This window comes from Cervus canadensis, chromosome 33 (genome assembly GCF_019320065.1).
Source record: "Cervus canadensis isolate Bull #8, Minnesota chromosome 33, ASM1932006v1, whole genome shotgun sequence".
NCBI classification, from domain to species: domain Eukaryota; kingdom Metazoa; phylum Chordata; class Mammalia; order Artiodactyla; family Cervidae; genus Cervus; species Cervus canadensis.
Window position 1 is genome coordinate 4,597,704 of NC_057418.1, and position 144,179 is coordinate 4,741,882.

At 40.7% G+C, this 144,179-nt stretch overlaps 1 protein-coding gene across 3 annotated transcripts; it reads left to right on the forward strand.

Moving 5' to 3' along the window:
* The first annotated feature begins 16,926 nt into the window (after window positions 1–16,926).
* On the forward strand, window positions 16,927–96,609 carry TMEM200A (transmembrane protein 200A). 3 transcript variants are annotated; one of them, XM_043457271.1, is made up of 4 exons: window positions 16,930–17,052; window positions 53,405–53,495; window positions 68,554–68,679; window positions 93,663–96,609. In XM_043457271.1, exon 4 carries the CDS (start codon window positions 93,679–93,681, stop codon window positions 95,152–95,154), a length of 1,476 nt encoding a protein of 491 aa, XP_043313206.1. In that variant the 5' UTR covers window positions 16,930–17,052; window positions 53,405–53,495; window positions 68,554–68,679; window positions 93,663–93,678; the 3' UTR covers window positions 95,155–96,609. The 3 variants fall into 3 exon arrangements, with proteins under 3 accessions (XP_043313207.1, XP_043313206.1, XP_043313205.1); XM_043457270.1 differs by lacking the exon at window positions 68,554–68,679; XM_043457272.1 differs by lacking the exons at window positions 53,405–53,495; window positions 68,554–68,679 and having other exon boundaries at window positions 16,927–17,052.
* The last annotated feature ends 47,570 nt before the right edge of the window (window positions 96,610–144,179 follow it).

Below are 144,179 nucleotides of genomic sequence, written 5' to 3' on the forward strand. Positions count from 1 at the left end.
TTCTCAAGTTGGTTTTCCTGTTCTCACAGGCAAGCCAAATGGTCAGCCAGCAGCTAATTAGCAGCACTTGTCACGTTCCGGGGGCGGGGAGAGGGGAGTGGAAATGAAGCCAAGGCTGTGAGTTCTCTCCACTCGTGGGCAGGTACACTCCAGAGAGGGAGAACAACGTGCCGAGGTTAATAATACTGAGCAATGATGAGTCCAGCCCTGACTGAGCAACGCTCTGATGTGTATGACCTGTCACCAGGACAAACACCTCAGGGATGGGATGGCTCAGCCACGTCCATCCCTCCCAGGGAGTCAAGCCCATTGATGAAACTTCTCGAGAGAGGACCCTCGCCTGCATTCTGCTCCGGAAGAACAGTGCGCTCACTACATGTTAGGCACACATGTGTGCTGAGTCACGTCAGTCACGTCCAACTCTTTGCGACCCCGTATTATAGACTTAAGTAAACCAGACAAACAATCATGAATTCTTTTATTCACTCAAACATTGTCAAACCTGGGACTTTGTAACCAACGTTATCGACAAATACCTCATGTTAGTAGATATCTACACTTTGGCTATGAAACTGAAAGCTAACATTTATTTACATAACTTATTGAGGACTTTCCATGAATTATCTCTTTAATAATTAAAAAATAAAAGAAAACCCTTTGAAATATTTTGTAGCATCCCTGCTTCACAGAGGATGAAAGTGAGGTTCAGATTGCTAGGGTCACACACAATGGTAAGAGCCAGGATTGGAATCTTGATTTGTCTGTATTTAATCACTGAATCATACTGCCTTCAAGAGCTACAGCCCAGAACGTGGGACTATCTCTAGAAAACTTCATTCTTCAAAAGAGAGGAAGAATACTAATTACAATTATAGAGGATATACCAGGTGAGTTGAAGTAACATTTTTAATACCTGATTTGTATTTCTGCATTTCCCATAAGTAAAACAGTTATCTCATAATGATTTCTGTTCAAAGATGTTCAGAGGAAAAATTCACTGTATTCTCCTACATGCTGCAACGTAGTGGTCTTACATTGAGCACTTATTATAATCTGTATTATTAAACATATATTGTTTGACCAGCTCTGCATTAAAGATTGGGTACATACTGAGGTATAAATCATGGTCTTACACCCTCAATTGCTGCTGTAATGAATCACCACACACTTAGTGATTTAAACAACATAAATTTATTACAATTTTGGAGACCAGAAGTCCAAAATGAATCTGACTGGGCTAAAGTGTTAATAGGGCTGCTTCCTTCTGGAGATTGTTGAGGAAAATCAATGTCTCCCCTTTTCCAACATTTCTTGGCTTATAGCCCCTTTCATCTTGATAGCCAGAGCCTTAGCATCTTCAGATTTCTCTCTAACTCTGATGCTCCTATCCACTGTTTTACCTACAAGGACTCCGTGATTACATTGGGCTACCTGGATAAGGCAGGATAAACTCCTCCTATCAAGGCCAGCTAATTAGTAAACTTAAGTCCACCACAACCTGAATTCTTCATTGCTATATAATATATTCACAGTTTCTAGGGCACTGGGGCACAGATATTTTAAGGAGTCATTATTCTGCTAAGCATAAACATTAATCATTTTAGTAGAAAGAAGATTTAAGGTGAAATCAGGATGGATTCTCCAAACCTCATCTTGTAATTCTACAAAAATTCCCAGGATCTCTTAAAAAAAAAAAAGAAGAAGAAGAAAACACTACATACAATTAAATTTGATGTTCTGATCATATTTATTACGTATTTACATCATTTTGACATTTTTTCACAAATACCTTGGTTTCTTGCCGTTGTAGCCAGCCATCTGGCATCATATGATTAAGTTCAAGGTTATGTTGCTTCAAATTGTGTTAAATTGCTTCTTAAACCTTTTTTTTTTTTTTTTTTCCTGAGGATGTTTAATTTCCCTGATGAAATCAAGCCTCCAGACAAGGTGTGTCATCTTTGAGTGGAATCTGTCCGGAAGCAAAAACTGATGCCAGAAGCATTGAAAGGTTTCCAATGCATTTGTACCACACAAAGGTTTAAGTGCCTCTAATGACTGAACCTTACTGACCTTAGATACCACAAACTCCCAGTTAAGATTTGTTTGTGTACTGTTTGACAGTTTTCAAGAAAGAAAGGAAAGCTAAGTGGTAATAACTAACGTGGTCTATCACTCCCCCTTCAACACAGCACGTGACATCAGCCTTCATCAGCTGATTAACAACTTAGACTATTCTATGGACAATGCAAAATGGTCAAACATTAATGACGTTTAGAATAAAGATGTAACAGGTAGGCCAAGTTCTTGCTTTCAGTTCAGATTTTAGTTTTATTTGCTTGTATTTTTTTCTCACCTAAGAACCTACTGAGATTTGTTGGATAAGAAATGGAAGAAAACCAGGCTTCGCTTGCCTCCAAGACAAATGAAGCCCACTCTAGTTAGTTGAAGTCCACTCTGGCTTACAAACTCCAAAGACATTTAGATTATACATATGGGCGAACGAAGATATTCTAGGGCTGTAGATTGATCCCATGGCACAGACTAGGGTGGGGGTGTGTTTGCAGTCAGAGCTTTGTGTCAGATGGAGTGACTTTTGTCTGTCCGTGAGCGAGGACCTGGCTTGGTCTTGGAATTGGTGCGCTTCACCTGGTGTGGACGGAAGCATGTGTGAGTGGAAAGTTGTTGGTATCATTGATGTTGTGTTCACTCGGTTGTGTCTGGTTCTTTGCAACCCCTTGGACTGTAGCCCACCAGTTTCCTTTGTTCATCAGATTCTCCAGGCAAGAATACTGGAGCCAGTTGCCATTTTCTTCTCCAGAGGATATTCCCTACCCAGGGGTCGAACCTGCATCTCTTGCATCCCCAGCATTGGCAGGATGATTCTTTACCACTGTGCCATCCTAGCACATTGTTAAACTCATTGAAACATGATCTTTTGGAACCTTTTCAGGAAATAAATGGCGAAAAGATGGCATTTCACTATGTCATCTCTACTTTCTCTAACCTTCTGACTGTCTGAAATATTAAAATATGTAATTATGTGCTTTCCGCACACAAACACCTTCAGAAATGTAGCTCAATAAATATTAAATATTCATAAACTATTCCTGTTATTCTACCGATGGATTAAACTTGGCATGGAAGTAGTTCTTACAAAGCAAAGACACAGACATGCCTTTTGATCCTACATAAAACCTTGACCTGACTCTTGGACAAGGTTCTTAACCTCCAGGGTTTATGGATAATTGAATGATCCTGAAGGATATCAGGCTGACAGTGAATTCTCTCTAAGCATAGGAAAAAACTGCTGATATGATTGCATGTGTATTTTTCTGGAATGAGAAGTCAGAGCTTTCATTTGATTCTGTGTCTAATAGATAATAATGAAGAAAATAAAATGCTAAGAACCAGACATTTAGAATCTTTTTTTGTAACAAGATGTTGCTTACAAACTCAGAAAAAAATTGGTTTGGAATCTAATGAGCTGTTTTTGGCTATCATGCATAAACTGAGCAGCCACTTTGGAAAATTAATATGAAAACATAAAAATGTAATTGCTAAGCAACCTGTGCATTAAGCATCATTTTCAATTAATTTTAGCTAAGAATTGGGCTATTAATTTTAATATCTTACAATCACATTCATGGTTAATTAAAGTTAATCTCTTTAAAACTCACTTTAGAGGCTCTGCAAACCATAGCATGTTTTGATTTTTGCAAGGATTTCTTTCTTTTTAAAGATATGAAATGCCATAGCATCTTGGTAGAGTCCCATAATGCTGCAAATGTACAGGTCTTTTTCCTTAATGTTAGCTTAAAATCTGAGATTCTATTGTTAAAAAAATCAAAAAAGAAAATTATTTAACCCAATTATTAATTGTATAGTAAGTTTCACATGTAACTCAATATTTTAGTTAATTTTTAACTCTTCTTGACTTACTCTAAGAAGCTAACTTGCTTTCTTGCAAGGTAGCAATAACAAAATTATTAAAATTTTATAAAGTTAAAAGAAATTTTCAGCTCTAGAGTGTAAAAGAAAAGTAAATATTGACCATGCTTTGATAAGCAGTGTAGCTGGTGAATCTAGAAACTTCAGACCATGTTGAGAGAGGGTCTTGACTCAAAACTACTAGGAACAAACCCTGACTCTTCTAGAGTAAAATCAAATAAGAAAGTTTAGAAAGCTTTTGGAAGAAGACTTAACTTTTTGGAAGTGATGATGGAATTTAATTACTTTGGGATTATTGCTATTGATTTTATGCACTTTGGGTTTCTTTGTGAAATTTTATATTGAATCTGACATAAAAGGTAATTTCAAAGCATTATCAGCAGCTCTCAGAATTTTGCCAAATAACCTTTTTAACTTAGAAAAGATTTCATTGCACTGAAGATTTGTTCTCCTAGACACCCCTTGAGTCAGCCCCAAATCTCCACAATGTGTAGTCTTAAGTGAATTACCTGTATTATAAGTCATGACCGAGGGACAAAGAGATGCTTTCTAGTCACAGAGGACTTTGTTGGAAACTTCTGACCAGCCCCAAAATAACATGCCAATGTATGGGTGGGGAAATAATTAATAAAGGGCTCATCTCAGCAGTATCGCCACAAAGCCAAATGTATCCTATAGCCCTAATTCTCCGGTACTGTTAGGTTCAAAGTGTGTCCACATATTCTCCTCCTAAGGGTCAGAGGATGAATGCTGATTCACTATGAGAGTTCAGTGTCGAGGGCAAAGGACAGCTGGCTCAGTAGGAGCTGAGCAAGTTAGAGGCTAGGAGTTTCTGCGGGAAATGGCAGGAGACAAAAGCCAGCCCGAGGAGAAATCACCAAGAAAGAGCCATGGCACCTCTTCACCCCAGTAAATCCCCTGAGAGAGGAGCTTGCTGGACTTCCCATGACAGCAGGCAACTCTCAGGGAGGAAGCTATTTCTGGTTTTGTTTTCCTTGTCTTATTAATGATTTACTTTTCTTGTTATAGAGGAACAAGTGTTCATTGCAGAAAATTTGGTTTTATATATATTGGTTTTATATTTACTCCTAACCAGTAAGAAAAACTTCTGATGTTCTGTTACTTTTGCTCCCAGGGGTTTTCTACATATCTATTGCTGTCCGTCCATATGCTGGAACACTGATGAAATCCCGGAATCTAATTGGTAATCCGACTTTATTCTTTTAATGTATTATGTGTCAATATTTCTCGCTTCTGACTTTCTCTGGTTCTGATAGATATTCCCTCCCTACTGACACTTCACCCCGAATACATACACATTTGGAAGGAAGGGGAAAAACAAGGAGGTAGGGAGGGAGGGGCTGAAGGAAGGAAGGAATGTAGGAAGGGAGAAATGAAAAGGGGAAAGGAAAGAAAGAGAGAAAGACTGTGTCAGTTTTACTTTGGCCTAGGGAATTTTCCTTCTGCCATTTTAGGACATCTTGCCCCCACTATGCCCAGCTCACCCCTTCCAGTTCCTCTACCAATATTTCTGCACACTTTCTTTGAGCCCAAACACAGACTAATACACAAATGAAGAAAAGGGGGACTCTTTATTGACCTAAAATTGTGCTGTGAATACATTTCTGTCAAATTAATCAATCTCCTTAAAATCCCTTAAAGTTAGGCCATGATCAAGTGGCCCAATAGTTAGTAAGCACTTAATGAATGAGTGGTGAACTAAGGTGAATTCTTTGAGTAGGGAGAAGGCAGGGAAAGATGGAAGAAGCCTGAAGGGGATAGGAAGGCATTATGGAGGTGGTAGGGGCCCCTCTCCAGAGAGAGAGGTGCTGTGAAAAGGGGCCTCGGGATGAAGGGATGAAAAAGATTAGGTTTCAAATACTCACCATCTCTTTCCATCAATCGGAAATGAGTACATGCTGCCATCCACTGAGGCATTTCCTGTCTGACAGTCGTGGAAACAGCTTCTCCAACCTGGGAGGGTGTCCTCATCCTGAAAGGAGTGCTTGGGACAAAACAGGAAGAGCTGTGTTGGGTTGATCAACTGTATTCACCTTGGTGACTAAGAACCCCTTAGGCTGAGACGAGCCTTAGGCGGAATCCTGAGTGGTTTTGAAGAGGTGGGGCTAGGCAAAGAATCCAAGTCTCCAGTAACCCCCTCAGAGACAGCAACATTCAGAGTGCTTTCCAGTCCTTGAAACTGGCTCATGGCAGGCTCTTGGCACATGTTCCTTGAAAGAGTAAACACAGAAATTGAACTTTAGGCTCCCTTCCAGCAGGAATGTGAGAATTCATCAGTTGTCCCCAAATGACAAAAAAGAAGTTGCGCTGCTTGACTTCACATATGAACACAGGGAGCTCAAAAATAAAAAGGACTGAGAATAGATGATCATAACAGGGACTAGAAAATTCTCAGTGTCTGTCTTGGGTCACAGATCATGCATGCCCTGTTGTTCCAAGCTGAATGTTAGGACAACAAGTAAGGCAGTTCTATTAGTGCCCTGGGTAACAGAGAAGTCTAGAAAGGTCAAAAACACACTAGGTTGTTATGACAAGCTGAATATTTTGTACCCTATCTTGTTGTAATAGGCAGCCATAGAAGTTTTTAGACAAGAAAATGACCTGATTAAAAATTAATATGGTCATTTTAGGAAAGAAAAGGGAGGGGGGTCAACTCCAGTCAAGGAGCTATGTTAATGAATAAAGATATTAGGTCTTTATGAGTAAAAGTCTATTAAAATTATTTCAGCACACAGTTTTTCTTATTGTATTTTAAAACCCAAGTGTGACTCACAACTTAAGAAGTTTTGAATTGAAACCTCTTACTTTATGACTTTTCTTACTATACATAGAACCCCCACCCCTGCCACAGATAACCACCAGTTCTCATGTTTATGATAACAAATTATTTCCAATGAGAAGGGCCCCAAGTGCCTGTTCTCTCAACACCAATGCTAATATAAAGTCAGGGATAAGGTGATACAGCTATGCTTAAAGGTCATTGAAGAAAATGAAAATCTCTCCTCAGAATTTATCATTGCAAGATGTCTGGGATCTTCATGTTCACCGAGTTGGAAATTAAGCATTTTGAGGAGTAGACCTTTTATTTTGCATGGAATTCATGGTTTCTGTGAGCAGCAAAGAATGGGAGATGTACCTGCATCAGTATGTCTTCATTCTGAGATTCTTAAGAGTTTTCATATCAATGGGCCTCAGCTAAAAGGATCAATTGTGATATAGCTTACATATTTAGGACTTCCCTGGTGGCTCAGATGGTAAAGAATCTCCCTGCAACGCAGGAGGCCAGGGTTCAGTCCCTGAGTCTGGAAGATCCCCTGAAGAAGGGACTGGCTACCCACTCCAGTATTCTTGCCTGGAGAATTCCAAGGACAGAGGAGCCTGGTGGGCTACAGTACCGTCCATGGGGTTCCTGAGACAGACATGACTGAGGGTTTACATACCTTGGGTTTGGGATTGTTGAAAAACTGTACTGTTGGAGGTGGTTAAAATGTTAATTTTCCATTTTCCTCGTGTTTCTCTGGGCAAAAGCATAGTAAGGTTGTTGAAGTACCTGCTTCTTACCTCTTGACTCTCTCTGGGGTCTCTCTGATGGACAGGAAACTTGTTCTAGGCCTCACATTTATTAGATGTCAGAATCTGGGCTAGTTAAACTCTTTGAGCTCCAGCATTCTAATATGTATCTTCTCTTTCAAGGTTAAAAAAGCAATTTCAAATTCTCTATTGGGTAATTAATCAATCTGTGAAGGAAAACCTTCTGTCACACTATACACTTTATAAAACACTGTAAAAGAGCATTGTTCATGATTATATTTGGTAAACTTTGTGAAAGCACTGTTCTCAATTTTTTGTTGGCACCTGTCAACTTTTGCTTAATTAATGAGAAAGCTTACAGGAAGACAAAAGAGCTGATTTGACAAACACTTGAAGAATGGGGGTTTATCTTGTTAATAGGAAAAGAAATGCTAAATTAAGGATAAGGCTAGTTAATAGGATTTATTTCTCTAAAAGCAATAGCAAATCACTTTCTGTCTTTTTAAAAAAAATCATATGATGGTTGCTATTCAAATATACTATAGCAAAAAGTTCTGTTCTCCCATAGGACCAGAAAAGTATATAAGTAGACAATGCTCTTGCTAGCAAGATAACAGAAAATCGGGCAACCATTACTTTGCCTTTTTCCACATTTTGAAGTAAATTATTCTTTAGCACATAAACAAGAGGGAAATACAATGAAGCTGCAGCTAGACTGCATTTGCAGAAGATTCCTTGGGACTTCCTTTTAGAGAGAATGAAAGCTCAGGAAGCTTTCAATCCAGTTTGCAGATCTCAGAAAGGATTCTAGAAATTTTGTATTTCAGTTAATGAAATGTAAAGTGAAATCTGGTTCTTAGATTTGTGGCTGCTTGTATATGCCAGGTTTGGAGAAAAGCTCTGAAAATATGAAGGTGAACTTCCTAAATCTATCATTTATAAGTAAGATCCATTCTGCTGCTAGGTCCACAGTTATAGAGAAGTGAAAGGTCTCAATGGTTTTTATGGTCATTTTTTGAATGTGTATGATAAAAGTGATGTAAGGTCACTGTAAAACAATTTAAAAGATCAAAATTGTGTAAAATAAAAATTATAAGAATCCTTTCAATCTTTAGGGCTTCCCTTGTGCCTCAGCTGGTAAAGAATCTGCCTGCAATGCGGGAGACTTGGGTTCGATCCCTGGGTTGGGAAGATCCCTTGGAGAAGGGAAAGGCTACTCATTCTGGTATGCTGGCCTGGAGAATTCCATGGACTGTATAGTCACTGTGGTCACAAAGTGTCAGAGACAACAGAGTGACTTTCACTTTCTTCTTTTCACTCTTTAATTTTATTCCCCACTATTAGCCTCCGCTAGTATTTTAGTATGCAACCTTCCATGCCTTACACCACACACACACATGCACACACACACACACATACACACACACACACACTTTTTAAACAAAGATGAGATCACTCTTTTTGAGATGTTCTACTTCTTTCCTCACTTACCAGTGTCTCCTTGACATCTATCCATATTGCTGGATATAGACCTTTTCTGTTTAATGCTACATGGTATTAAACATTATATGAATATATCATAATTTAACCAGTGGTGAGCATGGAGTGATTTCTAGTTTTCCCTGAGAGAGAGCTAATGTAGTTCTTGAGAGCCCAGACTCTGGCAACAGACTGCATGGGCTCATAAACCCAATTCCTCCACTTACTAACTTATGTAAATTATTCAACTTTCTTAATTCTCAGTTATTTCATTTGTAAATGGGTAAAGACTAGCATTTAATCTGGGAACTTGTTGTGAAGAATTAATAAATATGAAATGCTTAAATAGTGCCTTTCTCATAGTAAATACTGTATGAAGGTTCACTGTGATATTTTGTTACTAGGGACAATACTGCAATCCATTGTTTTCATATATATATATATATATATATATGTATATATATATACATATACATATCTGAATTTTAGCTCGAACAGATCATATACTTTTATTCATTTATTTACATTTTATTTTTGGCTGTACTGGGTCTTCATTGCTTTGCATGGGCTTTCTCTAGTTGTGGTGAGTGGGGGACTACTCTCTAGTTGCAGCATGCAAGCTTTTCATTGCATAGCTTCTCTTGTTGCAGAGCACAGGCTCTAGGCTGGGGGACTCAGTAGTTGTGGTCCTTGGGCTTAGTTGCTCTGTGGCATGAGGAATCTTCACAGGCCAGCAATTGACCCTGCATGCCCTGTATTGGCATGTAGTTCTTGACAAGTTCAGATTCTTATCCATTGTGCCCACAGAAGTCTAACCATATGTTTTTGAGGACACAGAATTAGACTGGTGGTGAAAACAGTCAATGGACTCTTAGTCTTCATTTTTCATTTAGCAGAAGTAGTATGGAGAGAAAAGGCAACGCACTGCTGTGATCATGCACTATCAAAGCTAGAGACTATAAATAAAGACATTTATTTTCCAAATTTCTCCAGTTTATCCGTTTCCAATATCCTAGTTCAGTTTGTCATCTTCCCTTACCCAGGCTGTTAACATCTTCATCTGCCGCTTCTGAGTCCCCCATCCCTTCCAACCACCCTTTACCACTGCTTCCATAAGAATATTTGAATGTTCCTTGATTTTTCCGGATTAATGCTTAAACTCTTTAACCTTGATGGCAAGGCCCTTTGTGAGCTGGTCTGTGCCTATCCCACCAAACTCCCTTTAATAGCTCTGGCTTTCTGCCACACTCTAGCCACACTGGCTTTACTGACATACCTCTGGATGTACCACACTATTTTCTCCTCTGGAAATTGCACGCACAGTTCTCCTTCTCTGAATTTTGTTCCCCTTCATCAACCTTTTGAAGCCTTCTTTTCTTTTAAGACAGAGATCTTGTATGTCAATGTCTTTGAACTATAGCTTCTGAATGATTTCTGATGACCCTTACTTTATATTACCATTTTATACCCTAGTTAAGGTGCTTTTCATACTGCAATTATATGTTTATGAAAATGCCAAATATTCCAGGTCACAAATGTGAAGAAAAGAGCTCTGACTCTTTCATTTTTATTGGAGCCTAGCTGAATATAATGTCCAATACATTGTGTGAATATTTTCTGAATGAAGGAATGAACAATCTAAAACTGAAGTTCAGCTTATTTTATCACAAGGCTGTTTCCTTTGCTGTGGAGGTATGGTAAGACTGGGGAAATGTATATACTTTCAGGGATATGCTGAAATCTCTCAATCCCCTTGGCACTTTAAAACAGTGTATAATTATCATGTTTTACAAGTGTTGAATAAACACCAAATAGGAATAGGAAAACTTGGGTTCTGGTCATGGTTTCACCACTCTCTGGTCATATGATCCTGAGACAGGTACTTATCTTGTGTTCATAAATTTAAAAATGAGGGAGCTGAAAGGAACGACAGCTAATGTATTTTAAAGGTTGTTTTCTAGCAACTTTAAAAACTGAATGTAGTGCCTAAGAGACAATTTGACCTGCTCAAGTTTATTATAGTTCATTTGTTTACAGAAAAAGGTGTTTTCAGATCATCAGTGGCACAATGAGCAATGATCCTAAGTGTCAAAATTCATTAAATGACTATTATAATAAAATAGGTGATCAAATTTGACATCTCTTTTGAAAAATGAATTTTTCAATATTACCTCATGTTCTAAAATAAATGTGTGAAATGTGCCTATCTACAAAACAGAAAAGGACTCTAGACATAGAGAATTGACTTACCCCTTTCAAAGGGGGAAGACAGGGAATGGACTGGGAGTTTGGGGGTTGGTAGATAGATGCAAGCTATACATTTAGAATGGATAAACAACAAGGTCCTAATGTATATTCAATATCCTGTGATAAACCCTAATGGAAAAGAATATTTAAAAAAGAATGCAAAATAAAATAAAATAAATCTGTGAAAGGGTATCCTCAGGGCTTCTAAACAGCACAATTTATTTATTTTATTTATTTTATTTTTTTTAGTCAACAAAAAATTTTTAATGGAAATCAGAGATTATGGTATTACAAAATTGACACTTTTCGCAAGGTTAAAATTTGATTAACCATTTTTTTAGACATTCTCTTTGGAGATACCCATTCATTTTATTTTTTTGGATGGGGAGGGAGGTGGGAGGGGGGTTCAGGATGGGGAACACATGTAAATCCATGGCTGATTCATATCAATGTATGGCAAAAACCACTACAATATTGTAAAGCAAATAGCCTCCAACTAATAAAAATAAATGAAAAAAAATAAAAATAAAAAATAAACAGCACAATTTAAATTGCATTCTATTTTACCAGCATTGTAACTTAATTAAGATTTATGCATAAGTGTAAATGATTACTGTTTACAAAGTCAGCTCTGTGACGTGCAGATTTCTGTTGGTAGTATAATTAAGGCATCCAGATATTTGTAAACATGTTTGATATCAAAATGCCAAGTTATCTCATTCTAACTTAATAAAAAATGTATCTAATATAATTGTCAAGAAAGACATTATCTTTCTTTACTCCAGTTCATAAATTATGGTTGGAAAAACTCTAAACTGAAAGATTTGGTACGTTTAAAATTTTTATTTTATCAAATATTATCAGTTTAATATGTATGTGACATGCTGTTGATTTGATTGAGCAGAAATCAGAGATTAAACTGTTTTACAATAAATTTTCTCTGTGCCTAAGAATGTTATGCTGAGAGGGCATCCTTCACACAGTGGATGAGAGACATGTTGAACATCTGCTATGTATCAGGCTGAGTACTTTACAAATACTATTTTATCATCATTGAATTCTTAAAACAGCATTATAAGGACATACTATAATTATTGACAGTATGAATGAGAGCCTAAGTAACACCATGCCACCATAACCAAACAATGTAGCTAAGAGAGCAGCATTTGGGGTGTGTATCTGGAGAGAACTGAAGTGAAGGGTGATATAAGCAGAGTACCATGGAAGTCACAAGGTGATGGAAATCGTGTCCTAGTGCAACACTTCTCAAATTTAAACAAGTAGACTAATAACTTGAAGATGTTGTTCATTGAAGAGTATCATTCAAGAGGTTTGGGTTGGGGCTGAGATCCTACTGTTGTAACAACTCCTCGGTGATGACAGTGTTGCCCAACCTCCAACCACACTTTGAGTAGCCAGGTGCTAATGCCTCTTGACTGTTTCAGTACCATGGACAGTGGACCCGGTGTACCACCGGGCCACCTCTGCCACTTCCCTCAAATCTCTAATATCTTCTGTGGGTAGATTCTTGTAACAAAACGCACAGACAGACTATTAAAAAAAAAACAAAAAAAACTGCTTCTTGGATTGTAGCAGCGATCGGGTGATCCTTCCCGTTATATAGGTATGTACAAATCTATCCAGAGGAAAAAACTGGGGCTTTAGAAAGGAGAGAGGGTGCCTCCTTCTGCAATTTAAAAATGGATGCTGCTACTGCTCCTCAGGTAGAAAGAATCTAATCAGGACAAATAGGGAATTCATAGAATATTTAAGCAATAGTATTAGCTTCAATATTGTAAAGTATCTATTTGAGATATCTAACTTGCACATTTGATGAACAGAAGTTAGCAGCATCTTTCTGCCACTAAATCTACTCAACTATTAGCCAATACATAATGAGAGAGGAAAATTTAAAATACAGCAAAATGCTACTCAAAAGAAGAGTGAAATTGAAATGACTTTAAATGTTTACTTTTAAATATATTTCTGCTATCTTTTACTTTCTTCTGGATTCTTTCCACCTAATCCCATATTTTAAGGATAAATTCAAATAGACAATTTTCTTTGACTTTGTCCTTCTTTACCGCTTACTTTGCTGGCAACTCTGGGTGACAGCAAAGCTTCCTCAGGGGCTTTACCACTATCAATCTATTTCACAGCTGGAGCAGAGTAATTCAGATAAGAATCTGGCAAACAATTCCATTTGTTTGCCATTAAAGATATTTTTATTTTCTGGTTGAGGGATTTTTTGGCTCAGATCTAGAGATGTTATGGGCTACAATTACAGCAAAAGCGAATGAGTACCATCCCACATAAACTTCACCAGGCTTCCCTTAGCCTTGTTACAAGATCTACTTAAGAATACTTGTTCTTTTCCATTCCAATGTGTGTTTTCAAAATCAATTCATTCAAAATGTGCTGCCATCCATCGGGCTTACATTTGTAGTGTACCAAGAACGAAAATGTTGGTTCACATATTTCAACATTTTTCTCAAGCTAATTCTCAATTCCAGAGGAAGCATCTTACTCTATTAATAGCATTAAGACAAGCTTGGTGTGTGTGTGTGTGTGTGTGTGTGTAACCAAAACTGTGATGAGGATCTGTGTCATAGGTTAAAAGAGTCTTACATGTATTATTTCATTTAATTTGCAAAAAATTCTTTGGAAATAAAATACTTTGAAATATAAAATGCTTTGAAATAGTTTTTTTCCTACTTAAGGATTAGGAGAAATGCGGGGTCATTTCCCTCCATTAGTATTTAGTTGAATTTGAATTACAGTGAATGTTTTGCTCCCACTACGCACTCTTGTAAGATGGGCTTGTTCTAGTGGAAATTGATGCATCTCAGAAGGACACTGCAAAAAATATTATGTGTGAAGTGCAGTGCAGCTTGATGGTGAGAGGTGTCATCCATTACCTCAAAGGAGGATATGGAGTTAAATTCAAAACCCATTACAGGCATGGTATTTTTACTGCTCTTTTTCCACATGCAGAGATACTGCCCTTTAGCGGAGATTAAATAATTTACCTGAGTTTGTCTTGAGCACTCAATGCCAAGGAAGAATTTATGAGAATGCCAAGCATTTATCTTGGAAGTTGCTTGGTATACTGAATTACAAATTAATTACTGTTTGTAATTGAATCCTTGTTTTTTCTGGTACTAATAGTAATTCTTTTAAATGGAAATATAAATAATTCTCCTTTGGTGATCTTATGTAGTTTATTTTAAGTTGAATCACTGAAATCTAAGTTCAAAAATGAATCATCAGTATTTATGACCAAAAGAATCTGCTTATGCCTCTTCCAAGGCCTTCATCTTTGAGGCAGGCTCAGTCTTTCAGAGTGTAAAATAGTTAGATGGCCATTTTAAATGTGCCACTGCTTGTCTTAGGATATCATGTTTGATGATCTTGATCACTTGTGCCCATTCTTCATTTCCTAGGAAGCCACTAGGAAACATAATTAGGAAATATCTCTCAGGAGTGCTACAGAAAAATGTGGTTTAAAGATACTTTGTTATGAAATGAAGAGGTTACAACTAAAAGGAAGGTCCCTTGGAATCACAGCCCTTTAATGGGATGCCTGCAGAAATGTGTGAGCACACCTAAGCAAGTTGAGTAGGTGGCTGTGGAATAAAGAGTGTAGAGACAGGTGGGGCAAAAATAAAACTTACAGATGGTTTACAGGGGTGACTCATTTCTCTACCCCTTCCAACTTCCAACCCCTTTAGTGTTTAGTTTTGGTTTTAACATTTTGATTGTGAAATTTTTACTAAAAGTGTCAAATCTCCCAATTCTTCTAGTCAAGACAGGAAGAGTGTACCAAAGAAACCCATTTCTACAGCAGTCTCTTCTCATTGCCAAATTTGATATCCAAGATTCTTTTTTAATGTTAGAGTTTTGCGTGGAATTCTCTTCTCTTTCTCGTACATTTCCCACATCCAGAAACAAATCTTTGTTGAAAATGAAATCAGCAGACTGCACATTGAAAGACACAAATTCACTGCACTAGAATGCCATACTTGCCTTCCAGTCATCAGCTTAAATATATTCAGGAGACACACAGGTACACCCGACACTCAGCGCTGCGGGATTGTAAGCTCTGTACATGGCAGGGTCGTGGGTGGACTATCTGGTAATTCCGAGTTTTACATAAAACTTTATTTACTGAATTGACCTGCATATATACAATCACCAGTTCGGTCTCTGCCAAATAGGAGGTACCTAGCATAACCTTTAGCAGCTTCCCAGGTGGCAGAGTGGTAAAAAGAATCCTCCTGCCAATGCAGGCGACACGGAGACCGAGGTTTGATCCCTGGATCAGAAAGATCCTCTGGAGGAGGAAATGGTAACCCAAGTCAGTATTCTTGCCTGGAAAATTCCACCGAGGCTGGTGGGCTACAGTCCATGGGGGTCACAAAGAGTTGGACGACTGAGCGCGCGCGTACACACACACACACACACACACACACACACACGTCAGATAACCTTCTTCTCTGTGAATAGGGGACAGTCTCCACTTACTGGATGTTTGAGGGTAACGAGGATTAACCCATACTCCTCCTTGGCTGTGACGTTTAGAGTTGAACCTAAGCACTGCTCACCGAAGCTCTCAAAGATCCGGTTCGCCCTCGTCTGTCCTGCCCATGACCATGATCGGGCTATTCGCGTGGACCTTTTTTTCGGAGCTGGATCGGGTGGGCGCTCCAGCGCCGCGTTGATAGTAGATCCCGGGTCTGGTTCCGCTCGCGCAGCGCCGGCGCAGCCCGCCAGGGGGACCCCGACCAGCCCAGGCAGCGTCAGATAAGAGAGAGTCCGAGGGGCGTGGAGCGAGAGTCCTCCAGCGTCGGCTCCAGGAAAACCCGGAATCAGCCGGGGCTTCCCCACTGGTCCAGGGGCTGGTGGGACCCTGGCTCCGAATCCTGGGGTTCCAGTGAGAGGCGCGCCCGGCTGGTGGGTGTGTCCTTTTCCACCGTCTGGGCTTCCAGCCGGGAGGAGAGCCCCAGAAAGCGGGTATTTTGTTCCCAACGATAGGTTTTTGTCTGCGATGATCCCTGCACTGCAAGTGCAACTTTGAGGCCGGGGTACGCCTCCTGGGGGCTGGGAGTCCGGGGGCGGGGGTTGGATTTTGTCTGCATCCTCAAGGAGGAGGCTGGCGGCGAGAGTGGGGGCGGCAGGGCCGGGGGAGTTCCTACCGGTCGTGGGCAGCGGGAGACTCGCGGGCACCCAGGTCGCGATCGCGTGGCCACGCTCCTGGAAGCCCGCCCGGCACCCTACGCGCCGTCCCCAGACGCCTCTTCCTGCGACTGGATCGTGAGGTTCGGCGGGGATCTCTTCAGTGGGGATCTGAGCACTGCTGAAAACTTTTCTCCTCTCAGCCTCCGTGAGTCTTTTGTCTTGTGCGGCTGCGAGTCCCTGTCCGCTGCCCGGCGCCCCGCGCCCGGTGACCACCGAGGGCAGGAGCGCTCGGACGCCGTGCGCCCTATGGCTGCGGCCGGCGGCCCGGCGACCCGCGGCGGGCACGGCCAGCGGCGCGCCCCCAGCCCCGAGGCCGCCACCCCCACCCACTTCGGCCCTCCCGCAGCCCCCGCCGCCCGCCCCCTCGCCTGACTCATCCGCCCGCGGTGGCCGCGCCGAGTCCGCTGCCCGAGCCCCGCCGGGATGGGGAGGGAGACCGCGGCTGCCCAAGGCTGCGGAGGTTTCTGCTGACGCCCCCAACCCCACTGCCTCCTGCGCTCCGCTCCGGAGGCGCCCGACGTCCCACCCGCTCCGGGAGTGAGAGCCGTGAGAGGCGACTGGACCCCCGAGGCCCCGCGCTCCGGACAGGTAAGGGGGGAAGAGAAGGATGCTGCCGGGGATGGGAAGGTGGGTGGGCAATCGGTGCAGTTGAAACGCGGCGCTGCTTCACCACCCTCTCCCTCCCCGCCCCTCCTCGGCTCCCAGAGTTAGGATAAACACTGTCTCCTGAAGTTTCGGGAATAAACCAAACCCGCCATCAACTCTGGACTCCCCAGTCCCCGCAGCGCAAGAGGAGCGGTGGAGGGCAGCCTCCCAGGACCCCGGAGCCTTGGAGCGCCTGGCTGCGTTTCTCCAAGCTACAACCTCCTTTGTCTCCGTTCCAGAGTCGGCATTCTCTGTAAAGATGTCCACAGTCTTAATTTATAGTAGTCCTTGGCAAGAGCAAAGTGTGGTCAGGGTTTCCTAAAGCAGGATCTGTATGTGGTAGGATCTTCATAGACAAAATGGAGAGGCGAAGCAATTATTTGCCAAATTCAGCGCTATTCTTCTGCCTATATAATCTGTCCTTTAGAGAAAGGGCTGAGCGTTTGCAAGATTTGCTCCATTAATCATTCTTTTGCTTTAATTAATTGCCCAAGCCAGCATTTCACATTTTGTAGGTACAGGCTGTGGGTATTTATTGCCACTAGTTTTCCACTGAGAAGTATGTGTCTGTGTGTGAATGGTATATATAATAAAAACAATTCATTATTCAGTACCAGGCATAGGCAATGCCAAAAAGTCAGATGCTTCCCATATACGTAATTTTATTACATACGTAATCTCTCTGAAGTCAGATCAAGTACACCTTAGCCTGGTATTGGACTATGTGTGTGGACCGAAGTGTTTATTACCTTTTTTCCCCCTAAAGACCTTCAAAAGTACTTGTGGACAACAAGAAAGCATTTCAAGAATCGACAACTGTTCTTATTTGTCAGTAAGAATATTGAACTCTTTAGGTTTTGCTGTCAAACCAAGTTCTAAGGTATACTTTTTGTAGCTCTTTATGAAGAACTACAAAATTATGAACAAATATTAACAGTTCTGTGAAAGCTATTAACTTTGCTGGCTTGTCATGTCTTGGTTTACAGAAACATATAAAATGACCTTCAGTTTGTTATTTGGCCACCAATACTGGAATATATCACCATTTTGTGAAAAGTAGGCTGAACTTCAAACTTCTCAAACCTTACTTTATTTTTCCACTACTTTTCCCCTATACAGAAGCATCCACCTTAGTTTCATGCTTCTCAGACAGCTTAAGTGAAGGAGTTGTTCTTAATAGAAAATAATGTTTCTCTTAAGTAAATTAATGTTTGAGATTTTTTTTTACTATTAAAATATATCTTCTGAAGTGCTAGGAATGTTTTTCTCTAATGAAGTCTTACTATAGAGCTCATTATTGTGAGGTGATTTAACTATAATTTGTAACCTTGGTTATAATTAGCTTTGTATCCTAGGCTGGGGAAGGTTTTAGTGAAAGAGAGTTGTGTGGGGAGCATCCGTATGCGGTCTGCAGGCAGCTGGCACAGAGAGATTTAACCTGTTGCTTCTGAGTCAGGTTCAGGGATATACATGTAATATCCAAAGGCTTTCTGGAAGGGATTCTTCAGGAAAGGTCACTGTAAAGTGGGATGGCTGCTCTTTTTATTCCAATTTAGAGGAATTACTAGTGAAGCTTTCAAACATTCCAAGAGTAAGATTACTATACTTGAACTTTTGTAGCTTCAGCATTTTGACAACAGTTCTTTGGACCAAGATAGCTACTAGCATGTAGGGGGAGAGGATTCAAATCGTTTATTTAAATTCTCTTATTCCCATAATAAATCTCAGAGTAAAGGAACAGAAATTTAAGAAAATAGATAAGAACAAAGATAAGAACAGATGTCACTTTTTTATGTTTCTTCAACAACATCAGTAGACAATAAAATTAAGTCTTCATGTTAATACCTATTACTTATCATATAGAATGTAGAGTCTAAAAGAGGAGGCAATTTTAAAATAAATTTCATTTAGTGTTACTTTTGCTAAATGAGGGACAGCATGAGGAGTTCAGTCAAGCAAAGCACATTTGGGAAAAGAACTTGTGTAGAGATGAAAAAAATGTGTCTGCAGTAAGATAGACCCTTCATTTTATTAAGGGATGTATGATTTGCAGTTTTGTCAAGGGTATTTGTTTCAGGATTTAAGATCTGCTTTGTCTGCTAAGATCTGATATGTGTCCAACCATTCAGAAAACATGCGTGAACCCTTGTCATGGTGCCAGGTTTGCTGATTGGTAGCAAACTAGCCTCTCCTCTGGGAGTTTGCAGGCTGGCAGGGAGGGGACTGGGAAATGTGTCAGATCACTGAGCATCTGCAATGGTCCTTGAGCATCAGGGGTCTGGTCCACACTGGATTTCCAAGGGCATTGGATGGGGAGCTGGAAAACCCAAGTTGTTATCCTGGCTGAGACACTGGTTATGTGGCCTTGGATACCTTTCTAGGCTTTTCAGAGTCTCTGCTCTGGTTGGCAGACCAAGGACTTTGGACTGTGATCTTTTCATCCTCTTTGTAGAAAGCTGCATGATGAAGAGAAATCAGGATGTGGTGGGGGTGGTGTGGTGAGCAGAGGTTGGGTTGGGGGAAGACAGGCTGGAGACTTCACTGGACACTGAGAAAGAGTAATGACCATGATAGTAGGAGGTCAAGGAGACTGGACATCTGGCCCATCACTGATTCGCCGAGTTCAAAATACATAACACAATAATGAGTTAGCAACATTCACTTAGTCCTTGATGGTTTTCGATGAATTTTCACAAATAATGGCAGTTGATTTTCTTTACAGCTCCAAGAGGTTATTCAAGTAGAAAGGTGATGAAACCAGGACTAATTTTGCAGAGCATGTTTGTGCCAGTATGCTCCGTTGCTTTTTTGCAGGATCTGTAGAGACAAGAGAAGCTAGAACACACTTTGGAAACCTGGTGTACATAGGAGACAGAGATAAGGGTGGCATCAGATTTTAGTGGAGTTTCGAATGTCTGAGGAAAAGTTTAGGTTATATTCTGGAAGATGTATGCGTGCTAAGTTGCTTCAGTTGTGTCTGACTCTTTGTGATCCCATGAACTGTAGCCCGCCAGGCTCCTCTGGCCATGGGATTCTCCAGGCAAGAATACTGGAGTAGTTTGCTCCAGGGGATTTGCCCCGCCCAGGGATTGAATCCACATCTCCTGCATCTCCTGCCCATATCTCCTGCATCTTCTGCATTGCAAGCAGATTCTTTACTGTTGAGCCACTGGGGAAGCCCATACTGGAAGCTAAGAATCTCCAATTGTGATATTAAGACCTGAAACATCTGAAATTCTGATTGTTAATCTTTAGTTTGATTAGTCCTGTTCTGGGCTTCCTCCTCATCTCACTCCCCTCCCCATCCCCAGCAGAAATTCTGGTGATTTGAGTATTACAGTCATGGATAAGACTCTTCCAAAAACTTTGCGTGCAATTGGAAAAAGAAAATTCTCATATAAAGATGGGCATTCTTGGGCCATTGTACTATAAATCAACGGAATATGTTCCAGTAGCAAGTTATTCTTTGGAAATTTTGTCACCGAAGGTGAAACTGCACAAAATTCATGGGAGTGTGAACCAAGTGTGAAGATGTGGACGTGTAAGTTCCTTTCTGCACTGTCCCTATCACTCTGCTCCAGACATTAAGTCCACTGATGGGGTCGAGTCCCCTCCCCTTCACCCGGTGTTTCTGCAGAAGAGAGTTAGCAGGATTCATCTGGTTATGCACCTGAGGAACCTACATTTACTGTGTTAAGCAAAAAAAAAAAAAAAAAAGTATATTTATTGGCTCATGTGACTAGAAAGTCCAAAGGTGGACTTTGCTTTAGTCATGGCTGGAACACAGAGTCTCTTTCACCCTCTTTCTCTCTCCATTTCTCAGTTTCTCTTCCTTCTGAATCAGCTTCATTCTGAGGCCCCTTTCCATGTGTTTCATGTGCTGAGAAAGGTGAGCATTGGTAGTTCCAAACCTGCACTCCTGAGCTTTTGATCCATAAGAAGAGAAGACTTGTCTCTTCCAGGTCCCGTTTATGGAAGTCTTCCAAAAGGTCTCTGACTGGCTGTGCTTGGTGGTCATTGACTCAGTCTCCGTGTCCAACCAAGAGTGCTGCTATAATAGTCTTGGACTGGATGGCGTGCCCAGCCCTGATCGTATGTGGTGCTGGTGGTGGGTTGGGGCGAAGGGCTGGGAGGGGCACCACAATGGACAGCTCTGTCAAGGTCATATAGATCCCCCAGACTTATGAGGCTGCCAATCAAAAACAACATGTCTATTACTGGGGAGAATTGCTCCCTCTTGGGGGATAGCCTCCTGGACAGTGATGTGAAGTTTGTGTGTAGGGGCAACTCAGATGCCCAAGGCCATGCAAATTCCAGAAATGGGACCTTCCTCCCAGCCAACGCAAAGTCAGGAAATGAAATAATTCCCTCCATGTCTAGACTTTGGTAATAAGATCCAGAAGATTATGGAGTGAGGAAGCCACCATTTATCCATGTCCATGTGCTTTTAGGAAACACCCTTGTGCCCTATTTTCAGCCTAGGGATTTTATCTTCAAAAGCCGTGGTCATCCTGGGATCATGAGATTGGAGACCCCCTGTTCTGGGCATTACAGATCTAGTCACACAGTGACAGTTTGAACATGGAAGTAAAGTGATGAACATAGAATTATTGTTTAAACAGGTTTGTTGAGATTGTAGGAACTAGGCAGAGAGGAGGCAGTGGGCAGAGATTAGGGTTATCACTTAGGAGGCCTAAGATGATTGGTCCCAAGCTAAAATATTGGCTTGTGTGAGCAACTTTATGAAGGTCTGATGAGGACTAAGGAGCCTTTGTGTTGACAGAAGCATTGGAAGGGTAAAACATATCAGGAGGGACAAGACCAGGGGGTCGACTGGCTCAGTGGGTGAGGTGGCTGTGTGTTGTACGTTTCTTCATAGCAAATGGGCTGTATTGAGAGGCATTCTGTAGCCACCATACATCCTGGGGGCAAAACCTCTCTATGTGTAGCACTGACATTTATCAAAGACTTACCTAGTGTGCCGGGTCCCATGTTACATGCTTTACATCCGTTACTCATAAAAGCCCTCTAAGGTGAGAAAACAGAAAGTAAGGGAGGTAAAATGACTTGCTCAGGGTTATATGGTCATTAAGTGGATTCAAATCCTGGCAATCTGAAACAAAGCCTGTGCTTAAACTACGCAACACTATCTCTCAAAGTGAAGATAAGAATCCAGTACATCAGGCCAAACTGAAGGATGAGTGCCAAACTGGACCATCCAATGGGCAACCAGACTGCCGGGAATACAGGTCAGACAGAAGGGATGGAATGGAGGCTATTGGGGTGAAGAGGTTGAGCATCAGGGTTCAGTAGCAAACTTAGTACCTCAGTAAGAAAGGCACAAGCGTAGATTCTTAGCTTGGGGTTCGGGTGCAGCAAGGGACGTGGGTAGGAACAACGCAGGAAGTTGACCAGGTGGGCAGATCAATAGAACAATTAGAGCTTGATTGTTGAGCTGAGGCCAGGAACTCTGCCATCTGCCTCGCTTTAAATATCCTTCGTGATATAAGTCAATGCAAATACGGCATGGGCAGCTCCGTAGAGGGAGACGGAGTTCTATTGGTTGTCAGGCACTATTGGGGAAAAAAGAGCTAACATTTGTAGAGCATCTGCCATGTGCCTTCTATACATAATCTCACCAAATCTTCATTAGAGTCCTGGGAAATGTATTGTGGCTTTTTTTTTTTTTTTTTGGTTGTTGAGCCAGGAAATGAAGGCTTAGGGAGGTTAAATTACTTGCCTGAGCTCCTGGAGCCAGACTGGAAGTTGGAGGAGCTGTCATGGAAACCGAAATCTATCTGAATCTCAGCCTCATCTTGGGTCTTCAGGGAGTCATCCTGGTTCCGGCAGGGCAAGGTCAGTTTCAAGTCTGGGCCAAAGACTTGGGGAAGTCAGCAGAGGCATATGATTGGAGAGGGAGATTGTGAGTCGAACGTTTAGACGTTTGAATGGGAGCTGAAAGCAGGTCATCTGAACAGAGCTGTCCAGCAGGACTGTATCTGGCTTTGGCAGAAAACTCAATAACCTAGTCGATTTTCTCCTCAGTGCAGGATCTCTATCATTACGCACGATAGATACGTCAGCAAGTCAGATGTTTGGAGGGCTTAATTTTAGTCACTGATTTCAGTTGAAGAGAAGGAACCTCTGCCAGCTGCCATGGCCTGAATTTACCTTTATACATGCAGGTACTTTTCCCAGAAGTATGATAAATAAGAAATAGATACATAGAGGAAGAGCATTAGCACATACTCAGTGCAGCAAAAATGTAGAACACACTCCCCTGTAGACATCCATACTTGAAGATGCTCTAAATGATGAAGTATTTAGAGTTATTTACTGATGAAATATGAGTGATATATCATTTCCCAACAAATGCAAGGTCAAATTGGTCTCTGTGTAAATTTATGACTGGATGTAGGTGTTTGCTGTGTGCAGTGAACTGTGTATACATATGGTAAGAAGAAGGGGAATGAGAAGGTACATGAGAAGAAATATTTGGAGAGGTAAGACAATCATGTTTAAAATGTTAAAGCAGCGCAATAAAATAGTATGATTTTAGAGTTGATAGGATCTTTCAGACAGTGATCAAGATCACGGGGCTAGCCAGTACTATGAAATACAAACTTATTAGGAGCTGTTGAACATAAATGTCATGGAAACTGAAAAGAATGGAACTGTCTGTGCCTGGGAGACAGATCAGGGGAGGCTTCCTAGAAGAGGCAAGTTCTGATGAAGTATGTATGGGCAGAGAGAAGACAGAAGGGGTTTCTAGGCAGCATGCCGCTGCTGTTTAGTCGCTAAGTCGTATCTGACCCTTTTGTGACCCCCATGGACTGTAGCCCACCAGGTTCCTCTGTCTATTTGATTCCCCAGGCAAGAATACTGGAGCGGGTTGTCATTTCCTTCTCCAGAGGATCTTTCTGACCCAGGGATTGAACGCATGTCTCCTGTTTAGCAGGTGAATTCTTTACCACTGAGCCACCTGGGAAGCCCAAGCTAGCATGATCAGGAAGTTATCAATATCCTGCAGCCAGAGACCACCAGGAAATGACTTGTAGTTGAACAGGTTGCGTTTGCTACTTGTTACAGTGAGGGAAAATGTACACTGCAGGAAAACATGGAGCGCTGCAGTAAATGTTAGAAATGACTGATTATAGGATTTCGTCTTGTAAGTGATTTGGAAGAGGGTTTAAAGAAATAGGACTTTGCTCTGCACTAAAGCAGAAATAATCTTAACGTGTTTGTATCTTAATAAGTCTTATCTAGAAGGAACAAGACTAGAGAGGCTAACACTATAATTGGCGAAGACGCAGCAAACACTCATTAGCCAGACTAGGAGACTACTGGTCATTTAGGGATTGGATAGTATTTGTGTTTTTGTGTTCAGGTAGGATTACACAGTGGTCTTGTTTTTGTCCTGATCCATCACGGTCACAGAGTGGCCTTATCTCGTGTTGATGCTCTGTGAAATCATTTCCATCCAACAGGAGAGCCCCAGGGCCAGCTCCCAGAAGTCTGGGCTACTTTTGTGCTCTTTCATAAACTGGAAATTACGTTCCACAGTGTATCTGATTTTATGCACTGACCAAGATTCCCATTTACAATAGGAGCATGTTAGTGAATGCTTCTTTTGGGAGTTATTGAGGTGATTTTCTTCCTATTCTGTAAAATTGTATTTAATATTAACAGCGTTTATTAAGTCCTCACTGTTTACTAGGTACCCTGTAAGATTCCAGGGATGTCAAGATAACAAGGATCTCAAGAATCTCATAATCTAATGAGAAAACCACATGTGAATCAGTGATTACGATGCATTGAAATAAAGTTGGTAGAGATATGAGAATAGGTAAAGACTAACAGGGGCTTTGGGGATGAAAGTGATGCTGAGAAGAAGCAGGTTCTTCTGCAGACAGTGAGCTAATCACAGAGGTACTGAATAGATCGGCAACTGCTGGGGCATGTTGGCAATTTTGAGAATCAGCATCTTGGGCTGAAATGCAGCATGAATTCAGAGGTCCTCCATCCTCTCTCTAAGCTGATCTTGGCATAGAGGAGGCACGCGTTTTTGGCTCACTTGGCAAACCAAGTATCAGATCAGCTCAGTACAAGAATGAGAACATACGTGTGCAAGTATTTGTGATACAGTAGGGTTACTTAGCATTTCTGAGGGCTGTTATTATTTCTAATCATAAAAGTATACATGCTTCCAATGAAAACTTTGGAAAATACATTATGTATTTAAAACAACTCAGGGAGAACGTTTGCCTGTAATCCCATGACCCAAAAGTACCCATAACATTTTGGCATTTTTCTTCCTCTTTATTTTTAATGAAGTTTTTCCATAGTTAAATGTGCTCTGTTTGCTTAACCTTATGTCCTAAATATTTTCCGGCTTCTCGGAAAGCTGTATTCATGTTGTATAATATTTGATTGCATGATTTACCATAATTTATTAACTATTCCCTTAAAATTGGACCTTTAGGCTGTTTCCAAATATCTGGTATTATAACTGGCATTTTGATGAAATCTTTGTTCATAGTTCAAATTACTTCTTTAAGGAAGATTCATGGAAGGGTAATTCCGGGGTCAAAGAGTAAGAATACTTTAAGACCTTTGGTACTTACTGCCAAACCAATTTGCAGAGTAGGTGAACTTGTGGTTGCTAGTGCACAGAAATCCCCTCTCACCTGTTTGCATGAGGAGTTATTTGTTTTTTTACTTAAGTGAATAGCAGTTATGCCAACTGCTGATTTTGTTCCTTTGTTACCAAGACCTCCCTTTTAGAATGGTGATTGGTCAGATGTTGCGATGAATCACTCCATTAAAAAAAATTATTCACAGAGTGGTCCTGAATATCCAGATAGGGGCCCATGACAGATAGAACATTAGTTTGTGAATTTCTTAAAGCCAGTGACATGCAGGCACATCTTGTAAGGGCTCTCTTCAGACCTTCATGTTGAGTACCTCCTAGTGAAGGTGATGCTGGACAAAGGCCCCACTTTTTGGGCCAAAATCCTCTGGCAACTCTGTCTCTGTAGTTTGGCAGTTGGGTGCTTGGACTCCTGGAACATTTGGGATCATTGTGCTTGTGGTCCCTGCACTATTGGAAGGGGCTGTCACCCAGGGAGCATGGGTCTGTGTCTGTTTTGTTCATGCTGTTCTCTGAGCAGGCGACCCAGGAGCAGGTTGTGCTGGTGGGTACAATGTGAGGTCAGCTGTGCCCAAATGTAGGATGTGGACACCTGAGAGATACTCCCTCCCCAAAGCCTTCTGCCCTCTTAGTCACTGATCCCCTCCAAACAAGTCAAGCAAAGATCCTGAATTTTGAACCTTCTAGGTTTACTTCCTTTCCCAAAGACTAGCCAACCATAGCAAAGTGTCTCGTTTTCAGATTGATAAACCTTGCCTTATTCCACAAGAAAGAGGAACTTGGAGCTTACTCAAACCTCCATGGGGTATTTTGTTGCCCAAAACATTGCTTCAGACTACAAGGGAACTATTGAACTTACCACCGCAGTCAATTTGAGGTGGTTTTTGAGTTTCGATTTCAGTTTTTTCCACAACTGCTATTTTGCTGCAGAAATAATTTACAACTACAATAAAAATACTTCTGGTTTTCTCCTAAAAGTGGAGGAGAAAATTATTATAGTGTTATGATTCCATTTTCTTTTGTGGATCTCAGTCAATAATTTTGAGCAAAATTGTTTTCATTCATTTGTTCACCAAATCATTTAGTGAGATTCATTTCATAGTTGCTGTTGAATCATATTTATGACCCATTTTGTCAAATGTGAGGTGCATCTTATACATGGTAATGTAGAAAAACAGGGAGGAAGTCGTGACCTAAACATTTATTGGTTGCTTTCTGATGAGACATATAAAAGTTCTCATAGCTTGCATAAGGTAGTAACCAAAGTACCCAAGCTCTGTAGGAAGTTCATTAATTAATAATTGACTCAATAAATGCTGCATGCTGGTAACTGGGGATATGATGGGCATCAAAGCACAGGTTGTGGTGGCATGTACATCTAAGTGGGAAAGACAGCTCTGCTTCAGAGAGGAGAAAGTGCTTGTGAGGAAAGTAAGGGATCTAATGAATAGAGCACCTGGGTTTTTGTAGATCGAAGGGTAGGAAAGACCTTGCTGTGTTTGAGACGTTTGAACTAAGACCAGTCTTGCATCCCGGGGAGGGTGTGTGCATGCATGCTAAGTCACTTCAGTCATGTTCAGTTGTGTCCAACTTATGGACAGCAGCCCACCGGGCTCCTCTGTCCACGGGATTCTCCAGGCAAGAATCCTGGAGTGGGCTGCCACGCCCTTCTCTAGGAGATCTTCCCAGCTCAGGAATTGAACCCACGTCTCTTGCAGCTCCTGCATTTCAGGCGGATTCTTTACCACTGAGCCACCGAGGAAGCCCATTGGGGAGGGGAAGTAGGCTTTATCCTCAGGGCACTGGGAAACCATTAGGAAGTTTTTCTTTTGGAGCATGATGTTTGAGGTTATTTATTAAAAATAGGGTTGAAGGAGTTTCCTGGCTCAGTGGTTAAGACTTTGTCTTTCAATGCAGGGGATGCATATTTGATCCCTCGTTGGGGGTCTAAGGTACCGCACACCACAGGGTGCAGCCAAAAATGAAAACCATAATCACAGGGGTTGAGATTAAGAATGTTAAGCAGTACCTCACTGTGACGATGGCATTGGAAGCGGCAACAAAAGTGGCGTTCGCACTTAGAAACTTCTTGGGTTGTTCTCTTCAAGGTGTGCCCTGTATCATTAAAGTGGCTGAAAACATTCCATAAACAGTATGCATATGTGTGTGTGCATGCTAAGTCACTTGAGTAGAGTCTGACTGTGACCCTATGGACTATATATAGCCCGCCAGGCTCCTCTGTTCATGGGATTCTCCAGGCAAGAATATTGGGGTAGACTGCCGTGCCCTCCTCCAGGGGATCTTCCAGTCCCAGGGATTGAACCCATGTCTCTTATGTCCCCTCATTGGCAGGCGGGTTCTTTATCACTAGCACCACCTCCGTAAACACCTCCGTAAATCCACCTTTAACAGTATGTCACCCTCCATAAACAGTATATCCACCTTCAAAAAGTCTTTAATATAAATACAAATATTTATTTACCCATAGAATATAAATAACTTAATGAGTCTACCATGAAGTTCTTATGTAAAGCTTTTTTAAAAAAACTGTTCCTAGCATAATGGGGCTTCCCTGGTAGCTCAGCTGGTAAAGAAGTCACCTGCAAAAAAAAAGAAAAAAGAAGTCACCTGCAATGCAGGAGACCCTGGTTCCATTCCTGGGTCAGGAAGATCCCCTGGAGAAGGGATAGGTTACCCACTCCAGTCTAGGGCTTCCCTCGTGGCTCAGATGGTAAAGAATCCACCTGCAATGAGGGGGACCTGGGTTCGATCCCTGGGTTGGGAAGATCCCCTGGAAGAGGGCATGGCAACCCACTCCAGTATTCTTGCCTGGAGAATCCCATGGACAGAGGAGCCTGGTGGGCTACAATCCATGGGGTCACAAAGAGTCGGACACGACTGAGCGACTAAGCCCAGCGTAGCATAGTGACTTGTGTACGCTATGCATTCAGTAAATGTTTGCTGAATCAGTCATATTGAACCTTCTTTACTGTCAGTAAAATATCGTTCTAGGATATAGAATGACACTGAAGTCACAGTATTTTTATGAAAAGACCAAACCATATCTTTGGGAAAAAATTAGATAAAATGCTAACTGTCCTATGAATATTAATGATTTTCAATTAGACTCAAAATTAACAGTTGAAATATTGAAAATAATTATCTAATACACAGCTATAATTATCTTCTTAAAATACTTCTCACCAGACAGTATAGGTGGAAATCTCTGCAAAGTCCACGCGTTAGATAAAGGTTTCGCTAGTATCAGTTGGTTTTTTCATCCTCTATTTAGCACATGTGAAAATTCCTTATTTATTTTATGAATCTCCCAATTGTTGAACCAACCTCTGTTCAGAACTCTTCTGCCAACACCCACAGAGTAGAATATAGATGGTGATAGCATATAATTAGTGATGTTTGTTAATGAATGTTTAACTCAGTGTCTTCCAGGAGATTGAGTTCAAAATATACTCTGAGTCATCAGACATTCATGGAGAGCGTGCCAAGTGCCGTCCATTGTGTCTGTTCTGGGAGTTAACAGGCTTCTTACAAGGAGCTCACAGTCCAGAGGGCAGTCTGGTCAGCACTTAAGCAAAGAGGAGAGTTTTGAAAGATGATCTCTGGGCGGTGTCCCTGAGTCTAAGCTTGGGGAAAGGAGAGAGTAGTGAGTGAGGCTGTTCGCTATTTCACAGAAGCCTTCCATGTGGAATCGGGGTAAGTGTTTTTTTAAAGACAGATTACGAAAAGCAGACAAAGATGAAAAAGGCAGCATGTGCCTTCCATCTTTATGTGACAAGGCCGCCTGTGTCCTGATTCTCATTTCTGTTGATATTACCCTGGGGATCCCCCGGCTGTCAGTGACTCAGTGATCCTTTGGCTCTGACTGGCAACATCCTCCTCGCTGCAACACCAGGCCCTGGAAACCCGCCCCCTCGGCTCACAAGCCTTGGGATCACCTCATGGCTTCCACTCCTCCTGCCCCTCACACACTCCTGCAGCTTTATTTTATTTTGGTTTTTTGACTGTGCTGTGCAGCACGTGGCATCTTAGTTCCCTGACCAGGGATTGAACCGTATCCCTGCCTTGGAAATACAGAGTCTTACGCACTGGACCACCAGGGAAAGTCCCCACATATTCCTGCAGCTTTAGATAGGCAGATTCTTGATTCTGCTGCCTTCTTGGTTGCTAGCAGAGCCATCCCTTATTCATTGCTTTATTCATTCATTCACTCATTCATTCTTTCAGTAACTATTTTTCTGAGTATCTACTCATTTAAACACTGGCTGTATAATGGAAAACAAAGCCAAGTTCCTGTCCTTATGATCCCTACATTCCAGCTGGAGGAGACAGCCAATGTGTGTGTAGTTGTAATGACAAATATTAAGAAGAATGTAGCCCAGCTCAGGAACTGAAAGTGCTGGGATGGGGTGGGGGGTGGGGTGGGGGTAGCATAGCCTAGACACAGAAAGCCTCAGGGATCAGGTCTGAAATTTGAGCAAAGACCTGATTGAAAGGGAGGGAAGGAGTCATTAGAATGTCTGGGTGGGAGGAGAGCTCCAGGCTGAGGGCCGGAAGTGCAAAGGCCAGAGGAGGCAGCAGGAGAGGTGGGAGAGGTTTGGAATGTTTGCATAGCAAAGAGGCTGCTGTGATGAAAACGAAGCCAGGGCTTATAGAGGGCCTTGGGCCCTTGAGGGAACTTTGGACTTTACTCTGAGAAGCGTAGGAAGCACCTGCCAGGATCCTAACCTCCATTCGAGGCTTTGCTAGGCCCAGTCCTCATAGAATTAACTAGTATCAGAAAGGAATATGCAGTGAGTGGAGGTCTATTCATCTCCCGTCGTTGGCCCTCCTGATGGGCCTCAACTCCAACTCAGGATTCTCGAAAGTGATGTGATCAAATGAGAGTAACATTGACAAAGACTTTGAAGCAAGGATAACCCAGAGAATTTCAGAGGGAATGTTTTACTTTGGGTGTGAGCAAAATTTTGTTATGGATAGAAAACAAACAGTATGCATTTACAGATTCACAGCCCTGAGGATACTTTTCATACAGTAAGAAATCTGAAGGCTGGAGAACCTGTCCACTTTTGCTGAAGTTCACTTACTAAGTATTAGATGCAGTTACAAGATTAAAATCCAGGCCTTTCTCCTCTTGATCTTGACTCTTGAGGAATGGGGTGACGCACATGGGTTAAGGAAGAGAAACAATGTGAAATTTGCCCTGAGATTAGCTACCTAATAAGAACCAGAACTGTCAGGGTTAGTGACTTGGAGCATGCCCAGAAAGCCTCCTTAAACATAAGCATTTGTTTGGTCAACAGATGCCTTTGGAACAACTGTTGTGTTCTCGGTATGACTGTGTATGATGCTGGGGGAACAGGAAGCTGTGTTCACAGGGTGAACAGGAAGCTTGTACTGTAGTAATGGAGGCAAATAATAATAATAAGTCATAAGTAGTAAGTGTGGTTCGTAACATGAAGATGCACAGGCTGCTAGGAGAGAGGGTCATGAGTCAGAGGGGAAATGAAGGTTCCCTGAGAAATGTCATGTTAAGATAGGACCAGAGACCAGAGGAGCTTGTCTGGAGAAGATCCTTGCCCGAGAGAAAAACCCAGGCAGGAAGGTTGAGAAAGGAAGGAGTTGGGTTGTTTTTGAGCAACAGGGAGCAAGTTGTGTTATTGGATCAAAGTGAGCCTAGGAGAGAGAGTGGAAGGAAAAATTGTAAGCTGGGCCAGTGCCATCATGTAGTGTCCTGAGGGAAATGGAAATCCAAAGAGCCAGCTCTGAGAAAAAGAGGGATGACGAATCGCATTTGGATATCATTCCAGGAGTTTCCTGGTGAAGGGGCTGGAGGAAGCAAGAATGCATAAAGGAGACCACGGGGCCTTGGGTTGGGTGGTGGCAGAGATGAGAGAAGTGGAGAGAGAAAAGGGAGGTTTTGAAGGCAAAACCAGTGGAGCTTGGTAACTGATAGCACATGGGAAATTGTGGTCCAGGATGCTCCAAGATTTTAGCAGGGATGGTGGTAACATTCACATAGGTGAGGAAGACTTTTCCCAAGTTCTGTTCATGAGTTCAGTTTTGGACACATAACATTTGAGTTATAGGTGAGATATCTCAGAGGAAAGGGCAAGTAGGCGTTTGGACAGATGGGTGTGGAGCTTAGATGATAAATTTAGAAAGGGCACATAAATTTGAGAGTCTTTAGCCTGTAGTTGGTAATAAAGTCATGCAGAGAATAGAGACTGAACAAAGAAGGCAACTGAGAAGCGTGCTTCGGGATTTCTACCTTAAAGGGTGGTCAGAGAAACATACAGGGAAATATTAACAGCCACCCTGGAAGTAGGAGAAAAGCCAGGGGTGTGATGTCATTGATGAAAGTCACATGATATTAGTGAAAAAGTTTGTTTGCACATGCTCCTTACTGAGCCCTTTCTGAAGATTTGGGTTCAATCTCTTTCTCCAATTTAACCTACCAGTGCAACCATAATTTAGCCTGTAAGCTTTTGGGTGAGATGAAATTAGAAGTTACAGAAAATCTTTTCTTTTTTTTTTATTCCATGGGTATAGTTGTTGATACTAAATTAGAATAGAATAAATGCTCAAATCATACCTTCACAATAAAATGATAGAAGAGCGTATCTGAAGGTCAGTTTCACATTATCATGTTCATTACTCACCTATTTCTGCTATGAATTCCATGGCTGCCTTCCAATTTAGTAGGTCTTTGAACTTTGTAAAGTATTTGCATATACTTTTAACAAATTGAAATATAATTGATGTGTAGTACATTGGTTTTGGGTATACAACACAGTGATTTAATATGTATGTATTGTGAGATGCTTACCCCAATAAGTCTTACTAAAATAACATCTATCACAACACACAGTTACAACTTTTTTTTCTTGAGATGAGAATTTTTAAGAACTACTTTCAGCAACTTTCAAATATGCAATACAATGTCATTAACTCTAAGTCACTATGCTGTACATTACATTCCCTAGGACATTTATTTTATAACTTTATTTTAAACCATTACTGCATCATATTTAATATATTATCTATGTGATAGGCATTTTTAAAACCACAAATAGAAGTTCAAGCTATTTTCTTTTCCAGGACAATATAAGGAAAATATATCATGTAAAAGCAAGTTGCTTGGATAACCTAGCAAAAGACTCAGAGGATTACCCTGGCTCTTATTATTAAAATGCATTTTAGCTCATTAAAACTGAAGAGAAAAGACACCTGTTAATTGAGGTTGCCTTTCGCCTCTCCCCTTGGGAGCTTAGCCCATCCTGTGTGTGACAGTGGACCCTGAGGGAGCATCATATCTTTGTTCCTCTATTTTCCTACGGGAAAAGACATCGTAGAAAGTCACTAGTAGGACGTGAAACTAATGTACAAAAATGTGTGTGCATTTTCAGATTAGAAGGGATTAACTGCATTTACATTTTCTCTAATCTTCTAATGTAGTCTTTTCATTTTTTAAATATGTTTCATCATATTTAAAGACTGTTTAAGATTCAGGAACAACCTTATTTATAAGAGGAGGTTATAAAAGCACTTAGTGTTTATTATGTCCGTTGTTAAGTCGTGTCCAACTCTTTTGCAACCCCATGAACTATAGCCCACCAGGCTCTTCTGTCCATGGGATTTCCAGGCAAGAATACTACCACGGGTTGCCAGTTCCTTCTCCAGGGGATCCTTTAGACCGAGGGGGATTGGACTCATATCTCCTGCATTGGCAGGCGGATTCTTTACTACTGAGCCGCCAGGGAAGCCCATATTATGTCCATAGTACTTTCTTAAGCTATGATTGAAACATATATAATAAAAAACTCCCCTGGACTTTGAGTGTTTGGGGAGGCTGCTCAGGATCCCCTGGATCAGTGAGAATCCTTCAGACCTCGTCAGGCACCTTTCTCTTCTTACCTGAATGCTTCGAAGGGGAGCCCACCAAGGGTTTTAGGTGTCTTGGCATAAGTGTCTGTCAGTTATATGAGACCTTCACAGCAGTGTGTCCTGAGAAGTAGTGCTAGGCACTTCCTGGCTATATTTGATGATCCATCTGCTTGCTTGCTCTTAACCAAAAAAAAAAAAAAAAAAAAGACTTTCCCCCAAATCTGTGCCTTTGGGTGAACCATTGCTGAAGATAATCTTTGAGGAGGGAAGTGGGGCTGCTTTCAGCTTCAGAGAGGACTTCTGTAAGTATTTGTGGAAATTGACTCCCCTTGGATAACTATGTCTGGTGCAGAAGTTGAGTGAAAAATAACTCTCAGCCCATGGGTTACTGTGCTGGGGACTCCAGTAGATTTCCTGCAAGTGCAGTGCTTTTAGAATGTCAGCCACTTTTTTTTCTGTATGACTGCAGTAAATTGAGTAACAGTCCCTAAGCTGTCTTGTGCTATGTTAGACACACGTTACAGCATATTATTCCTGAAAAGTGGGAGACAGGCTTTTTTGTTGTTGTTGTTGTTGAGGTACACATCTAAAAAGCAGTCTGTGGAAAGGGAGTTCCATTTTAAAATTTAAGCTTAAGTACTAGAAAGGTTTATTTGGTTCTTATCTTTTACTTCCGGGCTTCCCAGGTGGTGCTAGTGGTAAAGAACCTGCCTCCCAATGCAGGAGACATAAGAGACTCGCGTTTGATCCCTGGGTGGGGAAGATCCCCTGAAGGAGGGCATGGCAACCCACTCCAGTATTCTTGCCTGGAGAATCCCATGGGCCGAGGAGCCTGGTGGGCTATGGTCCATAGGTTCGCGAAGAGTCTGGCATGACTGAAGCAATTTAGCCCACACGTATGCATCCTTTGCCAACAAAGGTCCGTCTAGTCAAGGCTATGGTTTTTCCAGTGGTCATGTATGGATGTGAGAGTTGGACTATAAAGAAAGCTGAGCACTGAAGAATTGATGCTTTTGAACTGTGGTGTTGGAGAAGACTCTTGAGAGTACCTTGGACAGCAAGGAGATCCAACCAGTCCATCCTAAAGGAGATCAGTCCTAAATATTCATTGGAAGGACGGATGTTGAAGCTGAAACTCCAATACTTTGGCCACCTGATACAAAGAGCCAACTCATTGGAAAAGATACTGATGCTGGGAAAGACTGAGGGCAGGAGGAGAAGGGGATGGCAGAGGATGAGGTGGTTAGATGGCGTCACTGACTCAATGAACATGAGTTTGAGTAAGGTCCTCGAGTTGGTGATGAACAGGGAAGCCCGGCGTGCTGCAGTCCATGGGGTCGCAGAGAGTCGGACACAACTGAGGGACTGAACTGAACACATCCTTTATTTTTATAGCTTAGCCAATGAGATTTGAGGAATTGCTAATTAAAGGTTAACCTTTGATAGTCTGGTTCCCGTATCTGAGTGGGATCCCCTCTCTTATCTGCACTCTCTCTTCCATTCATTCCAGAGTCCCTACCAGCTGGCTATCTAGCTGAGGTGGCTCCCATTCAAGTTCGGTTCAGTTCAAAGATATTTTTAAATATATAGTCAACCTTTGATTATCTGGGCTGTTGATTTAAATGAGATTTTGTTTGAAAAAGAGTCCCATTGCCAGGGATAATTTGATAGTCACTGGAGAATTTGAACTTTGCCCCCAAGAGCCATGTGATTTTGTTCAGGTTACTTAACCTTGCTGAGTCTTAGTTCACTCTGCTTCACATGGGACAGTGTAACCTCCTTATAAAGGTAGTTGGGTCATAAATGGTGATGTAGGTAAAGGGTCTGGCGCAGGGTGAAGCACGAAGTGGAAAAGGTATGAGGCAGCAAGTCTGGGCATCCTAGCATTCCGGAATGACTCCAGAGGGGGAGTGCTGTCTCATCAACTCATACTCAGCTGTATCCGACCCTCTGTGACCTGATGGACTGTATCCCACCAGGCTCCTTTGTCCATCAGATTCTTCAGGGAAGAATACTAGAGTGGTTTACCATTTCCTACTCCAGGGGGTCTTCCCAACCCAGGGATCAAACCCATGTCCCTTGCGTCTCCTGCATCGGCAGGCAGATTCTTCACCACTGGGCCACCTGGGAAGCCCGTAAGAGGGGGAGTATTCAATGACAATAGGTGACCCAGTCCTTTACTTGTCCTTTTTCCCCACTGGCTCCCACCACCATGGCCCAGTTTTGCACATATGCTCTGTGTGAAACACCTACTTTCTCTGCCTGCTACTTAAGCTGAAATTCTTTCTTGGGGTGGGGTAAGCACTTTTCATTCTAGACCCACTTTGACTGCACCTCTTTTGTAGAGTCTTCCCCTGCCTTTCCAGGGGGAGTAGTTGTACTTTGCAGCACCTTTGAGATGCTTTGCTCACGCCAGCAGTTAAAACCGATACGCAAAGACTGACTTCTCTACTGTCCCTCATGCAGACCTAAGAGCATAAGTAGTAACAGTGGACCCAATATCTCCCTCCGGACAACAAATATAGTTGAATGGAAAGTGAAAGGGGAATTATTTTCTTCCACTGGTGGTATTATCACCAGCAATGTTACCGTAAAAAAAAAAAAAAAAAAGGAACCACTTCAGCTCTAAGGATGCTGTTTTGAGCACTTGCATTTTGGAGACCAGTGGACAGTGTTCTCAAGAAGCGATGCAGCCCTGAAATAAGTCGGGGTATGTGATGAAAAGATACAAACGAACTACTGTGTATAACATAGAATAGCCACGAGGATATATCGTATAGCACAGGGAATTATAGCCATTATCTTGTAATAAATTACAATGGAGTATAATCTATAAAAATACTATTTTACTGTGCTGTACGCCTGAAATTCTGAAACTAAAGCAGCATTGTAAATCAGCTGTTGTGTTTAGTTGCTAAATTGTGTCTGACTCTTTGTGACCCAGTGGACTACGGCATGCCAAACTTCCCTGTCCTTCACTATTTCCTGGAATTTGCTCAAGTTCAATTGATGATGAATTGGTTGATTTGAGTTGCTCAAGTTGAATGGTGATGCTCTCCAACCATCTCATCCTCTGCCACCCTCTTCTCCTTTTGCCTTCAATCCCTCCCAGCATCAGGGTCTTTTTCAATGAGTTGGCTCTTCGCATTAGGTGGCCAAAGTACTGGAGCTTCAGCTTCAGCAGCAGTTCTTCCAATGAATATTCAGGGTTAAGTTCCTTTAGGAAAGTCAACTATACTTCAGAAAAAAAAAAAAAGGCAGTAGAAGTACCTCCTTCCCATCCTCAAGAAGCTTCTCTCTCTCTCTTCTGGGGGCAGAGGCAAAGTAGATGCACTGGGTAGGGAAGTTTCTCTCCTTTTTGCTAAGGTCCTGCTATTAAGTTTCTCTTGTGGCCAGGCTCCCAGCACCTGCTCTGGCCCCGTACAGACTCCAGACTGGAAGTGCACCCTCTCACTTGATGAATGGTGTGAGCTCCTTAAGGCTAGGTGTGGTATTCTATCTATTGTGTTTAAGACTCCTCTCTAGTTTCTGGATGGTATAATTCAGTTGATTTAAGACAGAAGCTCTGAGGGGTTCAAAGGTGCCCGTAGCATCAGGCGGGATAATGTCACCTTGATTGATGGGCAGGTCTTATCAAGTCAAAGGTATTAACTAGTTCAGAGGAAGAGCTACCCTAGACTTAGAGGTCATCTTCTTCCTGATGCTGAGAAGTCAGCAGTGGCATCCTGAGTTGAATGAAACAGTATGAGGCAGCAAGTCTGGGCGTCCTGGCGTTCCAACTCATAGCCAGATGGAGAATATTAAATGATAATAGATAACCAGTCCTTTTCTTGGCCTTTTTCATTTTGATGTTTTAAAATATCCATGAAGCTATCTTAGTAAAATTGAAAGTTGAACACTTGAAATGCCTGGTGGTGACAGATAATCTGCTTCCCAAACATAGTTCATAACTCAGTTTTAATTTTTAGTGTTTCAGTAAATCACATTTTGTTGGCATAGAGATAAAAATGAATATCCAAAAGTGTGAATACTGTCTTCATTATAAGTACAAAGGATTATTAGTGTATTTAAAAATTTTTCTGAATAATTCTGACAAATATTAAAATTTTGAGGGCCAATGGACTCAAAGAATTTGATAGGAATAATTTATTCAAAATGTGAAAAAAGTAGAAATCATTTCTTAATTACTTTCTCAACATTATAAGTTGTTTTTATGAGTACATATATAAAATAAGTTTATTATTTATGAAAAATTTTAATTTATTATAAATGTCTGTCTTGTTACTTAAGTTTTGATAAATATACCTTTCTAAAGACCACATGATGGTCTGTTACCAGCATTTCTAAATTGCAGTTTTTAATTAATTAAAAAGGAAATACTGATTCTTTTGATGTTTAAAATTTTGCTTTACAATTTCTTTGCAGTCTTGGGAAAGAAAAGCATGTTTTTCAGCTGTATCATTGGACACTTTGGTATATTTCAAATGAAGCTTAACCTTTAAAGTGATGATCAGATCGTGCTTGTTAACTTGTCAGAGGACAGACAAGTGTTCTGATGGAATTTTTTTCTCTTCTTAGAAGCTTCACCGTGTCAGACATCTTGACATTATTTTTGCTTTTCTTTTAATATTACAACAGTTAACATTTGAAGTACACTTATTATCTTTTTTGTAAAAGGATGTATCTTTCTTACCATCTCATCCAGTGGTAGAGAGAAACACACAAAGACTATCAGTCAGGTTTCATACAATCTTTTGAATATAAATATGGAAGAAAAATGTCTTTATCTAGAAATGGGATTTTCTTCGTTAACATTATGCTCCATGCATGCATTCTGAGAGAGACCACATGATAAAACTTTTAATTTCCATTAGCCTTAAGGCACTGCAAGGTTGGATGGGGACCAGGGTTCCCTGCTGGGACCATGTGCTTGGAGGTGAGTGAGCGACAGTGTGGGCTGTTGTCACCCTGAAGGTGGCTTTTTATGAATATTTTTATAACCTGTTTATTCTTCCAAGGATCTAAGAGAGTTCCTTTAAATTCCTAACAGTTTATTGTCAAGGATTTGGGAGGCCATTTCTTTTGTTAACCTTATTATATAAAACAGTTGTCTTATTTTGCCAAATCAAAGTTTCTCCAATAAATACTTTTAACACACAATAAAGATAGACCACTACTCTGGAAAAATGCTCACCCTATAAACGAGTTTACAGATTGTTTTGTTGAGGAGGCTTTTTTAGCAGGATTGCTCCTCATTCCTCCCAAAAAGAAAATGCCCTTAATTAGAAGCTCCCTGTTGAAAGGAAAAATTTAACTTCTTTGCACTTCCATAATTTTAAAATTGCATTATATTCTGCTTGAGATTAAAGGAGGTTTATAACCTTGCAACCACTGATCTTGCCTGTCCTTTTCCTTTTGAAAACCTTTTAAAAGTTTGAGCATCAACTAACTCATAACACTATGTAATCTCACATTATTATAAATAAACTGCAAGAAGAATTTTCAGATGAGTTTTTAAAGGTGACCTTTTGCCCTTTGGTCATGCTTTGAAATGCAAGATAAACAGTTGAGAAAATTATCCTTCAGTTGAGGAAGAAATTCCGCTTTTTCTGAAATCCTATTGCTATTCTAAGGAGAACTGTTAATATATTTGTGAGCAGAGGGCTTTTAAATTCACATTATCTAGAATTCTCCTATCTTTTTTTATTTTACTCGTGTTTGTATCTGGATTTATACAGTGACTGTATAGTCATTGGGGGAAAATATAAATTATGGAAAAGTATTTCAGTATCTGATGTATTAAAAGAGGTTTGGGGGCTTCTGAGGGGTTTGTTTCCCATCCCTGAAGTGATCTCTAATAAAGTAAAACAGGAGTTCCACCCTGTCTTGTTCACCAAAGCTCAGAGGAAACGTGTGTGACATCCACGGTACTTGGGCATTTTGAAACCTTCTGTGCTGAAAGGGTAGTGGCTAAGTTTTGGCAGAGCTGAAAGTTGCACTTACCCAGATTCTGTGTGTCAGAGCAAGCGATGATGGCCCTAATAGTGTACATTTGCAGTCTGCTTTTTACTGCCACTGAAGGAAATCTTGTATTGTTCGCCATAAACCCTGGCATGTGGGAATCGATGATCTTTTCGGACCAGTAGAGAGAATCTGGGAAAGTGATTAGAAAAGCCTTCTAACCTCATCAAGCTTCCCTGGTAGCTCAGCTGGTAAAGAATTCACCTGCAATGTGGGAGATCTGGGTTTGATCCCTGGGATGGGAAGATCCCCTGGAGAAGGAAAGGGCTACCCACCCCAGTATTCTGGCCTGGAGAATTCCAGTTCTACTGCCCCCATGACAGATGTAACAGTGCCCAATCTTTGTCCCTTCTGAACACCAACATTTTAGGGCAGAAAGGAAACCACAGGTCTTTAAAAGCTACTCTAGGTCCTTGGCATTGAAATACTTTTTCACCGCCCCCTCCCCCATCCAAAAAAGAAAGAAAAAAGAAACTAGTAAAAATGTAATCTCAGCAGGTATGACCTTGGAACATATTATAATAAATTTGCTTTGCAAATTTTGCCTTGTTAATTTAAAACCATGCTCAAAAGTCAGCATTTCTATTTCTCCATTAGCAGCAGTTGAAAGCCAAGTCCTTTTATAGATTTCCCTGAAGGATTCCCAGGCACTCCCTTCTGGAGGACCTATTTCTAAACCGGAAACCTTTCCTTTCTGATGGAGGCAGTCACACAACACCGCTCATTCATCAATAATCCTTTAATGCTGTTAAAATGAGTGGGTAGAAGAGGGCCCTTTAATTATCGATTATAAGAAGATCTGACCTTTATGATCCTCTTCTATTATCTTGTGATAGTATATCTTCGGTGAAGTTGGTGGTGCAAGACTTTGAAATGTGTTATGCTAAATCTTGTCAGTCTTGTCCAACTCTTTGTGACCCAGTGGACTGTAACCCGCCAGGCTCCTCGTCCATGGGGATTCTCCAGGCATGAATACTGGAGTGGGTTGCTACTTCCTACTCCAGGGGATCTTCCCTACTCAGGGATCAAACCCACATCTCCTGCAATGGCAGGCAAGTTCTTTACTGCTAGTGCCATCTGGGAAGCCCTGGGAATATTCAGGTTTAAACTTTCTGACTAGAGCAGCTCAGAGCCCTGTCCAATTGCTGGGGGTTTTCTCTTTGGAAGTTTCAAAAATCCTGTTTGCCTTTGTGAAAGTGGGAAAGAGTACAGAGATGTGAGGAGTAGGTATGGCTGTGTCTTAGAGAACTGAAAATTTAGTTTCTGCTTCGCAGAACAGCTTTCTCTCACAGGTGGATGTTTTCACAGTGAGTAGTATGGGCGTGGAAGGGAGAAAGGCACGCTCTCCTCTGGAAAGAGGAGAGTGAAACTTTAAATGTCAGTAACTGCCTTCTACTGTACCCTCGTGGATGGCCCGCGGAGATTATTGTGTCCACTTCAGTGGTCTCCATATGAAGAGGGATGTGAGGGAAATCAAAGTTTAGGTGAACGATAAGGCCTGATTAAGATGTTGCAAAATGTAAAAGGAACTAGAGTTATTCTGGAGAAGAGAAGGTTTATATTAATAGCTTTCAAATATAAGGATCAGATATCTCCTCCTTAAGGAAAAAAAATTAAAAAGGAAATGCATTTAAATAATGGTATTAGGAAATTAGCTACCTGGATACTTCCTAAATTGATAATCCCCAGAATGCATTGTCAAGAGAGGTGTTATATTTGTACTCAGGGAAAATGGGACATGTCTTCAGAGTGTGACAACTCATTGCCTAGATAAGTTCAGAGTCTGCTGATGTGACGTGCATGTTTGATTATGTGTGTTTTCACGCCATGATTCAAGTTCATATAGTTTTTCTATTTTTCCTACTAATGAATTTTTTTGTGAGTGGCATGATTAGGTAATCATGCTTTCTCAATCTTGCTACCAGAAACAAAGACAATTAATTATTATGTTTGTAAACACATATTTGATTTTTAAAATAATTCCAGTACCTAAAAAACAGTTGCACCACTCAACTATAAACACTAAAATTACTGAGACTAAAAAAGGAAGCATTTCAGTTTCCTTACAGAAAGCATAGATTGCACATTCAGTTTGTGTGACTTACATCAGCTGTTAAAGGTATATATGCTTACAAAACCATATGACTCATGTCATTTGGCATATCACTGAATGGCAATAATTCTAATACTGATCACTATATTTAAGGAGAAGACAAAAATGCTTATTAGAAAAACTGCTCATCATTCATCTAATATTTTATATTGAATATAAAAATAAAATAAAACATGAAAATACTACTAGTTTTTACATATCAGAGAATGAAGAATTAGAATTAGGATCTGGTCATATAGCAAGATATTAGTGGAATATTAGTGAAAGCAGGAAGCGGATTGGAAAGTGGGGAAAGGGTATTTTGGTTCCCAGCCCAGGGCATGTTCTACTGAAGTGCACTGTCCAGAATGCTAAGTGTGGATTTTGAAAAGGGCAGTGAAGGCCTGCTCTGGGAATAAAGATGAGGGAAGTAGATATGTCAGTGTTTGTGTGAGCTCGCAGAACAGGATTAAGGAAAGCTAGGGGCAGGAACTGGGCTTCCCAGGTGGTGCTAGTGGTAAAGAACCTGCCTCCCAGTGCGGGAGACATAAGAAATGCGGGTTCGATTCCTGCGTTAGGAAGATCTCCTGGAAGAGGGTATGAAAACCCACTCCAGTATTCTTGCCTAGAGAATCCCATGGACAGAGGAGTCTGGTGGACTGTACAGCCCATAGGATCACAAAGAGTCGGACACAACTGAAGCGACTTAGGATGCACACTTGAAACAGGAACTGTATTTCACCAAGCCAGCTTCACTGTAATGACCCATGTGAAAGGTGGCCTTTCCAAATACAAAGGGCTGTATGAGGTAATTGTCCCTTTAGAACTTGAACTTCATCTTGCTTTGAAGGAAAATGTCTAACATTTGTTAGTATGCACTCTGTGTACCTTCATACCTTCTCCCTTGATTCTCACTGAACCATGTGAAGTAACAAATCTCCACCTAAGAATATTCTATTAAAGTGAAGGAACTTGTTCTTGGTTGTTCATCAAGTAATGCTATGAATGCTTTATCGGTTTCCAAAAAAGTGTAAAACATTAAATGTCCAACAGCCTTCAAACTATTTTTGACTATAATTTTCTTTGATTATAAGATTTCAGGCCTGATAGACATGATTATAAATAATATAATTTTATTTATATTATCTCAGTTGTTTGGATCTTGGAGAAATGAGATCTTATTATACCTCTCAGTTATTTAGTGTGTTCTTTTTTAAGATTATATTTTATTTTCATTAACGTATAGTTGATTTACATTAAAGTATAGTTGATTTAAGGGTTTCCCTGGTGGCTCAGCTGGTGAAGAATCCGCCTGCAATGTGGGAGACCTGGGTTTGATCCCTGAGTTGGGAAGATCCTCTGGAGAAGGGAAAGGCTACCCACTCCAGTATTCTGGCCTGGAGAATTCCATGGGGTCGAAAAGAATCAGATACGACCGAGTGACTTTCACTTTCGCTTTCTTTCAGAGTTGATTTACAATGTTGTTATAGTTTTAGGTGTACAGTAAAGTGATTCAATAACACACACATATATATATATATATATATTTATTCTTTTTCAGATTCTTTTCATTATAGGTTATTATAAGGTGTTGAGTGTAATTCCCTGGGCCATACAGCAGGTCCTTGTTGTTTATCTATTTTATGTGTGAAAGTGAAAGTCGCTCAGTCATGTCTGACTCTTTGAGACCCCAAGGACTATACAGTCCATGGAGTTCTCCAGGCCAGAATACTGGAGTGGGTAGCCTTTCCCTTCTCCAGGGGATCTTCCCAACCCAGGGATTGAACTCAGGTCTCCCACATTGCAGCTGGCTTCTTTACCAGCTGAGCCACAAGAGAAGCCCAGGAACACTGGAGTGGGTAGCCCTTCCCTTCTCCAGCAGATCTTCCCTGACCCAGGAATCAGACTGGGGTTTCCTGCATTGCAGGCAGATTCTTTACCAGCTGAGCTCCCAGGGAAGCCCATTTTATGTATAGTAGTATGTATTTGTTAATTCCAATCTCCTGACTTGGCCCTCCCCCTGCCCCCGCAGGCATCTGGCTTTAACCAGGAAGCACTCTGCAGTTCCTCACTGTGGCCGTAGAGCAGGCTCTCTGTCCCATGTTGGTGGAATAACAGGTGTGTTCCGTCGCGTGAGGTGCGTGTGGCCCACACTCTGCAGGGAGCAGGAGGAGCCGGGGGAGCAGGAGGTGTCAGTGTCTGGAGTAGCACCAGCACTTTCTGTGTGGTCTGAAGTATGTCATTTAATCTCAGTGAGCCATTTCTGAATTTACAAAGTGCCGCAAGTACTACCTGCTTCACAGGAACTACTCTAAGATTTAAATGATGAGGGATGTGAAAAAGCTTCTTAAGAGTTAGTATTTTTTATACCCTTAAGGGTATGAACCCATCTTTCTTACGAACATTTCTCCTCCATATCATGGGGGGATTGCATTGCATATGTGTTAGTCTGTCAGTCGTTTCCCACTCTTTGCAACCCCATGGACTGTAGCTCACCAACCTCCTCTGTCCATGCATATAGTAAGTGCTTAATAAATGCTGATAATGGATTGGGACTGTAAAAAAAAAAAATAGTGCTCAACGAGGAACGTGGGTGCACTAAGATCAGAGATCCACTCATTTCCTGGCAAATTTCTTCTCTTGGAATCTGCTCCAATGTTGAGGTTGCTCGATCCTCCAAGGCAGCCTTTAGCTTTCATCCCTCTGCCCTGGACTTTGTCTGCTCCCCCTCATTGCCGCAGGGTTTCTCAGCCTTCTCACTATTGATAGTTGAATCAGATAACCCTCTGTTGTGGCAGATTGTCCTGGCGTTGTAGGATGTTTAGTCACGTCTGCACTCTCCACTTCTCTTCTGTTCTGTGCTCAGTCATGCCTGACTCTTTGCAACCCCATGGACTGTAGCCCTCAAGGCTCCTCTTGTCCATAGGATTTTCCAGTCAAAAATACTGGAGTGGGTTACCATTTCCTTCCTCCAGGGGATCTTCCTGACCCAAAGATTGCACTCGCATCTTCTACATCTCCTTCTTAGCAGATGAGTCACCTCTTGCCAGTAACTTCAGCCTTAAGAGCAGACCAAGTTGAACAATAAAAAAATATCTCCAGACATTGCCTTTTGTCCTCTGAGGACAAAATTGCCCACAGTTGAAAATCACTGTATACAACAGTCATACAACAGCCCTGAACGTGTGAAAGTGAAAGTCACTCAGTCGTGTCTAACTCTTTGAAACCCCATGGACTATACAGTCCATGGAATTCTCCAGGCCCAAATACTGGAGTGGGTAGCCATTTCCTTCTCCAGGGGATCTTCCCAACCCAGGGATCGAAGCCAGATCTCCCGCATTGCAGGTGAATTCTTCATCAGCTGAACCACCAGGGAAGCCAGTGTGTATGTAATCATTATTAATAGCTTGCCTGTACCCTCTCCCCACCAGACTGCCAACCCCAAGGGGTCAGCACTGTGTCTTTCTCTGAACACAGGTCCCACGCCAGGCAGATGTACACTGAATGTGGAAAGAAAGGGAAAAGGCACTTAAAGGACTACTCAGTCATAGTAATTGTGTTGGTTCATTCTATGGATTTTTTGTTTTCTTCTGGACCAAAAGGACAAGGACTCACCAAAACCTCAAGTCTCGTTTCTGAAACCGTTAGTGCCACCCCCTGTTTCTCGAGCTTCCTTTTCCCACGCCCTGATTGCTGACAGAATTATTCAGTGTGTCCACTCAAAGTGGCATTGGAGACTTGAGACTTTAGGCTTCAAGGTCCAGGCAGAGATCAAAGGTGCCTCTTTCTCTCTTTCTCTCCATCTCTTTTTTAAAACTTCATAACACCTTCCACCCCCAGGTTCCAAATACCACCTATACCCTGAAGATTCCTAAATTCCTAGCTTAGAACCTCCCAGTGAATTCCAGAATCATGTATCCCAGCCCTACTAAGGTATCTTCTCTTACATATTTCACAAACTCCTGAAACAAAAACCCCGTGTGTGTACAGTTGAACTCATGATCTTACTTCCTTGTCCATTTTCAACTTCCTTCCGAATTCTTTATTCCGGGGACGGGAGCAGGGCTCTGGAGTCAGAGTCTTCCTTTGTCTCTTGCTAACTCAGTGACCTTGTACAGATGATTTCTCCTGTTGTTACACCATTGTCCTCATCTGTTAAATGGATACTTGTCTTACAGGGTTCTTGAGAAGATCACATTAGGTAATGCATGTAAATCACTTAGAAAATATTGCCTGAACTGCTTAATAAATGCTGTGTTGTTATTGTCCAAAAACATGCTTTCCATGTTTACTTATGTTTACAGTTCTCAACTGTAAGTGGTTATTAAATCCTATTATGTGCCAAGAGATGAGCTACTCAGTATAGAAACCAAAATGAATGAGAAATCAGAATGATTCTCATCTCTTACTCCTCCCCTCACCATTTCCCTGTTTCCACCCAGCAAATCCCTACAAATCCCTTTTGTTAATCCCACCTGTCATTTTATTCAGTATGCTCCATTCTTATCCATTTCAAGTGCAATGGCTTCCATGAAGTTTTTGATCCTTTCTTGCTTAGATTATTACAGGTGTCCTTAAAACCAGCCATTTTGCTTCCAGTTTCATATCCAGCTTGTCTGTTCACTGTCTTGCTTCCTAGTGTCTTTCATTGCCTTTATAATGAAGGTCAGCCCTCTCTAGCATGATGTAGATGGCCCTTGGCGACCTGCTTATCTTTTAGGCTCACCATGGGCGGTATCCCAACATGCTTTAGCACTCAAACTCCAACATGCCAGATTCACTCAGACTTTCACACCTTTCTGGCGACTGTTCCCTCCTTGTTTTCTCTTTTTCCTTTGTTAAGATAACATCTATTCATCTTTAAGTCAAAGCCCCATAACTCCCTAAATTGTGAATTTTTGACATTGTACTCACTTAGATTTCTCATTCATTTCGGTTTATATAGTGAATAGCTTTATCTCTTGACACACAGTAGGATGTAATAGCCATTTATAGTTTAGTAAAGCTATGATTCCATAAGACTGAGTCAGCCAGCACAGCCTTATAGAACTTCAGGAATAAAACTGAATCAGAATAAATTGACAGAATTAAGCAGCAAAATTAAGAGTGAAGAAAACATGTAGGTATCTCTAATGGATAGAATACAGTGGTCAGTAGATATCGAATCTTAAAGCTGAGATCAAGTTAGAAGTCCTGATGGAAAAAGCTCATCTGTAATAGATAACAGAGGGAGGAATACCTAGGGGCCTGGGGGTTAAGGCATGCTACCTCCTTTTACTGTCCCTGCTTTCAAGGAGTTTGGTCTCATGAGGGAGAAACACCAGAGAAAAAAGTGAATCATTTCTTACAATCGAGTACTATTTAAAAAGGTACACACCTAGTGTTATGGCAACAGAGATGAAGTAATTTTTCAACAAATGGGGTCATGCCATTGCCTGGGGGCCAGAAATGACCAGCTCAAACATCAAAGGCACATGTGCAGTGAACAGATGTTTTACATCATTTCCAAGCCTCCCGTGCCAGTAACAGCTTCATATAAAGAGCCTGATCAAAGATCGCGTTCAGCGGACCAGACTGCCTTGGGATCACATAGCCTGAGCCACAAAAGATGCCAGTGTTTCGTCATTTTCTACCTAAGTGTTTTTTTGACTAGTTTGCTGCTAAAAGCTTGTCCTTTTTTTTTTTCTTTCTCTTTTTCAATCCTGTTATTTTAACTCAAACTGTTCTGCTAAAAGATTACTCTCAACTTATGTTACCTCCTAACAGTCTCTGCCCACAATGCGACCCAAGGCTCTCAAATCCTCAGACTAGCCAGGCGGGTCGGGTCAGAGCATAGCACGTGCCCAGAAATGGCCACTCTGCGGGATACATGTGGTCCCTGAGTCCAGAGGGCGGCGTGGTGGAACCCTGAGAACACCCCCTGGACTGCAAGAACACCTGTCCCGGGCTTCTGAGCCCACTCCATCTTTTGCTCAGAAGCAGCCCTGGTTCTTCGGAAACCCTCAGCCTCTCTACTTGAAATGCTGGCTGAGGACAGGACCAGGCAGTGTTTGTCCAGGAAGCTGGGAATTTAGGCAGAGCAAGGGAACAGTGCCTCCTTTGTGAGCCTCTGCGGCACCTCCCCTCAACCCCGCCGGCCCCCTCAAATCACCAGGTAGCCGGGGCTGAGCTAGAGTTCTGTCTCAGGCTCCAGAGGGAAGAAGGAAGGAAGCCCACGCAGTCTTCGGTGCAGCTGAAATATCCCTGATCTGACAGGGGCCCAGTGGCAGGGAGGAAGGGGACTCTTCTGATTTAATAATTACAACAGCATCAAATGTTCAGCACATCTTCTGTGTGCGTGTGCAAAAGTACGTCCTTTTTTCAGGAAGATTATTTTTCAGACCTGACATGTAAAGTGGGGAAGCATAGGATACAGCTTTCTCAACACTAAGATGGCCAAAACATCATTTAGTATCACTAATCGCCAAGATCCTCGGAGAAACGGCAACTCACTCCAGTATTCTTGCCTGGGAAATCCCATGGGCAGAGGAAACTGGAGGGCTACAATCCATGGGGTCACAAAAGTGTTGGACACGACACAGCAACCATAAACCATTTTAATCCATGATTTCCTTGAGGGAACCATGTTGTTCTGGTTGGGTCAAGGAATGCATTTCTCTGTTGCTCAGATATGTGCCTTTATAAATTATATTGGGAAAATCTCTAATCATGTTTCATCTTTTGAATTGTCAGCTCATCTTCTCGGGAAGGATTTGTCTGACAGATTGAGTATCACATGCTGCCCTTCATTAGGGTAATGAAACAATTTCCACTCCTGCTATGTGTACACCACTTCATCGTTGAGGTGAAATAGCAGTGAATCACGTCTCTGGTTGTGTTTCGGAATTCAATAAACTGTATTTTCAAGCCAGTTGTTAGCGTTTGAAGTCAGTATTTGTCCATGTCTCAGAAACCTTTGACCAGCCCCAGAAGATTTGGCTCTTGACAGCTTTGTATGGAAGGAGCCACCATCCTTGCCCTCTACCCAGTCTAGAGTCTATAAAGCCTGGACCTGTTTCAAGGGAAATGCTGAGCTGATGTGCAAGAAAGACCCTTGATCAAGACTTGATCTGATTTTGCTGTTGCACAACTGTCACACTAAATTCCCTTCCGCTGCTACGGAAGGGAATACTTACTTCTGCCAGCAGCTTCCTGCCAGAAGTTGGAATGCTTCCCTGTAAATACTCGGAGTAGCGGGGGTGGAAGAGCTTTCTTCTCTCCCCACGCTGCTTCTGCTTCTGGCAAAGGTTTGGATATTGGCAGGGGCGCCCCGCCTCTGCACAGTCTGTTCCTGGAGGTGGGGGATTCCTCTTACTTCCAATTACCAGTTTCTTTACACGTGGGAGGACATTTTTTGGCACAGATTATCCTTTTCGCTTCATGTCTGGCTGACAGCGCCCTTGCTAATTTATTTTTTTGGCATTTTTTATGCATTTGTTAAGATGTCAAATGGTATGTGCAGAGCTTTGGAGTGATGGCTGAGTTTACATCCTGGAGCTTGCAGTAGGTATGGGATGTTGGAAGTTCTCTTCGGAGTAGAAGTTACAGTACTGGGTAGAGGGTGTTAAAAGTCGTTCAGTTGTATCTCTTTGTGATCCCATGGACTATAGCCCACCAGGCTCCTTTGTCCTTGGATACTGGAGTAAGTGGGTAGCCATTCCCTTCTCCAGATCTTCCCCACCCAGGGATCGAACCCAGGTTTCCCACATTGCAGGCAAATTCTTTTCCATCTGAACCACCAGGCAAGTCCAAATATAGGGTATCATGTGTGATTTACTTGTCTTCTTGCAAAGGTCTCATGACCCTTTAGTGAAGAGTGAATCACAGAATCCTAAACTTGTAAGTGGGTCAAGATTTGAAACTTCATGCTCCCCATTGCCTTCATTTCCCTGCTGAGGAAGTTAAAGCCCCAAAACACTTAATTGACTCACTCAAGGCCACCCAGCTGGCCAGTGCTAGAACCTATGCCAGAATACCAGTCTTCTCTCCTTGTCTTGCATTATTTTCATTATATTTCAATGTTTTGAAAGTACTGGTCACTTAGTACATTGTATTAGGTACAGCAAATTTATCTTCATAGTTCCTTCTGTGTAGGATGGGGAAAAAAAGACAAAAACCTCACCCCTCTCCCCACCAAAACAATTCTGACTAGCTGTATAGCCATTCTCGATGGATTGGCTATAATTCTTGCAACTAGATTGAGTTGCCTGGAAAAAGGGTCATGTCAGTAGTTTTCCCCTCTCCCAAGTGGTTGAAACCCTTTGTGGAAATGCCAGCCAGCTGAAACATGTCAAAATCAATCTGTAATTTTGGAGGCTGTGGAAAAGCAGCTCCCGTTGCCTGCCCTGGACAGTCTGTTCTATTATACTATCTGAAACATTAATAGTGCATTTGTGAAGACATACTCAGGAAGAACAGAGCTCACAAATTGTTTCTTCAGAGGGAGTGATTATAATAAACAACTAATTTGAGTGAACGTGGCTCAGAAAATATTTCAGATTCTGGCTGAGACTCCTATATGCTTAGTTAAGTAATTTTTACAAATCTCTTATGAAACCTGATATTAGGAAGTGATTTTTTTTTAAATAAAAGGTTAATGAACACGATATCTGTTCAGAACAATTGCTTTTAAATTCACTGGTCAGATGGGGAAGGTTTTGCTGGCAATGATGTTAGAAGAAACTCATCACACACTTCTTGACTGGATTGTGTTATATATTCCAGAACGTTACTAGCTGGATCAGAGTCTGATTGAATTTATTTTTTTTAAGCACTGATCTACTGACTTGAATTTTAGTGCCCTTTACCTTACAGCCCATTATTTTATTTATTTGTTTTGACTGTGCTGCACAACATGTGGGATCTTAGTTTTCTGACCAGAGCTCAAATTCAAACCCCCTGCATTGGAAGCCTGGAGTATTAGCCACTGGACGCCCAGGGAAGTCCTGTGATTGAGTTTAAAGGAAATACTACATATAACGGTAGTTAAAATCCAGAGCCCATGACCATGTGGTCTTGTTTGTGACGCAGTTATAAAAAGGGCAGGGACACCACACTTCTGATGGTGTCCTTAGTGGCTAAAACTTAACACTTTAACATTTAAGTGTGAAAATGGTGATAAAGGGCATATGGTGTTGGAGTCATTTTCAAATGAAAGTATCAGACATACGTTATGAACTTGTGTGCAAAATCAGTACAGTTTACATTTTGGGAGGGGCTTAAGAAAACAACTAAAGCTTTTAAAAATGTTCTCTACTCTCAGACTTTATATTTATTAGTATTTCTGACATTTATGGACATGGGACTGACAGTTTCGTACACACAGTGGGTGCTATGCAGATATTGGCGGGTCATAGTATAGAGGATTAAAAATTTTAAGGAAAATTTTTGTATTGACTTTTTATTTATGTATTTTAAAAATGTATTTTCTGAAGTATAGTTGCTTTACAATGCTGCATTAGTTTCAGTTGTGCAGCACAGTGATTCCGTTTTGCATTTACATATATATATTCTTTCTCATATTTTCCATTATGATTTACAATAGGATATCGAATTTAACTTCCTTGTGCTAAATAGTAGGACCTTGTTGTTTATCCAGTCTATATATAATTATTTTCATCTGCTAATCCCATACCCCAACTCCATCATCCTCCTGTCCCCCATTGGAAACCACAAATCTGTTTTCTAGGTCTATGAGTCTGTTTCTATTTTGTAAATAAGCTCATTTGTGTCGAAGTTTAGATTCCACATAAATGTGATATCACATGGTCTTTGTCTTTTTCTTTCTGACTTACTTCATTTAGTATGATAAGTCTCTAGGTCCATAATTGTTGCTGCAGATGTCATTATTTTTTTTTAAGGTTTAAGACTGAGTAGTTTTCTATTGTATATATGTACCACATCTTCTTTAACCATTCATCTCTTGATGGACATTTAAGTTGTTTCCATGTCTTAGCTGCATTATTTACATATTTTTGTTTGCTTAGAATTTTATTGGAATTTTGAGAGAATCCTCAGACATTTTGGATTTTTACCAGTTCTTTTAAATTAATAATATTCTAAATTGATGTGGTAAAAGTAATAAAAATTCAAATTTCCCAAGAGGAAATGAGGGGGCTGTCTTTGTGGTTGTTGTTGGTGGTGGTTTTGTGAGAATAATACTCAACTTTTCTCTTTAAAAAATCATATAATTTAGGAAAGTTCAGTTCAGTTCTGTCACTCAGTCATGTCTGACTCTTTGCGACCCCATGAACTTCAGCATGCCAGGCTTCCCTGTCCTTCACCAACTCCTGGAGCCTACTTAACTCATGTCTGTTGCACCAGTGATGCCATCCAACCATCTCATCCTCTGTTGTCCCCTTCTCCTACCGCCCTCAATCTTTCCCAGCATCAGGGTCTTTTCCAAAGAGTCAGCTCTCTGCATCAGGTGGCCAAAGTATTGGAGTTTCAGCTTCAACATCAGTCCCTGCAATGAATAGTCAGGACTGATCTCCTTTAGGATTGACAGGATGGATCTCCTTGCAGTCCAAGGGACTTTCAAGAGTCTTCTCCAACACTACAGTTCAAAAGCATCAATTCTTCAGCACTCAGCTTTCTTTATAATCCCACTCTCACATCTATACATGACCACTGGAAAAACCATTCAATTCAGTTCAGTAGAGCCACTCAGTTGTGTCCGACTCTGCGATCCCATGAACCGCAGCACGCCAGACCTCCCTGTCCATCACCAACTCCCAGACCCAAACACATGTCCATTGAGTCAGTGATGTCATCCAACCATCTCATCCTCTGTCATCCCCTTCTCCTCCTGCCCTCAATCTTTCCCAGCATCAGGGTCTTTTCAAATGAGTCAGCTCTTCACATCAGGTTGCCAGAGTATTGGAGTTTTAACTTCAGCATCAGTCCTTCCAATGAACACTCGGGACTGATCTCCTTTAGGATGGACTGGTTGGATCTCCTTGCAGTCCAAGGGACTCTCAAGAGTCTTCTCCAACACCACAGTTCAAAAGCATCAATTCTTTGGCACTCAGCTTTCTTTATAATCCCATCTCACATCCACTGGAAAAACCATAGCCTTGTTTTTGGACCTTTGTTGACAAAGTAATGTCTTTGGTTTTTAATATGCTGTCTAGGTTGGTCATAGCTTTTCTTCCAAGGAGGAAGTGTCTTTTAATTTCATGGCTGCAGTCACCATCTGCAGTGATTTTGGAGCCCCCCAAAATAAAGTCTCTCACTGTTTCCATTGTTTCCCCGTCTATTTGCCATGGAGTGATGGGACCAGATGCCATGATCTTAGTTTTCTGAATGTTGAGCTTTAAGCCAACTTTTTCACTCTCCTCTTTCACTTTCCTCAAGAGGCCCTTTAGTTCTTCTTCACTTTCCACCATAAGGGTGGTGTCATCTGCATGTCTGATGTTACTGATATTTCTCCCAGCAATGTTTTCTCTTTAAAAAATCGTATAATTTAGGAAAGTATAAAGAAATAAATACTCACCAGTGCACCCCTCATCTTCCAAATGTGCCATGGCTTAATTCCATATTATTTCGGCCACTGACAGCCTTGCCTGCATCTCTTTTTCTGTCTCTAGGTGCAGCTGCACCAGGTAAATCATTTGGGAAAAACTCATGGACGGGACCCCTGTCGACTTCCTCATGCTGATGATCCCTCCATGCTGAGAGGTATCTGACATGTGACTGCATTAGTGATCACTAATTACTTATTTGAATTCTGTTGATAAATGTAACAGAACATTCACAATGATTAGTTTTTGGTGATAGTAGATCACAGATTTCCTATCTCCTTGTTCAGACAGAATGTATGACCAAAAAAGGTATCACTTTCATACCAAGCAAGTTCTAGATTATGTTGCATAGTGGAATATTCTTCATTATTGTTATTATTTTGATAAATGGTCTTCAGACATAGTTCTCTCTCTCTTTTTTTAATTCGAAGACTTTTTTTCCCTGCTAATTTACACTGGTGATCACTTATATGATTAGTGTTATTGGAAGAAGCAAATGTATGTTTAATATTACAGACTTTTGAAGGAAAAATGTATAATCTTTGATAGCTCATATTTGAACTGCAAAAGCATGGATCATGTTATGGTTTTTCAGTGAATCATTCTTATGAAAGAAACTTTGAAGAATTGCTCTACTCACTTAAATCCACTATGGCAGCCATTTGCTTTGATTTCTTCATACCATTTACTTTCCATTAGCTGATTTTGTCTCATGGTAGGAGAGTCATTCTAAGGGGGAGAAAGGATGTGCACTCACATTCACGTGAACGGTCACTCACCTATGACAACTGGCTTGCTCAGGGCTGCTGGAGACAACACCGCCGCTTTGCAAATCACTGCCCTTACACAGTTGTGGTTTGCAGCCTGGAGCTTGCTTGCAGCACTGCCTGGAGGTCCTCTTGGGGGTCTCTTCTCCTGTCCATGTGCTGGCTCACACCATCCTCCTCAGGTGTCCTCGCCTCCTATTTCCTGGTCCAGATGACAAAGCTGCAATGCTTACCACCTCACTGTACCACAGCCTTTCCACATATTGAACAGACATATGAAATTGTCAATGTTGGACTGGTTTTGACTTGCAAAATCAGCAGTCGCCTCTGCTTCAAGCCACTGCATGCTTGCTTTCATGTTTTCATACTTCTACCATTCCCTGACTTCTGGGAATAGTTGACCCTCCCCTGAAAGGTTCATTCGTCCATCTCAGGAACTCATAAACTATTTCTCTTCTGGGATCCACGTCCACCTCCATCGGTTATCCTTTTCTTTTCATAGCTTCCATTTCTAACATTCACCTTGGCTCCTTTCATTAACATATAACTTAACCAAGTAATTTCTGTCTTTATATTTGATTTTAAAAACTATAGACAACATTCCACATGTATAAACAAGAAATATAAAATGTGTGTGCAGTGTAAAGAATAGTTGTATAACAAACACAATTACTTTAGCTTAAAACTAGATCCTTTCTGATACTTCTGAAGTTAGGTTCTCTGATCACTCTTCCTTTTCTCCTCCAAACAATATCCTGAATTTTATTTTATTTTCCCCTTTTTCTTTATAGTTTAATCACATATGTATGTCTCTTTAAAAATCTTTTGTAATAATCTCACATGCTATTTAATATAAATGCTACTGGAGAAGGAAATGGCAACCCACTCCAGTATTCTTGCATGGGAAATCCCCGTGGACAGAGGAGCCTAGTGGGCTACATTCCATGGGGTTGCAAAAGAGTCAGACATGACTTAGAGACTAAACAACAAGAAGTATATTCTACAAGAAATCCTTAAATAAAATATAGAGTCTTTAAAAAATATAAATGCAATGATAATATTTCTGAAGCCAGGCTTTTCACTCACATTTGTGAGATTAATCTACATTAACACGTAGTTTTCTCTCATCTGATTTCCATTTTCCAGGTGCTCTGTTAGAGACTCATACCTGATCATTGTTGTTCAGTCACCAGGTTGTGTCTGACTCTTCGTGACCCCATGGACTGCAGCATGCCAGGCTTCCCTGTCCCTCACCATCCTCCAGAGTTTGCCCAAGTTCATGTCCTTTGAATCGATGATGCCATCCAACCATCTCATCCTCTGTCACCCTCTCCTTCTGCCTTCAGTCTTTCCCAGCATCAGGGTCTTTTTCAATGAGTCAACTGTTCATATCAGGTGGCCAAAATATTAGAGCTTCAGCTTTAGCATCAATCCTTCCAAAGAGTATCAGGGTTGATTTCCTTTGGGATTCACTGGTTTGATCTCCTTGCTTTCAAAGGGACCCTCAAGAGTCTTCTCCAGCAACACAGTTCAAAAGCATCAATTCTTCAGCCCTCTGCCTTCATTATTGTCCAACTCACATCTGTACATGACCACCAATAGAGCTATACCTGATGGGTGTCCTGAATTCCAAACAAAGTAACTTCTCACTTTTTATTCCCTGACTTTAGCTTATTTTGTTTCACTTTGTGAGTTTTGTTGCCAGAAAGAAAACTCTTCTGTCTTAAACAGAAAGGCAATACCCTCTGCTTAATTGTGTCTTTATTTCTCACTTCTGTCCTTTCTCTTTTCCTTCAAGACTAAAATCTTAGAATAGTTCACACTTATTGTCTCTATGTCTTGGCCTCCCAGCCAGGCTTCGTTTGACCTCTTGATAGTTGGCTTCTCCACATTTTTATTTTTCTTTAATCTTTGTGACAAAGCTCATGACAGCCTCTTTTTTTCCCTCCCTTTTTCTACTTTATGTTAAATGTAAATCTCCAAGAATGTATAATCAGATTTTCTTGGTTTGAGCACACTGTACCTGATTTTAATAAGCATTCCTTTTATTCTCATATTGATGGCCTAAAGACTCCCTTACATAATGTAAAAGGCTCCTGGAATTATAATTATTCTCTTAAAGTCTCATATTAAGACAGTGTGGGTGAGGTGGTAAGAGGAAGAGAAACAACTTTGCATCAGAAAGTGCTTAAACATATTTTAAGTACCTTCTGAATAATAGTGATAGAAGTAAAATTGGAAAAAATTCTAATGGAATATTTTCTTTTATCCAGGAATTCAGTTCACTTTGGAATGTGACAGTTATCAAGACTGAAATATCACAGATGTTTGGCAGCAGGATTAATAGCTTCTTCTCATTTAGACCAGGAGATTACTAGTAGGATTATTGTGCTTAAGACATATATTTTGTCTGCATTTGCAAAGTTTAGCAAAGATTATTAAAATAATGATCTAGGTAAATCAAAACCAAGAACTTTGTTGCCTAAATTACTGATATCTCTATTCAAATAATTATCTCAATAATTTAACATTGATTATACCTTTATACCTATGTACATGAAGATACTCAATTTGATCAATATCATGGGGCTGCATGGAGAAGGAAATGGCAACCCACTCCAGTATTCTTGCTGGGGAAATCCCATGGACAGAGGAGCCTGGCATGCTACAGTCCATGGGGCTGTAGAAGTCAGACAAGATTTAGCAACTGAACCACCAACCACCATGAGGCTGCAAGCAAGTGATGAATAGTAGAGATAGCCCTCAAGTTGCTGCCAATCTAGAGGAGAAAAAAAAAATCAAAGTAGAGAAATAATTTATATTGCAGATCAGCCTACAAATGGCATTTACAAAACAGAAAAGGTATATAAAGATTCATGTGAAAAGGGAACTTGACTCTCACAAACTGTATGACAATTTTCTTTTGGAGCAGATTTAAGAGACTATATCTCAAACCTGATTTATGAAACTCCTTTTATTTTTATATAGCAACTGTATTGATGGGTTATTTGCATATCATCTGTATTCTAACACATGATAAATTTATTTCATTCATCAAACTTGTGTTGTTACTAAACTATCTTCCACTACAAAAAGCAGGCACACAAAGCTTGATAAGATGTAGTTGAGAAGTTTAGGGTATAGTAAGGAGGTAGATATGGACCATGGGGTGAGGGAAGGAAGCATTAGAAATTTGAGATTAACAGATGCAAAATATTATATGTAGGATGAATGAGCAACAAGGTCCTACTGTGTAGCACAGGGAGCTATATTCAGTATTCTGTGATAAGCCGTAACAATGGGCTTCCTTGGAAGCTCAGCTGGTAAAGAATTCACCTGCAATGTGGGAGACCTGGATTTGATCCTTGGGTTGGGAAGATCCCCTGGAGGAGGACATGGCAACCCATTCCAGTATTCTTGCCTGGAGAATCCCCACGGACAGAGGAGCCTGGTGGGCTGTAGTTCACGGGGTAGCAAAACATCACACGTGGTTGAAGCAGCTTAGCACAGCATAGCATAAAGCATAATAAAAGAGAATATGGAGAAGAATTTATATATATATATGTGTATAACTGAGTCACTTTTGTGTGCAGCAGAAATGAAATACAACCTTGCAGATCAGCTATGATTCAATAAAATTAAAAAAAAAAGAAAGAAACAGTATTCTCAGTACAATATAACAAGCGCTCCAATGTGTACAGTACTGTAGTGGTCTGATGGAGAGAGGCAGTCAGGAGCTCTGACTGATTAGAGCTCTGATTAGACAGGAGCTCTGTCTGCACAGGCTTCCAGACCCAGTGGGACTCTTGGAGGATGAGTAGAAATTTAGCAGAGGGACACACAAAAAAGTGTGTTCCAGGTTTTCTGCCCAGGTGAATATTTTTTAAGCATTGTACCCCAACTATGCATGGAACTGCAAAAGTCTATGACAGACCTCTTCTGAGACCCTGTGATTCATTCTAGCATTGCCTCTGTCTCCACCCTCCATCCTCTGATCCCAGCCTCCTATTTTTTTTTTTTTTTTTTTGTCTACTTTCCCTGAATTCTGACTCTAGGCTCTGAACGGTCCAGTATGCATTTGTCAGGTGTTGCAGTTTGGATAAGGCTAGGGAACCAGACACAACAGGAAAGACAGGAGCCTGAGAAGAGTCAGAGAAGCAAAATGGGCACATGGCGCGTGGGGCGCAGGAGTGAATATCTGACCAGGGCATAGGTGGGACGCTTATGGAGAAGAGGTGGGAATGGAGTTGGCCAGAGAAAGCAGGGTCCAGAACCCAAAGCAACATATGTGCTTTGCCGAGGAGTTTGGACATGATCATGTTCAAAATGAGAAAACCCTGAAAGGCTTTTTCCAAGTAGCAGAATGACATGAAAGGCTTGTGTAGTAAGTAGATGTGTACTGTTTAGCTAGTTTTACTGTTTCTGCGTTGAAGCCGTTGATGAGGTTCCTGTTCTGACCTGCTTTCAGGAGGGAACTGCCTTGGGAGGATTAATAGTTGGCCAGCAGCCTGCAGGTGCCATATCTTCTGGTTTGCCACTGCATGCCCACAGGGCTTCGGGGTGATAACTGAGTGTGGCAAGGGGCTGGGGCCAGGCCGATTCTGCCCAGAGGGGACTCATTCTAGTGAGCAGTACGCTTGAGGCGAAGATGAGCCGAACACATGAGTCTCCTCCTGTTCAATCCTTCTTTCTTTTCACGGGTGCCAAGGGTTTATGGTGGTCTATGGGTTCCTCTCTCTTCCTGAACCATCCAGCTTTATCTGTCACGGGTATTTCTCCCAGTAATCTCTTTTAGTTCTAATTCTGTCTTCACATTGGCCTTTCATAGAGTATGAACTGACATATGATGCCTCAAAGCCTATTTTTAAATTTTAGTATGTACCTTTAAGTGGTTGTTTACATTTTCACCCTCTGAACTAGCATGCTTTCTTTATATGAAATATGCTGTTTTATGAAGTCAGAGGTAATCTTAAATAAATTATCTCAGGACAGTTTGGACCCCTGGGCATGCCAAGCTTCTCTGCACAAGTTTATCATTACAACTACTTGGAATCTGACAGGCTTCTGGGGGACCAGGGCAGAACTGCCAGCCTTACTTAGTTCTACTTAATAATGTATTTCCCACATCCCATCATGGCAGGATTGGCTCAAGTTCAATGAGTTGATGGACAGGAAATGCTTCAGACAGAGGGAATTTTTTTTTTTCTTGACTGTCATAAAGTATTTTGATATCTCATGACTAGCAGGTGGTTAGATAAAGGAGGAAGATAATTCAGCATCTTAAAAGCCTGTGACCTAGCATTTGGGAAGACAGGATTAATTACAGCAAATCACCGTGTGATTTTTGCAGCAGTGTTTCTCTCTGGAATATTGTGCCTTATGGATGAAGAACAATTCCTCTTTGTTTCTTTAATAAAAAATCACTTTAAGTAAAAACAGTGAATCATGTTCTTGAAGTAGATTGTGATCTTCAAACATGAGAAAAGCATGTAAGTTAACTTTTTTTTTTTAAGAAGGTCTGTCATATTGCAGTTTATATAATATGACTAATGGCAAAACTGTGCACATATTTATTTAAAATAAAATGCTAGGCTGAGTATCAAGATTTTTGAAACTAAAATGAATTTGTTTAAGCTGTAGAATTGAGTGTTATTTAATCTCCTGGGCAGACTTTCAGGTGGCCTGTGATCAGAGTTCTCCTGTGAATTCTCTGTGAATGGAGGGTCCCTGTGGGGTCCAGGATTCAGGGAGGGACGGACGACCAACCTCACGGTTCTGTGTATGCTGCTTTGCCCTCATGTTATACATTAGGATCTCTTCAGTAAGTAACAACTAAAAGGCTGAGAGAGATTCAAATGGATTCAGAATCTGTGAAATGATAAAATGTTAAATATCTTTAGCATTAACTTTTACATTAAAGATATATATCTGTCAAGTCCTAATGATATAACTGTAATTGTGGGCATTTTCTAGTAAGTTTTCATTTAAAGAGAATAGATAGTAGTTGCTGAAATGTGAAAAGAACCATGTGACAAAAGATCTCCTATTTCTTTGAATTTGTTTAATAGTACTAGGAAGTCTATTTGGTAGAAGGATTTCATTTGATGTAATTTTATAATATTAAGACCCATGCGCAACTGAGATATTGCTCCTGTTCGTGTGACACATTCCTTGTTTAAACAAAGCTAAATTATTATCAACGAACATGACAAGAGTGATTATTTAAAAAACCCAAGTGAAATACTAATGAACTCATGTCTTAGTTCTGATAAGATTGAACTGGGGTGGGTGTGACCTTCTTATTCAATTAGTAATAGGTTATCAGTGTTGTCGTTGCTCTAGAGAATCCATAGTGGATTGTAGACTTGGCTACTGTTGGTAGGCTGCATTTGTCAAGTGGAAGTTTTAGAAGAGTCAAAATGGCACCTCTCATTGACACTCTTAGAGATTTGTTTTAAACTAGTAATTGACCATGTTGGGATAAGTGGATAAGGCAATAAGGCAAATCAGTGCCATTTTGGGAAGTGTTTATTTATTTATTTTTTTAATCTTATGCTTACAGAATTTTTGCAAGTATAGTACAAAGAACATTTTTTCCTAAATCACTTGAAAATATTCAATAACTTGTTGGCATGATACCCTCACCTTCAAGGACTCTAATGTGCATTTTTTACAAAGACATTTTCTACATAACTTACACTAGAACCACTGAATTCAAAATTTTCACATCGGTACATTACCACCATCTAATTTTCAGGCTTTACCCAAGTGTTGCCAGTTATCTCAGTAAAGTAAAGGATCCGGTCCAGAATCATGTGTTGGATTCAGTGGTCATGTCTCTTTGGTCTCCTTCAATCTGGAATGCTTCTTTAGTCTTTCCCAGACTTTCATGATCTTGAAAGGCCAGTTATTGTAGGATGTCTTTTAGTGTGGGTTTGTCTGATGCTTCTTTGTTAGATTCAGGTTTGGTGGGAATATCAAAGAAGCAGTTTTGGGGGTGGAAAATAACTTCTTTACCATCTTTAGTTCAGTGTTTGGAGGCCTTTGAAATAAATTGACAAAAGACAGATTAGAAGAGGAAAGAAAAACGAATTTAATGCACATATGCACAGGAGTTCAGAAAGAAATATGGCTCAAAGAAGCAGTTAGGATTTGGGGCTTTTATACCATCTTAATAGGGAATGGGGAGGGCCAGAGGGACACTTCTGGGAGAACAAATAACTTCCTAGAAGGGGAGTAGAAAGAAAGAGCACTTAAGGAAAAATGACTTTTTGAAAGATAAGTGGACCTTAGGAGAATATATGAGATATATAATAGTTTTGTGACTGTTTGGTTGTAATACCAACTTCTTCTGAAAGAGAAGATTGGAGTTGTTCCCAGGGATGGGATTTATGACAATTGAAATTTTTTAGTTCTTTTGAGAGACTCTGCTTTTAGGCAGATAAGGAATTTCAGGAACTCAAATGGCCTTCACTTAAAATCATTTTTACTCCACAGTGGCTTATTCTGGGTACCTTCCTGGCACTGTATTCTCATTGTGTCATTTAGTTTACAATTTCCCTTCATCTCATAATGATGCTCACTTTGATCCCTTGATAAAGGGGTATCTGCCATTGTAAAGTTTCACATTGTTTTTTCATTTTTAGTTAATAAGTAGCTTGTGAGGGGTGCTTTGAATTTATGCAAATGTCTTCAAATTTACAAATATGTGACTTTCTGTTATTATGGTCACCTGGTTTAATAGGTTATAATCTGCTGTGCTGTGCTTAGTTGTGTCTGACTCTTTGTGACCCCATGGACTATATGTAGCTCACCAGGCTCCTCTGTGCATGGGGATTCTCCAGGCAGGAATAGTGGAGTGGGTTGTCATGCCCTCCTCCAAGGGATCTTTCCAACCCAGGGACTGAACCCAGATCTCCCTCATTGCAGGCAGATTCTTTACCATCTGAGAGCCACCAGGGAAGCCCAAGAATACTGGGGTGGGTAGCCTATCTCTCTTTCAGGGCATCTTCCCAACCCAGGAATCGAACCAGAGTCTCCTGTATTGCAGGCGGATTCTTTACCTGCTGAGCTACCAGGGAAGGCCTATGATCTCTACTGTCGTTTATTTATTCCCATATTTGGCTAGTGGTAGCTTATTCAAACTGACTTTTCTGTTGATGCAGCCCCATTATTCTTTGAGCATTTCCTTGCTGTTTTTGGAAAGCACATGTTGTTTTGAGATCATCTTATACTTTCCTTGCCTTAGTTCTGAAATTAGCCGTTTTCCCAGAAGCCCTGATTCTTACAAACCAAGATCTGGATGACAGGTGTGCTCATTGCTACCAGGGTGTTGGCTGCTGCTCACAAACCCTCTTAGTATGTATATAATCTCTCATCACTGCTGCTCCCGCTCTATCTCTTGGGGACACCCTCTTCATTATCAGTGCTCTGATTCTCTTCATTGGGCTACTGTGCAATAGCACTCCTTCTTCATGTTGCCCAGATCTCAACACCCACATCAGACCATCTTGCCCCCTCCCACAGAGAGTCCTACATCATGTTGCTCGGGCTCTGATACCATGCTGGGTCATAGCCCCAGGTAGAAATACTCTTTGCTTCACTTGGGTTCTGAAACTCTGTAACTGGTCATTTGCCCCTCCTGCCTCTCATGGGATGCCTTCTTTCCTCCACTCAGAGTTTGACACCTTGGCTGGAGCTGCCACCCCTCTGAATGTACATCGTCCGCATCCTAACCAGGATCCAGTACTCCACTCCCGGTCATCATGGTTTCTCTACTTCTGTGTGGATTTCTGCCTTGCTCAGCTCCACCAAATGACTTCAGAAATGAATTGTTCATGAAGGGGAATGGAGCTCAATTACATTTTAAAGTGTGAATTTAGAAGTTACCTAATAATTTACCAAACTTGGAAGATCTGCAGTCATATTTTTTAACCAAGATTCTGGAACATATAATTGAAAAGAAATTATTGCATGAGTCTCCATGTGTCAATTTTTTAAAGATTTATTTTTAATGTAAAGGTACATATTTTAATAAGGCAAAGCCCTGATGTTTAATCGAGTCTGCAATCAATGAGAAACAGACACATTTACAGCTTATCTTCTCCAAAATATTCATGTGCGTTAATTACTTAAGAATCAGTTGTTTTTAGAGAATTTTGTGTCCAAAACCGATGATGAAAATTTCAGAATCCCAAGTAGTGGCGAGTTCCTCATTTACATTCCATCAGATTTGTGGTCTTTTAAATCAGACAAAAGGGTCTAAGTTATTTTCTGTTTTACACATGGAATGTATACTTAGGGCATGGAATTTATATTTCCAGCCCAGATCTTGACCCTGGAACTACCTTCAAACTCCCTCTGTTTTCGACTGCCCTTTACCCTGTGACAAAAATGCAGATGTCAAGTAGGCATCCCCTGTGCTTCATGCTCCTATAGCCAGTGCCTACGTGACATCTCCCTTTTGAAGTGTCATGGGCCTCTCATGGGCTTCCTGGTGACTCCGAGATAAAGAAGCTGCCTACAGTGCAGGAGACTCAGGTTCAATCCCTGGGTCGGGAAGATCCTTTGGAGAAGGGAATGGCTAACTCAGCATGCCCACCACATCTGAACTTTTGATTCTTGATACTGCCCTCTGAGCACAAATCTTCTTTCCAATCTCAGTGAATGGCAGAGCCACCCCCACCCAACCCTGGCCAGAGCTCTGGAAATGTTCTTGGTTCTTCTTTTCTTTTATGGAGAATAGATCAGTGTATTCTGTGGTCTGTTCTGCTTTTCCCAGCACTTCCTGTCTCAGGCCGAGTCCAGCCCACCAGCATCTCTCACCTGGTATGCTTCTTACCCCATTCTTGCCACCTTGTGATTCATTATCTTCACAGCTGTCAAAGTGATGTCTGTATGTTGGATCATCTTTCCAACCTACTTAAACACACTTAACAAATTCCACAATTCTTATACACACCTATGTGACCAGGCCCTGCTCATCTCTCTGGCTTCATCTTGTGTTCTTCATTCCCAAGCACTTGGCCTTCTTTCTGTTCCTAGAACATATCAAATATTTTGCTACCTTAGGACTTTTGTATATCATCTCCCTAAAATATCATTAATGTCTTTCTTCCAAATAGAACCTTTGTATCTTTATACTAGAGCCAAATGCTTACTGATGACTATGATTTGGGGACCAATTTCTGTTCTCTTGCATATTACTTATTTTGTACTCAAAGGAGAATTTCAGTGACAGTATGAGATAATTGTTAAACTTAATTTACTATTAAGAAAATAACATTAAAGTTGCTTCCAACTGCTTCCAAAATAAAAATCTTAATAAAAGTCAATGTAATTATGACATTTAAAATGTAAAAAAGAAAAAAAGGGACCATGTCTATAAAATATTCAGTATATGAAACACTTTCAAACCATAGAAGGAAGGAGAATTCAATGTATTATTGTTACCAAATTATTACTAGTTTAATTTTCACAAGACTCATTTCAGTAAAGATGGTGAATTTTTATTAATGGTGTTCATAAATACCATAAAATAATTCCTTATGTGTACATTGCACAATCCAGCGTGTGCATGCATTATTTTTCTTGAATTCTGACTCATGAGTACAGAGAAGTGACTTGTAGCATCACTTGGCCAAGTCCAGTTCTTTAGACTTCATCTTCATTCAAGAAATATTATCTGGAAGTATATTGTGCTACTTTGCCTACAAAGGTCCATATAGTCAAAGCTATAGTTTTTGCAGTAGCTATGTATGGATATGAGAGCTGGACAATAAAAAAGACTGAGCACCAAAAAATTTATACCTACAAACTGTGGTGCTGGAGAAGACTTTTGGGAGTCTCTTAGACAGCAAGGAGATCCAACCAGTCCATCCTAAAGGAGATCAGTCCTGAATGTTCATTGGAAGGACTGATGCTGAAGCTGAAGCTCCAATACTTTGGCCACCTGATGCAAAGAACTGACTCACTGGAAAAAGCTGTGATGCTGGGAAAGACTGAAGCAGGAGGAGAAGGGGACGACAGAGGATGAGATGGCTGGATGGCATCACTGACTCAATGGACATGAGTTTGAGCAAACTCCAGGAGATGATGAAGGACAGAGAAGCCTGGTGTGCTGCAGTCCATGGGGTTGCAAAGAGGAGGAAGTGGCAACCCACTCCAATATTCTCACTCCAGTATCCTTGCCTGAAAAATCCCATAGACAGAGGAGCCTGGTGGGCCACAGTTCATGGGGTCGCAAACAGTCAAACACAACTGGGCATGCATGATCCTAGTCTGTCTCGGCATGAAGCCCATTCACTCTGTCTCCTAAGGTAAAGTTCAAAGCTGAGTGACTGAACAGCAAATATTGCGCACCCTGTAGAGAGGACAGGATAACACTGGAAGCTGAAGGGGTGAACCATTTAGTATGTGCTTCGCTATTCTGTGTGCTTGACTTACCAACAGCAAGCTTCATTATTAATGAATTGCACCATTACTTGCTGAAGAAGTCAGCTGTTTATAATTTAAAGAAAACTACACACAAGTAGTTAGCAAAAAAGAGAACCAAAGTCGCCATAATAGATCCTTAACTTTTGAAAGGACATTCGTACTCCTTGGAAGCCCGTTTTTGTAGTTTACTAAATAGTTATAATAAATGTGCCTCCCTTTCCTGCTCATGAGATCTATTTTTCTCTACTTAGGTGTCATTAGATGTCTCCTTTCCACTGCCCACAAGACAGTTCTTGGAGGGTGTCTGAGATTGTGCCCTTAAAAAGGACAACTGCAATCTGATGTGTCAATGAGTTACTATGCTGTGTGTGTGTGAGGAAATGAAAATTTATCATTGAAACAAATCATTTGAAAATTAACTGGAAATAATTTGGTTAACAATAATACACTGAATTCCCTTTTCTTCCAAGGCTTCAAAGTATTTCATATACTGAATATTTTCTAGACATTGCAGCCTTTTTTCTTTTTGCATTTTAAATGTCATAATTACAATGATTTTTATTAAGACATTTATTTTGGAATCAAGCTTTTTTGGGTTGTTTTCTTAATAGTAAATTAAGCTTAACAATTATTACATACTAATTGCTACTGAGATTCTCTTTCAAGTTATGAAGTAAATAATTCTGTAAGAGAACAGAAACTAGTTCCAAAATCACATTCATCATTTAGTATTTGACTAGTGTAAAAACGCCAAGATTCTATTTCACTAAGGAAAACAACATTATTATGATTCATAGTCATTAAGCCTCATGCTTATTTTATGAATTGAATTTTAAGCTTTTGATTATCATGTGTATATGTCTGTGTGTATATGCATTGTCAGTTAGCAATAAGTCTTTAGGAATGTAAGATCCAATAACATGTTCAAAACTTAAATTTACTGTCCAACAGCTTCATTTCATTTGTCTCTTATTTCTCTAAAAGTTGCCATCATACACATCTAATTGCTCAAGCCAGCCACTGGGCATTGTCTTGACAGTTTTGTCTCCTTTACCTTCCGTATCTACTCTAGTGCCAAGATCTGTTTATTCTACCTTCTAAACTGCCTTCTTAGTTTTTCTACTCGTTGATCTCATAGCTGCCACCTTGTTTCAAGTTATGATCATCTCTTACCCGGATTGCTGTCGGGCTTCTTAACTGTTCTTCTTAGACTATTTTGCCTCTTTTCCATCTAGCAGCAGGAATCTTATAATAATGCAGATCTGATCCTAGTCTAGGCTTCCCAGGTGGCTCAGTGGTAAAGAACCCACCTACCAGTGCAGAAGATGTAGGAAACTCAGGTTTGATCCCTAGGTTGGGAAGATCCCCTGGAGGAGGAAGTGGCAACCCACTCCAGTATTCTCACTCCAGTATCCTTGCCTGAAAAATGCCATAGACAGAGGAGCCTGGTGGGCCACAGTTCATGGGGTCGCAAACAGTCAAACACAACTGGGCATGCATGATCCTAGTCTGTCTCGGCATGAAGCCCATTCGCTCTGTCTCCTAAGGTAAAGTTCAAAGCTTTATGATCTGTGGAACTTCATGTGATCCTGCCCCTACTGCCTTTTCACTCATCTCTTTGCCAGGGTGCCACTGCTTCTGTTGATTTCTTTGAGAACCGGGTACTTGACCCTTTCAGCATCTTAGAACGTGCTGTTTTTCCCTCTCTTCTGTACACTGTCTCAATATGAAGTCAGATCCTTATACTTCTCAGACTAAGATAGGCCACCTTGACATTCACTTCCATGCCATCCTACATTTTCCCTTCTTAACTCATGTAATACATAATTACTTATTCAAAGTCTAGCTTTTCCATTCCACAGATAAATCTCAGGAGGTGAAGATAAAGTCTGAGTTGTTCATCATTTTCTTCCTTACCCCAGCTGAGGGCTTGACACATAGTGAATGCACAGTAAGCATTTGTTGAGTGAATGAAAATGAATGAATGGATGACACATATGAATGTCACTCAGATATTTACTTTTGATGTCGAATTGTGACAATTGAAGTTCAAAAAAATCAAATAATGAACATTTGAGCCCAGGTGAGTGGTGCTTTTTAAAAGTTTCTTTGAAAGTATCATCACCAGTCGTGTCTACTAGGGTTCTTGGCAATGTATGGGTACATATAGAAAGAATCTTTCAGGTGAAGAAACTTAAATTTATTGGTAAGCCCTGAACAAGTGAAAAGGATTCCTTTTGAGAATACACATGGAATGTAAAATCTAGAAGAGATTTGTTCTCCCATAGGCATTTTCTTATAGCTGTTTAGTCATCTAAACAACTCTCAAACATATGAAGGATGATCATATAATAACTTTAGACTCACTGGAAATTTGCAGATGTATCAATAAAGCAGCAAAAGAAGAAATAGGCACACTCCCCAAAAGTAAAAAAGCAAGTCCAGTAGATGTCAAAAAGCCCAAAGCATGTGTGTCCTCAAAGTCTTATTCCAGCTTTGACTGTTCTTATTTTGCACATAGTATCAACACACCTACTGCTTGGCTTTTTCATTTCGGAAACCAAAGCCCCAAACAGAAACTGGAGAGGGAAAGCAATTGTAGGAATCCACTGTTCTCAATGGCAGGGTTAGCAGACAGCAGAGTCATCTCGCCCTCCTCCAGACTTCTGTGGAAATTGACTGCATGGCAGCACTAACCATATTCACCTAGTGGCATGATTATGCTTTTAAAAAGTCATTTTCCATTCTTGATCATAAGCTTGTAAGGAAAAACCTTGACTTTTTACAAGGCTTTCAGAGTATCACACAAAACCATGTCACAGTTGATATTCATAATCAAAACAAAGCAAAACAACTCTGATTCATCAAGAGAAAATTAAATTATGTTCAATATTGTTTGAGGAGCCTGGAAAGAAATACTATATTTTAGAAATGTTTTCTTCTCTAATAATGGAAATAAAAAGTTTTTCTTCTAAAAGAGCTGAATATAAAGTTATTGCTTCCATTTTTTAGAGCCATTCATAAACCATGGAGTGTCTCAGAGCTGAAGTTTTATTATTTACTACTTCTAATTCTACTGATGTTTAGTTCACAAACCCTTTAAACAACCTAGCTGCTAGCAACCTATGAAGAAGAAAGGTAAGTGTTCTTACAAGTAAAAACCTGAAGCTGTAACTTAAATTATTATCTCAAGATCACAGCTGTTAAAGACCAGAAACGTTTGGTCTTTCTGGATACACTTAGCCATAAAAGCCATGTAGCATTGTGATAAAATTACAAGCTTTAGTCAGAAACATCCTGGTTTGTATCTTTCCTTTGGTCAATACCAACTGAGCCACAGTGGGCAATGTGCTTCAACTCTTTAGATGAGAGAAAACTGAGCAACTGTTTGTTGTTGTTATTTAGGTGCTAAGTCATGTCCCACTCTTTGCAACTCAGTCATTCACTATCTCCTGGAGTTTGCTGAAACTCATGTCCATTGATTCATGAGTTGTGGTGATGCCATCCAGCCATCTCATCTTCTGTCATCCCCTTCTCCGCCTGCCCTCAATCCCTTTCAGCATCGGGTCTTTTCCAATGAGTCAGCTCTTTGCATCAGGTGGCCTGAGTATTGGAGTTTCAGTTTCAACATCAGTCTCTTCAATGAACACCCAGGACTGATCTCCTTTAGGATGGGCTGGTTGGATCTCCTTGCAGTCCAAGGGACTCTCAAGAGTCTTCTCTAACACCACAGCTCAAAAGCATCAATTCTTCTGCACTCAGCTTTCTTTATAGTCCAACTCTCACATCCATACATGACTACTGGAAAAACCATAGCCTTGATTGATGGACCTTTGTTGGCAAAGTAATGTCTCTGCTTTTTAATATGCTATCTAGGTTGGTCATAACTTTCCTTCCAATCAGCAAGCGTCTTTTAATTTCATGGCTGCAACCACCATCTGCAGTGATTTTGGAGCCCCAAAAAATAAAGTCAGCCACTGTTTCCCCAACTATTTGCCCTGAAGTGATGGGACTAGATGCCATGATCTTAGTTTTCTGAATGTTGAGCTTTAAGCCAACTTTTCCACTGTCTTCTTTCACTTTCATCAAGAGGCTCTTTAGTTCTTCTTCACTTTCTGCCATAAGTGGTGGTGGTGTCATCTGCATATCTGAGGTTATTGATTGATATTTATCCCAGCAATCTTGATTCCAGCTTGTGCTTCATCCAGCCCAGCATTTCTCATGATGTACTCTGAATATAAGTTAAATAAGCAGGGTGACAATATACAGCCTTGACGTACTCCTTTTCCTATTTGGAACCAGTCTGTTGTTCCATGTCCAGTTCTAACTGTTGCTTCCTGACCTGTACACAGGTTTCTCAAGAGGCCAGTCAGGTGGTCTAGTATTCCCATCTCTTTCAGAATTTTCCACAGTTTATTGTGATCCACACAGTCAAAGGCTTTGGCATAGTCAATAAAGCAGAAATAGATGTTTTTCTGGAACTCTCTTGCTTTTTTGATGATCCAGCAGATGTTGGCAATTTGATCTCTGGTTCCTCTGCCTTTTCTAAAACCAGCTTGAACATGTGGAAGTTCACGGTTCACACATTGCTGAAGCCTGGCTTGGAGAATTTTGAGCATTACTTTACTAGCATGTGAGATGAGTGCAGTTGTGTGGAAGTTTGCGTATTCTTTGGCATTGCCTTTCTTAGGGATTGGAATGAAAACTGACCTTTTCCAGTCCTGTGGCCACTGCTGAGTTTTCCAAATTTGCTGGCATATTGAGTACAGCACTTCACAGCATCACCTTTTAGGATTTGAAATAGCTCAACTGGAATTCCATTGCCTCCACTAGCTTTGTTTGTAGTGATGCTTCCTAAGGCCCACCTGACTTCACATTCCAGGATGTCCAGCTCTAGGTGAGTGTGAGTGATCACACCTTCCTGATTATCTGGGTTGTGAAGATCTTTTTTGTACAGTTCTTCTGTGTATTCTTGCCATGTCTTCTTAATATCTTCTGCTTCTGTTAGGTCCTTACCATTTCTGTCCTTTATTGAGCCCATCTTTGCATGAAATGTTCCCTTGGTATCTCTAATTTTCTTGAATTGACCATTAGGGAAACAAAAAAGAGGTCTCTTAATCCTCCAGCACTGCTGGACACTGTTGCCTCAAGTCATATTTCTCTAATAACAACATTCTCTTCCCCTTCCTTCCACCCCTGAAAAAGCATCTGTTTTAGAAGAAATAGTCAGCAGTCCTCTGCCACTCTTTGATCAGTGTGAAGACAGGGTCTGTTATGAAAATCCCTTCATCTCAGTGGCTCTCAAACTTCAGTAGCATCCGCATCACCTAGAGGGCTTATGAAAACAGATTGCTGGGCCCATCCCCAGGGTTCCTGGTGCAGTAGGTAGCAGTAGGCCCATTAATCTGCATTTCTAACAAGCTCCTGAGTTATATGCTGCCCTACTTTGAGTGCACTACTCCATCTGAACTCCTCCAGGGCTCCTTCCCCATCCCGCCCCCAAATTTCCCAGTGCTAGCTTTTCTCCAGGTACTGGTTTTGCTGCTTCATATTGCTTTTGAACTATTGGAATGTTCCTAATTATTTCTCTTTCTGATATCTTATGTGTCTACCCAAATGTTGTTTTGATTGTTATGGATTGTGAATTCTTACTCTTGTGAACTCTCTTGTCCCAGAAGACTTTCTAGAGGGAGAAATCTGAGGAAGCTGCCTGCCCAGCTCACATGCAGGCTGTATTTGGTCAATAAAGGGATGGTTTCCTTATAGCAAACATTTGGGCCCTTTAACCAATTATTTAAGAAATGTATCATTGTTGTTGTTGTTGTTATACTCCTGGTATCTAGCTTATTCCTGGTCGGCCTTTTAGAAATCATTAAAAAAGAATTCCTTCAGTATATTGGTGAAAGATAAAATCAACGTGTCTGCAGTTTTGCACAAGGAGCTTTGTCATTTATTTGACTGCTTCAAGCTTTAAATTCATGGTTGTAGCTCTTACGTTGATCTTGACATAACAACAGAGTAATCTGACTTTGAAGAATAAAGACACATGTGAGGTTAGAGAAATGAAAGTCCAGGGCCTTCCCTGGAGGCTCAGTGGTAAAGAATCCACCTGCCAATGCAGGAGACACGGGTCTGATCCCTGATCCAGGAAGAGTCCAGGTGATGCGGAGCAACTGAGCCCGTGTGCCTCGACTATTGAGCCCAGGAGCCACGACTGCTGACCCCACGTGCTGCAGCTGCTGACGCTTGTACACCCTTGAGCCCTGCAACAAGAGAAGCCACTGCAATAAGAAGCCCTCACACTGCCGCGGGAGAGCAGCCCTGCCCGCCTCGACTAGAGAACCACCTGCGCAGCGGTGAAGACCCAGCAAGTCAAAAATAAACACACAGATAAAATTCTCAAAAAGAGGAAAGTCTAGATCTTGAGTGATCTTCTGTTTGAAATGTTTGTTAATACATGAGTAAACTAGAACTTACATTTAATTAGGCCATAAAATCAGCTTTTCCCAGATGGCTTGTCTGGGTATTTTCTTTACGTATATCTTTTCTCTGTGTAGATCTCTACTTACAAGCAGGGCATTTGTGTGCCTCAATCGGTACATTATGAACAGCTGTGTACATTTTGGTGTTCATTCTCCAGCAGTGTGTGTGTGTAGTATATAAAATATATTTTTTGAATAAATGGGAGCTTACTGCATTTTTCTTTTTATATTAATTAGCATATTTATTGAAGATTTCTTTCTGTCATTAAATGATTTTCTACATTTTTAAAACTGACTACATAATATCCCTTTATGTGTATGTATCCTCATTAGTAGATCAAATCATTGTGCTAATATAATCAAAAGAAAAAAGAAAACCATGTTGCCAAATTACCCTCTAGAAAGAGAAAAAAACTTTTGTATAAACATTACTAGCAAAACCTTTTTGCTGATATTTCCTTAGTTTATACTTTTTATCTGATACTTTAGGTAAAAAGCAAAATCTTTATATTGATTGGGTGTTAAAGTATTATCTATGAGTTTAGGGTAAATAGGAGTCAATTTTTTTTTATTTTTTTCAGTTTGGGAAATAGTGCAATCTGTAGCAATGAAAAGATGAAATACCAAAAGTTATGCCCCGAAGTAATGAGATACATAAGAAACTAAATAGATTGAGTGTTACCATCTGTTACTTTCTTTGGGGAATATTTGATCTTTATTTTGTCTATGCATTGGGTGATATGGTATTTGTGTTTATTTTGAGGAACTTGATTACTTCTCACATACCATCTTGATAATTTTTATGTAACTAGTTCCTATAAAGGTTAGAAGCTGAACTCATTTTGTCATCACAACACTTGGAAATTATTGAGGGCATGCCACTGTGCCATTCAATTCAGAGCTGCATGTAAGAAAGAACAAAGTTTATCATTTAAAGAAAGAATACGTTAACTTTGTTCTTTCTCTAAATAACGTATTTTTCCTCACTACATTCTAAATTCATGATCATAATCTCTTCTTTCTCTTAAAACTCTCTCTTCTTTTTCTCATAAAACTCTTCTTTCCTCTAAGCCTTTCCAATTAGACCTCCTTCCCCCTTTCTGTTAACAAGCGGTACATTTGAAGGAGGAATCACACGATTTCAAGCTAAACAGCTCTGGACTTGAAATCTTGCTTTTCTACTTCTTCACTGTGTGCTTTTGAGCAAATTTTACCCTCTCTGAGCCTCAGTGAAATGGTACAGTTTTTCCTCCCTCACAGACTTTTTCTGAAGATTAAATGTGATGATATGTATTAAGTTCCTAAAAAAACTCAGTAAACACTAATACCTTTCTCATCTTAAATTTTTTATTCTTTCTTCTCAAGTTGTATCCTTTCCCCCAGAGTCTCCAGATGACTCATTTGAACTTCTTGGCAGTTCACTTGGAAAAGATTCATGATAAACCGTTTCCCCTTCTTTCTGGGATTCATCAGTATTAAAAAGTCACCATTTAACTAACATTTACTTTGATCTCAGTAAGTCCATAGAGTTTAGTTTAGTCAACTTTATTCCATTTAAGTCTGAATGAATCCTAAAATGACTTTTTAAGCAGGACATAGTCCTCAAGTCTTTTATAAGAAGGAATTACTATCTGAGATCATGGGTCAAGCAGGGAGCTATGATGGTGACTAGTGTCTCCATCAAGCAAGGCTTAAGTATGTTACCACTGAATTCTGTGTTCTGCTTGGGAATTGCTGACAGAAAGTGATACTCCTTGGGTCTAAACTTCCAGCCAGTCTGAATTCATGCGAATCCACTTTGGCTTATCTTCCTACTGTTTCCTCTGCTGGGAATTCCTCTGCCTCTCTGCTTTTGCTCCTCCCTTCTTTTTTTTCTTTTGCTCCTCCCTTCTTTTAAGACAGCTTGAGGGTCATCTTCTTTATGAAATCTCTCCTACTCATTCCTTCTCCTCCCCCACCCCAAGGTCATTATCTCCTTTTGACCTTCCCCATACCCCATGAATACTTGCATCATCGTGCCAAGAACATTTTTCAGTACTTGCTTGTCCTCCTGCTCTAGGCGCTCAGCCCGATAAGAGCACAGAGGATGTCAGATTTACTTTGAAGCTCTGGTCAGAGTCTGTTCAGTTGGAAGAATTAGGAATGTTATTTGATTTATTTAATTTCTTGATTTCATTATCTTACACAGATTTTAAGAAGAAGGAAGAGTCCTCTTCATCATTCAAAAAGTAATAAAAAAAATAATCCAGACACTCTATAAATAAATGGTTTAAAGCAAAAGATACTGAATCCTGAATAAGCTGGGTGATCTGTTCTCTACACTGTTTTTGTTTTAAAGATACAACCAGTTCTTCAGGAAGTGATGTCATGGCTTCAGAAGTTGTATAGTCAGAACTGAAGTTGGAGATCCTACAAAATAGTTGTTTAGTTGCTAAATTGTGTCCAATTCTTTGTGACCCCATGGACGCTAGCTTCCAGGCTCCTCTGTCCATATTTCCCAAGCAAGAATACTGGAATGGATTGCTGTTTCCATTTTCCCAACCCAGGGATCAAAACTTACATATAAATTACATGTGTTCTTGGATTCTTTCTTCATTGGTATAATGGGGATGTTGATAACAGCTTTTCACAGTTATTGAGAATTTAATGAGGCAATACAAGAATAAGCCAACCTATGTTTGGTTAAACTCCAGGAGGCTATAAATAAAATCTGTGGTATAAGCATATAACTACAGAAAAAAAAAAATATATATATATATATAAAATCAGTACACAAATGAAAATTTACCACTATAACCCTACTAGTATTTGATTTTGATGAAAAAAATCAAGATTGAAAGCATTTTATTCATTTATCTGGAGGAAAATTCCTTTACAATGTTATGTTGGCTTCTGTGAACAACAAGGCGAATCAGTCATAATTATATATATAGGTGCCCTCCCTCTGGAGCCTCCCTCCCTTGAAGGCATTTTAAAACTCAGATTGAAGTCAAGTGAACTGATTAGAAAGCCCAACCTTGGCGTAAACTCATCTTAAATAAGCCCCAGGGAGGTTAATGCCTTGAAGAATAGTTAAATGTAAATATTAATAAACTAGTTACTCAGTCCTGTCTGAATTTTTGAGACCCTGTAAACTGTAGCCCACCAGTCTCCTCCATTCGTGGGATTCTCCAGGCAAGAATACTAGAGTGGGTAGCCATTCCCTTCTCCCAGGGTTCTTCCCGATCCAGGGATGGAACTCGGGTCTCTTGCACTGCAGGCAGATTCTTTACCGTCTGAGACATTAGATTACGCATGGGAAAGGCACGTATGAGGTAACCCTTGAGTGCATGGATGGTTTCCATGCAGCTTCTGCCATAAGGACCTGCCAAGTCAGACCCACATACCGGGGTAACTCATGGGTCTCTGTAGACATTAGCTGTGCTGCACATGAAGGATGAAACAGGGTAAATGGAGGGGGCAGAAGAGAGAGTTCATTGAAGAGTTTGAAAGTTAAATAAAGTTTAGTCTTGCTCCATCATCTTTAGGAGAAGACGCATGTAACTCAGGTTAAGTGGAAGACCCTTTTCCGGAGCCCCAGCCCAGTTTCCCTCTCATAATGAAGCTAAAGATCTCCATCCAGCCTTGGTGGCTGCATGCTTTATGAGAATAATAATTTTGAAGTTTCAGAGTACTTCTCCGTAAGAAGCTTATTTGCATAACTGAATCAAAACTAGAGGTCAGAGTAACTGAAGGCTGTGAGCAAGGACTGAGCTTTGGGCAAAGGAAGCAAACCACACCGCCTCCAAAAGCCAGAAGGGAGTTGTGTGAATAAGTTAGGATGACCCAGGCACAGAGATAGCTGATCAATCCTGATAAAAGATTTGCTTTACAATACACAGCATTATCCTTGAGAATATTCTAGATTATAAATTTCTTCAAGACAGATACCAGTACTTAATTCATCCTTTATATTGCCTTGTATCCAGTAAATGCAGGTGTTGCCAGAAAAGGTAGAATTGTTTTCTGTGTTTCAAGATTGTGATGTACTGTAAGTAAACCTTCCATTCCTGAATTTCTGGTTTAGTCGGTTTAGTGATTTTAGCCATTTTCTACTTTTACAAGCTCTGCATTCTTGCCTCAAAAGTTATATTACACCTGTTTTTAAATTAGCAAGTCCACTGAATTACGCAAAGATCTAGCAGATCTTTTACTCTATTTTCCAAATTTCAGGATCTTTTTCGTTGTTGTTGGTCTATATTTAATTAGAGTCCCACAATGGAAATGAAATAAAAGTAATGCATGCTTCATGCAGAGGTGAATAACTAGATATGCAGAAAGTGAGTGTTCTGTTTCAGATTCTCCACAACCCCACTCTTCAGGCTTAAGCCGTGTTAACGGTGACGCTGCTTCTCACATCACTTCGGTGCATATTCAAACACATGTCTGCACATTTGCTGTAAATAGGACCTTACTCTTACAGTTGTTATAAAATCTCAAAAATATGATGTGAATGTTTTTCCTTATTGGTCCATATTAATCATTTTGAATATCTGAATAATATTCTATTATACAGATGCAGCACACAATCTTCTGTTGATGAGCCTTGAGTTGTTTCCAAGCATTTTCTATCATTGTAGCACTGAATGCATGATTTTCTATGTATTTCTGCAAGTCTTTCTAAAGGATGTCTTCTTAGAAGTGAAAGGGGGGGCATCACAAAGAAAATGAACATTTAAACATTTAAAGTCATTCCCATATTAACCTCAAAAAAATACCAATGTGTCTGCTCATGCCAGCTTGTTAGAGTTTGTTTTCTTGCACCTCACCAGTAAGGGGCATAATTAATCCCTCTTTTCTTTTTTTTTTCCATGTTTATCAATTAGCTACTTTACTTCTGAAGTAGCTTTTGTTTGCATTTCTTTGCTTACTGCTGAGTTGCCCCCCTTTTTTATTGGAGTATAATTGCTTTAGTGTTAGGTTAGTTTCTGCGGTACAACTGAGTGAATCAGTGTAACATACATATATCTGCTCCCTCTGAGCCTCCCTCCCATCCCCACCATCCCATCCCTCTAGGTCATCACAGAGCACTGGCTGAGCTCCCTGCGCTATACAGCCGCTTTCTGCTTGCTGTCTATTTGACACGTGATAGTGTAATATACTTTCTTCAGTTTAAGTCTGAATTTGGCAAGAAGGAGTTCATGATCTGAGCCACAGTCAGCTCCCGGTCTTGTTTTTGCTGACTGTATAGAGCTTCTCCATCTTTGGCTGCAAAGAATATAATCAATCTGATTTCGGTGTTGACCATCTGGTGATGTCCATGTGTAGAGTCTTCTCTTGTGTTGTTGGAAGAGGGTGTTTCCTATGACCAGTGCGTTCTCTTGGCAAAACTCTATTAGCCTTTGCCCTGCTTCATTCCGTACTCCAAGGCCAAATTTGCCTGTTACTCCAGGTGTTTCTTGACTTCCTCCTTTTGCATTCCAATCCCCTATAATTAAAAGGACATCTTTTTTGGGTGTTAGTTCTAAAAGGTCTTGTAGGTCTTCATAGAACCGTTCAACTTCAGTTTCTTCAGTGTTACTGGTTGGGGTATAGGCTTGGATTACCGTGATATTGAATGGTTTGCCTTGGAAACGAACAGAGATCATTCTGTCATTTTTGAGATTGCATCCAAGTACTGCATTTTGGACTCTTTTGTTGACCATGATGGCTACTCCATTTCTTCTAAGGGATTCCTGCCCACAGTAGTAGATATAATTGTCATCTGAGTTAAATTCACCCATTCCAGTCCATTTTAGTTTGCTGATTCCTAGAATGTTGACATTCACTCTTGCCATCTCCTGTTTGACCACTTCCAACTTGCCCTGATTCATGGACCTAACATTCCAGGTTCCTAAGCAATATTGCTCTTTGCAGCATCGGACCTTGGTTCTATCACCAGTCACATCCATAACTGGGTATTGTTTTTGCTTTGGCTCCTTCTCTTCATTCTTTCTGGAGTTACTTCTCCGCTGCTCTCCAGTAGCATATTGGGCACCTACTGACCTCTCTTTCAGTATCGTATCATTTTGCCTTTTCATACTGTTCATGGGGTTCTCAAGGCAAGAATACTGAAGTGGTTTGCCATTTCCTTCTCCAGTGGACCACATTCTGTCATGGGGAATATTTCCCATGTCACCTCATGGGAAATAGATGGGGAGACAGTGGAAGCAGTGTCAGACTTTATTTCTTTGGGCTCCAAAATCACTGCGATGGTGACTGCCGCCGTGAAATTAAAAGATGCTTACTCCTTGGAAGGAAAGTTATGACCAACCTAGACAGCATATTAAAAAGCAGAGACATTACTTTGCCAACAAAGGTCCATCTGATCAAGGCTATGGTTTTTCCAGTGGTCATGTATGGATGTGAGAGTTGGACTGTGAAGAAAGCTGAGTGCCGAAAAATTGATGCTTTTGAACTGTGGTGTTGGAGAAGACTCTTGAGAGTCCCTTGGACTGTAAGGAGATCCAACCAGTCCATCCTAAAGGAGATCAGTCCTGGGTGTTCATTGGAAGGACTGATGCTGAAGCTGAAAGTCCAATACTTTGGCCACCTGATGTGAAGAGCTGACTCATTGGAAAAGACCCTGATGCTGGGAGGGACTGGGGGCAGGAGGAGAAGGGGATGACAGAGGATGAGATGGTTGGATGGCATCACTGACTCAATGGGCATGAGTTTGAGTAAACTCTGGGAGTTGGTGATGGACAGGGAGGCCTGGCGTGCTGCGGTTCATGGGGTCACAAAGAGTCGGACACGACTGAGCGACTGAACTGAACTGAACTGAACTGAGTGTAATATACACCTCAATCCTACTCTCTCAGTTCCTCCATCCCACTGCCCTTTTCAGTTGTTAACTGGACATTTGAATTTTTTCTTCTGTGAATTGACTGTGAGTGTCTTCTGTCCATTTTCCTCTTGGATTGCTATCTCTCACAGGAAACTACCAATGAAGCAAACCATTCAAAAGTATAACAGATAGTTGAAGCTAAAAATATTTCAGGCATGATCCCAAAATGCCCTGCCCCTGTAGAAAAGCATAATGCTTATGTATAATGTTTTTAGAAACACGGTGTTATGCCTCGTTGATTTTAGGTTAGGTCTCTCTTGAATCATTTTTACTGCTAAGCATTCTTTCCAGTCTTTTTCATATTCCTGACATTTCATTTAGTCTATCATTCTTCTCAGTTTTTCCCTTTTTAGCTAATCTGTTTAGAGCCAGGATTTGTGGACGATTCAGTCATCCCAGCAACCCTTGGAGGACAAGTCCAGTCCTTATATGAATTTTTTTTTTTTAAAGAGATGAAAAGAAGTAAGGACTTTAAGGAAATATACGGGAGTTGTTTATGCCTTCATGTAGTTAATGTTTGCAATACTAATCCACAGTTTTCTCCCCCAGTACATTTCTCCTCTGCCACTTTCCCACCTTTCCCTCTTCCTTCTTTTCTGCCTTTTGCCCATTTTCTCTGTCTCTCTTCTCTAGCAGCAGCTCCAAATCCATTAATTTTGTCTCCTGGAATTCTAGGTAGAAACTCTCAGTAAAATAGGTATCTATTGGTGTTTCTTCAATGGTGAAAACAGGGGTTGTTCCCATTCAGTAGACCAGAGAGAGGCAAGGATGTCCGCTTATCCTGTTGTGTACTTGTTTGCCTTTGCTCTCTGGGTGGTAGGGGATATAGGTAGGAAGTGAAGTTGCTTAGTCGTGTCTGACTCTTTGCAACCCCGTGGACTGTAGCCCACCAGGCTCCTCCGTCCATGGGATTCTCCAGGCGAGAATACTGGAGTGGGTTGCCAGTTCCTTCTCCAGGGGATCTTCCTGACCCAGGGATCGAACCCAGGTCTCCAGCATTGCGGGCAGACGCTTTAACCTCTGAGCCACCAGGGAAGCCCATAATAGCAATTTTAAGTTTAAACCTGGGCTTCTCTGGTGGTTCAGATGGTAAAGAGCCCACCTGCAGTGCAGGAGACCTGGGTTCGATCCCTGGGTTGGGAAGACCCTTGGAGAAGGGAATGGTTACACCCTCCAGTATTCTTGCCTAGAGAATTCTATGGACAGAGGAGCCTGGTGGGCTATAATATAGTCCATGGGGTTGCATAGAGTCAGACATGACTGAGTGAAGATTTAAACTTGGCGAAAGGGAAGCTAAAATATATCTGGATGATATATTTCTAGAACACCTGAGAGAATGAACTGGAAAGTTTTTTCTTTTTTATTAATGAGTGAGCAAGTTCAGTAGAAGTAGCTTAGTTCAAAATTAATGTACAAAAATCAGTAGGCTTCCTACATCCAAACAGCTACCTGAAAATAGAAATGATACTGACAGAAAACATAGCAATTTGCAACAGAAATCCAGTGACAAAATTTCCAAGAAATAAAAAGGAATGAAAGATAAGAAAGATCAATGTTTGTAAAAGCTATGACATAAAACTTTTTAGATAAAATGCTGCAGTGATATAATAATGCCAAGTTTCCTCTGGCATGATCCCATAAAAATACTAACCAGATTTTTAAAAATCAAATTCATAAGTTCATAGGCAACATAAAATATGTAATAATAGACAAGAAACTTTTGGCTAAGCAGAATGAGAATGGGCTAATCTTATCAGATATTCAAATATACACTTTAATACAAATGCTAATTAAATCATTTTGGTTCTGGCAAATTAATAGACCAATTAATGGGACAAAATGGTAAGTCTTAATATTGACCCATATGCACATGAGAATTGGTATATAATACAAATATATGAAATTAATATGTGATGGAAGTAACATTTTAAACTAAGGAAGGAGAGATTGGTTACTTGTTCAACAAAGTAGATCTTTATCTCAGTTCTTACACAAAAAGAAATTCCAGATACATTAGAAAATTAAAATGGAAGAAAATTGGAACACAGAATTATTGAAAGAAAATATGGGAAATTTTTAAAATATAATCTAATCTTGAAGATCTTTCTAATAATTATATGAGGCTGATCGCAGGTGGCCTTGACCTGCCATGGCTTGAAGTGGAGCTTAGCTTTCCAGGCAGAGATTGAGACTGGGTTGTGTTGGAGACAGCACCAGATCCTAGCCACTAGACCAGTGGTCAGTGACAAGGGCCCTGGTCCTTCAGAAAAGAATTTCCACAAGGGAGGAAAGTAGTGAAGCAAGAATTTATTAGGAGGAAAAGAGAGGATAGTGCATGTGCATAGACACACAGGACACGGGTGGACTCACACACAGAGGGAGAGAGGTGCCCTCGTGGAAGTTTAAATCACTTATATGGGGCGTTTCTTCTGACTTTTCTTTGGCCAGTCATTTTGGTTTGCCTGGTTCACAGCCCATATCTGGGCTTCCTTGGTGGCTCAGTCGATAAAGAATCCACCTGCAACGCGGGAGACCTGGGTTCCATCCCTGGGTTGGGAAGATCCCCTGGAGGAGGGCATGGCAACCCACTCCAGTGTTCTTGCTGGAGAATCCCCCTGGGCAGAGGAGCCTGGCGGGCTGCCATCCACAGGGTCACGGAGTCAGAGACGACTGAGTGCCTGAGCATAGCACGGCTCTGTCCATATTTGGTATATCTCAGCATCCTCCTGTGTGTGCATGCGTCTCTTGACATCACGCCCCTTTGACCAACAAGGAGCCTTTCTGCATGTGTGGTCAGGGGGCTCTTCTGACTTGAGAATGAGAGATATGTGGTCTGGGCAAGGCCCAGCCGCCTCCCTTAACTGTCCTGCTATGGCTCAGACAGTAAAGCGTCTGCCTGCAGTGTGGGAGATCTGGGTTCAATCCTTGGGTCGGGAAGATCTCCTGGAGAAGGAAATGGTAACCCACTCCAGTACTCTTGCCTGGAAAATCCCACGGATGGAGAAGCCTGGTCGGCTACAGTCCATGGGGTCGCAAAGAATCGGACACGACTGAGTGACTTCACTTCCACTTTCATCCTTACCTTGGAGCTTCCTCCACAGGGAATGAATCTCCAACTGCTTTACCCTGGGGTGGGGGTGGGGGGGCATCTACCTCCTGCCTCAAGGCCATGAATCAACATACCGATAAGGTTGTGTGTGTGTGTGTGTGTGTGTGTGTGTGTGTGTTGTGTGTGTTAGTCGCTCAGTCATGTCCGATAAGATTAGCCACTACAACTGAAATTTTTTATTTGCTTAAAGATATAATCCAAAAAAGTAAAAAATATAAATTAACTATGGTTGCCACCGTATCACTACTAGAGAGCTGATTTCTTTGGTGTATGAACGGCTTGTCTAAATCAATTCTAAAAAACCAAATGAGAAAAAATTCTCCCTCTCTATGGAAAGTGGTATGAGAAATCCAACACTGGGCTTACCTCTGGGAAGGGGAACTAGAGAAACCAGGAGTGGGAGAGATTTCCTCTTTACTTTGTACTGTGGGGTTTTTATAATACCTTGAGCACAAGTAGTTCCCAAATAAAGAAGATGAGAGAAAGACAGATTGGGCACCGAGTACTTTTTGAAGCTGGAAGCTTCAAAATCTGTTTTCCCCAATTCCCCTTGCTGCCTGTCACCAACCTGTACAAGTAGGAGAAGAGGGGGAAGAAAACGAAAATAGAAATAGTTACATGCATCCCCACTGCCTTCTGGTTTTTTTCTCCTTTTCTTTAAATACGTTTACCATTAGCAGAGGCTTCCCTGGTGGCTCAGATGGTACAGAATCTGCCCACGATGTGGGAGACGTGGGTTTGATCCCTGGGTTGGGAAGATCCCCTGGAGAAGGGAATGGCAACCCACTCCAGTATTCTTGCCTGGAGAACCCCAAGGAGAGAAGAACCTGGCCGGCTGCAGTCCATGGGGTCGCGAAGAGTCAGACACGACTGAGCATCTGACACACACACCTTTAGCAGCGTTTCTCTAAAGGACCCGTGGAAAATGTCTTGCTCTGCTCACCACAGGATAGGCCAATAAATCTGTGACAACATTTTGAGACCAAGGGACTTTATTTGGGAGCCGGCTGACAGAGAAGATGGCAGGCTAGAGCCTCAAAATAACCGTCTTTTCAGGGCCTGGATGGTTGGTTCTTTCATGCATCAGAGAGGGGTGGGAGGTGAGGAAACAAACAAAAAAACACATTTAATTCTTGCAGATAACTCCTAGAGCAGCAAACCTCAGGCAGGGGGATATGTTAGTTTCACTTCCATACAATCCTTCACGGGTGGGCAGGGTCAGGCTGTCTCCCTGAGGCAAGCCATGATGTAAGTCTACGGTAACAAAAGTGGCTAGATTAGGGATCAAATCACAGAAGCAGATTCAGTGTGAATTCAAAATTAACCCTTCCTGGTTAGATATCCTCTAAATGCTGAAGGACTTTTGTATTTCCAGGCTTAATAGATTGCTTTGTGTGTGTGTGTGAGTCAAGAGTGTGATCTTGCCATCCCTCACAAGGCCTCTCTTCATACCACTTTCTATCTTGCCTGAAAGTCATCCCTGCTCCGATTTTACTAATGGGAAAAATAAGTAAGTTCTCTAGAGGGAATGATGGACTTTGAACTATTCCTTAGTGTTTTTCTAGGGTTTTAAAAATGCTATGTAGCTTAGAGCTACTGAAATTTGATGTACTATCTTGTTATTGAGGATTAAAAAGATGACATGTGTGTCCAACTCTTTGTGACCCCATACATTGCAGCCTGCCAGGCTCCTCTGTCCGTGGGATTCTCCAGGCAAGAATACTGGAGTGGGTTGCCAGGCCCTCCTCCAGGGGATCTTCCCGACCCAGGGATGGAACCTGCGTCTCTTTTGTCTCCTGCGTTGGCAGGTGAATTCTTTACCACTAGCGCCACCTGGGAAGCCCGAAGGATGACATGGCTCACCTCTAATTTAAATGGTGTTTTTGCTCTGGTGAGAGATGTTCCTTCTTTACAGTAGAGAAGAAGGTAAAACCTTTTGCCTTGTTAATGGTATTGGCACACCTTTGTCACACACAAAGCTGATAGATGTACACAAGATACTGGCTTCAAAGTGGAGCAACTGGAATTGAAACTTCCTAGTGCACTGTAACTTTCCCCCTCATCCCATAGGAATATCAAGCCGTGTTTGGATTTTCCAGGCATTTAAAATCACTGGAAAGGACATTACTACTACTTAGAGTCTCACTTTCCAAAACTGTCTTCAAAAGCATGGTCACGCTACCTGTAAGTGAAGTTACCAGGTATGCTCTCCTGCAGAGGAGGGATCCATATAACAGGTCCAGTTTGTGATTTAGATACTTAAGCACTTTTTCCAGTCATATCTCAGCTAATTTTCTGCACCTTAGTTACGTTTGTGACTTCTTTAGTGATAGCTTCTTTACACCAATTCCAGGTTCACACCTGCCAGGAAGTGCGGTGAACATGGGTCATTACAATCCTTGTAAAACATGTTCAGATTTGAAGAACTGGGGTCCAGGGTGAGAAGTATATTTCTACTTTGGGGAAAATAGTTTCTGATATCTTCTGTTCCTGCAGAAAATGTCTCCCACTGGCTCTCCGCAGGGTTTTACCTAACAGCTCATTATGGGGCTATTATTTGGCCTCCTCAAGATTCTTGTGTTCTGTGGGCTTCCTGGCTTGTAGTGCTTGGAGAGAATTGTCCCATGTCATTGTTACACAGCTCATAATTGGGTTAGGTCCATAGTTTATAGTTTGTCAGGCCAGCAGGTTATGGAAGCATCAGTAACAAAGAATACATATAGATTTCCAAGTGCATTCTACATTCTTAGCATTTTCTGTATGTTTAGAAGGTACTTGACCATAAAGTGACATTTTATCTTTAATAGCTGGGTATTTTGTTGATAATTATAAAAAAAAATTCTGTATATGCCCTTAGTTCCAGCATTCATGTGGAAGTTGAACTATACTAAGTATAAAGAAGCCAGGGCAGACCAGCAAAGGTCTTCAGAATGTACATAAAATCACAGCTTAAACTTCTTGTCACAAAATTCACATTTCTTACATTTTCACTTTCTAGCAATATCTTCCCTGGTTCTCATATTCCCAACCCATATTCTTCATTTTCAATCTGTTTTATGTTCAGGTGTCCCAGTGGGAACAGAATGGTGCTTGCAGAATTGATCAGATTACTCAGGCATTTGATTTAATTGCATCATTAAATAAGTAAAAATATCAGATGAACTGGTTTGGGTTTGTCTACTTTGTTATCATTGCTAATATTATTTATTGACACAGACATATCTCTAAATCTCAACAAATAGAATGAATTGAAAAAGGAAATCATGCTTTATTCTTCTGGTTGTATATTTCCCACCTGTCTCTCTCTTATATACACTCCACTCTTCTTGCAACTACCAAATTATTAATGCTTCTGCCACTAAAATACACAGACTCCACTCAGATAGTTTTTGACTGTAAATCCCAGAACAAACTTGCAGTCATAATTTCCTTCCCATGTACAGTGACCCATCACTAATTATTTAACTCAATATATTAAAATACGTTTTTAGTTTGCCTACCTGAGCAATGAAAGGGTTAATAATATTGAACAATGAGTTAATAATAATAGCTACTGTTTATTGATAAGTTACTTTAAACAACACTATAGTGGACAGTTTATATATATATATATATATATATATACACACACACATATGCTGTGCTTAGTCTCTAAGCCGTGTCCAACTCTTTGCAACCCTATGAACTGTAGCCCGCCAGGCTCCTTTGTCCGTGGGGATTCTCCAGGCAAGAATACTGGAGTGGGTTGTCACGCCCTCCTCCAGGGGATCTTCCCAACCCAAGGATTGAACCCAGGTCTCCCACATTGCAGACAGAGTTTTTACCATCTGAGCCACCAGGGAAGCCTATGCATGTGTAAGTGTGTGTGTGTGTGTGTGTGTGTATGTATAAAACTTAGCTTTATCCCTAAGAAGATCTTAAAGTCAGACACAGATGCTATCACTGATGTAGACCTTAGCTCCCAGACACTGAGCTGTATTATTTCCTCTGCCTATTAACAACCCTATAGGTATTAGCCTCATTTTACAGGCAAGGAAACCGAGGCTCCAAAAAGATGAACCAGTTTTTCAAGGATAGTCGCTCAGCCGTGTCCGACTCTTTGCAACCCTATGAACCTGCCAGGCTCCTCTGTCCATGGGGGTTCTCCAGCAAGAATACTGGAGTGGGTTGCCATGCCCTCCTCCAGGGGATCTTCCCACCCCAGGGGTCGAACCCAGGTCTCCCTCATTACAGATAGATAAAGCGATATGTAGGGATTCAAGTTCCCTCAGGTCTTCTGCCACCAGTGTACTGTATCCTCTGTATTCAGGATAGATTTTGTCATTTTACACATGGAGGAACCAATGTAGGAAAAGTTTAAAACAACATGCCCAAAATTGCATGGCTATCAAGTGATGAAGCAAGGATGTGAACTCTTGTCTTTCTGATTTCAAGGCCCATGTGCAAAACCATTATGCTACACATTAAAAAATGATTCCTATTCTATCCTTATTTTTTAAACTTTAATATGATTGAGCTATCAGTCACCCATAGGCATTTTCTCTTTCAACTCTAGGAAGTATGTAGATTAGAAATACTCTTCTAAAAAAGTTTCAAATGTCTCTACAGGGAAGAAAGTCCTAAAACTGTTCTAGCTTGAACAGAAAATATTTCCATCTGTCACATTTGTGGATACCACATGGGGTTTTTATATAATGCTTTTGTTTGGTCCTGAAGGCATAGATTAATTTTTACTTCCCTTTGGCAGATAGCCTCACCGTCTGGCAACTTGTTAAGCCTTGAGATAAGAATAAAAATTCAAACAAAAAAGTAAGACGATATCAAGTATATTTAAAATAATAGGCAGACTTCAGCTGAGAAGATGAAGAAATACCATGGAGCAAGGACCCTTGTGAAACAGTGAGAAATAATGATGACTTTGAATCTGTGCAGCAAACTCCTACTGATGCAGCAGGTGTCCATGACCTGCTGCTTCTTGGAAGCCTCCCTGATTCTTTTTTTTTTTTTTAATTTTTTCAGTGGGTTTTGTCATACATTGATATGAATCAGCCATAGATTTACACGTATTCCCCATCCCGATCCCCCCTCCCACCTCCCTCTCCACCCGATTCCTCTGGGTCTTCCCAGTGCACCAGGCCCGAGCACTTGTCTCATGCATCCCACCTGGGCTGTCCCTGATTCTTCCAGATAGTATGGAGGAGCATTCTGTTATAACTCCATCAGAACTGTTCATTCATTCATTCAATTTTAAATGTATACTTTGCGTTCCCACTGGACTCCATACTCTGTGAAATCAGGGACTGAGTGTTATCTTTGTGTCCCTAGTACCCAGCATATTTCAGTTGTATTTAAGCTTTCATCAAGGCAGTTTACAGTCAACAAATAAACTTGCTGAGCACTTATTACATTCTAGATACTGTGTGAGGCATTGGAAGATAGCATGAAAAATAATAGAAGAAAGGGCACCTAACCAAGAATGAACATTGGACTTGGAGTCGGAAAACTTGAATTACAGCCTTATTTTCTGCTATTTCATTGTTGGATCTTAGACAACATTCTTGGTTCTTAGTTGGCTAGAAGGAATGTCCGGATTCAGAGTCTTCTAAAGCTTTTAACTCTCCAAATCTAGTTACTTACCATTACCTCAGATATAAGCATGTGAATGCATCTAGAATCACATCTGGTGGATAGTAGGCTCATGTGTGGTCAAAATAGTAGGTCAGTATGGTCAGCAGAAGACTTAAGTGTACAGGAATAAAATTCTATGACGGCGTAAATATTAAAAACAGGATTTAGGGCTATGAAAAGCAAATGCTAGGATGTGCTTAAACTTGTGAAAAAAACAAAAAGAGTAAAGGACAACAAAAATAAGGTTTTTAAAATTACAATCAGAGCAAGAACAGGAAAGGATAAATCTGATGGTTAGATGAGATGCTGTAGTGCTGATATGTAACACACAGGCAGAAATTTTCTTTGTCAAGGAGAAAGCTTTTGGCTGAGATGTGTAGAATAAAAATGGTCTGGAGAGGATATGAGCTCAAGGTGATGAGTAGACAGTAATGGAGTCCCTGAAACAATGCAAAAGTCTGCGTCTCTAGCGAGAAAGGGAGCCAATAAGATTGAATTCCTACTGATGATTTCTGAGATCTCCAATGAATGGGTATGATCGCAAAGGCCTGGAGATGACCCAATAGCATCCTGGTTTGCACAGTGAAAAAGCAAGCATGTTGTGTGAAGTTGAAGCTGCTGACCCTGATAGCCAGCAGTTTTGCTAGCAAAATTGTAACTGATTTATGAACACTGAGAATGAAAAATAGGATAATTGATATATAGCTAAAAGTTAACCCAAACTAATTTTTTTGTTGTTGTTTTGGGTTATTTACACAAGAATATCTATCAGCTTGTCATTTCACAAAATCACATCTCTTGGGAGAATATGGAAGCACTGAGTGTAGCTGACTTTCTTGTTAGACTCATTTAAAATAACTAGTTGAATTACTGCCTAAAAAATATCTGCTAATCATTATATTCTTCAGGCCAGGATGCATATTTTGAGTCCTATATCTACTATAGTACCAGATACCAGTTTTTACTAGTTACTTGAATGAATATCTATATAAATATAAAATGCCCACCTAGGAGGAGGTCTCCAGTGGAATATCACAGGGGGTAATCCAAGTTTCAGAAGTTTGGGTGAAGCCTTGGATCCAGAGAGATGGATAAAAAAAACTCTGTGCCCAGGTTAACAAAGTGAAATTCATTGTAGGAAACTTCTTCACTTGGATCTTTGAGAAAAGTCCCAGCCCTACTCTATCCAGGATTGTAGAGAAAGGAGGAGAGTTGGGGTGGTAATTGGTTTGTTCTGAGTCTGCTCCTTCATAGGCAGAAAGGGATCTAGACAGAGGTGAGAGGTCAATGCTCACCCAAGGATACACCTTCACTCTCATTTATTCCTGATAAAAATGGAAATGGAAGTCAGTTGGTTCATAGTCACTGTTCTAAAGGGGGCTTCCTAGGTGGCATAGTGGTAAAGAATCCTGCCAATGCAGGAGATGCAGTTCCATCCCTGGGTTGGGAGGATCCCCTGGAGAAGGCTATGGCAACCCATTCCAGTATTCTTGCCTGGAAAATTCCATGCACAGAGGAGCCTGGTGGGCCGTCCATGGGATTGCAAAGAGAAGGACACAACTGAGGAACTGAGCGTGCAATCACTGCTCTAAAGGTACAAAGCATTCTTTAGGGCCTGGTGTTCTGATAGAAACAGGAATCAAAATAAGGAAAATGGGCAGGTAAAGAAGACCTCAAGTGAAAGCAAATGTGGAGGGCCATGTCATCTCAAATTCTGTAACAGCACGGGCTTCGTGGACACCTCTGAGCTGTGCGACCTTAGGCAACTTACCTAGGCTCTCTGAGTCTTAGTTTTCTCATCTGCAAAATAGAGACCATAATCATTGTGTCCACTTCCAGAACTGCTGTGATAATAAATATGTTCTTGTACCAAAGCATTTAGAATGGTGCCTGACTGTGACCAGTGTGTTAACTATTATTACTATTATTATTATTAAAACCTAGAAGGATGCTATGACTTGTTATGGTAAGAAGACTGTAGTTCACAGGATCCCTATTCTCCCATCCCTTCACCTCCAGCCAAAAAAAAGTGGTAAAATGCAGAATGGAGGAGATGTGGCTTTGCAGAATAAATAAACAAGGAGACTTAGGCTATTGTGTGTATGCTGAATACTTTGGATCAAGTTGACAGTGCAGTTTGAAGCTGCCGAAGCCTGTGTATTCACTGCTTCTAGATTTTACAGTTTCACTAGGTTTCTATGGTTTGTCCAGTGGTCATGTATGGATGTGAGTGTTGGACTATGAGGAAAGCTGAGCCCCGAAGAATTGATGCTTTTGAACTGTGGTTTTGGAGAAGACTCTTGAGAGTCCCTTGGACTGCAAGGAGATCCAACCAGTCCATCCTAAAGGAGATCAGTCCTGGGTGTTCATTGGAAGGACTGATGCTGAAGCTGAAACTCCAATACTTTGGCCACCTGATGTGAAGAGCTGACTCATTGGAAAAGACCCTGATGCTGGGAGGGATTGAGGGCAGGAGGAGAAGGGAACGACAGACGATGAGATGGCTGGATGGCATCACCAACTCAATGGACATGAGTTTGAGTAAACTCCAGCAGTTGGTGATGGACAGGGAGGCCTGGCATGTTGCAGTCCATGGGGGTCACAAAGAGTTGGACACGACTGAGCGACTGAACTGAACTGAACTATGGTTTTCCAATATCAATCCCTCATGTACAAGTTGAGATTCATTTTCCTAAGACGACAACAAATGTACTTTGCATCTTCCTCTAACTCCACTGAGCACGAGTCTAGCATTCCAGCATTTGGGAATGACTACTGCTACCTTTGAAGACCTGGCCCTCCGTCTCTCTAGCCCAGCCTGGGTCCCTCCCCGGGTGCTGTGCTCCCCGGGTGCTGAGGCTGGCCAGAGCTCTGTCCCCAGCCTTTCTTTCTTGACCTTATCTGAAATGCCTTTCACTTGCTTTTTTCACTCTGATGAATGTTAGAATGCTCTCATCTGCATGAACCCTGCTGTAAAAATCCTACCTGATTGAAACTTTTATTCTAGGGGTTACCACATTCTGTTCTATGTAGATATACCAGCCCCTTCATTAGCTTTCAAGCTCTTTGAAGCAGTGACTGAGTATGCCCACTTTTGCTTTTCCTTTAGGGTCAGTTTGGGGCTGAGTCCTGAAAGAAGCTCATTTAGTGTTGAATTGTTTTGATTGGAATTGAGGGAGGACATTGACATCCAACCTGAACTTGCTGATCCTTGGGTGTCTTGGTACCTCTGTCTGGCTGGTCAGGGTGGTCTGTGAGCTTTTATTTTCCCCTCATTCTGGACTTAATTTCTGTACTCCTTCAGGTGTCTTTCCTCCTCTCAGTCACACTGTTATCCAGCCTGTGCTTTTTCTTCCTGTCCTAACAAGCTTTGCTGCTTCCTCAAAGAACCCAGTCCCTCACTGCTCTTTTCCACCTTCCTCTCTTCATCTGTATTTCTCAAAATATTTTTTTTTCTCTTCCAGCCCCTTTTCCTCTATCAACTTCAGGAACAGAAAATGGCATCATAAGGAGACAATGTTTGAACAAGTTGGGGAGGATTAGGAATGTAATATGGAGTGGGAAGTCACCGTAGTTGCTTTCAAACCAGTTGCAAACCTTTTGCCCTTGTTTTCATTCTATTCAGAAAGATTTCAGACTAAATCCTTATCCTCCTAAATGGAAATAACTGAGTTAGAAGGCTGCTATCTAATCTAAGCATTTTTTTCAAACACCCAAACTAGTATTTGGTTCAAGAAAACATAGATGGACAAGCCTTCTTTTACCCAAGGTTTAGTGGATATCCTCAGTTGTAGTGTGCATACTTTGATAAACTCCATAGGCTAGAGCTGTGGGTTAGATTATGGTTTGTTCTTCCAACATTCAACTATTTTAATCCAAGCTGTAATTCCAATGAAGGCTGGATTTATTCACCAGCTTGTTCAGCTAACTAAAACTGTAGGTACCATCCACCACCACATTATTTAAACACAATTCAGAAATCATAAATAGAAATCCAAAAGGAGAGCTTGATTTCACAAGACAGAATTTGATACCATGAAGAAACTCTTGTAGAAATTTGCCAGAGACCTTGCGGGTCTTAAAATATTCTCTGTTTTCTACTACCAGATTTGGCAGCTTGAGAAGTATTCATTACAAGTAATGACAAATATTTTACCAACTCACAAAATGTTGCTTTTTGTTTTGGCATTACATTTGTTCAAATTTTAAACTAAGAAAGTTAATATAGTAATCCTGTGGTTATACAGAAATCTCAGGAGAAATATTATTCCCATACTGAGCATTTTAGCAAATATTTCTTGACACTAACTATGTGTACGGTATTATATCAAATATTTCTGGTAACAAAAATGAGAGTTAAACTTGATGTTTGACCACAAGTAGTGGAAGAACTAAGACACTGTAATATGGTGAGTGCCATAGGAAATTTACTAAAATGCTTTGAGGCATGAACTCATGTGGGATTTGCTTAGCCAGAGAAGGCTTTATAAAGACATGGAATATTAGCTTTATAGATTAGCCAGAGGATAATATGTGAAATATGCGAAACAGGTAAAGGAGGATCTAGACAGATGAAGCATTATTAACGAAGTCTCAGAAACACTGTATGGAGTATAGGCAGTATGGTTGGGTATTAGTTCTATGTAACTGGAAGAGAGTGGTTGGAGATGAAGCTAAATTCCATGGGTCTGAAAACCCAGATTAAAACTTTGGTGAGTAGTGAGAAATATTTTATCTATTCTTCCACTCTTTAAACAACTTCAGAACCATATTTTTAGATAATTAGTCTAAGCTTGATTGCGGAGGAAGAGAAATGGAGTTTGGAAGACCAGTTGGGAGGTTATTATAATAGTCTGGTAAGTGTTACTAAGAGCAGCACTAAGCAGGGAAGAGCAGGATGGGAATGAAGGAGTAGAATTGAGAGACATTCTATAGTGAAAATTTTTAGGATTTAGAACCTGATTAGAAGATAAGAGGCAGAAGAAAAGGAGGACTTAAAGAAAACTATGAAGAGTCAAGCACAAGAACTGAGGCCATTGAAAGAGTCAGACAAGTCAAGTGGTAGGGTAGAAGGTGAGTCCACCCCTGTTGGTATGGGATTGAGGGGGACCTCAACTTTGCTGGAGAAGCAAGACTGTATGTAAACATGTTCCCCAGTGGGGAGCTGGAAATGTGAAACTAAAACTCAGGCTACAGTTCATAATACAGACTTGGGACTCATTAGCATTAAGGAAATAGTGGAAGGTGTAGGAGGGAATATGAATGTGAAGGGAGAGCATAAAGAGAAGATGGCCACGGACAGGACACTTGGGGGAAGCTTGTCTACTTTTAGGTGAGGAAAAATAAGCCAAAATCGAAATAGTGAGGTCAGGAAAGAGTCATGAAGACACAGTATCATCAAAAAGCTGGACAAGAGCGAGTTTCAAGAAAGGAGGGATCAGGAAATATCATGGAAACAGAGCAATCAGGAAGATGAGAATTGAGCAGGAGAAATTAAATTTGATAGTTGAGAGTTCATGGGTGACTTTTGTAAGAGTAATCTTAGAACTGTGAGCTGATGGAATGTATTCTATTTGTAAACCTAAGGTTTGTTTGGGGCCTATTAGGTGTTTTGGATATTTTCATTTCTTTAAAATAATAGATAATGAAGGATGGGGTGTGTGTTTGTGCGTGTGTGTGTGTGTGTGTGAGAGAGAGAGAGAGAGAAACAAAAGAGAATATGTGTATCTTGTGACCAGTAAACCGTTTTATAATTTTAGGCAATAAAATATAATTTTAACTGATAAAGTTACTTAAGGAAAATGTACCTTGAGCTCACATTTCCTTAATAATAGAAACACTAATTTAGCCAAAAAAGGAAATCTCTAGAATTTTATATTAGTCAGTAAAACTTCTACCCAAATTATGTTGATTAAAAATACATTCTTCTGCCCTATCGCATTACATGAAACAGCAACAACAAAAATATAGAAACACTTGCTGAAATGATGAGCGTACCTCAGAACATAGATTTATCATCTTTTTCTCTTCTTTCCAGAATAAAAGACCGAGCTATGATAGCAACTGGTGGAGTGATAACTGGCCTGGCCGCCTTGAAAAGGCAAGACTCTGCCAGATCACAGCATCATGTCAACCTTAGCCCGTCGCCTGCTGCCCAGGAGAAGAAACCAGTCAGGCGTCGACCTCGGGCCGATGTTGTGGTTGTTCGAGGCAAAATCCGGCTTTATTCCCCATCTGGTTTTTTCCTCATTTTAGGAGTCCTTATCTCCATTGTAGGAATTGCAATGGCAGTCCTTGGATATTGGCCTCAAAAAGAACATTTTATCAATGCTGAGACAACATTGTCAACAAACGAAACTCAGGTCATCCGGAACCAAGGCGGTGTGGTGGTTCGCTTCTTTGAGCAACATTTGCATTCTGATAAAATGAAAATGCTTGGCCCTTTCACAATGGGGATTGGCATTTTCATTTTCATCTGTGCTAATGCCATTCTTCACGAGAACCGTGACAAAGAAACCAAAATCATACACATGAGGGACATCTATTCCACAGTCATCGACATCCACACTCTGAGAATCAAGGAGCAAAAACACATGAATGGCATCTACACTGGTTTAATGGGAGAAACAGAAGTAAAGCAGAATGGGAACTCCTGTGCTTCGAGACTGGCAGCAAATACCATTGCTTCTTTCTCAGGTTTCAGGAGCAGTTTTCGGATGGACAGCTCTGTCGAGGAGGATGAGCTTGTGGTGAATGAAAGTAAGAGTTTGGGGCATCTTGTGCCACCTTTGCTCTCTGACAGCTCTGCCTCTGTTTGTGGCCTCTATCCACCTCCTTCCAAGACAACTGATGATAAAACCAGTGGCCCTAAGAAATGTGAAACCAAGTCAATTGTGTCATCGTCCATCAGCGCTTTTACATTACCTGTGATCAAACTTAATAACTGTGTGATTGATGAGCCCAGTATAGATAACATCACTGAGGATGGTGATAACCTCAAAAGTAGGTCAAGGAATTTGTCAATGGACTCCCTTATGGTCCCTTTGCCCAATCCCAGCCAGCCCTTCCAGCCAGTTGGTCTGATGCTCCCAAGGAATAATTCTGTTGGGGAGTCGTTGTCAAGTCAGTACAAGTCCTCTGTGGCCCTTGGACCTGGAGCTGGACAGCTCTTGTCTCCTGGGGCTGCTAGAAGACAGTTTGGTTCCAACACATCCTTACATTTGCTCTCATCACACTCAAAATCCTTAGACTTAGAGCGGGGTCACTCCACGTTAACCGTTCAGGCAGAACAACGAAAACATCCAAGCTGGCCTCGGTTGGATCGAAGCAACAGCAAAGGATATATGAAACTAGAGAACAAAGAGGACCCAATGGAGAGGCTGCTTGTGCCCCAAGCTGCAATCAAGAAAGACTTTACTAATAAAGAGAAGCTTCTTATGATCTCAAGATCTCACAATAATTTGAGTTTTGAACATGATGAGTTTTTGAGTAACAACTTGAAGCGGGGAACTTCTGAAACAAGGTTTTAATGTGGAAAACATATGTTATCTTACAAGGATATATATTTTAAACCTATTTTCACTGGTGTTTCTTTGTTAAAATTTTGGTTACAAGCCTTTTTAAATCAAATGGTTTGTAGTATATTAGACCTGGATGCTTAACTGTGTAATGGAGATGGTTATATGTTTGGATTACTTATGATTGCAGTACTCTGTATACTACATATAATTTTATTTTTTCTGAAAGCATGGTCTCTTTTATTAATATGAATACAAAATACTTCCATCCAAATTAAAGTTCCTTTTCTTTACTTTAAAATTCTTTCATCGATGATCACACATAGAGCAAAGTGTCTAGTTTAGAAAAGCCAGGGTACCAAAGTGTGGACTGGAAGTATAAATTCAATGCAAATCTTAGGTGTCATTTTCTGAAAAGTTGCTTTAGGATTGGTTGAATTATTTAAAAGGCAAAATATCTGGCTTCTGTTCAAGCTAAATAATTGAATTGGTTAAATTTGTTTAGTTCTGTGTGAGTAACTGATATGAATTGGTAAAGTTGGTTGTGACTAGTACCCTGAGCTCTCGGTAGGTTATACTTTTTCAACATCAGTTCTATTTTAGTGATATTTTATTAAGAAACCATGTATTCAAGAGCTATGGCTGAGAATGCCAGATATTCTTAGGGGTAAGTATCAAAATGCTCTTAGCTTTAACTTTAGATATTCTGGATTGAAATTTCTTTGCAACTGACTTGAAAAATGAATGAACCAATTTAGTGTTTAGAAGTGCTATCTTGAAATAATTATATATACGAAGAAAATGTTGACTAATGAATGAAAATATATGCTAGTAAATGCTAACTAGTCTCAGTACCTTTCCCTAGCCATCTCTCTCCTCATCTAATATCCACTCATTCCTACATCCTTGTTTTCCCCTAATATTTCTTAGTTCCTGCTATTTGGAAGAAAATCAGCTAACCTTGACATTTCTTTTATCTTTGCATATCACTAAGTTGGTGGTTGAAGAAAATTTAGTCCTTGGTACGTTGCCTTGAAATTTATCTTGTTCTAGAAAGCCTTATGATAATTCCAAAGACTTTCTTATGGTATAATAAATATTTAGGATTATGGTTCTCAGTTATTGAAGATAATAAATATTAAAATAGATTTTCCACCAGGAAATTTTCATGTTTCCCATTAGGGTAACCTAATTTTAAAAAATTGTTTAATGGAACACTCAGGAAATTTTACAAGTTTTTCTCAATGTGTAAACATTTCTGAACATCAGTATTGCAGTTGTAGAAGAGGAAAAGGAAGATATCTCTGTATTCGTAATTCCCCACAATTCCACCTTGTATTGGCATCACGAACTTCCCTGGATTGAGGCACAGTGTTACTTGTTAGAACATCAAGCCTGTGTATTGTAATAGTGTGGGCTTAATATTTTATGATAAAGCATTTAATAAACCTCCAGTCTTAATATTAAGTGTGTGTTCTTGCTATTATTTTTTGAATGAAATACATTTCTGCTTAAAGTACTGTTTTTCAAACTTTCAGATACATTCTATTGAAGGCACTTGATACCCTAACATCTGCACTGGGTGCTGTGGCTTCTTTATTTTCATTTTTTAAATTTTTATTTTATTTAGATTAATGAGCTAGGTCCATCCACCTATTGAATTAAGCTATCTTGATACTTTGTTATTTGGATGTGATGCTTAATTTTATGTGTCAAGTTAGCTAGGCTAAAGGATGTTCAGATTTCTAGGTGTGTCTATTAAGGTGTCTCCCAGACTACCGTTTCAATTGGTAGACTAAGTAAATTTCCCTTATCGATGCAGATGGATATAATCTAATCCACTGAAGGCCTGAATAGGACAAAAAGGCAGAGGAAGGATGAATTTGCTCTCTCTACTTGAGCTGGGGCATCATTTTCTCCTGCCCTAAGAAATCCGTGCTCCTGGGAACTCAGACTGGGACTTACACCATTGGCTTAAACCAAAGGCTTCTTGGTTTTTAGGCCTTTGAGTTGGGCTAGAACTACCACCCGCTTTCCTGGGCCTCTCTAGCTTGCAGGCAGCTGGCAGATAGTGGGACTTCTTGGCTCCAGAGGTAATCCTTCATAATAAAAAATATATGTATATATATATATCTAAAAATACATATCTGTTAAAATCTATCTAATCTCCTATTGGTTTGGTTTCTCTGCAGAACCCTGACTAATACACTGAGGATCATTTTCACTTAAAATTTCTCTGACTTTCAGGAAAATAACCAGATACTTAGCATCTAGCAAATGTCAGTGATACTCCTAGATTTGAAAACAATGGCTCACGACACCCCTGATGTGACAAATGACTAAAGCAATATAATTTGCTCAGCTCACCCCTGAAAGGGCTCTAGCAATTTGAAGAGGATTAAACAGCATGGGCCTTGGAAGACTTAAAAAAAGGAATTGGGAGCTCAAGCAGTGATTTCCATTCAACCTCCTCTCCATCAAAAAGCCTGAGTTTTTACTTCCAAACAAATCGACTTATTAAACAACAAATAATTTTCTTATTTTAAATTAATCAAAAAATGCATATTGCCAAGTAAAGCTTTCGATAAATGTGAAGTAGCTGATGTTGCCATATTGACTTGATGTCATTCCACCCCAAAGCAATGAAACTGGAATTTTAGTTAGACTATATTTTGAACATTTCCCTTAGTCTTTTACAAATACTGCAGATTACTCATAAACTCCATGTCTTCTTCTAGTAAATCTGGACCATGAACTAGCTAACTCCAGCCTAAAAATGTTCTAAGGCCTGTGGCCTATCTGGGTTATATTAGTTTGCTCAGGCTGCCGTACAAAATACTACAGATTGAGTGGCTTAAAAAATAGAACTTTATTTTCTCACAAGCCTGAGGTCTAAGATCAAGGTGTTTGGCCTGTCTCCTTGGCTCACAGAAGGCCACCCTCTCACTGTGCGACTCTGATGTGTCTTTGTCTTATGACCATACCAGTCATGTTGGATTCAGGCCCTACCCTCAAGACCGTATTTCACCTTAATTACCTTTTAAAACGCCCTGTCTCCAAATAGGGTTACATTCTGATGTACAAGGGGTTAGGACTAAACATAAGAATTTGGGGGGGTGTGCCCATCAACTGAGGTGTGCCCTTAAGAAGCAGGAAAGCTGAGTGTTCTTAGCCTGTAGCAAGAATACAGTATGCCCCCAATGGTTTTGTCACCCCTAATGTGTAGCTTTGAAAAGTCACTTAATCTCTCCATCTTGATAAATACAATTTCAACTAATTTCTTAGTTTCAAGCCTTCATTCCTCAAACAGGTAGTGGAGATGAGCAAGAATATAAACTATAAAGTACTTTCTAACTCTAAACGTCCAGGGTTTTTGGTGCCATGGGATAAAGATCCATTGCTATATGTTAAATGGTTCAATGCTCATAGAGAATCCAGGATGGTGCTTGAATGGGCCCGTAGGGAACATTCAATATATATAAACCATTACTGCCTGAAAGTATCACCTAAGAGCTTTTCAACCTTTATGCCGCCCCCACCCTATGCCCCTGTGGTAGGGTGAATAAAGGGCCTCTAAACATGTCCATGTTCCATACAGCAAAATGGACTTAGAACTCTAAATTAGGGATCTTAAAGCAGGGGAGATTATCTTGGATTATTCAGGTGTGACCAGTGTAATGAAAAGGTCTTTATAAGGAGGAGGAAGAGGAAAAGTTGAGGTGACCAAAGCAGCCAGAGCACAGAAGATGCTAAGATTGGGTTTTAAAGGTGGAGGGAGGAGCCAGGAGCCAAAAAATGCAAGGAAAGAAACTCTAGAAGCTGCTAAATGCAAGGAAATGGATTCTGCCCTCAGCACCTCTCTAGGAAGCAGCCCTGCTGGTTGGCCTTGTCTTTAGCCCAGTGAAAATGACTTTGGACTTCTGGCCTCAGGAATTGTAAGAGAGTACATACATGTTCTTTTAACCCACTGATTTTGTGTGGACTAGCTAATTAGCAGATGAGCCAGTAGCCAGCAGACCCGTGTGTGTGTGCTCAGTCACTAAGTTCTGTCTGATTCTTTGCAACCTTATAGACTGTAGCCTGCATGTCCTCTGTCCATAGGATTTCCCAGGCAAGGATGCTGGAGCGCACTGCAATTTCCTTCTTCCAGCAGACTCATAAGCAGGGTCATAAGCACACTCATACCAGGTGATGGCAGGTGGCTCAAAGCATATGTGATCAATGTAAGATCAATTTTAGGTTTACATCAAAACGATAATGTAAGTGTAATCATTTAAACAAAAGTGGTAAAGCTTTTTTGAAGCAGGAATTACTGATTTTGATACATAACAAAAAATAGAATAGTTGCTTAGGAGCAACCATCAATTATAAAAGCTTTCAGGCTCAAATTAGTGTTTCCATCTACATCATTTTAGAAGAAACAGTGGTAGTCAGTAGAAACCAGTGAAAAGAAAAACATTTTTACTGAAACTTTGTTTCAGAATGGATATTATGCCAGAATTTAACAATTTGCTAGATGAAGATGAGCTTTTAGCTACTTGTTTTAGCAGTACAAATGTAATCTTTTTAATCCTTATGGGAACACACCATGAAAAACTAAAAAGAAAGTAAAATAGATTCTTAAAAAGATTCACCAGTTTGCCAAAATTTTATAGTGTTTTAAATATTAAAACATAGACCTGCCCAGTGGAATATATTCAACCTCTATGGTATTTAGCTTGTTCAAAGGTCTTAATCACTAGTTCTTTAAGTAGGAACCATAAAAGCCATACATAGATTACTCTGTCTCATACTTTTGATGAATTGCCCTATTCCCCTTCACCCACCTTACATGTAATTCTGTTTAAGACATTATATCAATTATAAGGCACATAAACTTGATATTAGATCCCCACTTGATGATTTTAGTCCTTTGTGATCTGAATTCAAACTGAAATTAATTCAGTTGGTTTCTCTCTATATGCTGTTTCTCCCAGGATGATGGCACAGGCATAAAGGCCCACTTATTTGAAGTGTCTTTTATCAAATAGTTGATATCATCTTGATATAGTAATTTGAAAATCAAAGAATGAAATACTGCCATTACGGCAACATGGATGAATCTAGAGAATATCATACTAAATGAAGTAAGTCAAAGAAAGACAAATGTTATGTGATATCACTTATTTGTGAAATCTATTTAATGAATTTATTTACAAAAGAGAAACAGACTCACAGACATAGAAAGCAAACTTAAGTTTACCAAAGGTGAAGAGGGGATAGACTAGGAGTTTAGGATTAAAAGATACACACTACTATATATAAAATAAGCAACAAGGACCTACTGTATAACACTGGGAACTATCTTTAGTATCTTATAATAACCTATACTGGAAAAGAATCTGAAATATATATATATACACACATACATATATTTGAGTCACTTTGCTATATAGCTGAAACTAACACAATATTGTAAATGAACTGTTCAATTCAGTTCAGTCACTCAGTTGTGTCCAACTCTTTGTGACCCCATGAACTGCAGCTCGCCAGGCCTCCCTGTCCATCACCAACTCCTGGAGTTTACTCAAACTCATGTCCATCGAGTCGGTGATGCCATCCAACCATCTCATCCTCTGTCATCCCCTTCTCCTCCAGCCCCCAATCTTTCCGAGCATCAGGCTCTTTTACAATGAGTCAGCTGTTCGCATCAGGTAGCCAAGTATTGGAGTTTCAGCTTCAGCATCAGTCCTTCCAATGAACACCCAGGACTGATCTCCTTTAGGATGGACTGCTTGGATCACCTTGCAGTCCAAGGGACTCTCAAGAGTCTTCTCCAACACCACAGTTCAAAAGCATCAATTTTTTGGCGCTCAGCTTTCTTCACAGTCCAACTCTCACATCCATACATGACTATGGGAAAAACCATAACTTTGATCCTTGTTGGTAAAGTAATGTCTCCACTTTTTAATATGCTGTCTAGGTTGGTCATAACTTTTCTTCCAAGGAGCAAGTGTCTTTTAATTTCATAGCTGCAGTCACCATCTGCAGTGATTTTGGAGCCCCCAAAATAAAGTCTGTCACTGTTTCCATTGTTTCCCCATCTATTTGCCCTGAAGTGATGGGGCCAGATGCCATGATCTTAGTTTCTGAATGTTGAGTCTTAAGCCAGCTTTTTCAATGAACTATATTTCAATTAAAACTTTCTTTTTTTAGTAATAAAAGTCAAACCTGCCCAAGAATAGGGCTCATTAACATGACAGAATTTGGTCACTCAACCTTCATGTGTTAATAGGTCAATTCATATTCTTGAAACACAAGTTTAGTAAACCTGTATGTAAAAAAAAAAAAAAAATATATATATATATATATATATGAAAAAATAAGCTATAGAGAAGATACAGGAAACCTCTGTACATAGTATCTTGTCATTCTCACCTCAGGTTGGCTTTTTCCATAATCTTAAAATTCATTTATTCTCTTTTTTTTGTTTCCCTCTACTACTGGTTGACTCAGCAATTGTTTTATACTACAAGTGCTTGAGAAAATTACTTTTATTTTTGTCTCTTCCCCTATTAATTAACTATTTAGTAGTTTGAGATTTTGTATTAATTTTCTATTTCTTTCTCATTACCAAGTAATATAGATTCTCCAAGGGCTCCCCTGATAGCTCAGTTGGTAAAGAATCAGCCTGCAATGCAGGAGACCCCGGTTCAATTCCTGGGTCAGGAAGATCCACTGAAGAAGGGATAGGCTACTCACTCCAGTATTCTTGGGCTTCCCCTGTGGCTCAGCCGGTAAAGAATCCACCTGCAATGCAGGAGACCTTGGTTCGATCCCTGGGTTGGGAAGATCCCCTGGAGAAGGGAAAGGCTACCCACTCCAGTATTCTGGCCTAGAGAGTTTCATGGACTCTACAGTCCTTGGGTTCTCAAAGAGTCAGACATGACTGAGTGACTTTTACTTCACTATAGACTCTCCAGGAGCATGTATTCTCTACAAATTAAATGTAGAGATTTTGTTAGCAGTGTAATGGTTTATAATCTAGACAAGGTCACAGTATTTGTGGCACAAAAGATAAAATACTTGCTAATAGAAACATACAAATCTAAAATCAAGAAGCAATAAGAACATAAGAGTTAACACACAGTGGAACACACAAGTTCATGGCAGCATCAAGACTTGAATCCAGGACTTGAATTTCCAGTATCAACGTCAATTAAAATCAAATCCAGTTTTTTTAAAAAATTAGTTGAACTGAGGTAGGCAAACCTAGAGTCTGTTACATGGAATGAAGTAAGTCAGAAAGAGAAAACCAAATATCATATATTGATGAGTATATTAGTGAACATATATAGGGCTTCCCTGGTGGTTCAGTTGGTAAAGAATCTGCCTGTAGTGCAGGAGACCCAGGTTCAATCCCTGGGGTGGGAAGATCCCCTGGAGAATGGAATGGCAACCCATTCTAGTAGTGTTGCCTAGAGAATTCCATGGACAGAGGAGCCCGGGGAGCTACAGTCCATGGGTTTACAGAGTCAGACACAACTTAGGAACTAACACACACACACACACACACACACACACGCACGCACAAACCTAGAGCCTGTCATACAGAGTAAAGTAAGTCAGAAAGAGAAAAAACAAATATCATATATTAATGCACATATATGGAATCTAGAAAAAGGGTACTGGTGAACCTGTGTGCAGGGCATGAATAAAGATGCAAATGTAGGGAATGGACTTGTAGGCACAGCAGGAGAAGGAGAGTGGGATGAATTGAGAGAGTAGCTTTGAAATATACGCATTACCAGGTGTAAAATAGATAGCTAGTGGAAGTTGCTGTATAACATCGGGAGCTCAGCCTGGTGCTTTGTGATGCCCTAGAGGGGCGGGATGGTGGGGTGGAAAAGAGGCTGAAGAGGGTGGGGATATATATATATACTTTTGGCTGATTCACATTTTTGTACGACAGCAACCAATACAAAACTGTAAAGTGATTATCCTCCAATTAAAAATAAAGATTTTTTTTTAAAAAAAAAAACATACATTCAAAATCTGATGAATAGATTTTGGATTTATTAGGACTGGTTAGAATTTCAGCCAGAATCTATAGTTCGAACTTTTCATTACATATTAGAAGTGTGTGTGGGGTTGTTGGGGGTGTGGTGATGTACTAGAGACTAACATTAGAGAAAGCACAGTGTTTGGAATGAGAATTTTCAATACCTATTTTATAGTTTGACTTCCTGTGGTTGATTTATTAACTCTGTAAGTCTGCCATGAAAATTATGCCATTAAGCCCTTCTGAGCCATTATATTATCTTTGAACAAGATCTATGGAACTAAAATGAGTCATTTGCATCCATATTCAATAAACCACATGTACTAGAGGAAACACAGGAAGATAAGGAGGAGGGCAGGAAGAAGTATGGGACTTGGGGGAGAGGAGAAAATGCCATATGTTTTTTCTGCTTATTAAAAACCCATGCTCAGCAAAAGGCATTCCATTTATATTTTATTTTGGAATACAAACAAGCTTATAATTTTTAATCACTGAAGCAATGAGGAAATATTCTTAGTTGATTTTAAATACATTTTAGTACACATTAATAGTGTTTGTTATACAGCTCATTTGAATCAGTTACCCTCAGGGTTTGTGAATTAATCATTAATTTGAGGTTGTCAACTAATGAGTCATCAATAACTAGAAGATGTTCAGAGATTATTATTCTAAAAATGAAATCACTTTTTTCTGCACTCAGATATTTTCTGTATTCATTAAGTATATATTTTTCCTTAAAGCATTTCCAAACTCCAAATGTGTTACCTTCTGTTATCAGTTATAATGTTAATATCCTGAGACGTCATATTGACTTTTCAGCTAGTTAGTTGAAGAGTTAGGGGAATATCTTTCAAAGGCTCTTACCTTTCATGAGTTCACTATCATAGTTTCTTACTGTTTCAGGGCATTAAGAGTGTCAAATAAAATATATATGAGCAAAAAATATGGAGAACATTTAGAACCTGGATCATATTCAATATAGTCTATAAATAATTATCCTGTACACTGTAGCATGCTCATTATCATTTGACAGATAGGAAAAAAATTACGAACTAATCTAAGTGAAAATATATTCACTTTGGCATGTGAATACTACCTTGTATTTTATATTGGCTAACAAAATATGCAACAGTTTCCAAAACAAATTTCATATAAACCATTCTTTTCTTCCTCTAGAAGTCTGGCAATGATATGCACTAAGAAATTCTGACACAAAATTATTATGTGTTTATAAACCAAAAGGGCCTAGTCCTACAAGTATAGCCTCAGTCAGTCATTCAGTTGCTGTCGTGTCTGACTCTTTGCAACCCCATGGACTGCAGCATGCCAGCTTCCCTGTCCGTCACCAACTCCCAGAGCTTGCTCAGACTCATGTCCATCGAGTCAGTGATGCCATCAACAAGCATAGCCTACTCTCAAGTATTTATTTAGTGTTTAATCTGTGGATTATTCATATTCCTCTCTTTCAACTTTTAAGATATATCTGTATATTTTGTTATTTACCTTTGTTAACATATGTTCTCTTTGGACTACAGGTTAAAAAGAGGTAACGTTGAATACTGACCATTCTGCAGCAGAGTAGTAACACTGCCATGGGTTCACAGTAGAAGCAAAGAGAGAATATCTGAAAAATGGGGGTATCTCAAAGTATGCATTTTATATTTGTTATTTTTGTTCTTTCACGCTTGTTGCCACAGTCTACCAAGAGTTGACTCTTGGTCAGAATAGAAGTTATTGTCAATTCAGGTATGTCATTGAATTATTTATATATGGGAAAGTTTGGGAAATTCTGGAACTGATTTTTAACATATTCTTTGTAGACTCTTTTCTCAATATTTCTCTTTTTCTAGACTTCAGACTTTATTCATCAAGATGCCTCAGAGTCTTGCACAGTGTTGGTACTTTTTAGACTCCCAGTGGACACTGATAGAATTAAAAATGTTTTTTCATGGGTGAAAAATAAAGGTTATATTTCAATGTCCTACACTTAAGAGTCAGTTCCCAAAGGACCCTATGATAAGAAAGGGAGAACATACGTGGGTGATTATAAAATGTTAACTTTTAATTTAACTTTAAATTAAATTTTGTTTCAATATTTACTGGAAAATAAAGCATGAACTGGCCTTTAAACCAGTTGCTAGAAGTGAAGAAGGAATTAGTCCAGTGGAACTCTTGGTCCTTTAATCCTAGAATGAATAAGGAAAGTAATTTCAAAAGCTAGGTTATCTTTCCAAAAACAAAGAACATAGAAAAGCTATTTTAGAAATGCAAAAGCAATTCAGTACCTGCAGAGCTGGTCAATGGCCTTTTTAAAAATTAACTTTGTATTATCTGTCTGCCATATACTTGCTTTTTAATTGTAATGCCCAAGCTCTATTTTAAATAAAGCAGATATTTCCACTTGATCAATGGAGCAGTTCCCCAGTGTACATAATAATTCAGTTTCAAGAATTTATATGTCAAAATGATCATTTGCAGTTAGTGTTTCTAGAGAGCCACAGGTTATAATCCATTTACCAAGGTCTTGTGATTGGTATGGCACATCTTCTACATTCCCCAGTCTCCCAGGAATTCCAGCATTACCTCCACATGCAAATTTCCTTCATTTCATAGCTATAAACCTGAAATAGAAACTTGCTGTTAATGAGATTTTATACCTGTGAGCTAACAGCAAATACCAGAAGTGTGGGAAAATCTAGATTTAAGATGCAAATATCCCTCTTACAAGTTATGTGAGAAGAAATCCAGATGTTACTCATTTTATTAAAAAGGTAAAGAAATTGACTTTTTAAAAGAACTCAAGTATTTCATGGATTTCCCAGGTGGCGCTAGTGGTAAAGAACCCGCCTGCCAATGCAGGAAATGTAGAGACATGGGTTTGATCCCTGGGTTGGGAAGATCCTCCAGAGGAGGGCATGGCAAATCACTCCAGTTTTCTTGCCTGGAGAATTCCCTGGAGCCTGGTGGGCTACAGTCCATAGTTTTGCAAACAGTTGGACACTACTGAAGTGACTTAGCATGCATGCATGTAAGTATTTTATATAGCTTTCTTGGGATGCTGTTGATGGCTTTGGGAATGAATTATGAGAACTGCACTATCCTTAACACCCTGAAAGAATATCAAAGAGAAGGTAATGCTCTCTGCAAGAAACAGCTTGAGGTAGACTTTGAAGGATTTATATAAAACAAGGAACTATCTCAAGAAAAATCATTTAGAGGAAAATAGCAGCCACAGTTAAGACTTAGAACCAGGAAGAAGTAAAGCCTGCAAGACACATGGCCTGTCTGAAGTACTGAGTTTGAACCAAAGAGAACAGAAGAGAAGCTGCAAAGGAAGAGTGTTCACATTCACAGTAACTTCAAAAGCCAGGCCAAGGAGCTGGTTTCTAGGCTCATGATAAGACCTCCTAAGAATAAGAGAAATACACTGAGGAAGGTTTCCTAGGAATATGTGCTTAGTGGTGATATGCAGAGAGGCTTGGGAAATATTGGAAGCAAGGAGAGAAAGACCTTGGGACCTAGGTCAAGGTAATAGGAAGGAAAATGGGGAAGTATCTATTCTCAGTCATCGTATTATTAATTTACCAGCTTTATTTGTTTGTTTTTCTCTCCCTCATCTTTGGTTCCTCGGACACCATATTTTGATTTTTTTTTTTTTCCTGCTTCATTAGCTCCTTCTGAATCTCCATGGCTGGTCTTTCCCTTTCCTCACTAACACTGGAGTGCCTTAGGGCTCAGCCCCTGGTTCTCTCTTTCTGGATCTACCCTCACTTACTTAGTGATCAGATAGCTTTTTAAACCATCTCACGTCCATGACTCCTAAACTCTCCCTTTTCCACTTGGATACCTACTAGACAAATTACATTTAGCATATCAGAACTGAACTCCTGTGTTTCTCTCTAAACCTGACCTAGCGTGGTCTCCCCTCTCGGTTGTTGGTGACGCCATCATTCCAATTGCTTGGACTCACAACCTTACCACCTTCACTGACCCCACATCCAATGTTTCAGCAGATGCTGTTGGCAATGCCTTCAAAATACACCTATAATCCTGACATTTCATACCCACCTCTACTGTTTCAATTCATCATACTATCTCACCTGGAAATCTGAAATACTCACATAACTAGTCTTCCTACTTCCATCCTTCAGGGTAGTCTACTTTCAACGTGGCAGCTGGATGAATCTTGTCACCTGTCTCCTCATGCCCTGCAGTGGCTTCTCAACCCTGGCAGGATCTACATTTAACCTTTGTTAAATGCCTCCTATCTTCGTCTATTACTACCTGCCTTGCTCAGCTCCACCCACTCATTTTCCTTCCTGATCATTGAACACAACAGACATTCGCCTGTTTCAAGGTTTTCCCCAGTGTGTACCTTTTTTCCTAGAATGCTGTTCCTTCAGATACCTGTCCCTGCCCAACATCAAATGGCATGCCTGGGGAACTGTTGAGCCTCTTCTTCATTTCAGAGCCTGAGATAAGTATTTATGGTTTACTCTTTACTCATGCTCTCTTCCTTTCCTGCTCCGCAAGGCATAGCTTGAATTTACCTCTGTGTCCTGACCCATTTGGACAATGGATGCTGATTCCAAACAGACCTCTGTCTTCCACATCTCCCTCTCTCACTCTTCCTGCCACTTATTAGTTTCTGTCTATTTAATCTCTCAACAGTGTCTAGGGTTTTACCCTTAGCTTTGAGCATCCCAAGCTACTGGTTCACCTTTGCTTTCAAGACTTTCTTCAACTATTATTCATATACCTAAAATTATTTGCATGACATTACTGGTTTGGAAATAATCTGCAGTCATTATTGCAAAAAAACACACATATCCTAAAAAGAAGAAACTGTATAACTTAGACAGTGAAATAGCTCCCATGATCCTATCCTCAGATAGCCACAGCAGCAATCACTTTTAGAGAGCCCACTGGGCACCAGGCATTGTGATAAGTACTATGGAAACAAAGCAGAATAAGACATGGCCTGACCTTCAAGGAGTTTACAAGCTCGAATAACCAAGTACCTCTTTGCTGCACTGGAATAGCCACTGCACTATGACCTTTAGCTCATACTTGCTCTGGTCACTGACCATCCACCCTGGATGCCTGCTCTGGGCCTGCAGATGCACAGAACCCCCTGCGGACAGCGTGAAGGCTGAGGAGGTGGAAACAGCGGGCCCAGAGTGAAGAGGCTGGATGAGACCAGGAAGGCCAAAGGCAAACAGTTTTGAAAAGACTGTTTCTGAGATGATCCAGAAACTGAAAAATTATTGTCATGTCACCTATGCTTGAATGGATTTGAGTATACTCTGTTTCTTTCTTTCTCAGTGACAGATCTTCTCAGAACTTTTAAACTTTTTTTTTTTTTAAGTCCCTTAGTCTAAAGCAAAATATTCTCAAAAGTTGAGAAGCAGAGGAATGCATTGTCTTAACTACCCTTGAAAAAGAAGCCAGGCAAGGAAGGGTACTTGACCCAACCTAAGAGGGTCCTAGGAAATTTGTAGTATATGTCTGTTTGCAATTCAGCCTTTGTGACTCTCCTTTTCCTATCTCTACACATGGCTCTTTGGAACAACTTCCTCCAGCCTCTGAGCTTCTAAGAAGAGAAGATCTAAAATGACAATTCATGCTATTTAACTATTAATAACTGATGACACTTTTTAACTCTAACTGTAGGATGAATGTCTTTGTTCTACAGTTGAATTATCCCAGTCTTTGCAAGAAGTTGGGGCAGGGGAAAATAATACTTCTGCAGGCTCTATTCTTCTTCTGGAAACTTCTTTCTCAAGAAGGAAAAGCCAGGCTGGCTAGCCACCAGAGAACTTTTCCAGGAATTCCTGGGAATGAAAGAGCTGAAGTCCCAGAATACATGCTATTTCTCGGAGCTAAAACAGCCTCTGCATTCCCTCTAGGACATAGAACTGACCCTCCCCCAACTCCTCCTCCTCTCTTCTTGAGTTTGAACTCTATTCTGTCTTCTCATCCTTTCGCCTTATTTTCTCCTCCAACTTCCAAACTCTCTATCCCAAGTCTCCTGAGCGTTAGCTTGATGGTTTTCATTATTGCTCCATAGCTGATCTCAGCCAGTATGGGCAGAAGTAACCATGAAGTTCTCACCAACAGCTACAGATCAGAGTAACTAGTCTCTTTCTTGCTACCAGGTTATAATGAAGGCATGTCTCTTACTGAGTTGTGTGACAAGATAGACATTAATTAGCAAATAAGAGGAAAAACTGTTCTGTAAGTTGGATAAAGTTCAAATTTTTTCCAAAATGTGTACGCTCCTATTACACCATAGCAGAGAAAAAGTGTCCCTCCACCTTCTGAGAGTCCTTAGTTGGGTCTGAAATTAAACTGACAAAACCAGACAAGCAGGAGGAAAGCACAGACATTTTAATACATCTTTGTATATGATGGGAACCTTCACTGGAAAATGAAGACACCCGAAGAACTGATCAGAGCAGGAAGCTTTCAGAGCCTATTTGACAAAGAAACAATCCATGTGTGAAAAATCGACAGGACAAAGGGGTTGGGACTGGGGTAGTAAGTGGTAAAGTAACAAGTTTGTTTATTGTGCTTTCTCAGCTCAGTATTCCCTATCCTTCCCCCTTCCTCCAGAAACAAGGAGGATGTGTTTCATACGGGACATTTATCTCTTGCTTTCAGGGAAAATAATATGAGTGGGGAATATCACAGTGACCTTCTTGTTTCTGCCATTTTCTCAAATTTCTCCATCTTAAGATATCCAAAACACCAAGGTGCCATATTTTGGGGTAGCATATCCTGAACCCCTCAATATCCTCCATGGCAATTTCACTCAAGGCAGACATGGTCATCTAAAGAAGGGGTTCCCAAACTTTTGGGGTTCAAGAATCCTTTACATTCTTAAAATTTATTGAAGACTCCAAAGAGATTTTGTTTATGTGTCTTATATCTGTGGTTAAATGTTGCACTGGAAGATAAAACTGAGAACTTAAATAAATATAAAGACATCTCCTCTAGTTGTCAGAGCAATGATGCTTTCACATATGGAGTCTCTGGAAAACTCCACTGTGTACTCATCAGAGAATGGAAATGAGAAAAGCAAACAGAACCTTATCATCAGGGAAATAATTTTGACCTCATGGACCTCTTTCCAGTCTCTAGAGCCCCCAGAAGTCCCCAAACTGTACTTCTTTTCCCCTAAAAAAAGATTTATGTATTTATCATTTATGTGTTTTTAGTTTTTGGCTGTGGTGAGTCTTCACAGTTGCAGTGAGAAGAGGCTACTCATCATTGTCACATGCGCAGGCTTCTCGTTACAGTGGCTTCCCTTATTGCAGAGCACAGGCTCTACGCGGCTCCGGCTTCAGCAGTTGCAATGCAAGGGCTCAGAGGTTGTGGCTCACAGGCTCATTTGCTGCATGGCATGTGGGATCTTTCCAGACCAGGGATCGAACACGTGTGTCCCCTGCATTGCCAGCAGAACTCTTAACTACTGGAACATCAGGGAGGCCCATGAACTATACTTTCAGAATCACTCATCTGCGGTTACAATTCAGTAAAAGAACAGATGCAGCTAGAATCTTCTGAATCAATATCTTGGATGTTTAAAAATAAAATTCTCAGGCACCATCCCTATGAGTAAAAGATGGAGAATGAGATAAAAGGTATCTCAAGTCTTTAGGACCTGTTCATAAAAGTGTGGGAGAAACTCCAAAATGTTTCAGCCAATCTCCTCATCTTGAATATCACAGATTTCGTAAATAGGAGCTCATCTCTCACAGCCATTTTGCTTTTATTTTTTATTTATTTTTTCTCATTTATTTTTAATAGATGGAGGCTAATTACTTTACAATCTTATAGTGGTTTCTGCCATACATTGACATGAATCAGCCATGGATTTACATGTGTTCCCCATCCCGATCCCCCCTCCCTCCTCCCTCTCCATCCCATCCCTCTGGGTCTTCCCAGTGCACCAGCCCTGAGCACATGTCTCATGCATCCAACCTGGGCTGGTGACCTGTTTTACCCTTGATAGTACACTGTTGGCGGGAATGCAAACTAGTACAGCCATTTTGCTTTTAGAAAGCCACTGATTTTAACAACGGAAGCTCCTTTCTAATATCATAATACTAGTTAACAAAGTCTCTGCTGTTGCTAGAGATTGAAAAAACAAAAAGGCAAAGGTCTCACCGCAACTACCCCTACCTCTAAATTACCTTGGAGCAGATCCCAGATACACCAATTCTTCTGTAAACATTTCAGCATTTATCCCTAAAGGAGTCTTCTCCCATCTTAATCTGATAACATCATTATCATACCCAAAAGTGTAACAGGAATGTCTTAATATTATCAAATGCTCACTTGGTATTCAAATTTCTTCAGTTGTTCCATAGTTATTTTTTTTTTCCTATCAATTTCCTCATATCAGGATCCAAACAAGATCCACACCTTAAAAGTGAATAGTGTCTTTTAAGTCTCCTTTAATCTTCAGATGTCTCCTTTTTTCCCCTCTTGCAATTTCTTTGTTGAAGGAAATAAACCAGTTGTCCCATATTGTTTTCCACATTCTGGATTTAGCTGACTACATCCCTCTGGCATTATTTGACTTTCTCTGCCCCATATGTCCTGTGTATGGGTTGTCAGGAGTGAGGTTTTTTTTGGATCCCCTTAAGGAGGCACATGAAATGCATGGACTCTTTTTTTGTGAATTGCCATAACAAGAAATATATGTAATGATCTCTACTCCCAGTTCCTGGCAGCAAGCACCTGAAACCCTTGTCATTTCCTAAGTGATAAGAGCACTTGGAGCATCTCTTAGTCTAATATTTGTCTTCGACTTGACCTCATTCCTGACACAGGGCTCCTTAAAGTGTTATGATTTCCTAAGTGATAAGAACACTAGGAACATCTTTTGTTCTAATGATGCAACTCTCGGTGGGTTCCTGGATGACTCCTGGGTGGGGACTGGTCACCAGAAAGACCAAGTCATGACCAAGTCATGGTGAGAAGCTTGGAATTTTCAACCCCAAGCCTCATTTTCCAGAGAGGAAAGAAGGAGGTGAAAATGGGGGTAATAATTCATCAGGGCTGCATAAGGAAGCCTCTATAAAATTCCCATAGTAGGGCATTCAGAGCTTCCAGGTTGGTTGAACACACCCTGACTCCAGGAAGACAAAAATTCCTGCACTCAGGACCCTCCCAGACCTCTTCCTATGTATCACTTCATCTGGCTGTACATCTGTGTCTTTTATCATTTCTTTAAAAAAACTGGTAAGCTTAAGTGTCTCCCTGAGTTCTGCGAGCTTCTCTAGCAAATTAGTCGAGCCCCAGGGGGGCTCTTTGGAACCTCTGATCTTCAGCTGGTTGGTCAGAAACACAGGCATCCAAAGTGTGTATGGGGGAGGTGAGGGAGGTCTTGTAAGACTGAGACATTACCTGTGGTATCTGACACCATCTCCAGGTCAATAGGCTCAGAATTATGTTAAACTGTAGTATACTTGGCTGTTGTTGCAGAGAATTATCAGTGCAGGGAAAACCTCCACATATTTCGTGATCAGGAGTAGTGTTTTGTTAAGTCACAAAGGTTAACTCACAGGGGAGAGAAACACTGTTGTGAAGAACTCACTTTTCCGCACATGGACAGGGAAAAATCTGAGTTTTACCCAAAATAGTGACGTTAAGATGAAGTGACTGTTAAAATTGGATTGTGGAGGGATTGAGAAAAAATCTTCATTGAATTAAACCCTGTGATTTATCAGATTATCTGCTACAGAAGCCATGTTACTTACCACTATTAATATACCAATAGTAATATCACTTTGTCCAGGAGAAAGTACTATAAAGTAAATTACAGGCATCTCAATAATCATCTTTGACACTATCAATTTTAATAATATTTTCCTAATGTAGCCTTCTTTACCTGAAAAACACAACTATTTCTGTTATTATTTGTCCTTCTGATATTTAAATTTCTGAGAGGAACATGTGACTAAAACTGTATTGATAATGATTTTATTGTCTTCTGAAGTTAGGACATTCTAATCTTCAACCAATGATGCCCAGTGACAAAGATTTTTTTATTGTCTCAAAATCATGTTAAGAATTTTTTTATCTCAGTTCAGTTCAGTTCAGTCGCTCAGTCGTGTCCGACTCTTTGTGACCCCATGGACCGCAGCAAGCCAGGCCTCCCTGTCCATCACCATCTCCAGGAGCTTACTCAAACTCATGTCCATTGAGTCAGTGATGCCATCCAACCATCTCATGCTCTGTCATCCCCTTCTCTTCCCGCCTTCAATCTTTCCCAGCATCAGGGTCTTTTTCAATGAGTCAGTTCTTCCAATCAGGTAGACAAAGTATTGGAGCTTCAGCTGCAACATCAGTCCTTTCAGTGAACACCCAGGACTGATCTCCTTTAGGATGGACTGGTTGGATCTCCTTGCAGTCCAAGGGGCTCTCAAGAGTCTTCTCCAAACCACAGTTCACTCAGCTTTCTTTATATTCCAACTCTCACATTCATACATGACCACTGGAAAAACCATAGCTTTGAGTAGATGGACCTTTGTTGACAAAGTAATGTCTCTGCTTTTTAATATGCTATCTAGGTTGGTCATAACTTTCCTTCCAAGGAGTAAGCATCTTTTAATTTCATGGCTGTAATCATCATCTGCAGTGATTTTGGAGCCCAGAAAAATAAAATCAGCCACTGTTTCCACTGTTTCCCCATCTATTTGCCATGAAGTGATGGGACCAGATGCCATGATCTCAGTTTTCTGAATGTTGAGCTTTAAGCCAACTTTTTCACTCTCCTCTTTCACTTTCATCAAGAGGCTCTTTAGTTTTTCTTTGCTTTCTGCCATAAGGGTGGTATCATCTGCATATTTGAGGTTATTGATATTTCTCTCGGCAATCTTGATTCCAGCTTGTGCTTCTTCCAGCCCAGCATGTCTCATGATGTACTCTGCATATTGTTAAATAAGCAGGGTGACAATATACAGCCTTGACCTACTCCTTTCCCGATTTGGAACCAGTCTGTTTGTTGTTCCATGTCCAGTTCTAACTGTTGCTTCCTGACCTGCATACAGGTTTCTCAAGAGGCAGGTTAGGTGGTCTGGTATTCCCATCTCTTTCAGAATTTTCCACAGTTTATTGTGATCCACACAGTCAAAGGCTTTGGCATAGTCAATAAAGCAGAAATAAATGTTTTTCTGGAACTCTCTTACCTTTTCAATGATCCAGCGGATGTTGGCAGTTTGATCTCTGGTTCTTCTGCCTTTTCTAAATCCAGCTTTAACATGTAGAAGTTCACAGTTCACATATTGTTGAAGCCTGGCTTGGAGAATTTTGAGCATTACTATTACACAATAATAATTTCAATAATAAACTTTCTTGATAACATCATCATGTATTTGATGGTTCTGGTAAAGTTCTCTCAAGCAGGGCAACCTCTGGAAAAGTCAGAAAATTTAAAAACCTCAAGGATCATAATAATTTAAATTCTCCTGATTCTCAAAAGATGAGGTTTCATTACACACGGAAAACAATAATAGGAAAAATAAGCTTGAGAGTTTTCCTTTATGAGGTGGTCTTCCTTTTATGTACCATTCAATACCCCCTACATTTGAACTAGAAAAAAGTTGTTCAGTCAATGGAAATATAACTGTTTACCAGGAGACTTCTTTACTTACAAAGAACAAAACTTGACAATGTAACCAAAAGTGGGGTCTGGCTGCTTGCCACTTAAGGTTGGTGGAAAGGGAAGTTTGCTTTATTTTGGATGCAGGCAACTGAGGGTGGGGGAGATAGGACAGACGCCTGTCAAAAGATCAACCCTCAATGTCACCCCAGAAATCAGGGGGCAAGAGCTTTTATAGGCAATTGGTTGGGGCGGGGGAGGGACTGTGTCTAGAAACAGCACAGTTAACTCTGACAGTCATCTTGAAGTTGTCCTTCGGCAGCCTGATCAGCATCATCCTGATTGTTTTAAGTATAGTTACTCTTCAGTTCTAGGGTCAGTTTGTTCCCATATTCTTGAGGTCCAATCTCGGAATTGTGGCAGCTTATGTCATAGCTACAGCTTGGTCATCGTGCAGTTAACTTCTACCAGATAGAGGCTTCAGTATGTATAACACGGCTCACAGGATTAGCTCAGAATATTATCTAAAGCCCTTGAGAAGGAACTAAAGGTCCTTGACTATGCTTAATGATTGAATGGTTATTATTTAGTCTGTTGGACTGTTTTCCTTTGTTTCTGCATTTTCTCACTTCTCTGATTAAACCTATTCTTTGGCCAAAGTTTTTCCACAGACAAAAGGCAAGCAGAGGACACAGGGGACAAGGACCATAGGGTCTTGTTCCATTTCAATAATACTTAAGTGGTCTGGAAAAGAGGACTTGGGCTTATGTGCCTTTATAAAAGTGTTTGTTGCTCTTTGTTTGATCATGATTAATTTGGCCAGAAATGATGTGATTGCAGCCTCCACTGTTAGCCCTATGGGTATTAATCATCTCCTAGGTGATCTCGGTTTCCATGGCAACTGTAATATTTATGTTTTCACTGTAGCATTGGCTGGGCTCCAGTGGTTGGAAGGGCAGGGTAATCCTGAAACATTAAGTCTCAGTCATAAATTTCTCATTGCTGCTATTGGAAAACCAGTTCACCACTTCCAAGTATTATTACTGATCTGTATTCAGATAGGTGAATTACAAACAAGTGTTCTGAGACAACTCTGTCCTTTCTTTCCGTGTTACCAGGCTTTTCAGTCCAAAGGGTTTTTGCTGACTAAAGAAGTTCCTGGCATTTGCATCCATATTTTCATGAACTTTAAACATACATAATATATCATTCTTGCATTTATATGGAAATAGATTGAGTAGGTCTAGTATAACTCCCTAAAGGGAAAAGAAAATAAATATTAAGTATAACCTTTTATGTTCTTTAAAACAGAGATATCAATTAAGCCCAACAGACAGTGAATTAAAATTTCTGAATTTTGTTAAAATCAGAAAGAATCAAGAGTGAATTGTCCTTGAGAAAAAGTCTCTGGTCTTTCCTGCCTTCATCAGAAGTCATAAATATTGTATCAGTTATCAAGATTTTCCTAGAAAGAGTTTCCAGAACAATGAAATCAAGCAGACTGTCTTACACCTAGGGGAGTTCAAAGGTGGAAGAAAGTCTTTTCTGAAAGATGGCCTGGAGCAAAATTATAGAGTCTTGGTCCCTTGAATTAATGGTGTCAGTATCCCTGCCACCTTTCTTCAAGTTCTTTTCATCCTGCATGTCTTCTAAAATATACGATGAACCGTTAGATAGTCCTCTTAGGCTTTAAAACAAATCGTGCCATGGAAGCATCTTCCATCCTGATCATGCACAAAATTGGCCCCATCTTTTTCTTTGGCCAAAGGATGTCAATGGTACCAGAGAATGATGCACTGTCCTCCTAGAAACCTGTTTGTGTCGTCTCTGGGATAGGAGGCAGGGAAAGCTGCGGGGGGTGGGGGGCAGAGTGGGGAGAGGATGAGGCCAGACAGAGAACAATTAACAGAGTCACTTTGTGGGGTCTCACTGCTGTGTGCACCAGGACTCCTAGATGCTCCTCTAACGGGCAGCACCTCCAGTGAGTTCAGAAGTGTCCAGACGTCATGGCTGGTGGCTGAGGAGACAAAGGTTAGTGAAGTCGAGCACTCAGAAGAGAGTCTTCACACACCAGGTGCCGAGAGGACACTCTGCCACAAAATCGAAGGAAAACTTTAGTCCAGCCGAAGGGCACACTTCTAACCTGAGAGCTCTTAAATTGGAAGATCGGGATTGACATACACAGTACTATATATGCACTAGAGAACTAATAAGGACCTACTGTATAGCACAGGGAACTCTGCTTGGCACGCTGCAATGGATTAATGGAGAAAGACCTAGAAAGAAGGGGATATATGTGTACATCTAACTGATTATCTCCACGGCACACCTGAAACTAACAACACTGTAAATCAACGACCATAAAAATTTTTCAAAAAGAAAAGCGATCCCAAAGAACTAGCTAAAACATAGCAGCAACAGCAACAATAAAAAAAACTGGAAACAAAAAACAAAGAGCGCTCTCCTAGGTGGCATGTATTCAAACTTTTGGATTTTTCTCCTGTATTCCATAATTCAGATACAGTGGATATCTCCAAATATGAAAATAGGGCTATACAAAATGAATTCCATACGGAGTTCCTGCTCCTTCCTTCAAAACTGGAAACTCAACAATGAAGAGATTCTATTTCTCTTTAGTGCTTCCAACATAAGGGGGCGTGGGGAGGACAATCAAACACTCCTGGCACTGGGATACAGTAATTAGGTCTGCTTCTCTGTGATGGTTTTGTGCTCACATTATGGAAAATCCCCATAGAATCTCAAACTGATTTCAAAGTCTTCTGTCATCATGATAAAAGAAATCATTTGAATCAGACATGCATGCAATTAGCTCATTCTCTTAGAGGGAGCACTTTATCGTTGAAGTGGCTATTCAGAGTGGACACTCCCTGAGCAAAGCCTTTGCAATAAACAAGATTGATATGATTCTTTAAAAGCATGTTGTTTTATGAACGCAAGCTCCAGCGTCTGAGTTCCTGGTAGCGGCTGCTCTCTCCTGGATGAATGGAAACTAAGGTTTCCACTTTCATTGGTGTGTGTGTATATGCGTGTGTGTGTGTGTGCATGCACAGAACACAAGTCACTTCCTGTGTGGAAGCCAGGCTCTGCCTCCTACATTTCTCTCCAACTTTGAGCACTTTCCCCCTTGTGTAATGGGCATGTCTGCATCCCCAACACGGAAGCACAAATACACTTGACATGTTGGAGTGAAGAGCTCACGCAACACAGAAGCAAGAGGCTTGGAATGAAAGCTCACCCTTCCTACCGACTGGCACTTTGCAAAGGAAAACAGGTACTAGTGGTTTATTTTGAGTTAAACCCTCCCCAAAAATAAACATAAGTGCTGCAGCCTGAATTGTCAAGAGACCCTGAAGGATGTGCTAGAAAAGCCTTCAATTGCAGCATTTTGGAGTTTGCAGCGGGCTTACAGGATGAAGAAAGAACAGGAGACTTCGGGGAGCCCTCTTCCTCGGCAGGTCTGTCTGTGGCCTCTGGCCAGTACTGGTCCTCTCTGGGCTGTGTCCTACTTCTGTCTCGTTGTTTAGTCACTGAGTCCCGTCTGCCTCCTTAGCGATCCCAGGACTATAGCCCTGTCCATGGGATTGCCCAGGTGAGAATATTGGAGTGGGCTGTCATTTCCTCCGCTAGGGGATCTTCCTGACCCGAGAATCAAATCCACATCTCCTGCATCACCTGCACTGGCAGACAGATTCTTTACCACTGAGCCACCCAGAAAGCCCCATTTCCTACTTTAGGGGCGCCATGTGTTCTGAAGACAGATATATCTCAGTTTTAGGTTCTGACTGACATTCACTACACGACTTGAGGAGATGGGACTTGGGGGACTGCAAGCAGGATAACCAGGTAACACTGTGCTGGTAACCGGAAAAGTCCCATCGTCAAGGTCTTAGGTTCCTGCCTCTGGAGGTACCAGTTTTCCAGACCAGTTTCTCAGACCAGGTAAGAAGGGAGAGCAAACACAAAAAAGACACAAAAGATAACCAAATCAGGGAGGCACCGAGGATACCAACGCAAACATTCTAAGGTTAATCCACTTGATGGAGTTTAAGATTCTGGGGTCTGATAAGAACATCCCATGTTCTCTCTCTGGCTCCCGTTTTAAATACAGCTGAGCCTGTGGACACTTCTGTTCAGACACCCGGCTCTGACAGCTGCCTCCCTTTCAGCCCTCACCTCTCTCTCCCCAGTGGTGACTGGCAGCTCACAGACTCCTCTGGGGTCTCCACAGAACCAGACACAGCTTTCCCTGTGGGGACACAGAGCTAGAAAAATCAGTTGGAATCATCCTCCTCATCTTTTCATTTTTAAGTGAGTGAATTCAAATGAAAGAGGGTGTCTTAGAGGGGAAAAGAAGGCACAAAATGAAGGCTCCAGCAGAAAGGCAGAGCGTAGAAAAAGCAATCAGAGGCCTCTGAATTGTGTCAAGGGCTCCAGCCCATGATTGTAGCCTCCAGGAGAATTGCCTCCTGCTCCACAGGCCCTGGGGTGCCTGCCTTGCTGACCATCCCTGAGGGATGGTCCAGCTGATCCCATCCGCAGTCCTCTAGTCCCCACCTCAGCCCTGGGACCACTCTGCTCTTTCATCCCACCACCCACGGCAATCTTGGCAGGCAGATATGATGCAGATACAATAGAAGCCCAATTTGTGAACCAAATCAGAAGCCATGCTCATTTACTAGAGTGACTGCTGGATCCACGAAAGCCTGTGAACCTCTCTTCCTTCCAGGGTGTTTTCCAGGTTGAATTCTTTGTGTCTAGGCCGTCCATCCTGACATAGTGAGAGGACCAATTTGATAAGAGGGGTCTGCATCCAGGTCATGGTTGCACCTCTAAATTGGAGTTTTCCCATCTGCCATAGGGAATAAGAAGAGTCCCTGCCCCCTAGGGCTGTTGAGAAGATTAAATGAGATGATACCCATTAAACACATAGTAAACACATCACAAATGTTGTTATTGGTTATTGGCAGAGTCAGCCTTAAGCAAAAAAGGAAGGCAGGCTCTGTTAACTTTTAGAGTCTTTTTATTCTACTTTCAGTTCTCCCACACCTTAGTGGGCAGCTTTCAACCTCCAATGCCCAGAAGAATGTCTGTATACTACATTCCCAGTAACCACCACCTCCAAGCCTCATAACATAAGCTTTTTCCCCGAGTTAATCAGGCACACAGCACCCGGCCTCCATGAATCAAAGAATGTTCAGACTGAAGTGGTCTCCACAGAAGTATCTTCAGAGATTGTCTAGTCTCCAAAGTTTAAGTTTTATTCAAAACTCAGAAAAACATCTCATCTAGATTTAAAGATCTGTTTTTATATCCCTCCATGCACTAGGCTAACACTAACCTTAAAACTAAGTGGTACTAAGTTTTACAGAGTTTCTTTCATAATAACAGGGAGTTGCCTTGCCCAAACTTACATACATGCATCTAGTGGTAGGGGATTTGCAGGCTATGATGGCCAACTAGAGTAGGAGAGATGTTGACTAGTGCAGTAAGGAAAGTTAGAGCCAGGTAGACAACTGCATTTTAGTTTGGAAAATATGTTAAGGGACTGTGCAAGGATTAGTTAGGATATCAACCAGCCCTGACCTTGAGACATGGAAATGTGTCCTTAACCAAAATCCTGTATTTAAAGGAAATTCATTAAGATAGTTTTACTTACAGGCCATATATTATTGAATTATCAAAACAAATCCCTATTTCAAATATTAGTGAAAACCATACAAATTTCATGTGTATAAGAATTTCTTAGAACACTCATCAAATGTACAAATGCTACCTACCGTCCCAGTGATTCTGGAATGGTCTGTGGGATTCTGTATTCTAATGAGCATACCAGGTGTTTCTGAGACAAATAGGTTAGAAAAATGTTTTGAGAAAAACTGCTGTAGACACATTCTATACTCAGCTGTTCTCAATTGGAGGTGAATTTTCCCTCAGGGAACATTGACAATGTCTAGAGCTATTTTGGGCTTCCCAGGTGGGGCTAGTGGTAAAGAACCTGCCCACCAATGCAGGAGACATAAGAGATATGGGTTCCATCCCTGGGTCGGGAAGATCCCTTGGAGGAGGTCATGGGAACCCAGTTCAGTATTCTTGCTTGGAGAATCCCATGGATAGAGGAGCCTGGCAGGCTACAGTCCATAGGGACGCAAAGAGTCAGACCCGACTAAAGCAACTTAGCATGCACACATGCAGAGGTATTTTTGATTGTCACAACTTGGTGAAGTGGGGGTGGGGAGCAGCACTCCTGGCATCTACTGGGTGCAAGTCAAAGATGCTGCCACACACGCTACAAGGCACAGACCTGTTCCCACAACAAAGAGTCACGGTTCACAATGATACTGGTGCTGCTCTATGACCACACTGACCTTGGCAGACGTGGGGCCCAAACTCAACATTCTGCTTTTAGTTTGCGGTTTCCCTACAAGTCAAGTTGGTGTTGGCGGTTGCTCATCACTCACCCTGCTCTCCTCGGTGTCCACTTAGTCCTAGAGGTTTACTACAGAGCATTCTGACAACCTGGGTACAAAGATACAGGGTAAAGAATGCTGACTCATCTCTGACCCTTTGGAGGCAATTATCTTCAGAGGCTTGAAGGATGATGGGCCCTCTCGGCAGCCACTCCTGAGTCATCTCTGCCGTTGGCAGACACAGGGATGCTGGAAAGATTTCTCTGTGGATTTCAACTCCACTTGCAGTTCGGAAATAGTGTGGAGTCAAAGTAGATGATCGAAAAGCATGGTTAAACAAGAAAGCTGTGGAGGCTTTGCTGACCAATTAAGTCTGTTTCATTTCAGCTCAACAATTCAACAAAGGGTTCTGTGCCAGGCAAAGTGTAAGACACAGGGAAGGATTGAAAATTGCATAATATTGTTCCTTCCTCAAGGAGTCACAGCCTCAGCTCCCTCTGCTTTTCTTCTCTCTGTGGTATACCTTCCCCCTCAAACACCTGAAAAGCCCTTCCTTATGACTGACTTCTATTTATTGGCTGCTTAAGACCTGAGAAGCTAAAAAAGACCCAAAGAGACTAATCTAGAAGTCCCAGAAAGGGCAACAGGACAATATCCCTCTTTATAGGAAAGTTCTGGTAATTTATCATTAACAAAGAAATAGCCTTCAGTGGGGCTCTTAAATACTGAGTTTCTATATACAAGAACTATTTCAGCAAATGCCTCTAATTTCTAGACAGTTCCTATTTGCAAATGAGGTTACCCTGCTTGTTTAGGTAGAATAACCATAGGACTTGAGTTTTGCTGAGGAAAAAATGCAAAAGACTTTTAAGTGTAACATATTGGAGTCAGAGTGAGAAGAATAACCCCTGCCAGCCTACCCAGTGGGCTATGGTCAGAATATACAAAAACTCCACGACAATCTTTGAGAAAGAAGCGTTCAGTGAAACCCCACCCATTCCCCTTTCAGTCACATCATTTACTCTCCTTTGCAGTTTTTGAAATGTTCATATTTCTGGGCTCTAGGTTCAGGATATAAGCTTCTTTTTCAGGTCAAGAAAGAGGAGGGTACCCACGGAGCTTCAACTGTGGGCAATATTCTTTTTTTTTTTAAGCTGGGTGGTGGGTATTTGATGTAATATAGTGCATCATTTTTTTTGTTGTTGTTGTTGGCAAAGTAATGTCTCTGCTTTATTTATTTATTTATTTATTTATTTTATTATTTTTTTTAATTTTTTTTTATTATTATTTTTTTTTCCAGTGGGTGCATCATTTTTAAAAAATATTTGCGACTCGTATTCCTTGGGATGTATAAACTATTTCATTGTAATGAAAATCAGCAGTTCCCACGGTAAATCTTACAACCAGCCGGATGTACATTCAGCGTTGTTTCTCCAACGTTCATCGTTCTTCTCTGCTTCTTCCTGTTCCTCTATCTCCCATTCCCTGCTCCTGAGCTTCCTCTCCGTCGTCCTCAATCCTGTATCCCCACCTGCCGCTTCCTCCCACGGCCTCCTCTCCCCGTCTGGCTCTGTGTCCCATTTCTGCAGAACCTCCCACTCCTTCCTCCCACAGCCTGGGCATCTGTGAGGAGGGAGGGAGGGGCTGGTGTGAGCAGGCAGTCAGGTTAATTCGAGACCGAAAGCTTCACTTTGAGATTGTCCACATGGTCCCCAAATCCTCAGATGTTTTCGCAGCCATACTTCTTTAAAGTGTTCATTACCTAACTTTCTGCACCAAGGATTTGAGATTAATTATAAAAACATGTAGACTATAGCAAGATTGAATAAATAGTTGAGAGAATCAGAACAAAGATCCCGTCACTTTGTTGGGCTGGGTTTGTATTAAATCATTCTGTTATCAGCTTAATTAAACTGCAGCTGTGTTTCCTAGAACTCCCATTGTTTGATGGTTCCAGGTTAGAATTGGCTGAAAGAGAACTGGGTATAAAATATGGGGGGTAGGATTTAGCAGCACCCTCCCTCTCCGGATGATTTGTGATCAGTGGTGGCAGCAGGTTCCAGTTTCAACCCACTCTTTTCTGCTGCTTCTCCAACTATCCTTCCTGACTTTTCACTCTGTTGACCAGCTTTCCACCCTGCGGCCCAAGTGTATCTTCAGACGCTTGCTGTGGCCCCTCACTGCTCCCGCAGACTCCTCCAGGAGCTCCCCCTCTGCTGGCTTCTTCTGTGCCTGCCTGTGTTTGCCTTCTCAGATAAACAGGCCAGGCTCTCTGCTGTCTCTCGCCTCCCTTTGAGACCGTCACTTACCCAGCGCCCTCTCCCTCTCCACCGTTACAAAAGGTCTGTGCTCAGTCACTGGGTCGTGTCTGATTCCTTGCAACCCCATGGACTGTATGCTGCCAGACTCCTCTGTCCGTGGGATTTTATAGGCAAGAATACTGGAATGGGTTGTCATTTCCTTCTCCAGGGGGATCTTCCCGACCCAGGGATCCAACCTGCATCTCTCACGTCTCCTGCATTAGCAGGTGGATTCTTTACCACTAGTGCCACCTGGGGATTCCCGTGAAAGGTCTAATTCCTGTAATAAATCTACTGTCCCTTAATTTTTAAGAGGTTCAGCTTCTGGGATTGACACCGTGAGCACAGTGTTCAAGATCAAAAGATGACACAAGTCAGACACTCTCTTTGAAACACTGATTGTGGGCACAGTTGAGTCAACCCATTAGCTGGTCTCATTTACTGATGAAATACTGAAATCCCGTGATATGAAGTTACAACCATCATCCATCGAGGTCCCAGCTACACTGGCAGACATGGGACCAGAACCCAGATTACTGCTTTATACGGTTTCAATTCTTTTTCTTAACAGTGTCTATAGCCATATTTTAAATGAATGACTATTCAATCAGTTTGCTTAAAAAAAAAGAAAAAAAGGATGTGTCAAAGCAGAAATTAGTACTTGACACTGCTTGGATCATTCTTTTAGAAAACAGAACTGTTATGATTATTCTGTTTAATAACTGACAGGAAGCTAGATAGCATATCATACAGGTGCTGAATCTAATTTAAAAAAACAATAATAAAAGTTATTAGAGTGAAAAAAATTTTGAGCATATGAGAACATCTAAGTTGATCCTGAATCTAAAGTAACTATGGAAACATTACTTAGAAAAATTATATGTATTAATTTTGTGGTTCACTGAAGACATTAGCATCTTCAATATTTAAAAATAAACAGTCTCAAGATGTTCCTATTTATATTTTTAGCAAGTAGATATGTAGTCTATGGAGTATATTTTAGCTGTCATTAAAAGAGTCACTAACACTGGAATTTCCTCACTTCTAGCTTTGAAACTTCCCCCCTTAAAACAAAATTTGCATTGATGGAAATATAAATAGGTTATGTCTTGATTGAAATGGCGGTAGATGCATGAAATTATTTTCTGGGTATGAGAGAAAAGAAAGACAGAGTTCACGCAACACGCTGTTTGTACAACTCCCGGGTAAGATGTGGGGCCCAGCCACCCTCCACACCGGTGTGTGGGGCTTATCCTCAGGTGACTCATGACTAGAAGGGGCTCCAGCTACCCGCTCCGGGGTGACCCTGGGAAAATCACATCCCCCCCTCCAAATTCTAATCTGTTTCCCCATCTGCAGAAGAAGAGAGCACATCTGGATGATCTCTGAAACACCTTTCTCTCCTTAAATCTCATTTTTGTGTTGTTCCAACACATAGCACAATGGTATAAATGGATTTTTAAAGCTTATAGTTTACACTGTTGTGTTAGTTCCAGGCGTGCAGCTCCGTTGATTCAGTCTCCTCTCTCTCTCTCTCTCTCTCTATATATATATATATATATATATACACACACACATATATACACATCCATATACATCAGATTCTTTTTCCTTATCTGGTTGTTAGTCACTAAGTTGTGTCCAACTCTTTGCAGCCCCATGGACTGCAGTCTGCCAGGCTCCTCTGTCCACGGGATTTTCTAGGCAAGAGTACTGTTGTGGGTTGCCATTTCTTCCTCCAGGGGATCTTCCTTGACCCAGGGGTTGAACCCACATGTCCTGCGTTGCAGGCTGTTTCTTTACTGCTGAGCCATTAGAGAAGGCCTTTTTTCTTACATGTTATTACAAAATATTAGCAAGGTTCCCTGTGCTATCCAGCAGGCCTTTTGTTGGTTATCTACTTTATATTTCGTAGTGTGTATGTTAATCCTAACCTCCTACTTATCCCTCCCCTACCATTGTCCTTTGGAAACCATAAGTTTGTTTTTTATGTCTGTGAACTTCTTTCTATTTTTTTTTCTTTCTATTTTTAAAATAAGTTTATTTGTATTGTTTTTAAAGATTCAACATACAAGTGATGTCATATGATATTTGTCTTTCTCTCTGTCTTATTTCACTCAGTATGATAATATCTAGGTCCATCCATATTAGTGCAAATGGCATTATTTCATTCTGAAAATTTATTATTACTATTTTTATTATTATAATTTTATTTTATTATTAAGGCTATTGTACTGGTATGGATATACTCCTCTAACTTATATAATTATAATTCTGACAAATTTCTAGATACTTTGGCAATCATTATCAAAAATCAAGTTTTTTCTAGGCATCTATGATGGAGGCAGGATGACTATCAGCAGCCTTTGGTCTAATATAAATTTAGCTCCATTTCAGAAAACGTTCTGGAGCATGCCGATGCAGATGCTGTGATTTGGCTACCCACAGCCATTCACAGCCCACTGCTCTTTCCTTTTTACCCTCTATCATGAGAATCCAGGAGACCCGGGGTTGATTCCTGGGTCAGCAAGATCCCAGGAGAAGGAAATGGCACCCCACTCCAGTACTCTTGCCTGGAAAATCCCATGGACAGAGGAGCCTGGTGGGCTGTGGTCCATGAGATCACTAAGAGTTGGACACGACTGAGCGACTTCACTTTCATGCATTGGAAAAGGAAATGGCAACCCACTCCAGTATTCTTGCCTGGAGAATCCCATGGACAGAGGAGCCTGGCGGGCTACAGTCCACGGGGTCACAAGAGTTGGACAGGACTTAGTAACTAACCACCACACGAGAATCCAGAAAGCCGAACACCCACCTACCCAGGCTTTCTTCTACCCAAACTGACGACATGATCCAGTTCTGGCCAGTGAAAATCAGGCAGAAACCACTGAGAAGAGCTTTGGGAACGCATCACAGAAGAGACAGGCAAGCTGGTTCTTTCTTCTGTCCTTGGCTCATGTCCCTCCCACCCGAGACCTGGACTCAGAAGCTGAGAAGTGCAGTAGTCCTCCAGCCGCCACAAGGCTAAGGCCACATGCTGAGGAAGGAGGAGCAGCCAAAGGGAATCTGGGCCAGATGGTATCTCTGAGCTATTATCCAAATTAATTTACCCCAGGTTCCTTGCTGGGGGTAATAAAACCCTGATTGGTTGAAGCTTTCAGGGTCCTATTGCTTGTAGCCAAACACAGTCTCACTGGTACACATGGACTCTGTGGACAGCGTTAAAACAGGGCTCTAACTTGTATGGCTTAAAGTGGAGAAAAGGGACAAATAAATTTGGACCACTATACACCAGTGCCATTATCCAAAACCACAGATTTTTAGGTATACATGGTGAGAGCGAGAACAGTCACACACAGAACTGCAGAGAAGGCCAGTGCTTTTTAGAGAAGATGAGGAGCAAAGCCACAAAGGCACAAGAGAAGTGAAGGGAAACAGTGATGAGGTGCCTCCTGAGAGAAGTGAGGAAAATGGTCTTGCTCTTCCTTCCCTTCCATGGGGACTGCACCTAAAATGGCAGAACAGGCAGAGGAATGTGTTTTTAAATTGTTGGTTGAAAGAGAATACAAGTTTTTAAAACTTTGATCATAGTATTTTCTCTCTATTCGTCACTACTTATGGGTTGTGTAGGATAATTCTCTTTATCTCCACATTCTCAACAACACAGATGATTTCCAATTGTGTGGGTTTTTTTTTTCCAACAAGCACCTTAGATTTTTACTCACTGTGATAGGCCTCAAAGATGTTCACATTCTAACCCGTAGAACCTAGTAAATGTTCCCTAGTAAAATGAACTTTACAGATATGACCAAGTTCAGGATCTTGGAAGAAGGAACTTAAGATGGGTTACTTCCTACCTAGGTGAATCTGCATAATCTCAGTGTAATCACAAGAGTCCTTATAAGAGAGAGACAAAAGGTTCAGAGTCATAAAAAGTCCGTGTTATGACATAAGAGAGCGGGTGATGCTATGTTGCTGGTTTTGAAGATGAAGGATGGGGCCATGAGCCAAGGAATGCAGGCATCCTTACTTACCAAGCTAGAACAGGCAAACTGATGGAAGAGGAAACAGAGCCCTGCCGGCACCTTGATTTTAGTACTTGCGACCTCCAGAACTATAAGATGGTAAATCTGTATTGTTTCAAGCTGTTAAATTTGTAGGCATTTGTTACAGTAGTAGTGAGAAACTAATACACAGGACTTTTGCACCTCAGAAGAGTCTACCTGACTATAGCAAGCTGGCAGTAAGTGATGTCCATGGTAAAGCTCAGACAGGTTTTTTTGAGGGGGGGGATTGAGAAGTACTTGAGATAAAATTTGCATTTTTGTTTTATCTTCCCACTTTTGAGATATTATTGACATACAACATACATAAGTTTAAGATGTATATTGTGATTATTGGATATATGCATATATTACAAAATGATTATCACAATAAAGTTGGTTAACATCACAATCTTCTCACATAATTACAACTTGGGTGATAACACTGAAGATCTATTCTCTTAACAACTCTCAAGAATATAATACAATATTGTTGATTAGAATCACCATACTATGCATTGGATCCTCAGATTCTATTTATCTTATAGCTGGGAGTTTGAACTATTTGGCCAACATCACCCCATTACTCCCACCCCACCAGCCCCTGCAACCATCTTCTCTATTTATTCAACTTTTATTAGATTGTAGACAGATGTGAGAAAATATGGTGTTTGTCTTTCTCTGTCTGACATATTTCAATTAGCATAATGCCTCAAGACTCATCCATGTTGTCTCAGAAGACAGAATTTCCTTCTTTTTGGTTGAAAAATATTCCACTGTATGAAAATGGATGAATAAAGAAAATGATGGACACTTAGATTGTTTCCACATTGTGGCTGTTGTGAATAATCAGGAAGTTTTAAAGCGCAAGGCAGGTGGGCTTGTTACAAGTCTTCCTTTACCGACATCCTACCCTTTCTCCCCACAGGTACCCCAGGTGTTCCTGGCCTTTCTCTCCTACTCTCTGTGTCTCAGGTTTCTCCTTCTTCCCTCTTAACATGTGTTCTCTGCCCCATTTCCTCAGAAAAGTTAGCTTCTGAGGTCATAAATGAATTCTCTAATATAAGGTAAGGTGAGGAATCCCAGCTTGGAAACTGGACTGCTAAAATTTCAATGTAGTAGTTTTATTCATGTATGAAACAGTTACAAGAACAAATACCTTACAGGGATAGGGTGGAGGTTTGAAGATTTGTCAAGTGTTTAGGGCACATAGTAACTCTCAGTGAACATTAGCAATGAATGTTGATGACTTGGGGTTATTTCACTCAAAGTCATTTGGAGTTGAAAAAGGGCTTTTTCAAGAATATCACCTTAACACGAATCATTTCATTTTTTGTTACAAAATTTCCCTTGTTACGACACATTAGTTTTGGTGATGTTGGGGCCCAGGAAGGTGTTCTGTGGCCCATCGCATCAACTGGACAATCTATAACTATGCATTAGGCATCTTCAATGTGCTTACTGATGTAGTAAGCCCTGTGTGTGTGTGTGTGTGTGTGTGTGGTGAGGAAGCACAGATGAATAGGAACATCTCTCTGGGAGCTCACTGTGTCACAGGCCATCCAGGCTTCTTCCACCAGGGTCGTCCTGTCTGCTAGATCATCTAGTGCCCTGGGTAGGGGGGGTGAGGGAAGATGATCATTCAGGCTGCAGTGAGGCGGTTGGGAAGCAACCTACTACATTTGGGAACTCGACGGCAGGAACAGAACTGGCTCTGTTTTGTGCAAATCAGTTTTATCATCTACCTACCATGGGACCGGGGCACCCCTGGTGGCTCAGATGGTAAAGTGTCTGCCTGCAATGTGGGAGACCTGGGTTCGATTCCTGGGTTGGGAAGATCCCCTGGAGAAGGAAATGGCAACCCACTCCAGTACTCTTGCCTAGAAAATCCCAAGGATGGAGGAGCCTGGTAGGCTGCAGTTCATGGGGTTGCAAAGAGTCAGACATGACTGAGTGACTTCCCTTCACTTCACCATGGGACCACAAAGGACACCACAGATGCTCCCACAAAAGGAAATGGTGTTCTGAAGTCCACAGCATACTTACCTTTGTTCTTAGCCTCCAGTGGCCTCTCTCCACTGTTAGGGTGATTTTTCACATTTTCTAAGTTTTAGTCCAACCAATTTAACTGGTCATAGGGGGTAGGTTGGAGATGGCATGAGAGACTATGAATCAAAAGTAAGACCATTCCCACTGAAATCAAATAAGGGTGACAAACAGGTAACTAAGGCTAGCATGTTTCTAATTAAAACTCTAACTGCGTCAAGCTCTTCTAACCTAAATAGCTAAGGGATGATTCCTACTGCTTAATGAAAGCAAAATTCTTACCAATCGATGCTTTAGCCTAATGCTCATTCATTTATATAAAGGTCAATTGCCACATAATATCCACTGCTGATTGCCACCCACAGAAAAAGTAGTGGGAGGGAAAAAATCCATGTGATGTTGGTTACTCCTGCCTAGTTTTCAAGCTTTTAAAAATACCTGTGTCTGTGTGATGACAACACCAGGAGGCCTTGATTACAGCCTGTTTTTCTATAACAGAAGGAACTGTGCTTTTTAGCTGTTATAATATTGGCTTGTACCTACAGGACAGTGAGTCCTTTTGTTTGTTGTCATTATCATGGTTAGTCATAGAAAGAGAGTATGTAAGAGCATCCAGCTCAATTTTCTTAAAATGCCTCCACTGCTCATTGGAAAGGTATTGTCAGACACGATTCATCTTCCCACCTGTCAAATTTCAATTCTGCTTTTAAACACTTACGGAGCAAGATAACATAGCATAACCAAAATCAGAAAAAAGATCTCAAGGGAGCTGGCAGCCAAATCATGAAGCAAAATGCTTCCCTCCAGAGGCTTACCTAAGTTTTATGCTAGAAATTGTACCTGCTCTGCCAATTAGCTGATGCTTGATGGCAAAGCAGTATCTCACAACTCAACAGAGGCTGGGAAAATCTTACAGAGTATAATGTACAGAACAACTGGTTTTTTTTAAGTCAGAAAAAAAAGTTATTGGTGAGTTAAGTCTACTAGTGAGAAGGCGTACTTATGTTTCGGAGGCAAATTGCAAACATCAAAGAAAATTTACTGGCAAGTGTTCTTCTGAAAAGCAGAAGGGAAGCCATACAAGTGGGCTTATTTGTCCTGCAAACAAAGACAAAGTAATGTGTTAGAAGGGAGTGAGATAATTCTGAGGCTTCTCTAAGAAACTGAAATCAATCTCATGGGGGCATGCCATCCTGTGATTCAGTTAACAGATGCATGCCCCACTTTTTACCTGGTTCTTGAAGACTCTTGTTTCCTCTCCTCTCTGGAGTCCATTGTCAGGGGACTCAAATCTCACTTCACATACCTGCAGGCTCTCATTTCCTATTAAACCTATTTATGGTTTCACACTACGGAACATCTTGGACCTTTCTTTACCCAAAACTTATCTCTTTTGTTCATTTTTTTTTCCTTGACAAATGTTCTTATTCTTCTAACCTCAATGAACCTATTCTGCCTAAAGTGTTCGTGGTCCTCCATGGTCTTACTATGTGGTTACACCGTGTTGTCCCCTACCCTCTGCAACCACCAGGTACTAGACTTGCAGTTAGAAAGGAGCTTTCTCAAACTAATATGTCAATGTTATCATATCTTAAAATAGGACCTGGGAATATCAATTGTCCTGTGAGCAAGAACTGTCCTGCCTCCTCTCCTCTGGGAGCTCCACACCAGCCTCAGGTGGGGCTGCTGGAGCGACTGCAAATATCCCTCCAATGCAAGCGAGAATTCTGTAGCTGGTCATGGCCAATCGTGGCCAACATCTTTTAGGTCCAGGAGGACTGAGGTAAGGGGAAAGGGGCTTAAGCCCTAATAGCTGTCGGCTGACAAATCGGGGAGGCGGACTATTGCCTGCCCATCCTTACTGGGAGGCAGCCTCTTGTGGGGCAAATTTGCATATATATACATATGTATATATGTATATAAGCTAGTTTTTCTTCCATGCTCCTTTGCATTTTGTAAAGAACCTTTAAACTGGTTTTGTTGCTCTTTGTTAAAGGCTGAAAAATTTTTTTTCTTTTTTTAAATACAGATTTGACAATGTCGCTATGTGTCTTAAAAGTTTTCAAAGTCTTCCTGGTCTCTCCTAATTAGAGACCACAATTTTTATTTTGGCCTAAGAACCTCTGCCTGATCTGGCCTGTCTGCCTCCCCCAACTTCTTCCCTCTGCTTCTTCCTACTCTTAAAAATGATTCAAGAAGATAATTTAGATGATATAAGCAAACTGTACTTAATACTTCACAAAGCAGGGAGTCTCTGTCACCAAGCGTTCAGAGAACTGGAAAATTGGGCAGAAGGCAAAGGCTTTTACAGGATAAAGAGTGAGAAAGAAGAAAGAGAAAAATAGAAAATGACTCAGGAACAAGCAAATACATTTAGAGCCCAGAGCTGGCTTGGAGTTTGGGGATTGGCTGAACAGACTGCGTTTCTGGTCAAGCAGAATATTTACAGGGACACAGAAGTTACCGAAAGTTTGATTTGCTGACATAGTACCCTGGGCAGGAACGGCTCCATCTTGGGCTTAAAAATTTATTTCAACAACCCCCTCACTCATCTTTCCCCAATTCCTTGCTCTTCCTCCTATTAAAAAAAAAAAAAAAGAAAAGAAAATCTAACACTTGTTAAAATGGTAAGGAAGACTTTATTCAGGACTATTGCAATTGGTGTTAAGATGATCATGATAGGGAGAGAGAGCCAACTCAACTCTGAATACAAGAAATTTGGGTTCAATGCAAGAATTTTTAGACAAGGAGCAGAGTAAGGAGATGCATGAATGGAAAATTACTAAGAGGTAGGGGGATTCTTGCTAAACTCATTTAGCAGGATTCTTTTTAAAACTGGGTGAGGCAGGACAAAGATAAGACTGGAGAGGGTGGGACCAGGAGCAAAGTCAAGGCCTTTTCAAGAAAAGGGCTCAGTGGAGACAGGCTAAAGCTTTGTCAAGGAGAGGGTCATTGTCACTCCCCAGCCTCTCCAACAAGGCTTCCCTGGTAGTCAGATGGTGAAGAGTTTGCCTGCAATGTAGGAGACCCAGGTTTGTTCCCTGGGTCAGGAAGATCCCCTGGAGAGGGAAAGGGCAACCCACTCCAGTATCCCTGCCTGGAAAATCATATGGACTGAGCCTGGCGGGCAATACCCCATAGGGTTGCAAAGAGTCGGACACAGACACGACTGAGTGACTAACACACACAGCCTCTCAAACAGCCTGCCTTCAGGTCCTCCTGCTTCTAGTTCCCCTGATGATAAGAAGTATTCTTCACTGCTTCCCCTCCCCCAGCACCTCCACATCACTGAGGCATCAGCTCATGGGTCCGCTCCCCTTGGAAGCCTTCCTTGATCTTGCAGATCTCAGGCTAGGTCTTTCTAACTAAAGATCATGTGATCTAAAGACCTAAAGATCACTTTAGAGTGTCTCCTCCATTAGCAGAGCATAGGATGGGGACTCTTTATTTCAACCTCAGCCTGTTGTCATAAAGACATCACCCACCACCTGTAGTTATATGGGCCAAGCATAAATACAGATGACACTGGTAAATGCCTGGGAAACTGCTTGGAAATTAGTTTAAAAGTCTTAAGTTAATGAAAAATATGTTACAATTTAAAGATAAGAGAGTGAAAAATTATGTCAAGGCCTCATTCTTTTTTTTTTTTTTTTGGTAAGATTCAAAACCAAGTTAATGTGTTGCAATGAACTCCTAGTTCTTTATCCAGTGCTATAACCATATCAATACATGCATTAATTTAAAAAATATTCATGGATGGGCTGCCTCATTTTTTATAGAATGCAGTTTGTTTTTGTTAAAAACAGACAGTAAGATTAATTTTAAGGAACAGTGCAATGTTTTCTGCACTGTTTGATGGTATTTTCATCAGTCTTTAATGACATTATATGATGTGACAACGCTTTTCTTGGTTGTATCCTTCTAAGGCATCTGACAAGGAAATGCTTGCAATGTTTTCTAAACATAGGTGATTGAATTTAGTCTTCAACTTTATCTTCGGATGTTGACTCAATTTCTGAGCCTCATTTTCTAATAATTATAACTGAAAAACTTCAGAAAAGTCTCATTTTTGGTGATTCGAGGTTCATAAATATTTTACCATAGATGATTTTTCACTAATTTAAAGTGGGTGTTTGACATCATTAGTTAGTCATCTTGTTACATAACTCCCATTTAATGTCACTGAGTTAGAAACATTGAAGTCTTTTCTCTTGTGTGAACTCAACAAGTCATTTGAATCATATGACATGTTTCCTATAAGATGACACATCAGGGATTACAGTTGAACAATTTAAAGTTCTGAAGTGGTTATTCATCTGATTTGCTGAACTATTGATCAAAGTATCTTGTGTGTCTCTTTCAATGTGAAAACAATCCAATCCTGAATTCGCAGTGATGCCCTGAAAGGTGCAGTCAACTTACCACTTACTCATTCAGCGCTAACATACATCGTCTTCTCTGGGCCACCGTTTCATTTATTCTTCAAGCCCATAAGTTGTGTCACCGAAAATGTGGAGTGATTGTTACTGTTATCATTACTGAGAAGACATAATTTTAAATTTGTTGTGAAGTAAAAATTGTATTATTTAAAGGACCAAGTGGTTATGAATATCACAAGAGTTGACAGTCCTGCTCACAAGGAGCTAATCATAAGACAGCTAACCTTTATTGTACACCTATCATGTGACAGGTACTATGCTTAGCTTTTACATATATTTCCAGCATAATCCACTAGGGCTATTATTATCAACTAGTCGAGAGATTCTGTCAGGGCTATTAGAATTTTATTAAGCATAATCAATACTATAATTACTTTTATTTTTTTTATTAATCACGATAATTTGTTTTTGTTTAAAAATAAGGTTTATTGATATAATTTAATTCTCAGCTTTAGGAAAAAGGCATCTATGTAAATTTCTGCTGTTTGTAAGTTCACACAATATCCCATGCTTGGATTACGAGACACTCCCCCACTTATTTGTTTTGTAAATGTGTATTTCAGTCATGATAACTCATACCTTGTGAAATCCCCCAAACATTAATTTGGGGGGATTTTTTTCCCCTAGGGTAGCATGGAACAAACTGGGACAGAGTGTTCTGAAGGAACAAATGAAATACATTTAATATATAATACAAAACAGAATGTATAGAATACAAAAAATACAGAATGTATAAAATACAAAAAATACAAAACAGAATGTATAAAGTAAAACAGAATGTATAAAATACAAAAAATATAATACAAAACAGAATGAAATAAATGTCATGAAGAATGCACGAACAGAAGATCTCTTCCAGCTCAAGAAGGGGAAGGTAGTGGTCAGGAAAAAAATCTTAATGAAAGAGGTCTCTGTTGAAAGAGATTTTGCATGGCCGGTGACATTTTTTTTTTTCTTTTTTCACAAAAATGGCATAAAATTGTCACAAATTAAAAAGGGAAAACAATTCATGTGGAAGAAACGGAGTTGCAGAGGCAAGAAAGGAATGGGGGCTGTTCAGTGAATGGGAAGAAGATCGAGTCTGGTGGATATTTGGAGGAGTTCAGTGAGGAGTGAGAGAGGATTCCAGGAGAGGCAGGTACTTAGATGGGGTCTGGGGTTAATCTGGTGAGGAGTGGGGCTACTGAGCAGAGAGGTGACGTGTCAGCACAGTGGTGACGTGGTCGGCACAGTGCTTCAGGAAAGTGAATCTTTGAAGGCTCAGGTCCAGGAAGAGAAGACTGCAGGAAACCAGTTAAGGGCTCTTCCTGCGGCCTCGGTGAGAGGTGATGAGGACCTGGGCCAGAGTGGTGGCAGCAATTATGAGGAGCTGGGGGAGGATGAGCCTGCCTGTGGCTGAAGGCCCTGCTTCCTGCCCATCATCAGCCCTTCCATGAATGAGTAAATGACATGGAATGTTCTCACACGCTGTGAAAACACCTCATGATTTCATGTTTAATTCAGCAGGTCACTTCTTGTGTTCAGTCCTGGGTGAAGCTCTTCCTGGTTTCTTACTTTTAATAGAAGTCACTGAGATTTTTCTGAGTCATAAAACAATAAGAATTATTAGGAAAAAATACCAAGACATTTTCAGTTGACTTCTCTGATGATTAAGAGACTGAGTCATGGGACAAGTCCAAGTCTAAGTGATGCTGGGGGCCCAAAAGACTTTTATATGGTCCATGTGTGTGACTGTGTGGGCTATAGATCACAGAGAATTGTGCTGTATTTAACTTCCAAAATATATAGTTAAGAGGAGACAATTGTTACTAGAGTGTCCCTTTGTTGAAATAGCACAATTGATTTTGAGTTTTAAGTTATCAAAATGCACAAGAAAGAAAATTAAAGTTTCTGAGCATGTCTGTAACCGCAGAAAAGTCTAGTACCTGCAATACGATTAATTCATATTGCAATTCCGTTTTTAATTAACTTACTCTCACTTTCTATTTTAATTCCTAAAAATGTATTAAATATGTCACGCTTTATAGACTCAGTTATCAACGTTGATAGCCTCTGGTTTGGAAAAGGTTGAATTTGACCATTGCTATTAAATTCTGACTTTGGAGGAGACCTCTGATGGGTAATGGCAGCAGGATTTTACAGCTGCTATTTAATTTTTTAATTCTCCCCCCAGTGGTTCATGCTGTGCAGTTTGTCTCTAAATCTCCCTGCAAAGTTTCTGTTTTTCTTTACATGTAACAGGCTGGATGTCAGAAAAGAAAAAAAAAAAGTCTGGAAATTGAGGCGAATGTAAGTGGCTCTCTTTATTTGTGCGTGCGTGCTCAGTCATGTCTGACTCTGTGACCCCATGGACTATAATCCACCAGTCTCCTCAGTCCATGGGATTCTCCAGGCAAGAATACTGGAGTGGGTTGCCAATTCCTACTCCAGGGGAATCTTCCCAACCCAGGGATCAAACAGTCATCTCATGCATCTCCTGCATTGGCAGGCAGATTCTTTACCACTGCACCACCTGGGAAGACCCTTTCTCTATTTACTATTTTTTTCTCCCCTTTAACTTCCATTACTATATATCTTGCTATTAACCAGTGATTTATTTACCTAACCAGGTAGGTGGCTGTTTCAAATTTCAGAAATTTGAGGAACCACTGCTGTGTGGTCAGGTGGAAGCATTCCTTACTTGGAAACTAAAATGCCTAAAATCACCAGAATCATAAGTTGTGAGTATAGAAAGCAAACATTTCACTAGTCTATCTCTTGTGAGATGAGCTACCCTATTGCTAGCCTCTTGATTCTAGATCTGCAAGTCTTTGCTCTGGGAGAAACAGCACTACTTACTGGTTGCTAATTTAGGGGATGTACCACATCCTGGAGGATGTGACTCCAAGTCTTGTGTTGCCATCCATAACCTAGTCTTCAAAAACCATTCTACCATTTCTATCAGGCCAGCTGCTTCAGGTGGTAAAGAATATAATCATACCAGTACCTACTATGAGCTTGAATTCATTGCTATACTTCATAGCTATTAATACTAGGAATAGGTCATTGAAAGTGCAAGTCACTCAGTCATGTCTGACTCTTTGAGATCCCTTGGACTATGCAGTCTATGGAATTCTACAGGCCAGAATATTGTAGTGGGTAGCTTTTCCCTTCTGCAGGGGATCTTCCCAATCCAGGGATTGAACCCAGGTCTCCCACATTGCAGGAAGATTCTTTACCAGCTGAGCTATAAGGGAAGCCCAAGAATACTGGATTGGATAGCCTATCCCTTCTTCAGCAGATCTTCCCAACCTAGGAATTGAACCAGGATCTCCTGCATTGCAGGAGAATTCTTTACCAAATGAGCTATCAGCGCTGAGTATAGTGGTGAGCATAGCTGCCTTCCAAATGAGCTATCAGGGAAGTCCCAATGACTTCAAATCAAATCAAATCAGAGAATCAATCCCAGATAATGCAAAAGCAATTCAGAGAAACTATCCATAAGGTTCCATTCCTATGGAAGCACTTCTAGTACCAACATCTATATTAGTCAAGGTTCAATCAGAGAAACAGCATTGGAATTTACTAAAACCATTTAACCTTACCTATTTCTGGGACCTTGTTAAATAGTTATGTAAGGTCATTATCTTTTTTTCTTTTTTTTATTATTATTATTTTTTTTTTCCAGTGGGTTTGTCATACATTGAGAGGCCAGTGAGAAGGGAAAATGACCGTGAAGAGGAAGAGAGAGAAGAAAACACGGACCCCATAAGGTTAGATTAGAAACCGTGATGGCCTTTGACTGGCTGTAAGCCTTCAACTTAAGTGACATGGGCATACCGTGGGAGCTAAACATGCACTTCGCTCAGAAGTCAGAGAGGCTGAAGGAGGATCTTGCAGGGGTTGGAGTAGCTACATGCCCCAAACCTACCGGGGTAGCCAGTAGGTAAGTTATTATATGCAAGAGCTCGGTCCTACAAATCTCCCAGCATGAAAGAATATAGCTGCTCCTCCATATCCACCTCGCAAATAGCAATCAAAGTATTTCTTATGACCTATGCTCACATGGAACCATTCAAGGCAGGAGATTTGGGAGATACAGCTCCATTTCTGGAATAATACAGATTCATCAGAATATGTAATCATTCTAGGTATCACTGTGACCTGAAACTGACCCCAGTAACCAATACAACAGTCTTTCTGAACTTTGAGATAGCAGGGGTATGCCGGTTTCACTCTTTTCTGTCCTGTTTTAAGCACTTCTTCTATCCTACAAATAGTCATTGAGGTACACTGATCATCCTGATTATTTTTAAAACTGTTGTTAGGAGCAGTCAAGATATTTTAAATAACCAATGTCTGTGGCTTGTGGTATATTTTGTGGAACAGAGTATGCTGAGTTTTGTACAGAACATGGAAATGCAATTGGACTGTGACCAGCTGGCTTTCCATCTAAATACAGTCCTATGCTGATAGGATCTATTTCTTGGTAAAGGCTTTTACATCTAGTTCTCTAAATAGATTTTTTTTCTCTCTTGTTTTATTTTCAAAGGGAAAGTGATTGTAAACTTAGCTTCCCCAATTTACTCTTCCTTTGGGAAGATTTAGCATCAGTAAAAAGATATGAGTGGTGAATATTTGAAGACAGGGTTGATCCCATGTTAAAGATATTGCTGGAAGTTGAGCGAATAGTGGAGCCATGAAGAAACACCCCTCTTCCTTTCCAAATTGCAATCAGAGAATAAGTTCACAAGCTGTCAGCTCCATTAGTGGCTGGGTGCTGTGCTTAGTCATTCAGTCATATCCGACTCTTTGCTACCCCATGGACTGTAGCCCTAGACTTTATGGCTTCTGTAGACTGTGGTGGTATGTGTAGCTTAGACTAATAATACCTTCCTCCCCATATTTAGACTGGCTGTGAGGGCAGCTGAACTTGCAGGGACGATATCAAGTACACTTGTGTACTCTTACCTGCTACAGAAAAATTAGCAGGATGGCTCCATTGTACCTGGTCACTGGTAGAACAGGGAGAGAATAACAAATAACAAGCCTGTACATGTGGAGGGGTAGAGATGCTTAAGGTAACAGGGTAACAGGAAATTAAGAGGAGGGCTAGAATAAATGAGCATGAATCTCCTCCAATTCCCTGGAGAGGCCTAGAAGTCAGGAACTGTGTCCTCTACTCACTGAAAACCTGGGTCATTCTGCTTCCTACAAGGAGGAAGAATAGGGGCTCAAAGAGGTCCCCCTGATACTCACCCCTTGTAGGTTGGGACAGAAGTCCTTGGTTAGGCAAATGTAAGGCAGATGGATAAGAACTGACCCCAAGAGTAGATTTGTATAGCACCATAGTTTCGAACTGTTTTCAAATAAACATTCCAGTCAACCCTTGCAATCATTTGGTGAAGGAAGCTGTTTTTCACAGAATCAAGTTCATTTTATCCCCATTTACTAAAAAGAAAACCATCATTTGAGGAGGTTAAATGGCTAACCCAAGGTCACACAGATATCATGGTTAAAACCAGGACAGAAAACTAGGTCCTCTGATTGCGAGTCCACTCTTCGCATCCCTGCGTGTGATCTTCATATTGTTAAGGAATTTTAGAGGTCATCCCACACAGCATCCAGAAAGGAAACCTCAGACAATGGTGCATGTGTAAGGTTTCATCACAGGGAAGCAAGAAGGGAGTGAAAGGAAAGTTAGAAAGAAGAGTGACGAGAATTATTGAATATGTTACTGAGTAAACCACCGCTGTGTAGCAACCTGACATTTATTGCAAACATCTTCTTTGCCAGGCACTAAGGATTTTTAGGAGTAATAACTCTCTTCACCCTTGCAAAAATCCCATGAGATAGGTGTTACTATTATTCTCATGCAATACACTAATATGCAATACACGCTAATATACAATACACAATGCCCCCCACCCCAACTTGTATGTTGAAACCTAATCCCCAGTGGGATGGTATTTGGAGGTGAGGACTGGAAGGTGATTAGGTCATGAGTGTGATAAGCATCCTAAATCAGAGGGCAAGAGAGCTCTTCCAAGAGAGCTTCCTCCAAATGAGGACGCAAGAAGAAGACGGCTCTCTATGAGCCAGGAAACAGGCTCTCACCAAGTACAGAATCTGTTGGCACCTTGATCTTAAGACTTCCTAGCTTCCAGAACTGTGAGAAATAAAAGTCTCTGTTATTGAAGCTATCCAATCTATAGTTTCCTTTCATAGCAGCCTGAATGGATGAAGACCCCTTATTTTATATAAGCAAGGCAACTGAGGCATAGAGGGGTTAAGTAACTCACTGGTGATCATCCAGCTAGTAACTACCCTGTTAGTCACTCAGTCATGTTTGACTCTGTGTGACCCCATGGACTGTAGCTTGTCAGGCTCCTCTATCCCTGGAATTCTCCAGGCAAGAATATGGGAGTGGGTAGCCATTCCCTTCTCCAGGGGATCTTCCTGACCCTGGGATCGAACACAGGTCTTCTGTATTAAAGATGGATTCTTTACTGTCTGAGGCACTTGGGAAGCCCCGTAACTGCCATGCTGGGGTATAAAACCTTCAGGCTGCCTGAAGATGCCACACACTCAACCTCTGTGCTCTTTTGTCATAACAGAGCTTTCGCATAGGTAGTTAATGAGAGAGGAAGGATGTAACCCATTCTCCAGGACAAGACTGAGGCATCAATGCACACCATGCAGCCTTGAGTGAAAACTGCTTCAAGGTGAAAGCTGTTCGATTTACACTTGTGCATGAAATCTACCTAATCACTAGAAGAAGCAAAGACTTTCTATTATATTACAGATTGATTTTGTAGATTTTACTTTGGCAGGGGTTAGGGAGCAGAGAAAAAACGCTGTTTTCATACTTAGAATAAATTCTTTTACAAGTAGCATTTGAATCAAAATTCTTGTATAATCATAAGAGTTTCCATTTTTAGCCATCACTTATTTCTCCTGGTATTTTATGTAACTCAGTCCTGGAATAAAAAGAAAATAAGACAGAATCAAGGGCATGGAGTCCTCTTAGTGATGAGGATAATAATGCCATATGAAATCCCCAGATCACCTGGTGTGAATTTATAGAAGCATTTTCGTTGATATTAATCACTGTAGAGACAGTGTCTCTGAAAGGTCTAAGCATTAAAGGTAGTTGAGAACCAAGCTAGCGATCTCCCAGGAATAGATAGCACACAAAGTGGATGACATTTGGTACATGAGTACAATAAATGCGACTGCGCCTCTGGCTTACAAGGCTTCTTCAGAGATTTAGTAACGCTTCAAAAATTCAGTGGCCAATGAGTAAAGAAGAGCTATAGAAACACTTGTGAATGTTACAAGATAAAAACTGCCTGAGAACTACTTTAATACTCCTTCCATCAAAGGCAAGGATTTTAACTCTTTTTACTTCTATACTATTGAATTTGGAGTGCCTAAACCAGTCCCTTCCGGTTGCATCACTTCATGGCAAATAGATGGGGAAACAGTGGAAACAGCGGCAGACTTTATTTTTTTGGGCTCCAAAATCACTGCAGATGGTGATTGCAGCCATGAAATCAAAAGACGCTTACTCCTTGGAAGGAAAGTTATGACCAACCTAGATAGCATATTAAAAAGCAAAGACATTACTTTGTCAACAAAGGTCTATCTAATCAAAGCTATGGTTTTTCCAGTGGTCATGTATGGATGTGAGAGTTGGATTATAAAGAAAGCTGAGCACCGAAGAATTGATGCTTTTGAACTGTGGTGTTGGAGAAGACTCTTGAGAGTCCCTTGGACTGCAAAGAGATCCAACCAGTCCATCCTAAGGGAAATCAGTCCTGGGTGTTCATTGGAAGGACTGATGCTGAAGCTGAAACTCCAATACTTTGGCCACCTCATGCGAAGAGTTGACTCATTGGGAAAGACCCTGATGCTGGGAAAGATTGAGGGCAGGAGGAGAAGGGGATGACAGAGGATGAGATGGTTGGATGGCATCACCAACTCAATGGACATGAGCTTGGGTAAACTCTGGGAGTTGGTGATGGACAGGGAGGCCTGGTGTGCTGCGATTCATGGGGTCGCAGAGTCAGACACGACTGAGCGACTGAACTGAAAACAGTCCAACCATTAGAGATACACAACATATATTGAATGAATGTAAAAGATTTTGAAACAAACATTTTCATGTGGATGTGTATAGTGTGTAATACGGCAGTGGTAGCCTGTTCTCAGCACTGTCCATTGGATAGTGACTAATGACCAAGGGACTAAACTAGCAAGGAGGACTCTTTCCATCTTCCTTAACAGAGGCATTTTATACTAAAGATGAACATTATAGTCCTTTATTTCTGACTTATACTGACACAGCAATATTTTGAATTCAATATTGCTTTGCAGCAAATATAAATTTGCTTTCAATTCCATGAGAGAATGCACTGAATTTTTGACTCAAGCACTCTAGTCTTTCTTGCCAGTTTTATATCTCATTGTATGTTTATCAATTAGAACTCTTTCAGTAAATCAGTCTCCCATGAATTTTATTAGTATGAATCTGTCCTTAAAGCTTTAATCAATTTTTGATGTACTCAGAAAAAAATTGTCCCTAACCTTGCAAAGTTGTAGAAGGAACACCACTGTTGGAAAAAGACCCAAGTTTAATTCTTAACTCTGATAACTAAGTCTGTGAGCTATACAGTGACAGTTTTTCTGAGCTTCAGTTCCATGATTTCTGATTATGAAAACATGAGCAATAAGTAGGGATAAGATAAAACGTAAGCAAAGTGCCTACAGATGACCTGTGCGCTGTGCTGTGGTCTGTTCCATCGTGTCTGACTCAATGTGTTGTGAGCTGAATATGACCTAGGGATCAAACCCATGTCTCCTGTGTCTCCTGCATTGCAGGCAGATTCTTTATCACTGGGACACTAGGGAAGCCCAGATGGCCTACAGTGAATACAATATATGTTCTTTTTCTTTCTTTTCTTTCAGCTGAGAAAAACCAGACAGATTAGCACTTGCTGACTTCAAAATGATGCTACCTGCACATACGTCACTAGAAAAACCTGCAAGTATTCCAGATGATGTTGCCATTCTATGTTTTTCAAATTGTCCTCAATGACACAGCAGAATTTGCATGACTTCAGATGTCAGCCCCTGCTTAATCTCATTCAGGTAGAATGAGATCTACATCACTGAAAGAGCCCCTCTTCACCTACCATCAGCCTTTTCTGGCTTCTTTCTACCAGTTCCATTCCTAACAGTAGATGGATCTGGAAATAATCTCTTTGCCTTAAGCCTGTGGTGGATCTTAAGATCCCGCATGCCTGTGTTAGTCGGGATTCTCCATTGCCTTCTAGATTGTTAATTAGAACCCACATTTTCGAAAAATCTTAAATATGTTATAGTGTTAAAGAGAAATTCAGCCAAGACAGGAAAATTTGAAAAGACTCAAGCTGAGATCAATTATTTAAAATTGACTAGACATAAATTCTTCAAAACGAGACTAGTTTTAGTTCAAATATGATGCACTGAAAGCTGTTTGATGCTGAGCACATATTTTTTGTCCTGTCTGTATTTTCTCCAGAAACCTAAATAAGTTTCTAGGTTTATGAGCTTTAGCATTGTGACCATTTTTCCTGAGGGCATCACTTTCATTTCTTTAAGGAGTTCAATTGTCCAAGAAGGGGTGATTGTTCTGCATAGATGTTTTATTCTTAGTCACGCCAACTTCTGAAAATTTGTAACTTGGTCCACTATTTTTATTTGGATATATAGGCTTTTCATTTCAGAAGCTCTAAATACATGATTTCTTCTTTAGTTTCCCTTGTGTTACAACTCTTCTCTATCCCCTAAAGGATAGGCATCTTGGGGTACTTATTTTTCAGGCTGGAAGGCAGTAAACATGACAACTAAAATTAAAAGATCTATGTCACCATTTCTGAACAATTCATTTGATACCTAAACTATCTGGAACATCTCTGCCAACTCTCTCTCAGTTGTTAGTTTGTTCCAAATTAAAATATTTGTTTATATAATTGAAAGAAGAGCATGGCATTTTATTTCTCTTCTGTTCTATCCTTTATGCTTTTATTTTTTTACTTAAAATTCCCATGCTAAAAATAATATCCAAACCTCCTAGTGATTAGCACTAAAAGTGTTAAGC

Bases quoted from the DNA above. Each gene is read 5' to 3' on its own strand.
- TMEM200A (XM_043457272.1), top strand. From the start codon at position 93,679: ATGATAGCAACTGGTGGAGTGATAACTGGCCTGGCCGCCTTGAAAAGG.